The sequence below is a fragment of the Hyposmocoma kahamanoa genome, unplaced genomic scaffold, assembly GCF_003589595.1.
Source record: "Hyposmocoma kahamanoa isolate Upper Pololo Valley unplaced genomic scaffold, ASM358959v1 76, whole genome shotgun sequence".
Lineage (NCBI taxonomy): Eukaryota > Metazoa > Arthropoda > Insecta > Lepidoptera > Cosmopterigidae > Hyposmocoma > Hyposmocoma kahamanoa.
The window spans coordinates 2,640,021-2,753,571 of NW_020653900.1; the positions used below are offsets into that span (position 1 = coordinate 2,640,021).

The following is a 113,551-nucleotide window of genomic DNA, read 5'->3' on the forward strand; positions in this document are numbered from 1 at the left end:
GTTAATTTTAAAATGAAATCTTTTTTTTGTTTTTTTTTTTGTTTTAATGCGGTATGTCAGTAAATAAAATAAAGAAAACAATTTATTTCTACAATATCACACCCCGGACACTCCACACAACAGTCGAAAATTATTTACCTACTACATACAGCAAGGCGCTATCTGCACACGCGCAAATGTGTGCGTGAAGTGGCAGGGTTACCCATCACTTTCTTGCACTATTATCTACGTTATGTGCTCAGAAACATAGCGAAAATGCTAACGCGAATCTATTATCTATGATTCAATTAATAGAATCCAGAATCCTACTAATTACACATATCTGTTATGTATTTAAATCGACATAATATCATATTTTTCATTGATTCACTAGCTAGAGTAATATTGAAAATTTATTTAAAAAATATATTAAATGCCCTTAAAATGTTATATTTTGGACATGTACTTTTAAATAAGGTAACCAAGGTATTTGAAATTGCGTGTCCAAGTTGATCATCATTACTTAGTTAATAATTAGGTATATTCGCTACTTACGTATATTATTCGATCACTTGGCGTCAAAGCCAAAACCATTCTTTTCAGGGGAGTGAAAAAACGAAATTTATTTTGTATTTTCGCCTGTATTTTTTTTGTTTCAAACGTAAAAAAAGTGTCAAATACAAAAGATACTTAATTTTCAGTCATGAAAAATATAAATTACTAAAATCTACCGCACTCCTTTGGCTTAAAAAATAGGTCGTATATACGTCTGAGAAAAAAACATTCAATTTCAGTTCAATGGTGTTTACATCCACAGCAATTTTGTATCACAATAACCATTTATAGCGTATTGCCATTTTTGTTGAACTTTTACAAGTAAATTTCGGTGTAAACGCCGAAGTATGTAGTTTCTTGGATTTAAAGACCAGTGAAATGTATTAACAGTATTGCATAAATCCTATGTTTATCTTTTATTTTCTGGTCTCTAATAAAACTGCAGATAATTATAATAAATCTTATCGTGATAAGAAAATAAAACAAAAAAACAATATTAAGATTTTTTAAGATTGCATTCTATAAATTAGTAAAAAAAATATGTATTATTTTCTTAAAACTACGAGTAGGTATCCGATACATTTAGTTAAAAGCTAAATCAATTTACTTAAGTAGTGCTAAATCTCATTCTTCATTAATTTGTGTTCTAAGTATTTGAGTAAACTCATTTCGGCTTAGCATTGTTATGTCGTATAAAAAGTCCTATTTTATATTTGTGTCCTATAAATAATAAACCCAAAAGGGTTTATTCACAAGCGCTCATATAAAACACATTTAATGAGATCCAACCCAAAGAACCGACGCCAATCGTTTGTTGGAACTTTTCGTCCAAACAGCTTGATGAACTTGCATTTAGGTGGAAGCCAATCTTTTTCAGTCGCCTTGTAATCTTCAACGATTTCAATTTTTACGCCTTTCTCAGTCGTTTTCAGGCCTTCAACAAAGGAGTCGATATTCGTGATATCATTTCCAAAAGTAACAAAGTTGGTCTGCAGATCTCTTTAGTACGTCCTTAACTCCACCTGGAGATCCCTTACCGTACGCACATTCGTGGTAGCGCCATATAACTCTGGATAAGTTGGAGCAGTAGTCGTTCAACTGAGACATTAATATTTATTTATTTATTTATTTATTTCAAATGCAAGTCATAACAATACACGTTCCATTAGGTTAGTACGTTGTGACGGTGTGACCTCCTTACACCGTCATCTCACCTCTTTGTATCGCCCCTCTCCTCTTGTATCTTATCATTTTTTTTATTTTACTTGTATTTAAATTTTAAATTTGAATTGTTCCATCTTCCTTCACTTTCTCATTTTGTTTTCGTACCACGGTCACTCCCAGCTCGACCGCCACAACAGTCAGAGCTGTTAATAAGCTAATCATGTGTAATAATTTATAAGTCTACACCCTTCATGTATCTATTTCTGTAATTCAGTTTTTCGGCCCATTTAGGGTCCTTACTTGGTACTTGGTGCAACGGGCTGGTATCCGCAACTCGACGACAAAGCGCCTATTTTGCGTGTGGTGGGTGCAGAGTCCTGCTCGTGCCACCCAAGCTCCTCCAGGAATCTCAGCAGCCTCCTTGGTTTCCTGAAGACTTCGTGGAGCGACCTTGGCACTCCAAGGTACTTTGCCCTGTAGTTGGCCACGCCAGAGCCCTGGAGTAGGATGTGCAGCCGTTTCCTCCCCCTCCATGCACGCTCTGCATAGAGGGCTGTCTGTGATACCTAAATTGAAAAGGTGTTTATTGTATGGACCATGACCCGTTAGGGCGGCACTTAGAGTGCGAAGCTCTTGTCTTTTAAGTTTAATTAGTATTCGAGATAGACTGGCATTGAGCGTTGAGAGTGCTTCCCTCGCCTGTCTACAAACCGTAAGGGTGATCCATGTATTATTATGTGAAGATTTTATACCTTTATGTATAGTTGTTCTGGACCATTGGCAGGGGAGGGACACTTTAGGGCTCTTTCTTAAAATTTTACTTCTTTAATTTTGTGGACCGGAAGTTTCCCATTTCATTACCGTGAACCTGTTCACGGCTAGTTAGGGTTACAACCCTTTCAACGTATTGCTATGACACCCCGCAAGGGTATGGCACTTAGTCGCCACATTTTGGCTTGCATTATTGTTCACACGTTACAAAATATAATAAAAATACAATTTAGATTAAAATAACATGTCAATTATCCATCATCAGCCTTCGCCAAATACATAAAACAACATAACAACATAATTTAACCAAAAAATAACCAAAGTTTGTTAATATAAAATTCATTTAAATAATAACACTTGTCGATTAATAATATAATACTTTTAATTTTTTTGTGAAATTTTTAAAATTTGTCTCACATCTTAGGTATTCGGGTAGTTTATTGTGAATCTTTATCGCATTATAATACGGACTATTCTGATAGATGCTTAATGTACTTTGCGGAAGGCTTAATATATTCTTATATCTAGACGGTTTAAAATGTGGTCGACAAGATTCCATCTGTTTGATATTCGTGATGATACGTACACACTTTTTTGTAGAATAATAAAGTATATAAAGTAAAAAAATAATTATGTATGTGCCATACTGAAGGCAATAATAAAAAAGGTGTTAACCAAATTTTAAAACGATGTAAAATTTATTATATCAATTCAAGTCCATATAATCCGGTCTGAGAATCGATTCAAAGTCATTTATCCATTTCGATCCAAAAAATCGATCGAGCATATCTCGACTCGAGGCACAGCATACTTAAAGTGTAGCCGAAACTCTAAACTTTTCTCTCTCTCGCTTTCTATAAGGAAAAAATATGGCTATCTGTTTGTAGCTTAGTAAAAACTATAAAGTATCTTTAAAATATTCTGATTTTAAACTCAATGCTTTGGTTTATGTAACCACACTAAAGATATTACCTTATATTTTTACGCAAAGAAAAAGACTGAATACACATTTGCAAATGTGTTTTACATTAAAATTTTAGCAAAATTTTGTAGCTGTAAAACACATCTTGCTAAGTGGTGTGGTATAGTGTGGTGGTGGTTACGCCAATCCATTTGGTGGTGCGAAATGAAAATGTATAATACCGATAAGTAGTGGACTGTATTTTTTGGGATTTTTACGAGTAACTGCACTTGCAAGTAGTTTCCTAAGGACTGGAACAAGTATATAGTAGTAGGTCAAAGAACAGGAAAAATGATGGGAACATGCACACTCAACTTTACACTTTTCACTCTCCGAGAGTGTCCGTTCTCTTTACTTTTTGTTCTCTGACAATATAAACTAAGTACTGTGGCCAAAAAGGTTAAAGACAACAATGAACACTGACTTTTGACCGTCGCTTGCTGCCAGATCGGAACTATACCTATATCAAGTAATAGGTTATAATTGGTTCTTAATTTACTAAAGACGCAGCACAGAAGTTTCTTGTGAAGTGTGATCCAACCCTAAAATTGTGGACAACACATGTGTAGGACGGACATTAAAATCTTTAATAATACAGGATTATTTTTGTTGATAAACAAATCACATGAATTGCCAAAGGAAATATTGGTTTATGGATGGATAGACTGAGATAATAATGTAATTGCGATTGGTAATTATAATGCCGTGTTTACACAGGGTAGACTGCCGCCTTCGGCAGAATACTTCGCTTTGCCTAAAGGAGCAGTCGACTCGCAGTTTACACCCAGTCGACTGCCGCCTCTTCGGCAAGCGAATTCGGCTAACCAAGGCAGCGCAGTCGACGCGCAGTTTACACCGAGTCGACTGCCGCCTCTTCGGCAAGCGAGTTCGGCTAACCAAGGCAGCGCAGTCGACGCGCAGTTTACACCGAGTTGACTGCCGGCTTCGCCGCAGAGACACAACAAAACGTTCACCGAACTGAGCACCTCGGCCGCCTTCAACGACTCAGTTTTTTACATTACGTAGGCTGCTAGTGCCAAGCGAAGGTGACCTGTCGAGCTAGTGTAAACGCGCCATTATCTGAATACCTGCAGTCTATAGAGACTACAACTACACAACATATAGATGTTGTGTAGTTGTAGGTGATAGGTTGTTTCAATAAATAAATTTTATTATTATTATTATTATAAAGGAGTATTACATTGTTTTTCCTCTAAATTTAACTAAATTTCTCGAAGGAATTATGAACACTGCGCCTGAAGTAACCGCACAAGCTGTGGCACTTTTGCAGTCTGGACTTAGTCAGCGTAATATAAGTACACAACTGCATTTAAGTCGTTCCGCTATGCAAAGGTTATACCATCGGTGCTTAGAGACTGACGGCTATGTTCCCCGTCAAGGAAGACCACGATTTCGTATGACAACGGAGAGTCAAGATCGATTTATCTTCACGACGAGCTTACGAAATCGTCAACTGACTTCAGTACATATCCAAGAACAGCTTCGAGACTTTCATGGAGGGGCTGTTAGCGCTAGAACTGTGAAAAGGAGACTTAAGGAACGTGGCCTAACTCCACATAAGCCAGCGAAAGGGCTCAAACTGGCATCTCATCGAATGGCGCGACTCCAATTTGCACGAGAACATTTGCATTGGACTCCACGTCAATGGAGCCAGGTACTCTTCATTAATGAAACTAAGATTATGGTCTATGGTAATGGTGGAAGGAACAAGGTTTACAGAAGACAAGGAGACCGTTTTGTGCAGTGTTGCAAGAGAAAGTGAGCTGTGGCGGTGGTTCATGGACAGTCTAGGGAGGAATGTCCACCGAAGGCAAAACTGCGCTTGATTTTGTGACGGGTCCGAGGCTGCCATCATCAAGTGCCGACAGATACATTCGCCAGTGCCTCAAAATTTATGTAATGTCATATGCTGACTTTGTAGGCCGAGATTTTATTCTCATGCATGACAACACAAGAGCGCATACTGCAAGAGTCGTCACGGAATACCTTCATGACGTCGGTATCACTACCATGCAATGGCCAGCACGAAGCCCGGATATGAACCCAATAGAACATTTACGAGACGAGCTAAAGAGGCGTGTTCGAGCTCACCATCCAGCCCCGCAAACCTTACCGGAGTTGAAAGTTGCTATTGAGGAATAATGGGAGAACATTCCACAGCACGTCATATTGACGTTAATTAATTCTATGTCAAATCGCATGGCGGCCGTTGCCAACGCTCTTGGAGGCAATACAAGTTACTGAATAGACGATTTGTTCCAATAAGCCACTCTTTTCTTTAAAATTTTCAAACTTTTCTTACTTTTCTTATTCTCCCATTATGTCGTAACGTTTTATTTATCGTTGGACGACTGTCGCGTCTTGCCTGTTCCCATATCACGACCATCTGTCGTGGCTGTGTCGTGGACGTTTATTTTATCGTTGAACGACTGTCGTGTCTAGCTGTTCCCACTAGATCGTGACGACAATTTATCGGTACACGGCAGCCGTCTTGTCGTTTGCACGACAGAATCGTTTGAAGCTGAAGTTATCTGTCGTCACATTTTTATCGTGACGTTTTATTTATCGTCGTACGACTGTCGTTCTAGCTCTTCCCATTGTCAAGACAGTCTGTCGTTGTAACGACAAAAAGTCGTAAACGACATTTAATTGTGTTGTACTATATGTGAACAACTTCATTTAAAATATACAAGCCTCAACACTAAACTGCACGACTAACTGTCGTCACGACATAATGGGAACGCGTCCTTACTCATGTCTCATGTAGAATATCTGCCTTAACTAAGCGTCGTATTCCAGAACTCTATTCAATGCTCAAGTCAGGACTGGAAATACAACCCCTAATAGCAAGGACTTGAGTATTATTTCTAGTGCTTTAAATCCTACTCAATTCCTCACTTGAGCATAGTTCTGAAGTACGACCCTAAGATTGCAAACCCCGCTCTAGTCTCTAGTCGCTACTCGCCTTCCACTCGCGTGTTAAATTTAGGATAGGATCATAATTAAAAAACAAATATGAGAGTCAATAATAAAAAATATTTATTATCATTTGAAATTGTACATCATAGACAAAATATTATAAGCGGACTTCACATAATCGCGTTCATTCAAATGCTAATTTACAAGAGACTAGCGCAAACTAAAACTCATGGCCACTTCAAATATAAATTCGTTACAGAGAAAACATTTTCTTTGAAATACATCATAAAGGCACAAACGCACTATGCGAATTAGCGGTCTAATTGCCTAACAAGCAAGTCAACCTGACGTTCGTAGACAAATACTATATATTCGAAAGTCATTCACTGTGTATCACTAAACTACGTAGTTTCTCGTTTAGTATTTCAAGATTTTACGTTTCACGCTGAACGTCCAGGTTAGATTACTTTAACGTGCTGTGGCACGTCACCACTGTAAAGCAGCGCTATGCGGTTCCACCTTTGTTCAATTAATAAATTCGATGTCAATGTCATTCCGTCATCTATATTACGCCAACGTAGGTAATTATGACCAAAACTCTCTAAAACTGAAATGCATAGAGGTTGTTTAAAAGTCTATGTAACTTGTAAAAATATTCTAAAATTCTGCAGACAATTACAATATTTATTACTAAGTATGTGTTATTTTATATTTTTTGGCTATGATGAAAGCTACAATCATAAAGACGTTATTCCTGTTAAGAAACGTCAAATATCTAAACCCAATTGAATTAAGGCGCCTTCAAATTAGACGCTTATAGAAGCACTACAGTGGCACCGCCGTGGTGCTGCAGCCGCGCCACTAATAGTTTTCATACAATATTTAGAAGCGCAGTTGCAGCCCAATTAGGGAACTAAAAATTACTGAAGCAGACTCACGCCAGTGCAGCGCTTCTACAAGCGTTTAAAAGCACCCTTAAGCGTTACATTATGTAACAAATGTTATACAAAAATTCCTTCTATTACACAATACTCTATCACACTAAGTGGCCAAAACATTATAAAAATTTTAAAATAAAACAAATATTATATATACATTTTTACACACACATATACAATCGTTAGTACGAAGCTGTTTTATAGAAGACTGAGGACAATTTTTTTTTACATAGCGAATAGTGAAAGATATTTTTAAATGACACTGGCATGGTAATGAGACTGCAGTTGAATTTACAAGAAAATTTGAACATAATCTAGTTACATAATGCTATTTATAAATAATGAAATATCTGCGTCAAGAAAGGGTTGCTGATATACCGATTCCCATATTTTGTATAGTTTGCGTTAATCTATGTCATAAAATAATTTCGAATCTGGATTTTATGGTAAATGCCAGGTCTTAAGTGCTTTATCGTCGTATTAGAGTGAAATATCTTATTTACGCATTTTTAAGCAAGTAAGTCATATAGCTTCTGATAGGTGTATAATTTAACTTATTAATATGCTACCTATAAACATTATTATGTTCACATACGCGGTATTCACTCTCAGACGACGTTATATGACTAATATCTGTTACTGAGCATGAGCTCCTACTTCAAAGATTTGTTTACTTATACGATTTAATTATGCATAAATTCTAGTAAATTGTAATTTGCAAAAATCTATTTATTTAAAAGTTACCAACGTAACCATTAAGTCTATAATCTTTTCCAATTTAATATGCACTTATGGAAGGCACTCGCATTGATTTTAAATTCAATTTTTTTATGGTTTGAGGGCCGATTTCATTAAAGTCGTATTGGAAAAGCGTGATCGCGTCATCGGTGGATAGTGGAAACTGATAACCTTTAATGTGTACACTCTGATCGCAATATTAGTTTCATCTACTATATAATGTTTGTTTTTGTCGCATGAGTCGACCCAGTCACGCGTGCCGTTTTATTTCACTCTGATCATGCAAATGCTCTTGTTTTAATAGCAGTAGAGCTCCTAGTGAAAAAGTTCGTCCAGGGCAGTACCCTCACCTTACCTATTTCTGCCGCCAAGCAGTAATGTCAGCATTAATGCGTTCCGGTTCTGAATGGTTAAGAGTACTGGCGAAATTACATGCAAATAGGACTTGTCGACTTATGTCGCAAGGTGACGGGCGCAGTGGCAGTGCCCCTCATATCTTTGCGATTTAAAGCTCTGAGTGGGACTGTAACTGTTATGGAAAGGCGTGTCGCTTACCATCAGGCGTACGACTTGTTCGTCCCATCACTTGGTATCATAAAAAACATCTGGTTTCAAAATCCCTAAATTACCCGCTGCCCAAGGACGTAGTAACTGGCACCAAAGTCGAGGTAATCCGCACCGCGAACAGCTCGATGTATGAGAAATCTTACTTTACAGAAATCACTCTTATATCACACAGGATAAAAGTATTGAAACCTGTCCTCAAAACACATAAAAAACTTGCTTGTTAAAATATCTTTCACTTGTCAATTACAAATCCAGTTATATACGATAAGTATTAAAATAATTCTACATTATGCAATTACTTCTAAGAATATTTACAAATTACAAGAATATTTCGAAAACTACAAAAACTTCGTTGCCTTTGGAAATTTCTTATAGTAGCAAATAAAATTTGGGTCCTAGAATAGTCTAGCATGTCGCTCTAGCATCGTTTTCTAATTTCAACGTTCATGTTGTTAGTACAAAATAATGGTTCTTTATAACACCGCAATATGGCCTGGATCAATTCTAAAGTGTCTGCCTTGACAATAATAGTTAAAGTGGCACTAAAACTTAAGGAGCTTAGTATAAACATTAAAATTCTTAAGTATTGGCTTTATACATAGGAAATGTAACTTTTTTCGGATCTCAATCAGATCTAAAATCAGTCAGTGATCACGGAACCTGTAAAGGGCCCGAAACGGCGCCTTCAATTCAAATTAAAAGCTTATAGAAGCTCTACAGTTGCACTATGGCGCTGCAGTGGCGCCACTACTAATTTTCATACAAGGGCAGTTGCAGCGCCACTGTCGTGACTACAAAAATTGCTGAAGCACTAGAGACGCGCGAATAAGCCGTGGTAGCCTAAAGGTTTGACATACCGCCTCCCAAGTAGAGGTCATGGGTTTGAATCCGGGCTCCTCAGGTAGAAAATAAGTAGCAGTAGAGCTCCTTGTGAAAGAGTTCGTCCAGGGAAATACTGCCACCTCACTATTTCTGCTGCCAAGCAGTAATGTGAGCATTACCGCGTTCCGCTTTCGAAGGGTACGGGTGCTGGTGAAATTACAGGCACATGGGACTTGCCAATTTATGACTCAGGGTGACGGGCGCAGTGTCAGTGCCCTTAGGATTTTCGATTTAAAGCTCTTAGTGGCACTGCAACTGTTTTGGATCTTGTTTCGTTTCTCGGAATTTATGTGCGAAATTTAATTAGAAATTTACCATGATCTTTTCGGTAAAGGAAAACATTGCACGTCGAAGAAGGTTCACAACCCTCGAAAAACGTGTGAACTCCTCAACCCGCATTGGGTCATCGAAACGGACTATGGCCTAAAGCTGCGCCTGAGAGGAGACCCGTGCCCAACAGTGTGACGTATAAATGGGTTGCTAATGGGTGGAGACGCGCGGCTGAGGCGCCACTGCAGCACTTGTACACTTGTCTAATTATTTTATTATTGAAAGTATTTGGAAAGGCCATATGTTACTGTCGCATCAATGTAAACAGAAACAATAAGTGTACGAATTTATAAAGTTGTAGAGCACAGAACGTAGTCCGTAGCTTCGTCCAAGAAACTTCGCGGAAAACAAAAACGATCGCAGCGCCCGCAGCAGACAAAATTAGCAATTTAAATGGGCGTTTACTGATTGCATTCTTGCAACTGCCAAGTAGCAGTTGAAATGCAATCGGAAAGCAGTTTGACTGCAATTGGCTGGACTGCAGTTTCGATTATAAATAACGTGACCATTATTTTTTTCATTCAGAGCGAGACGCCTGTAAATTTATTATTGTTTTAAAAATAAAACACTTGTTTATGATAGTTACGAAATGTTTAATTAAAAAAAACTGATCTTGTGTAATTTGGTCGGCTGACTTTATATATTTTTCGGATGAACAAATTTGCTTTAATATCAGGTTTAGTTCTTAAGAATGTAACCATCGGCATGATTTTTTCATTTATATGTCACGTATGTCGTGTTATATCAAAGCGGGTCAAAGTATGGTCACGTTAATTATAAATAAAGTTAAAAAATAACACCACACGAAATATCACTTTATTCTAGATCAAGAGACGCTATTTAAGAAATAAACTTACGATACACACTGTACCTTTGGCACATACATCTAAGGAGTAACGACGAACTTCGAATCTAGCTAATTAAAAAATAAAACTACGAATTTCTAGCAATTAATATCTAGAATTAGGGTCGAATTTTATTTGTATTACTAGTAATGGCCGACAAGTTACTTTTAACCCTGAAATGGTGGTGATAAAAATCGACAATTTTCAACATCAATGTTCTTGTAGTCAATAGAAGATTACTTCTTTCAAATTCCGCAAGATTGCGAAGGTACAAAACTATCTTGTCAGTGCTTAATTAGAGAATTTTATACAATAGTCACTACACACGCTAGGTACATAACCCATCGCCTACTGGCGACTAAATGCAACCGCGTTATAATCAAAACTAAAAAATATATACTCGAAGATGGATTACATAGTTGTCTGAATCTGAATGCTTCATCCTTTGAGGAGACCTATGACCCAGCTGTAGAACATAATTCCATAAAACACACAAAGGCAGTAAGCATAAAATACACGAATAGAGCAAAGCTGCATAAGAGGCGTTTATTTCAATATCATTATATCATATTTTTCTTGCATCAATTTACCTATATTCTATCTTTTTTGAAGACGGAGTAAAATGCCATTTGCAGGGTTGCCAGTTTTCGTAAAATTTTAAATAGTCATGTAGTTGTTGTCGACAGTTTTATCGATAGATTGTGACAGTAGGTAAAATTTTGCCAAAAACGTTTGAATTATGAATGTTACGACGTTCTAATGATTACTAATTGATTTATTTATATTCTTTATTCTTATTTTGACAGTTGGTCTATTATTATCGAAATCAATTTTTAGCCATACACGTTTTAATAACGAATCCACTTGAATTTGATTTGAAATGCAAATTAAAAACTTTAATATATCTCTCTACGTATGAATTTTCCAAAATAAACAATTCAAATCAATCTGTGCCCGGCAGTTGGACGAATAATGGGCTGATGACGATACAAAATGAAATAAGTTCGGTTATTTATTTCACAAGTGTAACCAACATTTACTTTAATCGATAGTCGATAGAATACTTATCGACTGCAATCACTAGCTGCTTGCAAGCGGGCAACACTTTTACGTAATGAACTGTCACTTTACTACATCTTCAAAAAATATAGACTGCAAGGTATGTTACAGAAGACCCATTCTTTTATATAATCGTTGAACATTTATTTAATTCCGAGCGAATATAAATAAGTGCCACGTTATGATAGAATAGGTAGCAGACGTTCGATCTCATACAAAACACAGGGAAGCAACTACCATCGTAATATCCATATTTCTAAGTCACATAAATGTAACGAAACGAAAAGGTTATATTACACTATTTACGATTGAAAATAAAAAAAATCTAATTAATTCCAATATTCAATACGTCAAAATAAAGGTCCTTTAAAAGCATCGACTATATAACCAGAAATAGAGACAAAATAAGGACCTTCCATCCCTGGCAACTCATCAGGTAAATGGGCCTTATGTCACTTTTAAATGTTAATTCAGGGGGCCTACTATGAGCTCTTAGAGCAATCCTATTTAAGCCTGCAAGTTGGATTGCCTGTCAAATTCGTAGTATGACCTCACAAAAACAATTCACTGTCCATGCAGTTTACGTTCCCCATTCGAAATCCGCTCATCTTTTCTTTCACAGCAAAATCGTATCATGACGTACCATTTGCCATGCAAATGGCGGTCTCATCTGTAAAAATAAGCAATTCAAAAGAAGTTACTCCGTGACTATTTTTTTTTATATTTTGTTATATTTTTAAGAAATGTCGTTTAAGTTTTATTATATTTTCAGTTTCGTAATTATTTGTTATCTTTATAGTGCTATATAGCCAATTGTCAATAAATAAATAAATACTATTAACAGTTGAGCATTTTTTTGAAAATTTTAGTTAAGAATTCCCAATCTTTAAAGTATTTTTGATAAATTATTGGCATGAATGTTATTGCAATTTTTAAACGGATTTTTAATCATTTCAATAATTTTATTTACCGAAAATCGTAAAATAACTTTTAAATAGTGCCAAATTTGACTTTAATGCAATCAATGAAAATGTACGAATACAAGGTGCGTTCCAATTATGTAATCAAATTACAAACTCACATTATCAATTTCAATGATAATGACTAGACATGACATGTAATTTTGTCGTACGACAAATTGTAAAGTATGAAAGTTGCCGATATTATAAAACAACGTAGTAAATATAATCAATAACAAAATTAATAAAAAAATATAATTATTCTCATTTTGTACACAATCGGTTAATAGTACTTGAACGCTCCCACGATAGTACACCTGTCTATTTCTTTAATATGATTTAGTATGTAGTTCTATCTCGCTCTTGTTAGATGTTATCTAGCCAGCCAGAGATAATAATTAACGTTTAAAAAGTAAAACTCATCATCCAGGTCTGCCATTCCCGTTCAACTTTGTGTAGGTCATTCAGTTTTTCCACGTCAAGTGAATTGCAAGGAACTTGGCTGGCTGCTAATTGAAGACACCCGTCAATTCGGGTTAGCAAATAGGAGCGCAGTTGTCACAGTAATGATTTGGCAGAATAGTTTTCAAACAATTTAAATGACATTTCGTCTCTATTTCTAGCTTAGAGGATGGAAAAAAATAAAGATTTCTAGTTATATACTCGATGTTTAAAAGTGACGTGCTTTGTGAACGCATTTCAACGTTCACTAGAGGGCGCTAGGTATAACAGTGGAAACTGAGCTACCTTCTTATCTCATTAGTGATTTCGCTGCCGATGTTAGTACTCATAGTAACTGACAATTCATTTGTCTGGTGATGTTTAAAAAAGGTACCGTTGTTGAATTTCACGAGTTATTTTTAAAGGGTCCGTTTCACTTTAGAAACATCCTTTTTTGGGAATTTTTTTCCTAGAATTCACATGTGATAGCGATTCTAATCTAACATTTCAGACTTCATTACACATCACGTGTGGTCTTTGCTGTACATTAAAATAAAGACGGTATCTGGCAAAGTAGTGGTTTATTTGCACGTCAGACAAACTTCTAATACAAAATATGAATGTAATTCAACCTTAATTAGACAACTTGCTCTGTTTCGTCCCTTGTGCTTGAAACCGCGTCTGTTGTTGATGTCGTACCCCTATAAAGTTTCAAGTTCGATTCCGTATAATCTAAAATCTTTCTACTCGAATGCCTAATATATAACATTTGTTTGTGATATATTTTTAACGCGCCTTTAATTGTTATATACGTAAGACCACCTAGGATTGTTCTGTGGAGATTATTCTGTACGGAACGGAAGAAAATTTTGCCTATTATGGTAGATATGGTTGGGAGTAAGAGGGCAGAGCAGAAGATCCGCGTGGGAGATAGATGATGGCTGTTTTGGTTCTGCTGATGACTGGATTGACCTGTCACTACGGCGCCTCTGTCGCCTTCCACGCTGGAATTGAGATAAATTGCATTTAACTAAAAAATAATAATTTAGACTTAAAACTAACGTAAAGGACTTATCGATTGACTCCTATAAGGAGAAATGTGACCTTAAATACACGTTTTGATATATTCCGACTACACGCGGAAAATCTGTTTAATTAAATGATAACTTATTCATAAAAAAACCGACCTCAAAAGTTCGTGGAATTACATCTATTTGCCAAGTTTTATTCAAATCGGTTACCGAAAAGTGAAAGAATTCATCCCCTAGTTTGCCACCCTTAGAGGTGGAATATTCTCTTCAAATTTAATTTGTATAAAATAAAAAATACTGAGGTACCCACCCTTTTCCAACAAAAAAAGATGGAATATTGTTTGAAGTCGGTTAAAAATACGAATTTGCTTTTTAATTTGATAATGAAAATAGACGATACCGGGAGTGACCTATACAAAACTTCGTTCAGTAAAACGAGTCACAAATTTCCATTTTTTACCACTTTTAACTACGGAAAAAACAGTTTCGTTCGATTGTTATTGCAGATATTTCAATGAAATGTTCTCTCCTATGTCCCGTAACTTACACGTCAGGGGGCGTGAGCTTATTTTACAGTAAGAGATTATATTTTATTTCTAAATAATTAAATATCGTGCAATGAATTTCTCCGCGTCAACCTCCCACCCACGCATTTTTAGACCATTATTTGTTGAGTGCAGCGTACAAGCTCCTCAATTCTCCAAAATTTTTTTTATTGAAAATATAAGTGCTGATTTGACCTCTATCTCGCCTGGTGGGAAGTGACGATGACTTCAACGATTTAACAGGATGCTCAAGGTCGCAAAAAGTTTTTGGAAACGTATGCAGACCTACATAGAGCACATACTTAATTGTTAAGAGTCTCTACTAACTCAGTTCAAATTTTATTTTTCCTGTAATGAATCGGTTCTAGGTAAGTTCGGGTCAAGCGGCAGGGTCACTGGCTTTATTTCAGAATGTGTTTTTTACAAACGAAATTAAAGCCATTTGAAAAATGTATATCGTATAAGTAGTACACGTGTTCTATTTAGGTAAGTTGATATAAAAAAAAACATTGTTACATGTAAAGTAGCCATTTAATACAACGGTTTTTTTTTTGGAAAATTTCGAGTTAAGTTTACGATTTTTTCTTTTTAGGAATCGACTTTTCACACCGTATAGTAATCAGTGTATATTCTAAATTTTATCATATATTTTTTCCAAAGTGATTCATTCAACACTTTCATTGTTTAACTGCCTCCGTGGCCGAACGGTTATCATGTCGAACTGCCACGCTGAGGTCCCGGGCTCGGAGAAATATTCGTATGGCCTACTTTTATTTCTCTCGTGAGTTTGAGTGTAATTTGTAGTTGTCTATAAGTGTGTCCATGGCACCCGCGACACAGGGTTTCCCTAGTGCGGGGCTATGTTGAGTGTGTGCGTTATTATATATATATATATATATATATATATATATAGCAATGTCCAGTTTAGTCATAGTTTAGTTATATATTATAATATCACTCACTTGCCAAATGGCAGTATGTACGCCAAAACGGGAATCTTCGCACAGTATTTCCTAAGGAAAAGCAGGACGGAATCTTCCCAGTTGTACATCTTGGCGCTGATGAGGGTTACCGGAATGGTAGGCAGCAGGACCAGAAGCACCAGTGGATCTGCTGACTCCATCATTTCCAGACCTTCTCTGTGACCGACTACCTGAAAAAATAAGTGATATCGAAATAAATATGCGAGACAATCAACCATAACTTTCCGGTATTGACAGTCGCTAGCATTCTAACTATATTATATTACCTAGCCTCGGTACCAGACGGTACAAGGACGATTATTTTTTTATAATACCAAGCGACGGGATGAATAAGCCCTGCGCCTGGTGATAAGCGACACGCCTATCCATAACAGTTGCAGTGCCACTCAGAGCTATTAATCGCAAAGATTTTGAGACATAAGTTGACAAGTCCCTTGTGCCTGTAATTTCACCAGCACCCTTACCCTTCGAAATCAAATTGCTCACATTACTGCTTGGCGGCTGAAATGGGTAAAGTGGCAGTACTTTCCTGGACGAACCCTTTCACAATGAGTTATACTACTATCTAGGTTCAAACTACGTTAACTTTCTATGGAACGAAATTGAACAATCGTACAAATAAGAAATATGAAAGAACAATTATAGCGGAACCAAAGATGGAACTAATAGGGTGCCTTATCATTAGACACGACTAGTGGCGCGACTGTTGCGCGTTGTCAACTTATGTCTCAGCGTAACAGACGTAGTAGCAGCATCCCACAGATATTTGCGATTCAAAGCTACGAGTGGCACTGCAACAGCTATGAACAGACGTGTCGCTTACCGCCAGGCGCACGAACTTATCGTCCCGCCACAGGGTATCGAAACGAATACTGTTTTGTATAGTAAATAATCAAACTTGACTGCCTCCGTGGCCGAACGGTTACCATGCCGGACTGCCACGCAGAGGTCCCAGGTTCGATTCCCGGGCCGGGAGAAATATTTATATGGCCTACATTTATCTCTCGTGAGTTTGGGTGTAATTTGGGGTTGTCTATGTGTGTGTCCATAGCACCCGCGACACAGGGTTTCCCTAGTGCGGGGCTATGTTGAGTGTGTGCGTTATTAAAAAAAAACTCCGTGAAATGTTTAAAATTCAATTTTAAGGTATGTAAGGGAATTGGCTCAAGCCAGTAAGAAAAACCCGCCCGCTAAAATGCGGCTAAATGGCAAAATAATTTTTTGAGATATCATAAAAAACCATTAACTAGTTTTAGAATATTGAAATTGTTTAATAATATTTCAGCTATGCATTGTTAGGGTAAGTTCTGATTAACTGTTTTTAAAAGAGAATTGTGTGCTATACCTTATGCAACCTTACAACGGATATTTGACCATTTCTCACTTAGCGTATAAGTTATTAGTGAATAAGTCTGGGTACTCCCTAACAATGTAGCCTACGTTAAAGCGTTCAGGGTCCACAAGTAAAACACACAAAGATATAAATTGTTTGGAGGAAATTTTATCACTTATCCTCAGTTTTCACTTGTCACTAATAGAAATGGAATCGCGTAAGTTTCAAATCTGTCCGAAACCGCAAATGATGAATACACTCAACGATAGAAATTAGAATCAATATTGGAAAGAGAAGCACCTAGTTAACTTAAAAAGTGGTTACACACGACGACTTTTAGCAGCGATGCAAACGTTCGTGCAACGTTATTGTTGAAAATGTATTTGAATTTTAGACGTAGTTATTTTGTTTATTTTGAAATTATTTACGAAGTTTTACATAAAAAACGTCGGCAGTCGGTTTTAACAGAACATTCTAAAGGAAAATTGATCATCATTGACGAAAATAAAATTGGGTTGGGTGGAAGTTGTTATGTAGAAGTAAGATTTCATTTCTATGATAGCAATCATGCAGGCACATTGTTTCTGTTATAAATAATAATAATAATAATAATTATTATTATTATTGCGACGCGGCGCGATAACATTAATTACATTGTACGTGAACGTTTCCATACAAAGCTATACAAAAACTTGTGTAAAAAGGATAATAATCATATAGGCTAATAAAATATAACTTATAGAAAAACCCCAGCTAAAATAACGTGCGCGCGGTTTTTGTTCCATCATGCCGTTGGTTTTTTTTATTTTTTTTTTATTCTGTTGCCTCCGACGTGAGAAGAAGGAGTCTTTGTATCTACGTTTACATTATGTGCCTAATTTTCTCATTCATACTAAATAGTTCTCGCTTTTATGCCTATCGTACTATTATTCCTCCAATTTTGCCTACCTAACTAATATTCTTATTCTATTTTGTTTATCTCTTCTTTCTTTCTCTCTTCTTTATATATATATATATGTTTTAGAATCGTAATACACAGGGCGCAATACAAGTTTCCGGAACTGGCCACTTACATAAACAATATTTAAAAAGTAATTACAACTTTTGAAAATGGAACTCTTTGGCTGTAGAATACAGTGTTTTTACACAATTGGCGTCATTTTAGAAATTGGTTGTCTACATCACCATGGATTTAACTCGTGAAAATTTTCGTAGTATGATTTTCTGTCTTTAAATGTAATTTAACAGCTCAGCAGAGGTTCCCTCGGCTTCAAACCGTTTTTGGCGATGAAGCACCATGGAAGACGACTATTTATCACTCGTTTGCAGAATTCAAACGCGGTCGTGTGACTCTCAGTGACGAATTTCGTGATGGTCGCCCGTCCACTGCTGTGAACAATAAAAACGTCGATGCTGTGCGCCGTATGATCAAAACAGATAGGCATGTGACATACCATGACATTCGTGCCCCTGTAGGCATAGGCATGAGTCAAATACAATCAAAACTACACAAACATTTGAGTGTGAAAAAACTCTGCTCTCGGTGGATCCCACACAATTTGACTTAGGCTCAAAAAACGGATTGCGTAACTTGGTGCAATGCCATGCTTACCAGATTCAACGAAGGGGCGTCAAATTTAGTGTGGGATATAGTAACAAGTGACGAAACATGGATTTATAGTTACGATCCCAAAACAAAGCAACAATCGAGCGTACGGGTCTTTCGAGATTTGAAACCAACCAAAAAAAAAAGTGACACGCGTGCAAAGTGCCTCTAAGGGGATGATTGCTTCATTTTTTAATAAAACTGGACACGTGGCTACTGTTGTTTTGGAGAATCGTTGTACCGTGAATAGTGATTGATACACGACCATTTGTTTGCCGGAAGTTATTGACAAACTCCGTACAAATAACCGTAAACGCCGTATCATCTTGCACCACGATAATGCCACTTCTCACACGGCCAGACAAATGAATTTTTGAAGGTGAACAACATTGACCTTATGAGCCATCACGCGTACAATCCCGACCTGGAACCTTGTGACTTTTATTTATTTCCAAAAATCAAGAACCAGTTACGCAGTCTACGATTTTCATCACCTGAAGAGGCTGTCGAAGAGTATGAAAAATATGTTTCAGAGATGGTCACGGAGGAGTGGCATAAATGTTTTCAAAAGTGGTTCATTCGTATGAAAAAGTGCATTAACGCTAACAGAAAATATTTTGAGAACCTATAAATCCATTTCTGGCCATTTATATTATGTTTTTCTTATTCATTCCGGAAACTTATAGTGCGCCCGACGTAAGGGTTCATGGTAAGGCTCCTGTAGACATTTATCTACTAATTTGGAACACCCTATCCGACCACTGATAATAACTATTAATAAAAAAATTAAACAATAACGCTATGAGCTATAAATAATAAACCTATGATCATATTGTCATGATCGCACAGTCACGTAATATATTCCATTTACAATCGTCAAATATAAAGAGCATAAATCCCTTCGCCCCATGGCTTGACCCACGACATGGGTCAAGTCAAACTACCTGCCACACTCTTTGGCAAAAGTCGTCAATTTACAATGTGACGAACGCCTCTCTATTATGAAAGCAACCTAGAACATCAACTTCTAGAAAATTACAAACCGCTGATTGTTAAAACAGTATTAGCAACTATTAGCAAGGAATTCATTGTCTGTCATTGTTTGACATTAACACTGAGTGTACGAGTCCATACAATAGCTGTTTTCGAAAGTTGTCTTGGTCATATCACTGTGACAAACCACGTGAGTTTTGTTATACACTTTCACTTTGCTCCGGACACTTCTGTAATTCGAATCATTATTTATTCAATAAAAACAAATCATAAAGTTACAACCTAAAGATCAGGACTAGGCTTCGTCAGTAGGTACTTATAACACAGAAACCTGAGATGTACTAAAGATTTCCTCAAAAATTCCGAACCTGAAGAATTGTCATGTCATGAAGAATTTTCAAATACAAATTTACATTAACAAGTGTAATTAACAATATGAAGAAAAGAAACCGAATATGAAATCCTATTAATATTTGCAGATCTGCTTGCAAGTGTACCTAATTTTACTTAAGACTTTATAATTACTATATTCTGGCAAATAAACGTATTCTAATAATAATAATTAACGTACACACTCATAGTTCCGCACTAAGGAAAACCTGTATCGCTGGTGTGTGGTGTGTATCGCATATGGTGCCATGATCACACAAATGTCACCCAAATTGTCGAGAGAAATAAATGTAGACTATGCAAATATTTCTCATAGCACGGGAATCCAACCCGGGCCCTCTCCGTGGCAGACCAGCAGTGGCCCCGAGTTTAATAGAAATGGTTCATTACATATCGAGTTCTTAGGTTTTCATTCTGTTCCCTTTACAGGTCCCATGGTCACGGTTGACTGAGACGGTACAGTCATCAACCAGTTATATGTAATATTAATGCAAACCACCCTATTTTTTCACTATAATTACAAAAGTTATTAGTAAAATACCTTATTTTTAATTTTACAAAGAAACATTATTATAGTAGCGTAAATGGACCCGAAACGTTGATTTGTTTGAAAAAAAAACCGCGATTTAAATCTGGAAAAATATTTTCTTTTCCTATGGTTCATTACATTCAATTAAAAGGAATGGGCCTTACGTTTCTTCCAATGGGCAGCCGGAGAAAATGCGCTTCATACCATATTGCGCTTTTGCACAAATGAGTTGAGTTTCTGCACAAATTTAGTGATAGAACCTTTCATCGAGAGCATAGACTCTTTAAGAACTCTACTGCCACTAGTAAAGAACATCCGGGTAAGTAACGACCTCTTCGTGGCATACTAGCACGTCTAATGTCCCTTCGCTATCGGACGTGGACGTAACTAATCTGCTAAATATTTTAACGTTGTAGACCGTAACGAAAACACAAAAATTATGAAAATAGATGAAATAGCGCTTCGGGTGATGTTTATTACCACTAAATACTCACTATATATTCTTAAGGTATATATAGTATAGAGGAAGCACTGTTGTGGTACCAAAAAGAGTACTACTTTAGTTTGCAGTTATAACCTGTGTATAGCTTACAAAACACTTAAAGTGGCAATCACTACTTCAATAGCACTATTGTAACTCTTTATTATCACTCATTATCACTACTTTATAACCACTAAGTTACTTTAAGCTCTAAAATCGTTGGCCCAAATCAGGGTTATATCAGAGTTATATCACGCTATGTCACCAATAGTAAATGCCTTTATAGGACCTTAGGTTCTTAAAATTCTCTTAAACAACTCATGTAGCACTTATTCTTATCACCAAAATGTTAGTTGGGCGGTTACCGTTCGGCCCCGGAGGCAGGAGGCATAATACGTAAGAATTCCCTAGACGAACTCTTTCACAAGTAACTCTACTGCTACAATCTTTAGTTCATAGGTCAGCATATTATACTTGAAAGAATACAAATTATAAAGCACTACTACACATTACAACGAGTAAGAATCGGTAGTCTCAGCAAATAAACATTTCAAAATATCAGAGGTAGAAACAACATTCTGATAAAATAAAATGTGGCTTTTTCTATTTTTAAGTTAATGGTAATTTTTAATTTATTCGTAATTACTTACAAGACCAAAATAAGCTATAATGATCGTTATTATCAGCACCAGACATCGAAAGTCTAAAGTCCGCAAACACGTGATATGATAACCTATAATGTATGTATAAGAGTTAATACTTATCCATTTTCGAATAGGACCAGCACGACATAAACAAAAAATCGAGATTCAAAAGAAATTTCAAATTTTTATTCATTAAAATCATTAATTAGGTTTAATTATAATATAATAATAATCTGGGCAGTTGGCAACTCGTGTGCGAAAATCAGAGCGTCATGCTCAAACTAGAACACCTGACAATATTTATTCTGATTGGCCCATTGGAGTTCTTTTTCTAGTAGATCTCGACATCACTACGCTTGCGTATCTATTGCGTTTACTATCCTATATGACCCGTGTTATAGAACTATGCTAAGTGCCATTTAGCATAGCGATTATTAACGCCCTCCCTACCGCGTTTGTGATAACAATACTTTTTTTAAATTAAAATGTTAATTTGCAAGCGTGACATGCTCTTGACCCTTTACCAAGTTAGTGTTCCGTCATTGTTCACTACATTACAAGTTACAACAGCAAAATTAATAAAATGAATTAACAAAACGACACAAAAATGGAAACAATGAATATTTCCATTTTATATTATTTCTTTAAACTGCCTCTGTGGCCGAACGGTTACCACGCCGGACTGCCACGCAGAGGTCCCAGGTTCGATTCCCGGGCCGGGAGAAATGTTTGTATGGCTTACATTTATTTCTCTCGTGAGTTTGGATGTAATTTGTCGCTGTCTATGTGTGTGTCCATGGCACCCGCGACACAGGGTTTCCCTAGTGCGGGGCTATGTTGAGTGTGTGCGTTATTATTCCGAAACTCGACCGATCGCAAGCTCACTCCCACAAAAAAAGTACTTATGTTTGATTAAATTAATTTTCGGTAAATTAGTATTCATTTCGGAAGTTGAATATATTGCTCGGAAGTAGTTTTTTTTCTTAGAATTTTGATTGATTGCTAAATATAAATAATTTCGTCGGTACATTTTGTGTTTATTTTTAAGTAACTCATTTTAACCGCTGCAATTTTATTTGTTTTTTGGAACCTTTATTATTTCCCGTATAAAAATCTTTGAAGCCGTTGATACGTAAGCGGAGCAAGTATGCACGCAAAGTCAATCATGCTAACCAATTTATAAATATTTGTTTCCAAATTGGTTCAGCGAGTAAACTCGAATGAACTCGTGACCTTCTTGTAGTAGCACTTATCAGTGAAGAACGGTAAATATTACATAAAGGTAAATAGATGTAGAAGATACGCAGCGAGTGCTGCAACGAAAAGGTAACCTACTTCTAAATTCGAGAATAAATTTTTTTAGAGAGCTGCTGGGAATCGTTTTATGATACCAAGTGGCAGAAAGAACATGTCGTGCGCCTGATGGTAAGCGGCGCGCCTATCCATAAAGCGTGAAACACACAGAGAGCGGGTGCGGGATGGGCGCGTTCGGGTCGGGACCGGGTCGGTCTAATTCCGTGTATTTATATGGATGACAACACACCGAGCGCGAGCGCGTGCATCCGGCCCGTGCCCTTTCCCCTTCCACTTTGTTTGTGAAAACGATACTTTTATTTACTCATTATCATTCGTTACGCCCTTTTTTATAATACCAAGTGGCAGAACGAACATGTCACGCGCCTGATGGTAAGCGGCACGCCTATCCATAAAGCGTGAAACACACAGAGAGCGGGTGCGGGTCGGGCGCGGGTCAGATCGGGACCGCGGCGGGTGACACTCAGAGCTTTAGATCGCCAAGATCTTGAAGGACACTGTCACTGCGCCCGTCATCCTGAGATATAAGTTGAAAAGTCTCAAGCGCATGTAATTTCATCAGCACTCTTACCCTTGGAAACTGGAACTTAGTAATGCTAACATTACTGCTTGGCGGCAGAAATAAGTAAGGTGGCAATACTTCCCTGGACGAACTCACAAAGAGCTCTGCTGCTATTTAAACTTACTTACTTACTAGATATTCACCCAACATAACACGTAACATTTAAAAAAAGGATAAATTGAAAAAAGAGCACTGGATTAGCCACAGATTAGAAACGAAAGAAAGATGTTCTCGGAGCGCTGGTGACATCACCAGACAGGTGGTTATATGGTGGTGGTTACACGCGAGGGTTTATCTCATGAATGGTCCACATCTTTGGTCCAAATCGCCTAATCTAGCCTGTGAGGAACACCGAGGAAGGAGCCCTTTGCCAGACAGTGTACCGCTCATTGGTATACTAGCGGCAAAAGTGATATTTGTAGAAGATAAGCAGATGTCTCCATCAGGTACGCGGCGAAATAGAATAAATACTCAGCCGGACAAAATGTTCTTAGATGACTAAACTTTGTTCTATTTATATATCTATGTGAGTGTGTTTTATGACGTACGATAGGTAAGGTAGACATATACTTCGTTTCAATCCATTTTAAACAAAAAGTAAACAAACACTGACCCGACCATAGACGCCAACTACAAATCAATTAATTAATTGAATGAATCGATTTGTTCAATTGAGTCATACTAGCAGTTTTCCTTACATGAGATTAATGAAAATATACCTATAACCTATAAAAGCATATATTTAAATTTTCGAAATCTTAATTTTAAATCCTCCTTCAAATCCTTACACTTAGATACTTTTCGATTGCGATTGAAATTTTCGATTTAGTAGTCGATGACAAAAACTTTAATTGAATGAACCAAATGTTTTTTTTGTACAACACTATGCAACCATAGACAAGTCATAGAAGTATAGATGAAAAATAACCTCCCTTTGGAACTACCATTTTTGAAATACGATTTTATGATGCTATTCAAATGAATATTGTTAGAAAAAGTAATGAGATATCAAATCAAAATCTTCGAAATATATGTGAAAGTGTTCCTTATTAGATTTATTGAGTGATTGCTTTAGAATTTTAACCAAACAGGTTTGTTTACTTTTTGTTTAAAATGGATTAGAACAGACTATAGGTTTATTGCTTATGATGAGAATGTGTCTACGCCAATACACTCCTCTGCAGTTTGGCAGTTAGGATTTGTAGCCAAGTGTATTTTATGTAATAAACGATTTATCTATTCATTTTACGTTTCTTAGGCGAGCCGATTCAAATTAAGTTTTAAGGCTTCATCGCCACTGATACTGAGTATAAATAAACCGGTAACGAAAATCGTTATATAAATAAATATTCACCTATATCGAAATACCTAACAAAACACACATTCGACTACCGATTGTAGGTATTCTCCTTCCATTAGTTAACAGTTATATTTACACAGCCAATTTGCGCATACCGCAGGTATATGCGACTCTATGTACACATATACATGGTGGCTTTTTAATCATCATACACTTTTTAATATTATATCCCTAGTGATAAAATAAAATATTGAAATATGTCACCAAATTTGTCACAAATAATGATATTCTATGTTATTCACTTTTAAAATATATAAACATAACATATAATATATATAAACATATATTATATATACTGGTTAGTGTTATGTACAAATAAGACTTGACACAGGATGACCTTAAATAGGGTCAGGTCAAAAGTGACAAAACGAGCGTGTAAAAGACTGACATGTAATGAATGAGCAAAGGAAGCGGATGTGGTTTGCCAGGAGTGTAACGGATCGAGGACCATAGACGTTGGAGACAGACATAATGACATGTATAGACAAGATTTGCAAAAATTTTTTTTTTAATTGGTGAAACTGGGAAACAAGTTCGAGTGTTTTCTATGTAGTGTCGTGCTTGACTAGTAACAGGGCGTGTACGAGTGACTGATGTGAAAAGAGGAAATAGAAGGAGATCCATAGACTGCCTAGCGCAGTGCAAGACCAGCCAGATAATACGAATGTATGTAAATTAAGTAAAATAACATTGTATACCGTTTAAGGTTTGCTTCCCGTTACCGTACAAGGTTTGCTTCGTCTAAATGTTGGAATGACATTCCACCCTCCATTAAATTTAGGCAGTCATTGCACACTTACAAAAGAAAGTGCAAGCAATGGCTTTTTAACGTACAGAAATCACAATGTTACTGGACAAAATTGTTATCGTAATTGCATTAAAACGTTCGCACATCGTTTCTTTGTTTTGTTTTGTTTATGTTAATGAACGGCTTCGTGATCGAGTGGCTTGAACATCGGTTTTCATTGTGTCACCATATCTCTGAGGTCTCGGGTTCCATCCCCGGCCGGGTCAGTGAAGAAATTAACTTTTCTATATTATCTCTGGTCTGGGTGTATGTAGTGGTCGTTATTCCCGATTTCCATAACACAAGTGCTTTAGTTATTTTTTTTATAATATGTAAAGACGGGACGAACAAGTAAGCTACACGCCTGTCCATGGCAGTTGCAGTGTCACTCAGAACTTTATTCGCAAAACGCCCGTCACCCTGAGACATAAGTTGACAAGACCCACGTGACTGTAATTTCATCAGCACCCTTAACCCTTCAAAATCGGAACATAGTAATGTTGACATTACTGCTTGGCGGCAGAAATAGGTAAGGTAGGAGACTACCCTAGACGAACTCTTTCACAAGGAACTCTAAAGCTACTAATTTTAACTAGTTGCTTTGGGATCAGAGCAACGGTTGTGATCTTGTCTTATATTTACTTGTTATTTATTATTTAAGAAGTTGAAACCTGTTCCAGTGCCGTTTGTATCCGGTATTTAATGGTCTTTTACTTGTAATATACATATATACTCGTGTGCTCATCGAAATAATAAATTAATTTAAGGCATATCCTGCAGATTTAAAATGTGTAATTCTTGTGAAGTTTGTTAATTGTCAACAGCGGATGTCCATGAAGGTGGAAACTGAAAAACTACATGTAGCACTGAGTGCTCTGTCCTTTTCATTGGCACTAGATTGCACATTTTACCGAAACTGTTAACTGTTTAGCTTTTTATTGTAATGTGCTTATGAATAAATGTCTTATTATTATTAAAACACAATGTAGCTTCTGTACACTGTTGAGAAGTTAAATTCATCTGCCATTTTCATCATCAGATCAGTTCTAGGAGGAACAATAATAAAATCGTTTATTTATCTCAACACATTAATAATTTTTTTATTTTTTTTATTAGATGTACAAAACAGTTTACATTCACTCCTTAACCAAAGCTTAAACATTACTACTAGTTCTACTCTTGAATGTAAACCTAAACATGTACATACAGCATGACCAATCATGCGTAAACAATTTTGTTTGAAATATAAATTGTTTGTAAATTAATAAAAAATACTTAGGCACAAATAAAACTGTAAATAAAATTGAATTACTATGACTATAACCATGAAAGAGAGAAACCGTGGTTGTGGATTCGATTGCGAAATCTTTTAACATTACCATCAAATATATCCATCCCTAAATCATCGCCAGGGTCAGCCATAAGGTCATTGTAAGCCCGACGCATTCTCGTCAAAGGGTTGTAAAAAGAAATATTATTAGTATAAACATTCAATACGAATGGTCTAGGAAGGCATCGTGGATTGCACTTGATGTTAAAATTAATATGGGACAGAAGCGTTGACGATTTAAGGCTGCCGTGAAGCAATTTATGTAAATGTAGAAGATCCTGTACCCTACGTTTAGAATTCAAGGACATAACCTCAAAATGGGATAACCTCTCTTCGTAACGCGACAATTTGCGACCCATGTGTGATTTGTAACTTACTATTTTGAGAGCTCTGTTCTGTACGCCTTCCAAACGCTTAGAGTGAACCTCGTAGAAAGGTGACCTAAGTAGGTGAAATAAGCTCTACAGTGTTTATTAACAATAGTTGTGTGCGATAAAAAGGTTTGTAGTTCAGCACAATGGCGGAGCGTTTCACAACACCGCAGATATTCTGCTACAGCCTGCTATGTTCATAAAAAAAGAACTAACACCAGTGGCGAGGTGTGCATACAACTTGTTTCCCACCGGCTTGCCTAAAATTTCACACGTTTTAGTAGTAATTCACTAATGTGTGTAATTTTATGTGTGGAATAACTTAACTAGTGAAATTAAGTGTACTAGTATCTTGAGTGTTAAAAAATGTGGTGCTTTTTCAACGAGCCACTTTTTGTGAAGGTGGGTTTGTTTTGCTCTACTCCAGCTTTACTAAAGACAATTTTCACGCCACGCCACTGACTAACACACATGATTATTCTAGTTCTAAGATTTCAAACCGATTATCACACACATGAATCGTTATTTCGTTTTTTTTCTTTACTATTCCATCTTTAACCCTACCCTCCCGGTAGGAAAATTAACTGCATGAAAAAAATATTCAACACAAGTGCAGCTATTTTGCACGATTTAACTTTCACTGGGTTCGCGGAGTAGCAAATTAATTTACTTCCATTTTTATGTGCAAAATTTTGTTGAAATCGATAAACGGGAAGTGGGTGAAATTCAATAAACTGGATTCCACCCCCATTTAAGTTTACCGTCTTCTTCAAATTTGAATGGAATCACTACTGAGGTACCCCCTTTTAAACCAAATAAAGGAATCATCGAAATCGAGTAATCACATCACAAACACACAAAAAAGAAAAAAATGCAGTCGCATTGTGAACCTCCTCGTATTTTGAAGTCTGTTAATAAGAGGGCGTATCTTTGCTTTTTTTTTCAATGTTGTTGCATACTTAGCAGTAGCAGAGTTTCCTTGACTAATTACAACTCATTGTCAAGAGCTCGCTGAGATTTACAACTTGGACTTTGAACAGTTTTTATAGTAAGCGGCATTGAGTTGAATTTAAATAATAAATACCAGCTGAACATAGAGCTGTCCACGCTACAGTACGCATGCACAGTGTTCGAAAATCCTGTCAGATAAGACACGGAATTAATAGCTGTTTTTTTTTTGATGGCATAGTGTGCATGGTAACGTATATTTCAAAATGATTGTTTAATGCTTCCAAGGCAAATTAAAAATAATAAAAATTCCTTCGATCTGACAGGACACGAACCTGTGTCTGTAATGACCCATTTACACGGGGCCAATTGACGAGCCATTCCACAAAGCCAAGCCATTAAGTCAGTCTAGCGAAAAGTACAAATTAGCAACGTAATCTACACGTAAGTTAATATCACAGTCAGTTTCTTCAAGATTCTTTATTAAACGACAAGGTAAACTAGTGGCGTGGCTCAGGATGCACGTTCACACAAGGCCATTAATTACATGAGAAATTGAATTGCACATGGCGGGGTAAGGTATTGGCCCGACCGAGAAATTAGAAATCTTTCTAATTTAGTGGATTATCTTTATCACTGATCTGGAGACACTCCATAATCTCTCTAATTCTCTATTCTTCTATAACGCATCGCTTGCTAAGCTTCACTCAAAATGTCTCATCTGACAGGTTTTTGAACACATAGTTTTAGAAGCAGTAGAGCTCCTTATGAAAAGAGTTCGTCCAGGGAAATACTGCCGCCTTACCTATTTCTGCCGCCAAGCAGTAATGTGACCATTACCAGTCAGTATTCGATAAACTTATATAACTATGTGTGTTTTTGCAGTACAAACGACGTGTGAATTATTCTATCATAATGTATGCGCCACTGTTTATTCGGTTTGGATTTATACTGCAAAAAAACTTGCAGTGCAATGTCGTGTGAACAGGAGGTAAAGGTGCTGGTGAAATTACAGTGCCCCTCAAATCTTAGCGAATTAAAACTCTTGAGTGGCACTGCTACTTCCATGGACAGGCGTGTCACTTACCGTCAGGCGCACCTTGTTCGTTAATATAAATAATCTCAGTACAGAGTACTAAAAAAACCGAACTCAAAAGTCATTCAACTTGTTTGTCACCCTTATAGGTGGAGTATTTTCTTCAAATTTAAATGGGACCACTTCTGAGATACCGTCTTTCCAAGAAAAAGAACCATAAAAATCGGTTCACTAATTGAATCGAAGAGTTATCGCTTAACATACACACACAAAATACAGTCGAATTGAAAACCTCCTCCTTTTTTGAGGTCGGTTAAAAAAGAAACACTATGCGCATGGTCTTCGACTTAAGTTCATAGTACACTGCGCCTTCCGGTTGCAAAATGCTCAAAGCGGTAAGCACTGAGACGACCACGCCGTAAAATGATTACCGCCACTTAAAGTGTAATTTGCTAAAAAAAATAATTCATGTTCCAGTGAAATTATAAAGCCATTGTGCTAAAGAAGCGTCCTCGAGTAATAGCATATGTTCGAATACGGTATATTATTATACAAATACATAATTTCGACATCTGAAATCTGGGCAAGCAAACGGAGTGTACGCTAATTTGTACAACCTCGGCGAATGGCAAGAATAACCGATGAAGGAAAACTGGTCTAAAGTATTAAAAGAACGAGGTGCCAAACAAAGCAAACCAAGACCGGTTTGACGTAAATATATATATATCTATTTAAATATCTTGACCATTCAACGCCATTGACGGAAATTTTAATAATAAAGGTAAACGAGGTAGCAAAGGTAAACAATTTGACCACCTCGGTGATCCAATAATTTATACTGTGGATGAAGAGGTCCCGGGTCAGATTTCCGGTAGGACCAATTGGGAAATAACGTTCACACGCACACACTCATAGCCCCGCACAAGGGAAACATTGCGTCAAAGGTGCCATGGATGCACACATAGACAAACCACATTTTTATAATTATATAAACTGGACTCATCACCGAATTTGTCACTCTAAGACCTAGTTCCCACTACGTCGGACCGGCGAATTCGCCGGGAAACCGGCACCCGGACTAGGTGTTCACATTAAGCGGGATATCGCAAGAAAACCGGAAACTAAAGTACTCACCTCAGTCGAATTCAGACCACTGCGCACGATAGACGACGAAATTGTGGTGTTGTGGTGGTATCTTTGAAGGCTTAATACAGTAAAAAGAGAACATTAGGTATATCCTATATTACGGGAAAGATTTTTAATAGGCCAACTGAGAAGTGACGAGTCAAAGTTCTTCAATTATTTTCGAATGACAGCATCCTCTTTTGATGATTTATTGGGACGACTTTCGTCGTCATTCGGTCTGCAGTGACAAACGCTCCGGAAACAATGCCGAGCTTGGCATTCTTGCCGGGTCCGGCGTAAAGTGAATAGCTTCATATAAATTGTACAGCCACTGGCCTTTCCGATAGTTTTATCGACCCGCCGAACTCGCCGGTTGTGCATAGTGGGAACTAGGCCCTAAGTGTTTATTCAATACGAATTTCATCGCGCTTACGCCACGGGGCCGCCGCGCAGTGACCGCGTGCATCTAACTGTCATAGCAAAATACGCTATATTTGTTTAGCTTTTACGTTTTAAGTTAAATGAGCGTCTCGGGCGCTCTAGCGAGCTTGGCTTTTCTTTGGACCACGCGGCGGCCGCGCTGTGCCCGCGCGGTTGTATTATTTTAATTTAACTTAACTGTTTAATTTAACTGTTGTTGCCTAGTAAATAGAATTCAGATTCGCCATTAATGTACGTGAAAGCGTAGTAACTGGGCGGACGCCATGTGGGGCCCGCGCGAAAACTTTCGCGTCGTGTAAGTAACTGGGCTGGGATGTAATTTGTGATTTTCTATGTGCGTGTCCACGGCACCGGCGACGCAGTGTTGCCCTAGTGCGGGGCTGGTGTGTGCGTTATTATTAATATTATACTTAATTATATCATCTAAAGTGGCCGAACCACGGGTACTTACCTGCATAACTGTAACAGCTCCATAAGTGATGGCGATCCAATAGATTGAACCCAAAAGAACTCCGCCAGCGATGAACGGGCAGATCTTATGGGTGATTTCCTCCAAGGCATCGAGTAGCGCGACGAAGGCTCCCATTGATGGGAACACTACAATATACTCCGCTTTACACTGCGGACAGAGCACCTTTCTCGTGATGTTGCCACGCTGTTTCTCGTCCACCCACCTCTGCAAGCAGCTTTGGTGTACCTGAAACAATTGCCTGAATTACACAGGGATCACTAAATGCTCATCTTAACACGTTCATCTCGAAGTGTACCACAACTCAGGCGGAGTGCAACATCGTTAGTCACGCAACCCTTGACTTTTCAATCCACGCCGCTTTGAGACAAAAGTGCTAACGTTAACGTTCCCGTCCTATGCATAGAGCGGGTCTCTATGCATAGGACGGATAGGACAAAGTATCAATACTTTTTGATATCGAGTACTTTTCCTTTTGATACCGATACTTTTGTACTCGATACTTTCTGGTAATACTTTTTGAAATGTATCGTATAGTTTCGAATTTCGAAATTCCTACTTAGGATACCTAATATCATAGCGCCGCCGAGCCACCCAGCGATTTTTTTTTTAAATGGCAAACCTTCATCACAAATGACATGGATTTATAGGGTATGCCACCCTTTGCCTCTTTATAAGAATGAGATTGATGAAAAATAATTACAAACGTTTGAATTAACATTTTCGTTTTCGTTTCGTAATCATTTCTTAGTGTTCGTCACGTGTAAAAAAATCTGCAGGACAAAACTGCCGTCCACTAAGCAAAACACGGCTAAGTGACAAATGGTCAAATATTCGTTTTAAACAGAAAAAGATAGAGTACAAAATTGTCTTTTAAAAACAGTTAAAATTAGTCAACGTGTTCGATTTATCGGAACTTACTCTAAACGATGCATAATTGAAATATCATAAAACAATTTCAAATTTCTAAAACTGGGTTATCATTTACATGATATTTCAAAAAACTATTTTGTCACTTAGCCGCTTTAGTTAGCAGAAAAATATAGATATGACAAAAGTATCGATACCTTGAGATATATCGATACCTCAAGGTATCGATACTTTTGTCATCACTTTAGTTTCTATTGATACTATTTACCCGATACTACTTTTTTTACATCAAATAACATGTGCAAAATGCACAACTAGTGACAGATAAAATACAACTTGCATTGAGCAGGTTAGTCTTAATATATAAGTGCTATGAAATCGAATACAATTACAAATGAAACAGAGAACAATATAGATAAAAACATGAAAATCATTAATAATACTTATAGATAAGATGTTTACAAGCTAATTATTGCTCTACGGAGACCGGTTAGCGAGTCCGAGAACATATCCACTGTGGCATGTGCTCATAGTGTAATCTAGACAGACAGCAGACTCTTTTCTAAATGGTGGCGATAGAAGGGCAACATTCTTACGACAAGGCTATCTTTGAGCTCGGAATTGTAAATTTGAACATTGCTGTCGATTGCGGGCAATCAATTTTCTTATTTAAAATTTTGTGTAAGAAACGAAGGTTCAAAAGTTCTCTGCGCTTTAAATATTTTATTGAATGTCTGGATGTTTTAGCACTACGATATTCATTTATTTTTTATGAACTTACTAGTTTTGTTATAATTATTAATACAAAGAACGAACACTTAGAAAAAATTCCTTCGATCCGGCCGGATTCGATCCGACGTCTTCTAGCAAACCGTGCCAAACGCTATGCCAACTAAGCCAGTGTTTATCGGATCTTAGTACTTGCTTTTAAAAGACTTTTTAGCCGTTGCGCCATCTATGAGAAATCTTTGAAAGTATTTCGTCACCCAGTAAAATACCATTACAGCTACCAGCCCTGGCTAGAGATGTCGCTATTAATTTGAAACGGAAATCGGTATTCTCTATCTCTGCGCTTTTCAAGCGATACCATTTTGAACATTATCAGTCTTGATTTATATGAGCGAATTGTTTTAGCCACACCAGCCGTATAGATCAGGTTACAAATAAAGCGTTTCTGTATCCTCTCCAGCCTAAGCGTGTATATTGCGTAATCAGGACGCCTGACTATAGATCCATATTCTATAATACTTCGTACAAAACAATTCTACAGGATAATTTTTGCCTCTGGATTCTTAAAATTTTTTGAGTTACGTAATAATTAATATATTTACATACGACATACACAAAGGGGGGGTGGACTAAATTTGTTATTAACAGGACAGGGGGATACTTACTTCTGAATATGATAATGTAATGAACGTCGAAACGTTTTCAAAATCGATTTTCGAGAATATAATGTGTATGCTAAAAACAAATTTATCAATATGTACTGATGAATAAAATTTAAAGTGACTCACCACACAATCACAACCTAACTTAAAATATCCCCAATAATCAAAAACCAGAAATCACCCAAATAAGTCACAATACAAATTGAATATGTAACAATTTTAGGTATAATTACATCTCTCCTTTTTATGTGTATCTTATCTAAGATATGGTGTTTTGCAATACATGTAACACGTTAATAACAATAACATAATAATCGGAAAAATAAGATAAAATTATTTCATTGTAATCAGAGGATAAAAACCCAGTCAGTTCGCAAGGGTTTCAACCGGGTTTTTACCCAAAGTGCCGAATTATAACCCATTTCAATGGATTACCAATAATAATGAGTGAGGAACTTTATCAAATGCGCTACTAAAGTCTGTGTAGACAGCATCCACCTTTATCGATTTCACCAGTAATGTCCGGAATAATTCTCGCCTTCTTCCACTCTACAGGAAATCTGCCATCTATCAATGAACGGTTAACAATCTGTGTCAGAGGAGAAACTAGGACTTCTGCACATCGTCTTAGAAAGTATGGAGGAATACCGTTTGGACCTGCACCATTGCTAATATCTAATCCTTTAAGCTTTTTAAGTACGTCAACGTAATTAAATCGGGGGAAGGGCAAAATTTGTCCATTGAACGAATGAACTATTCTAGACTTTATAGCGTAGTTCGTGGAAACCGATGAAAAAATTGTCAACAAACAAATTTGCTACTTCGGGTCCAGTATTGGCAGTGACTGAGTTTAAGCACAAAGTACTTGGTAATAACGAACTACCCCCTCGCTTGTTCCTAATATAGTGCCAAAAGAGCTTAGGATGTTTTAGTACGTCAGTTTCAATTCTGGTCTTATACTTTTTGTAACAATTCTGCTGTAGCTTATCACATTGTTCACGAAGTAGATCGTATTCGAATGTGTCCCTTAGATTATTGTACTTATGGCAACGTTGTCTCATTTTATTCTTCACAGTTAATAATTTAGAAGATTTCTGGGAAACGAGAGTGGATATTTACTGTTGGTTGTCCGTTTCTTACGAACAAATTTGTCAACGATCCTATTAACCACAACATAAAATAAAGAAACCATTCCATTTACATATAGGAATATGCAGATATTCCTCAAATTCCAAGTTCCAATGGACCCTAACAAGGTCAGCAATCACAGCATCATAATCTGGTTTGTAAAAATTATACTGTCATTAACATGACATAAGTCATTGGCAAATAAGTAAGACAGCATGAGTCTGTAACATCTATCAGCAAATTAGGATGGTAATGATCAGGCTTACTAAGTAGATCCTGTGCTAAGCCTACATTCACATTCGTTAGCGTACTCAGCACAAGATCCAAAATTTCACCTAAATATCCTATGTGAAAGTGTATGATTAGAATGAATGGCTTTAAATCTATTGAACTGGAAGTGTGTTACTTCTAACTAAACTGACAGAATAAGTCATTGCAATCTGAAATTATTATCTTCACTAACCTTTAACTGCCTCTGTGGCCGAACGGTTACCATGCCGGACTGCCACGCAGAGGTCCCAGGTTCGATTCCCGGGCCGGGAGAAATATTTGTATGGCCTACATTTATTTCTCTCGTGAGTTTGGGTGTAATTTGTGGTTGTCTATGTGTGTCCATGGCACCCGCGACACAGGGTTTCCCTAGTGTGGGGCTATGTTGAGTGTGTGCGTTATTATAAAAAAAAAAAAAAAAAAAAAAAAAAACCATCATACATTTTTTTTACGATACCAAGTGTCGGTACGAACAAATCGTTGGCCTGGCGGTAAGCGTCACGCCTGTCCGTAGCAGTTGCAGTGCCACTCAGAGCTTTATGTCGCAAAGATCTGAGGGTCACCGTCACTGCGCCCGTCACCCTTGAGATATAAGTTGACAAGTGCACATGACGGCCTGTATTTCACCAGCACCCACGCAGTAATACTCACATTACTGCTTGGCAGAAGTAGGTAAGGTGGCAGTACTTTACTAGTCGAACTCTTTCACACACTTCTCACTGCTACAACTATTTATATCATCCCCTATATCATCATCATCTCTGCCCGTTAACACCCTCTGCTGGTATTAGCCTCCTCTTTTGAATGCCAGGTCCATCGGTCCTGTGCGAGACTCATTTTTCGTCCGACCACCTACCGGGTACCACTCAGTGACCGCCTTGGTCCATTAGTCGTTGTACCACCTAGCAACGTGTCCTGCCCGTCTCCATTTTCCTCTATATAAACATTATGTTATTCCACTGAAGTTTGGGAATGAATTAATTAATGGAATATTCATCATTGCACGTTAAAAACTACAATGAAAAGCAGAAAGAGGAAAGAAAATACATTTATTTGATTAGGTCCACAAACGCTACCTTGGCTGAAAAAACAAATAAAAACAAACAATAAGAATGATTATCAAAAATACATATAGAACACTAGTCATATATTATAATTATGTCTGGCATATTACCAGATAACCACTCCAAGTACCTGATCTCAAAAAGGAAAATCCCTGTGCTATGAATACTAGAGTAGAACGGAATTTACTACGGGGCACTGCCCGGAACACCAGACCAATTTAATAGGTCCTACCGGGAATTGAACACGAGACACTTCTTCTTTTTCTTCACCAAAATAAAACCAAGGGAAGTGGCTTAAGCCTCGATTACTACCGATGTCACCAAAACTCACACGTTCTTAATTTGAAATACTATGAAATCTTAGCAATGACTGGTCGTAGTTTCCAATTTAAAACGAAATAACACATTTTGAACAGTTAATATAATAAACTATATTATAGTTTAAAAACTGTACCTTATTGGCATATCGTTTGAAGTTCAATGCTATCAATACCTTTAAACGTTTTGACTTTACACTGAAATTGCAATCAATGCACTCTCATCTGTTTTGTATGCAAACCGTTAGACCACCAAGGTCATCAATAATAAATAACGATAATATTTATTTATATGTAAGATATGTACAGGAAATTAATACTTTAATTAATGAGGAAATAGTGAAGGTCAAGGGAAGAAAAGACGGAAAGAGCTGAGGAAGTGGTACTTGACACGTCGTTTGAAAGGATCAAGCAAAGAAGATCGTGCAATAGGTTTAGGGAAAGTTTATTTTACGACCATCATTATCAACCCATTTATACGTCCCAGCAGAGGCCAGGAGTCTCCTCTCAGGCGAGGATTTTAGTTCCCAATAGCTGACCCAATGCGAGTTGGGAACTTCACTAAAAAAAAATTGTTTTTCAACAAAAATTATATCGCACTGTTAATACAATAGTGTATTAACTCAAAAAAAAGGACTTTCTCAGAATAGACGAAAAACGAATTACTCACTTCCTCCAAAAAATCATTAAAATTTATATGTTATAGTTTATTATAGACACTTAAACAATTTCTCAAATATATTTAAAAAAAAAATTGAAAAAATAATTTCATGCTTTTGAATAAGGATTGTTTTGGCCAGAAATAGCTCACATACAGTGTGTCTCATTTTGAGTTAAAAGTTATCTTTTGACTGTTTCTTACTATATTGTAACGACGGTTTTTTACGTGTAAAGAATAAAATTTAAATTTACGTTCAGTAATGACATAATACTAAATTTCACATATTTTGAGTTACAACACTATTGTAATAGCAGTGCGATATGTACTCAGTATGCTTTGATAAGATTTCGCTGTTGTAAGAAAGCAAGAAACAACAAGAATTATCGAAAAAATTATCTTAAAAAACAAAAGGATTGGCGCAGTACTTTAACCCCAGCTTAAATCAATCAGCAAAGAGATTATTCAGCAAACGTTATCAAACAAAAAAGATCCAATACCCCTTGAGGAAAACGAAGAAAAGATTTATTTTTACCTGTCTCTTGCTCTCAGATGAAAACGGTTCATAACAAACAGTCAAATATCAATGAACTGTAACAATATTTACTTCTACAGATGTGAAGTACAAACATACTATATTTACTAGCCGTTGCCCGCAACTTTGCTCTGAGTACTAATCGATTGAGTGTAACAAAACAAAGTACACACACCGGCACATTTAGCGGGCATTAGTAAAATCCTAAAAAATAGTACTTTTTTTAAATTCTGGCCTCTTACTGTATCATGCACGAACGCCTCCCCGAACGACGTACCATTTTCCTTTCTTGTACATCTGGCGCACCCTGAGCAACAATCGGCGAATACCGGATTGGCAAATCCTTTTACCATGATGGTAAACGTTTTAGTGTATGCCATCGATACGATCAAAAGAATTTTAGATCTTTATTGGAGCAATACAATTGCATGCTATCTTAAAATTAGGTATCATTATTAGACAAGGAACATTTAGGATAAGGTTGAACTTTAGCGTTCGTAATAATTTTAAATAAAACTGTATGACAGACGCAACGTCTTCCTCCGGATTCAGTTACAAACAATAAAAATGTCGATGGTCTTTCTTTTGTTCTTCATTAATCTGATTTAAGTTCCTACTAATACAAGTTAATTGAATGGTTCGAGGTTAACTTTGCATTCTTGTAAATTTCGTAAACTTAAGTAGAAAAACTTTTTTAATTTATTAAACTTTGATTCAATCAACAGTTTACTGTTTGAATTTTCGGCTGTTTCTGCTTCTTCACAAAATCTTAAAAAATTCAAACCGATTTAAATCATGTTAATTTAATTGCTATTTTACGTGATTATGTCTAATTCTTATTAATTTAAATATAAACCTTATATTTTTGTTCTCCTAAATGTGTCGGTGAGTGTAGATGATTAAGAATCTGACCATACAAAGTGTAGAATGTATTGCATTTTTATTACCACTAGTTCCTATTATATTTTCCGTGCACTTACGTGAACTAACTTTGTTACTAACTATCTTTATTATTATCTATTTTAGATTCTCACCTCTCCCATGACCTAAAAATATTAATTTTAGGAGATGTGGTATTCCCCAGCAATGACATAGTCGGCCGTGATCAAGGACTTATTATCATCTTCGTCAACCCATATTCGTTGCCATGACAGTAGTAAGCAGAGGCTTTAACGTTAGACCGCCACACAATACGAGTCGAGGACTTCATGAATCTTCGAAGACGCATGGAACCTTCTCCGATATGGTCTCGTCGATTGTCAATTATGTTTTTCTTAAAGCAAACGTTATGATGTACACTTCACTAATGTTAACATTACTGTTTGTTATTATTAATTTTTAGACCTGTTCCGTTTTTTTTGTTTTTCGTTTCATTTTTTTACAAGATTCTTTTTTTCGAATTTTGTTTTTTGTCTTGTATTTTCTTTCCACAAAATTCGGTAACATAGTATAAGTAAATAAATATGGCTATTTACAAAAATAATAGAAAACTACTAAAAAAAATAAAGTTGGCGTAATATTCATTGGCAGTATCGATGTGTAAAGGACACTGTGAGAATCGAACTCGGAATCTCCAACATAAAAGGTAAGCATGCAGCAGAGTCCCTTATCGGAAATAAAGAATTTGACATCATTTTTAAATTCCGTACCTGAAGCATTACACTGTAAGCGCCATTTTTGTAATTTTACGGGGGAAGCGATTTTGTGTCGAAAAGCAATTTGTACGACAATTAGGGTAGCTCGAAAGGTTATTAAAACTCAATTAGTTTTATTTCAAGCCATTCTGAATGTTGTATATGCTGCATTTCGACACAAAATCGCGTCCTCTATAAAATTACAAAAACAACACTTACAGTGTAATGCTCCCCAGGTACGGAATTATTGATCCGAAAATCGAATATAAAGAAAAATTTCTTTCATCTGACTGAACTCGAACCAGTGTCTGTTGCCATGCCAAGGCCACCACTCTTAACCAACTGAGCTACAGATCGAGACTGTTGGTTAAGAGTGGTGCGGAGCAGTTAGATCGAAGGAATTTTCCTTTGTGATCGATCTTTTGTCAATAATAACAACTAGAGTATTTACACAAAAAAAAATCATGATACCAAGTGACAGGACGAATAAGTCGTGCGGCTGGTGGTAAGCGACACGCCTATCCATAACAGTTGCAGGGCACTGCGAAAAATTAGTTGCCACTCAGAGCTTTAAATCACAAAGATCTTAGAGGCACTGCCAATGCGCCCGCCACCCTGACACATAAGTTGACAAGTCCCATGTGCTTGTATTTTCACCAGCACCCTTACCCTACCAAACCGGAACACAGCAACGATGACATTACTGCTTGGCGGCAGAAATATATAAATAAGATGGCAGTACTTCCTTAGACGAACTCTTTCACAAGGACCTCCACTTCTACCAAAAAATATATAACGAAAATCATGGTAGTAAAGTCATGACATTACCATAAGCTCTTTCTTCAGTTCAGCTAGATAGCTAGTTGCTAATGAAATCATTATCACTATTTATAATTTATTACAAGGGCATGGCCTCTTATTATTTTCCTGAACATTGAGAAAGATTCCCCACTCCATGGTCATGAGGCAGTCATTCAACTATGAGTCACCCTTTATACGTCATTATAGTCCAAAATGTATAATTCATAGTAGGAAACAAAATAAATAATCACGATAACCTTAAAATCTAGTGATCAATATGGTAATTTTATAAGACTCAAGTCTTATAAAATTACACACTCAGCATAGGGGCTATGCTGAGTGTGTGCGTTATTATTATTATTATTATTAAAATTAAGTTTCTTCGCAAGCTTCTTCTTCTTATCGTATCGAAGCATACGCCACAATGCCTGCCGCCGTTGTGAAAGGGTTCGCCAATCGGTGTAAAGTATTCGCCAATCGGGGCAAAGTACCCGCCGTTCGGGGCAAAGTACCCGCCGATTGTTGCCCAAGGCGCGCCAGACGCACAGGAAAGGAATGGCACGTCGTGAGGGGAGACTCCTTTGTGCACTAAGCCAACAACTCATCGAGACCAATTTCATGAACCAAACAGTAACATGATAGACTTGTGCAATGTGCAGTCTGTACTGGTTGCATTAGATCAAGCTTGCCATATTATTGTAACATCCTAATATTAATATTAATATTATTTCCATAGTATACCAAATTGCAACTTGATTCAACAAGTGGAAATAAAATAAGTATTCATTTTATAACTGAGATCCCTACACTAGCTGGGGAACAAGCTGATGATCTTAGAACAGCTGAACTGATGTTTATCGAACATAGCCTATAACCCTCCTGAGTAAATTAGACTTCAACTAAAAAAAGACATACAACCAGACACAAAGATGTACAGATAAAGTCTTCAAACTTAAACTCCCTTCTGCGTCTGAGGTTAAAAATAGAATGTGTCAATAACCATTATTATTGTGAAATTTTTATCATTTAATCAATCATGTTGCTTCTTTTATTGTCTGACACACATACTTGCAGCTGTGTTCTCTTTATATGAAATCTGTGATGATAAAATGTCTCAAAGAGTCATTTTACGTTATGTTGATATCAGATACATCCACCAATATTTTGCTGCTTTCATGGAGTAATGGCATAAACCAAAATAGTTAATTTTTAAACTTCTGCAGCTGTATGTATTCAGAATATATAAATAATGATGTGAAAATATAGGATCATTATACGATTTATTGACTTTTGGCAAAATATGAATATTCACCGGTTTTTAAAACATTCTTTCTAATTAATAAGGTGTTTTAGAGAGGCCGGGACTGCAGAAGGCCATTGATATGTTGATAACTTATATATACTATATTTATCTCTGTTTTGGTTAAAATGTATTTAAAAGAAAGTTATTATATTAACAAAATAAAGAAACAAACAAATAGACCTTCTCAGGGTTTTAACGTATTTTTCTTTAAATGGAATGACCTGTTTGTCACCATGTGTCTGAAAGTCATATTAGGGTGACTTATTCAGGGTCTATACAATCCTTGAACACTTTTTGATCTTCATTATTACAATCAGAGGTACAACTAACAGAACGAAAAGGATTTCTTCGAGGATTTCCTTAGCTTCCTTATAAATACTTGCATTTTATATCTACCACTGCCTAAACTGTCTCCGTGACCGAACAATCACCACGTTGAACTGCCGCGCAGAGGTTCCTGGTTCGATTCCCGGGCCGGGAGAACCATAGATATAGAGAGGCATAGAAACCATTCGGCCACGGAGGCAGTCATTTTATTGCAAGTGTGAAGATTATTGCAAACTCATACATAATGGGTGAATATTTCATTTGAGGCAAATTAGATAAACAAAAATTAAAAATTTTTTCTTTGCATTTGGTTATAATCGTAGCCAGTATTTATCAAGTAAGTATTATTGGTCTGTTCAAAACTAAAGGCCTCTACACAAAACCTCATCTGCGACTTGTTAAAAGTGTCAACTCATTGACAAGTATTTACCTTCCCGCCCGGGTAAAATAATGTACTGTACAGATCTACTCCAGCAATTATCACTATGATAACTCAAATTTGTCAATTTTGCTTTGTCAATCTATTGTCAATTATGCCAAGGTGGCAAATCATTGAGCTAATTTATGGAAAAAATTCTCACAGGACATTGGTGAAATCGCCATTTTTTTTGTATAATTTTTATAATAATATTAAACTACCGTACATAGTTATTTTTACTTGACATTGGCAAAATCATTGATTATTTCGATGGAGCCATAACATTTAAAAGAAGAAGAGCTAATTTATATTATATTCAAAAATAAGCAACAGCTTATATCACTATAGTAAAAAAATCATTAATAATATGTTTGAAAACTAAAATTATCACAAGTTTCCCTTTCATAGTCTCTGGCGAAAAGTTGCAATTTTTAAGTTAGCATAGTGTTAATTGCTGGTATCGAGATGGTTAACAATGAATTGTGGTTTCAGCAAGTCATACCAACCAACTCCAGATTACTAGATAGATATTGGTAATGATTACGTTTTCAATGCAGGAGTCATCTTTTTCTTCTAATCACATTGATGGCATACACTCTATTATTGTAGGCAAGAAATTAGCAACATAACCCATTCCATTAGTAACTGCCACACTGAAGGTTGTATTTGCCATCATAGAAAAAGAATGACTTCACAGGCCTATTAGTTTGCATTGTGGGTGCTAGATGAGAACCCAGGTTCGATTCCTCGTAGAACCAATTTGTGAAGCCAAATTTTCTACATTGATTCTGATTGGGACATTCTAGTTAGTGCTCCTAAATTAATTACATTGCTCTCGTACATGGAATTCTCTAGTTTGAGACCAGGGAATAGGTGTGAAATTTAAAAAAAGATTTAGCATAAGGTACGAGTAAATTTTTAGGCCAGTATTCTCTACTCAATTTCGATGGCACTTTTTATTAGTCAAATATTCAAGTCTATTACTGTGAAATATTAACTCTTAACTTACGGAAGTTAATTGGCCGTCCATAAGAACCGGAAATAAGCCCATTTCGGATCTGCGGCTTCCACAAAGGAAAAGTTAATATTACAGGAATATGCACACAAATATTAAGTAACACTTCAGGATAAAATTCAAGAATATTCAAATAATAGAAATTGCCACCGAAATTAAATAAGGAAAAGTAACCTAAAAATTACCCATACTCACTGATTGTTTCCCAGGAGGTGCCAGACGTATAGGTGACATGAATAATACTCCAGAGAGGCTACCAGTGGCAGTGCTAGGCATGTCACTATCTCAACTACAATTTTCTATTGGTGATGTTGTTGTGAATTACCTATCAATATACATTTTGCTAAATAAAACAATCTTCAAACTGTTTATCTAATTTAAAGTTAATTTATGGTTCGAATATTCTGGGAAATTAACATTGATAAAGAAATGTTCAAACATGTGTTCCAAATAAACATGTTTATTCAAAAGGCAATTTTGTTAAACGTCTTGTGTAAAACATATATTTTTACATTATATTTTATCTGCATTGTTTTAAGAGATACGAAGGAATAAACTACGCATAACAAACTTTATTTATTACGCTCACAGGCAGCATTCAACGAAAATACATAAACAAAAAAATTTGAACTAATATTTTCTTCTTCGAACTTCGAAACATGTAATTAAATTGTAAACAATATTACCGGAAAACGGTTTCAAAAGGACGTAAAGCACGATTACCAATAAGACCTTCAAGTTTCTTAGCGGACTTACCCATTTTGTAGTTCCAATGCATTTGCACGGCTGCACCCACGCCGCCAGCCTGTCGTCTGCCTCCGTGGCGAAGCACACCCAACAGGACTTCACGTTATCCTCATCCGCTGCCTGTAAAGCCTGGGAACTCCCCACACTAGTCTCGGGAGCAGTTGATTTTTCACTCGACATCGTCAACTACGTCTTCAACATACAACACTAAAAATCACTCTAAACGTAGAAACCTTAACACTATTTTGTATTGCAATGCTGCTAAACCTAGACGGATACTATTGAATTATCGCGGATTAATAAAAACAAAAACATTAAATTCCGCGTATTCGATAAAAATACTTTCGTAAAAATGTCCCCAACACAGCTGTTTTCTTCATGACATGACGGATGAATGAATGGAATGGTTTTGGTTTTGATTTGAAGTGAATGAGGTCCATGTTTTTAAATGACGGAAAATTTATAGACTCACGTAGATGTCAACGAATTCTCGCATCATTTTTTTTTATTGTCTTTCACTTAGCATTAGAAAGAGACAGCGTTAGTGAAAACCACGTGAAGACCGTACATTAAAGACGAGAAATGAAATGAATGAATCTCAATCGAAATTTGAATTCTTGGTACCAATGATTCGGCTACATAAAAAACTATTACAATCATAAAGCTACGGCTACATCAGCAAATATTTCTGTCACTTGGTACTCTGTTTTTTTTTTTCATGTGTTAATAATTGCTTATTGTTTAGTTTCCGAGTAAGAACTTTTCTATTTTATTATTCGAAATGTATAAATGTTGATAAAGAAAGTAACCAAAGTAGTTTAAGGACCTACTAGCGGTGCTACACTTTAAAGAAATGAACAATGACAGCACTAGAATTCAAATGCCAGTGCAGATAAAAAGGGAAAATGGTCATATGAATCCACAAAAAATTGTTCATTCACTACTTCTGAAAGAAATGACATATAAACAAAATAATATGGCAATATTATTAATTAGTGAATAAACACGAAAGCCTTATAATCTTTAATACGTTTAGTTTGTTGTTTTCAGAACTATGTTTTTTTATTAGTTATGAATTATTGCTAGGCGAGTCACCAAAGGAGAAGCGGAAAAAATTGTTTTCCTAGTTCAAATGGTTAAGTAAACACCTAGTTTACTATTAAATAACGGGTTTACAGAAAAATAGGATACACCTAAGGATATTATCTTAAGAATTGGCTTATTCGTTACGCGATAGAATAATTTATCCGATCACATAAAATCCCGAAAACATGCGAAAATGTAAGTCTAAATTAATAAATTAAGAATAAAATTACGTAACTTTGCACAAAAGAGAACTTGCTAAGTTTCGGTTTTCACCTGAAATCTTATAGTTATTACATTCACATTTATCCCAAAACTTGAAAATTGCCCAGCTGTCCCGCAGCATTGAGTGGCGTTCTGGAATACGACCCTTAGAGCATATAGGATAGGAGGTGCCATTAGCCCCAACATTAGGACAGCCCCAACAGCATCCTACAAACTGTAGCTGGTAGGATCACCTCTCCAATGTGGCAATGCTTCGTAAGGAGGGTGATTTAACCAATTGATGATATACAAATATTTACTAACACTAGTTTATAAGGTCCTTTTTTATTTATTATTATTACTAACAAAATATGGAACTTGTTGTCTGAAATAAAAGTATTTTATTTTTTATTTTATTTTTTATTATTAGCGTTATTTCTCGAACAAAACTTTCTGCCACTTTTTGAGATTGGGGTAGTACTACAAACAGGTACACTCAAATGCAATATTGCGTTATGTCACTATGGTCTCACACAAACAAAAATCGACAACACTGGCTTATTTTTACAAATCAAATACACAGATAAAACACACATTAATGTCATGTCCGTACACAGAATAAGCCTATAAAAATAATTCGATTCTCATGAATATACTACAGACGGAAAGTTATCAACGTGACGGTATCGATATGTATTACGTACTATATATGAAAAATGTAATTCCACCCATGGCTGGACCGGATGTAGAGGATTTCTTTGTGCAATTTTGTGAGTAGTGTAACAGTGGTATTGTTTTACTTGTATTTTCTAGAGGAGATTACCCATTGACTTACCAATAAATGGATGATAATAAATACAATCCAATCTAATACAAAAACCGCAAAAAAAAATGTCAAGACTTTTTCCGGCTTTTCGCGGTCAGCGTTGGAGCCAAGCATGACCGGAGTTAACCTATACGAACGTAGTGACATGTATAGAAATATAAAAAAAAACTACAACATTAATTTAAATTGTAAAGTCATTGCAGTATTACTTAATTTTATTTGCCACAATTTGAAGGCCCAAAAACCATCCATATTCAGCTTCTATTGGAAATAACAAAATGCACCATATTTAGTTTCTAATGAAAACTACTTGCACATAAGAGTGGTGGAGTAGTCTAAGGGTCGTATTCCAGAACTCTACTCAATGCTCAAGACAGGACTTGAGTATTGCAGTGAGCACTGAAAATCATACTCAAGTCCTTGCCATTAGAGTCGTATTTCCATTGCTTGAAATCATACTCAAGTCTGCTCAAGTCCTGACTTGAGCATTGAGTAGAGTTCTGGAATACGACCCTTAATGTCAATATTAAGTAATTTTACAGTATTATGTTGAATTTTATACGAATTCACTTCAAGTAATAAGTGTTGTGCAGATATATAGGTATATACACATATTATAAATGTGAAAATAGCTGTTGGTAGTTCTGACGTGCTGTAAGAAATGTGTCGATGTTACGAATACGAATAACGAATTTCTAGATTCAACCTACCCGTGAACTCAAAGTTTCATAATCTCGAAAACCGATATATAATAGAACCGTTTGTAATAAGCAGGGATCGGAATAGGTAGATTTTTTTTACCTAAACTTCGAGGAACATAGATAGAAAATGGAGACTGCATTTCCTCTAATGAAAAATCCCAAACAGACATGACTGCAGTACTAATTAATATGTTTTAGTTTATTCTAATTTTCATTAATAATTAATAATAAATTGAACTTAATAAAAATTCATTCGATAAAATAATTTGTAAAACGTAATATAGCGTAAATTGGAATGTTTTCTTTGTAAAATTAAAAATAAAGTATTTAATTAATAACTATTGTAACTACAGTGAAAAAATAGGGTGGATTGCATCAATATTAGATATAACTGGTTGAAGACTGTACCACCTCAGTCAACCGTGACCATGGGACCTGGAAAGGGCCCGAAACGTCGGTTTGTTTGAAAAAACAAATATACGCGATTTAAATCCGGAAAACTAGTTTCATTTTTGTTAGTTATTTACTACTAACATTTAATAAGACGTAATTTTAAAATTAAGATTGACATTAAATCAACTCTACAGTTTCTTTGTTCTAAATCCTTAGTTCCCAAAGTTGTCCAGATGGACCCCAGGGGTCCACGAAAGACTCGACGGGGGTCGAGTCAAACTCGTTGGCGTGACAAAAAATAATTTGGATATAGAATATGGTACAAATGTAGCTGAAGGGGTCCACCGGAACCAGCTAAATTTTGAAATTGGTCTATGAGAAAAAAAGTCTGGGAACCTCTGTTCTGAATCTAAATATTTCAATCACTTGTGGTTCGAAAATTGAAATTGACGTAACGGGTCTTCTGCCTTTCGCGCATGTCTTGTGTAGGATAAGGAAAGTTATCTATTTGGTTATTTTGATTGCTTTTGTAATTTATGTATATTATATATAAGTATGTACTCACGCATGTACTTTTTTTTCTGACAGTATGGCATGATTTATGATGATTTATATTAAAACAATTACAATTTATTTTTACTATTTATAATTTATGACATTAAGGTCAGGTGGGGTAAGAGGAACACCGGGGGAAGAGGGACTAAAGTCCATAATATCTAAAGTAAAGCATTTAGTACTATAGTCTCTCAATCGATAACACAGACAAACAAATTAGTTTTAACGGTTGTAAAGAGATGTCGGTACGATATTTCAAATTTGAGAGATAGAAAAATAATTGACAGCTGATGCGCGAGATGGGCACGTAATTTTTTCTTGGCTAGATCTTGGTGAAAAAAAGTGCTGGAGATTATTTTTATAGAAAAACACGTAGAGAAAATGGTAAGCTTTACTTTTTATTGGTTATTGACATATACAGACTATAAACAACAAATAATACGAGTTTCATTGGAATAAAAATCCTAGCCGTCAAAAACATTGTTGGAGTAAGAGGGTCTAGTACTTATGGGATAAGAGGAACATATGTTCCTCTTCAAATTCCGGTAGTAGATTTTTTCCGTCAGGAATTTTTAGAAAATTTTATACTTTAGTGGAAAACTAAAAAAAATTACATAATACCTAAATGAATGACGTAATCTAAGCATTTCAGGGAGCACTTGACGCGGTGAATCCGATAATGCAAATGAAAAAACATCGATTTGAAAGTAATGTTTATTGTGCGATGATTGTTTTGTGCTTGTACCTTGACAGAGGGGATTGCCTATTAATGACGCCCCAGTCCTATATGCCCTAAGATTTCACTGAACTATTATTATAGTGTATTGGCATTACGGCCGACGCTGCAACAGTTGTACCGCGCAAGGATTAATTATTGGGCCTCACATTGTATCAATGTAAACATGCCCTTACTTCTAGATTGTCTTGTCTAATCTTTTTATTTATGAAATTTAGTTTAGGTTAATGCCCTTATTGCCAAAGCCAATAAATTAAAAAAAAGTTGTCTTGTCTAATAGTAGTTTGTGTTGTCTATGTCTACGTTTGACGTCACTCACTCACGTCCACTCACGTCACTCACGTTGTGAAAGTGATTATATGAATAAAATAAAGTTTAATCGTGTACGTGATTTATTTAATGATGAATGATAAAATTGTTGCTTGATTAGTTTAATAAAGAAACTTTATCTATTTTGGTGAATTAAGTGCAGTTTATTACTGGAAGCAAGATATCGAGGTTGGTAACTATGGGAAAATTGTATGAAATTTCATGTATATATTTTCCGAAAATTTATTATTATTGTAAATGGTAATATTGAGTAAGTAGACCCTATAATGTACACGCGTTGAACATATTTTGAAAGTTTTAAAGTTTCTTGACACTTTGGGATGTCGCAACTGAAGATTTTATTCGGACTTTACGTAACTGTACTTACGGGTCATTTTTCTAGAATAACCTGTTTAATTTACCAACAATCTTATTTAGGATAATATTTCGTAATATACGTAAGTGATTACATATTGGAGTTTTAAATTTGTTGTCGAAAATAAGACCAATTATTACGTGAAAGCTTACGTTCCTTAGTTACACATTAAATAAATGGCGAGATTTTATGGTTACACTTTTTAAACTAATAGATTTTTAGTTTACGTGTATTACTTTTTGAGCTGGCTTTATAGCCAATGCTCAATAAATAATTAATATTAATAAAAGTTATACATTGATACTAACATTAATTACTGTCACTTGATATTATTAAAAAAAATTGTACACATTGGCCACCAATCTACAAGTTATTTTAACTTGTACGTACTAAAATTTATTTGTGAAAATATAAGTCCTGTTAGATGAAGAAATATTCAAATAATAATAATAATAATAATAATAACGTATACACTCAACATAGCCCCGCACTAGGGATACCCTGTGTCGCGGGTGCCATGGACACACACGTAGACAACCACAAATTACACCCAAACTCACGAGAGAAATAAATGTAGGCCATACAAATATTTCTCCCGACCCGGGAATCGAACCTGGGACCTCTGCATGGCAGTCTGGCATGGTAACCGTTCGGCCACGGAGGCAGTTATGTTATAGTTATAATTATAAAAGACAGCTATTATTATTATTATTTTTATTATATGTTTTTTGTTGATTTAATGTATTTTGGATAGTACAAACAATGAGGCAACACACTAGGTCAATATTGTTGTAAAATAAAAACAATTGACATGATAAGTTGAAGAATGTATTTAAAGTTCATTTAATTAACCGACTTAAAAAAAGGAGGAGGTTCTCAATTCAACTGTAACTTTTTTGTGTGCATGTTACTTGATTATTCCTGGAATTAGTGAACTAATTTTGATGATTCTATTTATTTAAAGACATGTTCATATCTATTTAACATAATTTATTTGACCTTAACAAAAATGCCTAATTAAGAGAATGAGGCTCTTTGAAACATTCTATGATATGAATTTTTACTATATGGGGACTTAAGGCAAAGAATTGCCTCTCACCTACAGATTCACCTTCTTATAATTTAGGCTCTTTACATGATAAATATTTGAATTAAACTTTTTTCTCTTAAATAACATACTATACATAGAAATCAGCGTGTGAAAAAAATTGCATTAGAACTATGAAACTATGTGATGTTCCCAATGGGAGTCTCTGTTTTCTTGTAGTTGACTGTGTTAGACTACCTTGCTCCACTTTATACACTTGGTAGCAGTAGGTTCCTTGTGAAAGAGTTTGTCCAGGGAAGCACTGCCACTATGCCTATTTCTACCGCCAAGCAAGTAAATGGATGATAGAAGTAAGAAGTACATCCTTTTAAAATAACTATACCCACTATCCTGAATAGATTAATTTCTGACACAGGGTTTCCCTAGTGCTATGAGTGTGTTTGTGTACGACAATACTAAGTAAATTACAATCAAAAACAATATTATTATCACTAAACATGTGTCTCTAGTGAAATAACAGAATAAGATAAAACCCAGCACTTTTAACTGACATTGAAATGTAAAATAACTGATAAAATGAACTTGCAAATATTTTAATTATCTTATCTCTTTTAGTTTATTTTATGTACTATATAAAGTGTAATGTGGTTGATTGTTATTATTAGGGTGAGTTATTCAGGGTCCATGCAACAGTTTCTTCGCTGAGCCCAGACAGAAGACTAATAGACTTAAAGAAATGTAGGATTTTCTCTGCTCTGCTGGATGCTGGATGTTTCAGTTAGGCAGAGTAGAGGCATCTCATCTGCTTGATAGCAGAACCTATAATCTCTCTTTTCACGTAGCCTCAGATTGATTGGATTGGACTTTGGATTTGCTTATTGAAACTGCAGTGTCCTAACATATTTTCGGTTTAGCTCTTCACATTTTGAGTTGTAGCTCATGTTAGTTGCGTTAAATCATAATAATTATCAAAAAGGTAGACAATATGCATGACGATAGATAGGTAGACATTATGATGTTAGCCTAATATAGCGGGTAGCATAATGATTTGACCTACTGCCTCACAAGCAGAGGGTTGTAGATTCAAATCTAGGCTTGCGTTTTCAGTACCTCTGAGTTTTCAGAATTAATGTGCATAATTTAATTTGAAATTTATCACGAACTTTACGATGAAAAAATCATCGTGAGGAAATCTGCACACATCTGCAAAGCAATTTAATGATGTGTGTGAACCCTTGGACCCATGTAGGTACTACAGCCCAAGCCCTCTTAGGTTGCTAACAGATTGACTGCATGTTTGCAGTTACAGCGTGAAGTCGTAATCAACTTCATGCAGTCGTGGTCTCGGCTGCACGAAATTGATTACGACTTAACGCATTAACTACAAACATGCAGTCAATCTGTTGGCTGCTATCGAGACCTCGACTGCATGAAGTTGATAACGACTTCACGCATTAACTGCATGAAGTCGAAACCGACGAAGTCGAGGTCTCGGCTGCATGAAGTTGATTATGACTACACGCATTAATTGCAAACATGGAGTCAATCTGTTAGCAACCTTATTGTGAGGTGAGGCTTTTGCCCGGCATTGTGAGTAAATATAAGCTGAGTATTATTATTTTTCATAAGACAATAAATAGAGTTGTCCCAATTGAGTGAGACGCATGATCTTCAAAAACAATTTCAGATACGATCGTGAGTAGGTAATGTGAAGGTCGCATATCGGTCTGCGTACCTTCTCGCTCTACGGCAGCTGGCCATATCCTCAAGGCTATTTTTCAATCTCTTAATAATCAATTCAAAGTAATGCTCGGTTTATTTATATTCTTGACGCACTTACCTAGTAAGTAAACTTCAAATTGATACCATCCAAAATTCCTAGCATAAGTTTTGTAGTAATTTTAAACCAATAATATTATACTGCGATATCGTAGCACTTATGAGTAAAGCAACCAACGCTGTAATCTCCAATTTGAGCATATCTTATCTTACAAACTCTTCGTATGTTAGTGAACTAAATAGAAATCTATAATTGTAACTTATTTAAAAAAAAATACCTCAAAAGTTCTTGAAATTGCACCTATTTGCCAAGTTTTATTGAAATCGGTTACCGGAAAGTACGCGAAACCGGATTCATCACGGGATAAATCCAAAAACTAGGGAGTTTGCGGATTCATCACGGGATAAATCCGAATACAAGGGAGTTTGCCACCCTTTGAAGGTGGTATTTCCTTCAAATTTAAATGGGACCAACACTGGGGTTTCCTCTTTCCAACGAAAAATAATCATCAAAATCGGTTCACAAATTCCGGAGTTATCGCGTAACCACAGATTACAGAATATAGCGTAACATATGTAAAAATCGCGAGTCCATACATGCAAAAAATAATCCTTTTTTTATGTCGGTTAATAATAACGCTATGTCAATTAATTTGCTATTGTAACTGATTTGATAAAACAATATAGTAATGAGTCGTAATAATAAGTGCACAATATAAAACAAGTTTATCATTATTATTACAGGTTAAATTACTATAAATTGAACATTATCTGAATGCAATAAACTACATTTTACAACAAGGAATATGCATAGTATTTCTTTAGGGTTTTATTTGCTCTTCAGTATGTAGTACTTGAGTATTCATAGCGTTGACTTTACCGCCTATGCAATGCTATAAAAATAGTAAGATGATATTTTTAAATAAAGCATCGTTTGAATATGAAACATCCTTAAAAAATATTGCCTTTTATACCGCCAGATGGCGTTGATTATTGTTGCTTTGTTTCCTAAATCCAAATATAACACCGTTATAATTGGCTGCTGATCAGCAACAGTCAGTCAAAGTCAAAGAATCATTTATAGGTATAAAATGAATTTACACTTGAAAACTTCACATTTAAGCTACTGCTCGTTCACTACGCTGACATACCTGAGAAGAACGAGCAAGAAACTCTGGGATTGGCCTTTTCAAATAAACTTAAATGCAAACATGAATCTAGGGCCATGTCGTCTGTCCATATTACTGACACGTAGTTTTCAATTTAGTAATATGACTTTTCAATCAAAATATTGTTAATGTAGGTTTTAAACTTAGGAAATGATAATCTTAATATATGCTCCGGAATCATATTGTAAAAACGTAAGTATAGTTCCCCATAAAAGAGTCGTTTAACTTGGTTAAACGAAATCGTGGTACCATGAGTTTGGATTTAGCTCCAAGGTTAATATTTTGGATATCTTCTTTCTTATTGAAATTACGTGTATTTTCTTAAATTGTATTATTTTTGAAAAACCTGTTAACCCACAAAAACACGAATATATGAATCCCTAATTGTTGCTTATCGTCTCGTCTAAATTTTACAAACGTAAACTAGGTGATTTGAAACCTCCAAATAATAAAAAATGGTAAAAACAGTTGACATAAATCCATTAGCCTAAAATACTTTAGGCGCCATTTTCTCAAAACTATGACCATGTGGGTTGACACGTTATTGCTTATCATCATCCAATTTTCCCCGTTGACCGACAGGTGAGCACACAGACATATTTTGATAACGTCTGTGGGTGAGCTTGTTGTTAGGAAATCAGTCCGTGTACGTGAAATAATACAGTGTGACAATAAAATATGGTGTAATAATGATTACATCTTTTAGATCCAGTAATAATTTGTTATGAAAAAACAATATTTTTACAATATGCATTGCGAGTACGCGGCGATGTGCACGTACGTTGTTTCGGCAGGCAACCTAAACCGTCGTGAGATCCTCCTCTCGTTAGCCTTGGCTAGGGGACAACAAGGCTGCGCGTTCGCAAACGATTAGCGGGTAGCGTAAAGTAACAATAGAGTTAGGAAATTGGCTCGTTCTTTATAGCAAAGGCTTAGATTTCAATGTTAAGGGGTATACCAGCGCTGGTGGACTGTACATCCAACAGAGGTTACTATCGCAATTAGGGTTGCTAACCGTCCCGCATTTCACGGAACGTCTCGTATCTACGGCGACTACTGTTGGGTAATTTTCCGAAAAATTCCAAATAGTGGAATTTTTTTCGGAAAACTTCCCGAAAAATTGGAAAAATTTGAAAAATATAATTTCGGAGGCTCACATTATGTTCTACTTTTAAAAATATTCTTTGAAATTTTATTTAGCGTGAATTATAAATTGAACTTGTATAGCTAAAAGCCACCTGTAAAAAAACGAGACTTAAAATTATTTCATAACAGTGAAAAACCTTTTTATTGGCTCCATCATTTTCGTTCAGTAACTTCAAGTTTTGACAGGTGTCAACGTCCAATGTGGAAAATTAGAGGAAAAATATCTGGAAAAAGAATTCTTTTTCTGAAATAAGTAGGTGTATGATTTTTTCAAAATGGATGTTTTCTATGACCCAACACTAACGGAGACAGAGAGAAGTAATGTTTTCGCCGTAATTTCTTTAGTGCATCCTAGCTCAAATTGTTTCGTCGAAAGGATATTATGGCAAATGAGTCTAAACTAGCCTGGTATCCGTAAGAAATGCACGCCGAATTTAATTAAAACCAATTTTTGATTACGATTTTGATTGTCTCTTTTATAATAATAATGATTTTATTTCAAAAATATGTCAAATCATAAAAAGATTTATTGCATGTAATATTGTTGTAACAATTTACATCATCAAAAAAGAATGTGTGTATTTAACACACATTCTTTTTTGCCTAAATAAAACGGAATTTAACTAAAAATTCAATAAATTTTATTAGTTGTGTTTGAAAAAAAAACACCCGTATTTTTTAAGCTTCGTGATCGTTTGTCCCTTGAGACCGAAAAATAAAGTTGATAACCCTGATCGCAATTCAAACTGACCAATCCACTCACGGCTTTAATTACAATGGTATGGCATTACTAGTCTTTGAGTTTTCATCGTTGTGAAACTAAATTATGCGAGCATGTCATCCATGACATGCTCGCATAATAATTGAATGTGTAAGATAAACCTACACATTCAATGAAGTTTGACAAACCCCAGGTCCTTGCAAAAGAAGTCCGTTATTTGCCCAGGACGCTGCGAGAGAGAATTAAAAAACATCCTAATTTCCAAATCCCAATCCATCCTAAATCCCAAACAGACCCAAGACTGCAGTACTAATTAATATGTTTTAGTTTATACTAAGTTCTATTATTAATTAATAATAAATTGAACTTAATAAAAATTTATTGAATAAAATAATTTGTAAAACTTAATGTACCGTAAATTGGAATGTTTTCTTTATAAAATTAAAAATAAGGTATTTAATTAATAACTATTGTAACGATAGTGAAAAAATAGGGTAGTTTGCATCAATATTAGACATAACTGGTTGAAGACTGTACCACCTCAGTCAACCGTGACCATGGGACCTATAAAGGGCCCGAAACGTCGGTTTGCTTAAAAAAACAAATATACGCGATTTAAATCCGGAAAAATAGTTTCATTTCTTATGTGTAACAATCGCGAAAACCTAAGAACTTTTGTAATTTAACAAAATGGTAAACAGCGCTATTTCGAGCTATGTCGCTACGTTTAAATTTTAAATACTGAAAATCTCGTAACAATAAATCCTATAGGAATCATTTGCCACATCAATTAAATAATGCATGAAAAAAATAATAATGCCCAAGTACATTACGTAACAATGTATTATTAAGAAAAATAAAATGCTAGGTAGCGCTATTTCCATCTAGATATCGTCTTTTAAATGCTGAAAATTTCGTAAGAAAAAATCCTATGGGAATCCTTTCTAACATCAATTAAATAATGCATGAAAAAATAATAATGCCCAAGTATATTACGTAACAATTTATTGTTAAGAACATTGCCGTAATAGTTATTTTTTCGCATTCAGTACTAAAAACCACTAATTTGGCAAAATGACTCTGTCATCGGTTATTCGCGCTATACAGCGGTAACCGCGTGTCCGCACGCTGCGCAAGACCCAAGGTCTCGCCAGCGAACGTGTATTTCGTACCTCAACTACAAAGCCAGATAGACAGTTTACTTTTGGTGCGCGGGTGTCTTACACGTATAACCTCAGCTTAAGCTGCATAAACATTGTGATCGTGGACTTTCACTTAGGATTATTGCGCCATCGTGATCTCTAGGTAAGCATGGTGTCACGAATGTGATTTATAACAGTCTGTAATATGCAACTTGATATTGTGTCGCCAGGTTGGTAGTGAAGGTGAGCCAGTTTAGGCCTGTTTTTGTCATATAAATATTTTATACGCGTTCTACATACCTATATGTTATGGTGTTTTTCACAGTTACATTGCAAAGGTTGAAACTAAAGCACTTATAGTACAAAACTTTACGTTCACATAAAATCTCCAAATGGATCCTTGTAACAGCTGATTATTTCATTGAGTAGGTAGTATACAATTTACAAAAGTTTTTTGTATTCTTACGCACGATAAAATGGATCATAACACATCAATGTTAAGTTTCAGTTTCATATAAAATACGCTATTCGTATTGTTGTGATAGCAAGCAAGAATATAAAATTTTAACCCTATGAATAAATAAATAAATAAAGAGTTGTTTACCAGATTCTTTATCAGTATAACCGTTTAGATACAATCGAGAGATGAATTAAAAAATACTTTTGAAACTACTTATAAATTGTATAATACATACGTGTACGTATTTGACGACCTCGATGGCCTAACGGTTGGCACAGTGCGCGCTTGATGAGGAGGTCCCGGGTTCTTTTCCCGGTAGCACGACCAATTCGTGAAATGAACTTTTCTAAATTAGGTCCGGTCTGTATATTTCGGACTTTTTTATTATACCAAGCGATGGAACGAACACGTCGTGTGTCCAGACACAGGTAGGCGTGTGTATCACCTGTTGCATTACCACTCAGATGTTTAAATCGCAAAGATCTCAGAGGCACTTCCACTGCGCCGTCACCCTGAGACATACGTTGTCAAGTCTCATGTGCTTGTAATTTCACCTTTACCCTTCCAAGCCGGAACGCAGTAATGCTCACATTACTGCTTGATGGCAGAAATAGGTAAGGTAAGGTAGTGAAGTGAATTCCATTGCTCTATAGTACTTATTGTGCAGGGAACTCCCTAGGTTGGGCCCTGTAATTGGCGTGACTCGTAAAAATTATATTTATAACAAAAAACGCATTTGTGTACTTTTATGTGTCCCGTGTCCTAATAGATTTATTTGTGGAAGTAGGTACACTAAATTAATTTCAATTAGGTCTTAAATAACACATTACACTGTTTCGTAAAAACATTACAAATATTATGATTAGTAATGGTTGTATAATGTTCAAAGTATTATAATTAAAACAGTAGAGCTTCTTGTGAAAGAGTTCGTCCAGGATAGTACTACCACCTTACCTGTTTCTGCCGCCAAGCAGTAATGTCAGCATTACAGTGTTCCGGTTTTGAAGGGTAAGGGTGCTTGTGAAATTACAGGCACATGGGACTTGTCAACTTATGTCTCAGGGTGACGGGCGCAGTGGTAGTGCCCCTCAGGTGTTTGTAATTTAAAGCTCTGAGTGACATTGTAACTGTTATGGAAAGGCGTTTAGCTTATCATCAGGCGCACGACTTGTTTGTTCCGTCACTTGATGTTATGAAAGAAAAGTAAAAAATAGATATAGCAGGAGTAAACATGTAGAGTAAAAATTCATAATGTCAAAAATAAAGTCAAAATAATCACGTGAATGTCAAACTTACGTAATCTACATTTCTACACCTCTATAAAAAATAATAGTAATTTCAAAAATCAAATGAAATACAACAATCACTTATACTAAGTGTTAAAATTAGTCAAGTACAGATTACTAGACGCTATTTTAAATTAGTTGATCTCGTATCCATATAATCATTTACATAATAAAAACTTGCATCAAGGTTAAAAGGTATTTTCACCTTTCACATTGCTTGAGGCCATATTCATGACTATTGTTGTGCTTATTTACTGAGTATGAATACATATGGTATACATAAGGTAATTAACTGAATACAATGTTAAATTTACTTTATTTCACTTAAAGACTCGAGTTAAAAGAACCTGTCATAAGTATCATAGCCATAATGGATCAGTTTAACAAAACCGCCCTTGTAAGCTCGCTCCATACAAATAAGGGTGCGGCCAGACGAATGTAATTTTGTGAGATATTTGAGTTGCGTAATAAACGCTGCATTCGGTTTCATGTAAAAGTCCTATTTATGCCACACGATGACGCAAAACGACTTGTCTGCCGACTCACGCACGTAATTACGACTGAATTTCGGTCGCACCGTGCGACGTGATGATGTGGGTGGAGGAATGGGCGAGGGAAGTGGTATCTTTGGTATTGGGTTTATTAGACACGTTTCTTGCTCCATTACACTGTATGACTCAAGCACCCCGTACAAACGTGCTTAAATGACTGAAAGACGTTGGTCTGGCGTTCTAATCGAATTTCAGTCGAACGTAAACTACGACTCAAAAAACGCGCAGAATTACGCTCTTCTGGCCTCACCTTAAACTTTTATTTTATTCTTATTTGGACGTAGTTAAGCAAAAGGATCCAATCCACAAAATTATTAGAAAATTAGTTATAATATGTATCAAACGGTTCCTAAAGTCTAACCTCTTAGATAAGCAAAAAAAAATCCAACATAATATGACCAATATATCGGGAGTTACATGACATTATAAGTTTTGAAAATAAAACAAGAGTGAGAAATACTTTCAAACTTCAAACTGCCATATTATCTCGAAAGTGACAGATGTGCATTTGATCCTTTTTGCTTAACTACGTCCATTTGTACTGGTGAAACTACAAGCATATCGTCGCCTTTTTTCTCTAATTCGTATCTTAACGCACAAAGTTACTGAAGCGCAAAAAAGGGATTGTACATACAAATTTTGCAGGCTGATTTCGCATCTCATTTCCCTTATATTCACGCACTGGGTTTTACCTATTCTTTAAGTAATGCATCCAATTTAACACCCTTGATAAGAAATTTAAAATAAATAGAAAGTTTTGCCATCTCCTAAATAATCACTCTTTATAAGGTACGAGTTTGAGAAAATAAGGCGACGATATGGGATTTTATCAATTTTATATATAATCTATATATAATGTAATCTGTATGTAATCTCGTTTTCTCATCCTTGACTTGTTTAAGAGCTCTGAAGATTTCCTTGGAGAGTTTATCACTTCGTGACGTATCAGGAACAGTTTCAAAGTGAAGCAGAGAATACACTTTTTGAGTTAATACACTATTGTATTAATCCAATTATTTAGAAAGATCTGTGTAAATTTATGTATAGGTTATTTCCTACTTGCTAAATATATGTATTTAAAAATAAAAGAGAAAAAATAATTACATGTTTTTGAATAAGGACTATTTTGGCCAGAACTAGCTCACATAAAGCGTGTCTCATTTTGAGTTATGTAGATATCTATTAGTTGTTTTTTACAATATTCTAACGACCGTTGTATTGACGTGTACAGAATCAAATTTTACGTTCAACAGTGGTTTAATCTTGAATTTCACATATTTCGAGTTATAACACTATTGTAATAGCAGTGTGATATGTGCACAAACAACTTTCGTCACACTGTTGTGTTTCTTCGCCCATAAGAAAACTTTTAGACATTCAAACAGTTTATAAGATTTGGACGGAATTAGTATGGAGCTTGGTACTTTCTTCCCAGAAAAAATTATAAGCCTGAAATAAAGGCTTAACAAATTAATAAAACAAATTATTGTGACCCACATTTTTTATTTAAAACAAAAGTGTGGCAGATATCTAAAATTAATTACCAGCAACACTGCGATACTAAAAAAAAGTCCTAAAAGCAGCAACACTTAAACGCTAAGATATTCAAAATCTTAATTCTAATTGGCTAATTAAATTGCAACAAGAATTACATTGACATCTCATCTGTCAATATTTTTATATTATTTTTATATTATGGCCAATATGGCATTGGCCACTGGCCCTTTAGCCAAAAAATTACATTAAAATCCGTTCCGTTTTACTTTAGATAATATTAAAAATCCCTAACGATTTTCTGGAAGTTGCAGGTCAGTTTTTAATTCAGACTTTCTAGATTTTGAGAGCTCTTTACAAAAAACCAACTAATAGTGTGGTTAAATTTATTTTAGTACCACTACAACAACTCCTTTGTACAACTCCTTTGTAATTAAGTTTTATTGAATGTCAGGATGTTTGACCACCAGAGATTCGAACCAAAACGTCTCCCAACAAACCGTGTCAGACGCTATCCAATAAGCCAGAATTGGCTTATGTAGATTTAAATTAAGTATGCAAATGACCTATTTATTCGGTCCAATTTTCATATTTTGTAATGAAATTATCGTATCACTTCGTAACTTCGCGATGGTTGCGGCAATGTCAACCATTTTCCGCCGAACTAGAGCCGTATCGATTTTACTAAAGTTTTTACCTGTTTTTATGTAAGTTTTAATTTGCAGATTTACTCGATTTGCGATTTAATCGATTACGTTTTATGTGAAATGTGGACGAACCACAGATATACCTGTGGGACGAACTTATTTTAAAAACTGACAGGCTTAGTAGTAGAATCGTATAGTGTTGGTGATAGAGTTTTCTGCCTGCACAGATCTAGCCTGAGGAGGTGCGACTGTACGATATCGCAAAGCAATATCTACTGCAAAGAACGGATTAGTTACAGTAGAGCTCCTTGTGAAAGAGTTCGTCCAGGAAGTACTGCCATTCTTGTGTTTGTGGTTTTATTTTGTAATTATTTCACTCAAAAGTGAATGTTTTCGATTAGTTTTTAATTGTCTTTTTGTTATTTTTTATTTATTTATGTGTGGTGTCATTTTTCTCTCATCTCTCTCACCTCAGCATTATTATTCCCATCTAACGATGGAGTCTACTTTCCTTGTATTTTCCCTCCACTAAGCTCTGTTGGACGTTTTCTTTCAGAAACATGACAGCTTCTTCATGATGTCCTGAGTGGTGTCAGTTCAATTAAATATATTTTCTTTCTTTCTTTTTTTTTTGTATCTTGGATATCATTTCCTTCAAGCCTCGATACAGGAAATACGCAATAATAGTAAAAATATAATGCCTATTATGCAATAGTATACACCGCATAGCTTAAATAACTTATTTACGTCACAGAATGACTGCTCAACCAACCAATATTTGATTCAAAATACATTTCGATTGGTGAGCCCGTTGAATTAATATCGTAAACAATTGTAAATTATAGACTCCATTATACTCGTTAACTGTTTTGTAAGTTGACAACACGATTATTGACGTCATTGAAGTGAAAACGCGCTTCACCATTTAAGGATCCAAAAATAACTTGGTCTTTAAATTTTAACATTAATTACGGAAGAAGGAAAAAATACTATGGAAACAATACGAGTATATTACAGTTTATTTGATCTTTTTTGAAGACGGAGTAAAATTGCGCAAAAGTGTTGCCCGCTTGCGAGCAGCTAGTGATTGCAGGCGATAAATGTTATATCGACAATCGACTGAATATTGGTCACGCTTATGAAATAAATAGCCGAGCTTGTTTCATTTGAATCATCCTCGACCCATTATTCATCCAATTACTGAGCACAAGTTTATTTGAATTGGCAATTTTTGTAAGTTCATACATACATACTTAGTATTTAGATTTATGTTTATGAAAATTACAAAGTGGGGATATATTTTAAAGATTTAATATAATCAAATCCGGCTATTTTTGTTAAAATGTACATATATAAAAATTGATCTCGATACTAGTCGGTAGGCCAACTGTCAAAATAAGAATGAAAAAGATAATAACGCAATTAGTAATTATTAGAACGTCGTAACATTCAAAATTCAGTTATTTTTGGCGAAATGTTATCTTCTTTCACAATCTATCGACAACAAATACATAACTTTTATGAAAACTGACAACCCTACAAATGTCATTTTACTCCATTCTCAAAAAAGACAGGCTATAGTGTAAATGCGTAATGGCATTGATATTCTGCCTCTCCGTCAAACAGATTGAACTTTATCTCCAAATTGTCAAGTATCGAATACAGCCAGTTTGCTTCCGTTTGTCAGTGTTGCCAACTAGACCAAAGCAAATGTCGCTAAATAGAACGTTTAAAAGTCGCTAATTGTAGCTAATACCGCATTTCCACCCCATTTAAAAAATGAACAACAATTTTATGGTCATAGCACAGACAAAAGACCAATACACTTGAAATAAGACGCCTACTATATTGAGTAGCGCATTCACAAAGTCAGTATAAAATCATATTTATTTATTTGAATTTCACATGGATGATAAGCTTATACATGTGATATTAGTATATTATTATATAAGGGTGTAGCAAGGTTACAATGGAATTGAAATACATTGCAAGCTTGAACGTAGTTAATTAGTTTAGATAATTAATTATATTATAGATTTTATAATTATTAATAAATATAATTATTACATAATATTTTTGTCTTAAAATTAATGAAATTATTATTTTTTTAATTATTAAACATTTTTATTACTATGACATTTAATTTAATTTTATTTATTGCAATCCACATTTTAATAAACTTAGACACATAACATGTGATTCCCTGTTAGGGCGTAGCACAATTTAAATCTAATGATACAATTATTTTAACGTGTATTATAATAGGTATATATTATTCGTACATTTATTTTATTATTTTAATATATATTATTCGTACACTTATTTGTAATAATAATTTTTACTGAATTGTATTTTCAATTATTACCTAAATTTCATATAGACATGAAATCAATTTCAAGTACATTTATCGCCAAAAAATTCAGACATATTATAATAGATTTTTTTGTTTAGAAATTCTTTTTTTTTAAACGTTTTTCAAAGACCGTATCTTTATCCAAATTTTTGATATACTTTTTAGGCTAGAAGCTTAAGCTTGCTATGGTAACGTTTATTACGTCTTATTAATTTTATCGGAGAGTATAAACCTGCGTGTTTTTTAACGAACTTACAGGTTTCAAAAATGTATAGGCACGTTAGAGTCAGTATGTTAAGTTTTGTAAAATACGGTTTACAGGAGTCTGTTTGTTTTATGTTAGTTAATTTTCTGATAATTTTTTTTTGTAGAACAAACATTTCTTGGCAATACGAGCTGTTTCCCCACAGTATAATCCCATAGGCTAGTCGAAAGTTTATTGATTATTTTATTTATTTTTATATCATCTGAATGATTAAGATAAGATAAAAATAAATAAAATAATTTCGTTAATTCAGCCATTAATATCGTATTAAATTTTAAAAGTTGAAACCCAAATAAATAGTCGCCCAAAAAAGTATCTTAACTTTTTGTCGCTAAACAAAAATGAAATTTCGCTTTTGATGTCATTTAATATCCTTACACAAAACACGAAAACACGATTCCTAAAACTTTTCACGTTAGAAAAAAAACATAAACTTACATCGAAATTTTACAATATAAATAAACCGCTGTATTCTAAATTAAATAGAACACGTATACTACTTATACGATATACGTTTCTCAAATGGCGTTAATTTCGTTTGTAAAAAAATAAATTATGTATTTATGTATTTATTTATTTATTTATTTATTTATGTAATGACCAGTGTCCCTGTCACTCATCCCATGCAAAGTGAACCGTATTAGTACGGGAAAATTTTGAATTCGCGCGGAAGTAGTATAAACTCTTAACCTCAAAGTTTTGGATTGAGGCAAATTACACTTGAAATCATTATTTACTGCACCTTGCCTTTTTCTGCCGCCAAGCAGCAATGTCAGCGTTACTGCTTACTGTGTTCCGGGTTTGAAGGGTGCTGGTGAATTTACAGGCACATAGGACATGCCAAAATATGGTCTTAAGGTGTCGGGCGCAGTGGCACTACCCTATCTTTGCGATTTAAACCTCTTGAGTGGTACTGCACCTGTTATAGACAGGCGTGTAGCGTACCATCAGGCGCACGACTACTTGTCCGTCCCGTCACTTGATATTATAAAAAACAAATATATTAAAGTCCATTATTCAATCATCTGTTCTTCTAAATGACAAAAAAGAATGCATCCATTTTTAAATAATCTCTTACCACCCGTGTCTATCTGAGTAGACAAGCGATATTGTAACATTTTTGTATAGCATATTGTACATTAGTTGGTCACAATTGTTTTTGTAAAATTTTATATAGTCATTTTATTTGATGGCTGACGATTATCGACACTGTAACCTTAGCGTAGAGACGCAGTTAGGATAATAAGTGTAATAAATAATGCACGTGAACCGTTCATTGTTATGTTTTTCGTTCGAGCACAATCACGTCACGCAGTCCCAGGGCCTCTACCAAGAGTTAACATTGATGATATCGTTAGTCGTCACGTATACTTCGCAAATTGTACAGAGTCGGTTTCTATATTTTATTTAAAATTTTAAGGAATTTATGCAACAAAATTGTACGTAGCATAATTAACTGTATGTGAATATTCTAAGTGGAGCTTATAAACTCCATTAAGCGCAAGAAGATGTCGTACTTCGGCCACGTCATGAGGAACAATAAATACAAATTACTCTACTAGGATAGGAACCTAACGTACAAATTAGATACGATACGGCAACTTTTTTAATATAATATAATAGACACACGCTTGGCAACAATCTCACCTGATGTTAAGCGACTCTCGGACGCGTTTGCCTAACAAATGCCTATTCACTCTAGCCTTGAATAGCCCAAAATTGAACGTTTCGGGAAATACAGATAGAGCCGGATAGAGCAGTCCATTCCTTTGCCGTTCGCATCAGAAAGGAGGAAGCAAAGTCCTTAGTGCGAATAGGTGGAATATCAACGACATAAGAATGGAGTGCTCCGGACCTTCTAGTCGACCGAAGGAGGAACGGTGAGGGTGGAAGTAAACTGAAAAGTTCCTACGCACACTCCCCGAAATGTATCCGATAGAAAACGGAAAAGCAGGCTACTTGTCTGCGATGGTCGAGATTTTATAGAACTGCGTGAAAATTCTCGGGAAGAGGCGCGACTTGTTTTTTGCTCATATCTAAGGGTTATCCCCGTTCACAGTCTGACATCCGCATCCGTCCAAAAATATTACTATGCAATACTCGACCACGTTTAAAGACGCACGATGCAAATGAGGCTTCATACTTGACATTGTTTTTTGATTTGGTCAAGTATTACTTATTTGACCGTGATTGTTTCGGACAGAGAACGGGAGTAGACTCCCTAGTTTGTACCTTATACAATTGACATAAAGTCCTCGTGAGACAAAAGTTGTGAAGTCACATGTGCCTGTAATTTCACCAACACCTTTACCCTTAAAAACTGCAACGCAGTAATTCTCACATTATTGTTTGGTGGCAGAAATAGGTAAGGTGGCAGTACTTCCCTGGCCGGGCTCTTTCACAAAGAGCTCTACTGCTAATTAAATTTTGTTGAGATTATTTGATCTGGTTCCAAATAATAAGCAGGTCATATCTACCAGGTATATGACCTGCGAAATGCTATTGCTGCTCCGCACCCTGTTGACCAGTGAGACATGTTTTCTTCAGGATCATTGCATAGCATGTACATTGTTAAAGCAACGCTACCACTTCAACATCTTAAACCCATTCATATATTAGATCCGGCTTAATTTGTTTTTAGAGTAAATGCAACACAGACTGCTCGTGTAGAATAACTTATACATTGTTTATAATTACAAAATTGTACTTTGTTTCAAAGGTAACAGGGTAATGTTTAATACAAGTGCCCTACGAATCTTCATATAAAGAAATGATTAAAACTACATACGTAAAAATGCTTAATTGAATTTTGCTTTCTACGTCGCCGATATAAATTTTAAATACATTCTACGAATGACGCTGATCCAACAATGTTTTTGTTTGATTTTGTTGTGTAATTTATTTAACTCATTTAAATGAATACAGCTATGGTTATAACGTATAGAGGACCTACAATGTAATAATATTAAAACTTAGTTGAGGAGCTTCGAAATAAAAACTGATAAATCCGATATATTTCATTCTGAATGAATTGTAGCATTGTGTTCAGGGGGTCTCCCGTTCTCCGTTCGGCAACAGTCTGAAACAATTTACTGCCAAATATGTAATACTCGACCTAATTGAAACACACATATTGTGAATGAAGCTTCGTACTTAACATTGCCTTTTGATGTAATCGAGTGTTATTTAGGTGACAGTTTGTAGATTGCTTCGGACGAAGAAAGGAAGTAGACCCCCTGGGCACTACACGGAACACCCAGAGCAGAATAAATTTAGAAAAGTTTGTTTCCAAATTGCTTCTATCACTGCGCCCTTGACTGCGAGACATGAAGTTGACAAGTCCCATATTATTATATCTGTAGTTTCACCCGCATAAAATAGAATATAACAAAACTTCGTCCATATGGAGCGAACTTACAAGGATGCTCCTAATATGGTGAGCTATAGGATCTTCTTTTAACTCGTCTGTCTTTAAGAGTGGATACACGCTACGACTTTTAACAGCTACATATACACTTGCGATTTCGGCTATTGCATCGATGCAGACGCGCGTGTGTGTAAAGGTAGACGATTTGCGACTGCATCGCGTTTGTATCGCGTTTTTATCGCTGCTGAAAGTCGCCGTGTGCCGCTCTAAGTCAAATGACTTAAATTTTAATTTTGTATTCAGGTAATTACCATACGTATTCTACATGCAAATATTATACACATGTGTACTCAGTTAATAAGCAACACAATGGATACAAATATTTCGTCACACAATGTGAAAGTTGAAAATACGTTTGAACCTTGTTAAAGGACACGGGATTCATAATGGTAGAGTCGGTGCCCTCACTTAGGTATCCACTATTTGTGCTAAGTGTTATACAAATAGTGGATACCTAAGTGAAAGCATCGGCTGTAATGGGCAATAACTGTGTCTCAAATTAGGGAATTCACTGTACTATGAGTATTAAAGCAGCGGAATTCACTCAGAACAGAATTTTTTTCCCAAATTGGTCCTATCGGGAATGTAACCCTCCTCCGCCAGCGCTCGCAGTACAAACCGTTGAGCCTCCGAGGTCGTAAAAATTTTTTACCGATTGCTTTGTTAAAAAAATGCAAGAAATTTCGTCTCAAAAATTGAATCAAACGCAAAGCCAAAGGCGGTGAGTCCATATAACACTATTCCGCTAACTTAAGAAAATTCTACGATTTTGTAGTAGGTATTGAACGGGAAATGTCTTGCATTGCAGCATTTGTTTACTTTCTTCATCGGCTTACCTTTTTCCAATGTCCACTCCTCGCCCTTGGGGTACAGTCTCTGCTGTCGATGTCATTCGAAATGGAACCATGTCATACGAGCTACAATCTGACTTTGCATTGCAACTACGAAACGAAGCAAGGACCCTATTCTCGAATGAAATCCGTAGTTATGACGTTTTTCCACTATGGAAGACCTACAGACTTGAGTTTTGATCGGGGCTGAAACTCAGAATTTATGACAACACGATTTGACAATTTCGTCTTTTCGTTGACGGACTTCGAGAGTAATCCCGTAGGTCATCCTTAGATAGTGGGATAACGGCCGTAACTACGGATTTCGTGATTCTAGAGTATGAATCCTTGAACGGACGCGAATTTTTGTAACGAAATTGTGCATAGGATAACGAACTGAGGGAATCCCCGAGACTGCGCAAGAATTATCCGGAAAACGCATGATCTGTACTTTGGCTCGTACTAGTTATACATTACACCATTGACATAAAGTTAATTATGCTATGGTTCCAAATGTTCGCTTCCATTCCGGGCCGCGGAAATGTTTATGTGTAACCAATACTAGCAAACACACGTATGTCATCACCTTATAGACTAGGTCAAGGCACTATCTTAAACATAATTGCTTAGCAGATTAAGGTAAATATATGTAGTCTCAATAGGCTAGATCGTAATTCAGACAAAGTGACCTGAAATCTTGCCTCTATAACAACAAAGAATGATAAAGAGCTACAACATACATTTTAAAATTAGACTCTTTAGTCACTTATAATAAGAACGGTCCAAAGTATAAAGCCCACCACAGCGTATTGTCAACTATAATATCACGATCGAGTTTTTTTTTTTTTCATTCGCTCAAGTTATCCTCTATAACTTCTAAGAAGTGCCCAGCAGAGAGTACGGGTTTATACAGCTATAAATTATATGCGGTCAACAACACGCTAGGCTTTACACTAAAGATTGAAATTCAACTTTACGTCACTGATTATAAGAACGGTCCTAAGTCTATAAGAAAAGTATTCAATTATAAAAATCTTACCCGTTAAATGGCTTTAGGAAACTTTGGCATACGCTGAGTCAGTGCCCTTTCACTGCTATTTTCTTTTTTCTTGCTTTGTTGTTTTTTCTTTTCTGTTTAATCTGTATTTGTGTTATATACACCCGGACACGTAAGTCGAGCCGCCTTGCATTTTCAGTATTAAATGGACTAAACTTAAACAATGTCCGACTGATCAAAAACTATTAAGCTATTTTGAAATAATTGGTACACTAAACGTCATTTCCAATAAGTAGTTGTTGAAAATTTGAATTTATAAAACAGAGTGAAAACTGTTTCCTTCAGTGATAACAATATATTATGTGTTCTGCCTTTTAAGAATAAAAACGCAAGGTGTCAATTTATGCGTCTGGGAGTATATTAGTGAATAAAGTGTTTATCTATCAATCTATCTAAATGTACAGAATCTGGTAAATAAGAAAAATTATTGAAGAGTTTTGCGAATGTGTTTTATTGGGAATATTGTGGGGTTTTGAGAATGAATGTGTTATTCTATCTATGCTGCCGCTTTAGTTAAAAGAGCGCTTGTGACAAAAACTCAAAACTAGAAAATAATATTTAAAGAAACAAAATTATATTATATTTTTCTCTCGCAGTAACTTCATACCTTATCCACCTAGGAAAAAATAAAAATAGTGACAGATAGACCTTTTTTACTGAACAGGGTTACATAACAAAATTTGCACAACAAAACAAAAAAGATATGTATCCATTTTGGGATACGATTAGGTATAACGACAACCACATTGCCACCTCGGACGACTGTCTTCGTGAGTTCAAAGAATCGAAGTGTTGATTGTTGGGCAGACTCATCGATATCGGAGTTTATGCTTTCGAGGAAGTGCAATAGCACACAATCCTTGGAAAAAACAAATGGAATTAAAATGTTTGTAATATACTGCAGATATGTTAACTTCATTCCAATAAATATGATTATTACGTTCGGTTACAAACAGGACTATTTTTAATTTATACGTGGATATCGTAGAAAATTTTAAGACATGAATGAAAGATATAGCAAGCAGTGTAGGTATTTTGAAAATGCCTGACCGTAAACTGGTACTTTCCCAAATGAACACGTATCATCCTCGTCCATATCTTCAATTTCCAGTAGGACAGCGCGACTTGCGTGACAGCGACATAAAGCGCGACTTACTGCTTTTCTCGCTTATAGAATAGCAATATCTCGCGCTTCTATGTCGCTCTCGCGCTAGTGTAACCAAACGTGAGTCTATTTCTAATAAATAATATTCCACGTCTATTATCAAGTAATTTTATGATTTCACACTCACGATCAGTAAAGAGGGCTACAATAACTTCAATAATAATGGAAGTACAGGATCCTGAACTTACTAATTGCGAAGACAGTTTTCAAGCATTATCTTGCATTTAAATCAATTCCTAGAGTTTCTTGTTCGTACTGGTAAGGTGAAGGTACTTTTCAAATAAGCGATAGTGTAATTTATTTATTTGCCTGTGACATAATGATAGATAATTATGACCGCCGCATCGGCGCGCCGGCGCCGCCAACAAATGCGATCGAACTGATAAAAATTTGATTACTATAGAAAAGACCTTATTTTATTATAGTAGTGTTTGTATAACGGTTTTTGTAAAAACAAACACCCTTATATAAATTCGTTACATGGTTGCGCACGCGCCGCCGTAACGCCACTGTCGCCGACACTTTCTCGTCGGTGCGCCGCCGCCGCCGCCGGTTGGTCTATTATCAGCGCTCATATCTACATAAGGATCAGTTGAATTAAGTGATTTGTGCAAAAAAAAAGCATTAAAGATCCTTTAGCGGATTTTCCACTTCCGTTAAGTCCCAAGGAGCACACTTTATACGCCTCAAAACTATTATATTTATAAACAGTCTTATTATGGTATAGGTTTAGATAATAGTTCCCTATAAATGGTTTTAGAAAAAAGAGCCGGGCATGCTACATTTTTGTTTGTTGACAAATAAATAACCATTATGAAGTAATTCCGTCTCCTGAAGTGGTACAAACAATTGAACGTCTGTCAATAGAAAACAGTGAAATCATTGTGTGAAATGTGGTTGGCGTGAAGAAATAACTTCAATTTTGTTACGAAAATTTTATTTCTTCCAACGTAAGTTAGGTATGTCATTGAAATATACCTTATTTGATGGGGAATTTATCCACATTTCTAGTCATATATAACACATTCCATATAATTATACAGAATAACGTTTTTTTAGCGACAAATTTGATTTTTTTTGACCTTGTGTTTTGAAAAGTTTTTTATTGCATAATACGCTCACCATTATTTTACTCCATAAAAAGATTTTGTAATACTGTCAAAAGAAATAATCTCTTAGAAACATCGCGTTTTGGGGACAATCATAAAAGCTTTATAGGAGTGAATATTCTTCTACAAGATCAACTACACTAAAGCAAGTAAAAATATTCATTTCGTATTCTAAAGTTTTTCTATAGATAAAGCTATAGACAAAATGCTCCCAACAGTGTTTTGAAAAAAGCTTTATATTCTTATCGCCATTTTTGTTTTTAAAGAATGACTATGAAGTGGCCGAGAATTTTTTTTCTTTTTAAAATTTTAAAAAGAAATTAGCTTGAAGAAGCCTAGAACTTCTTGGAAATGGTTTGCTTTGTGGGTTATTTTGTATATTTAAGCTTTCTATAAATATTTAAAATCGGTAACTGTATTTCTATTAAGTTTATATTTATACATACACATTTAAAATACAGCGAGCGCATTAGTTTTATGACAGGTTTTTTTATTAATTTTTACAATGTAATTAAAGTCGCACGTCAATTCGCTCTTTCTAAACGATTAAACATTGCGCGAAAAAGTCAGAAATATTATATCTAATTTCGCCATGTTGCAATTTTGATAGTTTATATTTTGTAAACCATTTAACTTGAAATCTATTAGTATTAAGAGAATTGCGTCTTACGTTTGTAACGGTTTAGTTATTTTGGTTTTAAAATAGCATTACTAAGAAAACTATCATAGACTATAAATTATCTAAAAACGGTCTACGATACTAATCTAATCCCGTTCTACAAGTGGTCTTGTAGCATTCTAGAAGGGTTACTTGAGACAAAAGATAAGAATCACTCTTAACACTACCCACAGATAATTTCTCAAAGCACTCTTGTGATCTACTAATAAAGTTGTGCCCACTTTTACTTTAAATTATCTAGAAACCTTCTTCAAGATATCTTGAGGGAATTTGAACTCTTAAAATGTACAATCGAATTAAATTTTATTAGATATCTTATAGTATATATTTAGACATAGATGTGCTGCTTGGGCGTGGACCGTCTGTCATTTTGCCAGTTTTGAATATTTTCGAAAACAAAAAGAAATAATTCAATTTTCCCAATTGTGTTAGCAGCTCGATTTTATTGCAAGTAAGTTTGGACTATACATGTTGCTTTTACCTGATTATGTACACCACCACTAGCTTTGTAACCGAGGCTATGTGTCCCCAATGGTTATATAATGAGTCAATTCCAATATTAACTGACCATTGTTCTATACTCTAGATCTGCAAAGTTACTTGTACACCTCCGAAACCAAAATAACATCTTTCTTCACAAACGTTTACTTGTGTCTATCGATGACATCGCTTCAGTTAACCCGCATTGTAAAATTTGGTGGTATGTGGCTTCCTTATACGAAGGATATTTGATAGCAAACAATTGATAGTCTTTTATTTCTCTAGTGGTCAATTTATTTTTCAACGGGGTCGTTACGTTTTTAACGATTTATTCAAATAATAAAGATGACAATAATTTTATTTCTTTCACATTTTTAAGTAAGTCTCCTTTAAAGCCAATTAATGCCTGTGATAGATACAATACATTATTATTTAATAAATATATTATTATATTTCAAATTCATGTGATGTAACAAGTAAAAGGTTTAATGATATTATTACAATGGTGGGAAGTGAAGTCTTTGTAGCATTAGAGCTCCTTGTGAAAGAATACGTCCAGGGAAATACTGCCTATTTCTGCCCCCATACACTAATATGAGCATTACTCTGCGTTCTTGTTTTGTAGAGTAACGGTGCAGTTGTAAGCTGTTGGTCTTTAAATAAATTTTATGAATTCTGAGATAATTATCATAATAATTATCGTGATAGTTATCATAATAATTATCAATAACAATTATCATTTCGGACCCTGTTTGAAACACATTTGACTAATTCCTCCCACTTAACCAGCCTACTTTACGTGGTATGGTGTCATATCAGTTTTTATGAAAGCTACAAGCGGACTGACACGTTCCATAGAAAATGGCAAGTGTAAACAAGCGCTCATTTACACTACAATATCCGCGATGATACGGAATGGAATTTTGAAATAACGTGTGACAAATATGGAACTAATTAAGATATTTCAGTTGGTACTATTTTAAAGCTGATGCAAGAAACTAATGAAAGAGAGACTACGAACGGAAGTCACTCGAAATAATTTCGAAGGTAAAACAAATAAATAGGAACTGCTATAATTGACCCAAGTATTATTTCAGCCGCACGAAGGTAATTAAGTTTATAGCATGGCTATGCTGATATAATCTACTGAAGGTCATCGGGATTACTTGGCTAATACTAAAATAACGAATTCTTATAAGTAGCACTCAACACATTTTTATACTCGCTCACCATCTTGTTAGACCTGTTTAACTACAATGTTTAAGCCGGTCAAATGGTGGCAGTTTAAAAAGGATTAACGAGTTATAATTATTAATACAAAGACCAAACACTAAGAAAAAATATTCTGCACCCGGTTGGATTCGAACCAACGTCTTCCAACAAACCAAGATTAACGAGTTGTTTGTGTTATGGTTGGAGTCCAAAAATGTAAACAATAACTGTCACTATCTCATAAATCATAAGCCTTTTTTTCTAGTTCGTTTAGTAACGCAGTAGTAGTGAGGTACAATTATTTTCTGAACTTTGACAAGATATGCACGTCAATAGATGGCATTGTGTGTTACAAATTAATTTATAAATTAACGCTTCCTAATATGGGTAGATGGCGCTAATCCTAAACAAAATAAAACAATAGCTGGCACTGTCCATAAAAATCCGTGCAATAGCGCCATCTAGTTGATTTGTTTGTTATCACTGGAAATTAGATTAGATTTGATAAATTGCAGCTCGTCATGAAAAAAACAAATTAGTTACAAAACCAGCTATTTGGTACTCGTCGCCACATCTGGTGTAGCAGTAGATAGTAAATACACGACTATACTGTCTTGTATCGCGATAAGAAGTCTTCTTGAGTTATTGGTCCGTGGTGAGAGAGTAGAAAAATGTGTTGAGTATCTAATTTATGGATTCTGTAACAATACACACTGTTATCTCACGTAAAAAATTACGAATCTGAATTCTCACTTGGTTCACTTTTAGAAAGAAAGAAAGAAAATGTTTATTACACAAGCACAGACACGCATATAAACAAAACAACAGAGGAACAATAACAATAATATTCCAAAATTAATCTTTTAGGCCCTCGGAGAAGCGAGAGTCTAAAATAAATAATGATGTAATAATAATAATTTGTCCGCAAATGGGTTAATTCCAGTCAGCATTTCTAACAGCTTGAGGCGGTTGGATTTCTGTGGCGTGTTGCTTCCAGCACAAATGAAGAAGGCGGCTACTGCTCGATACGGCACGCATTGTTCGCTGGTTCTTGAACCTGAGTGCCTACCCCCGGCCGACTGTGCCATAGCCGGGAAATACCGCTTCTCCCATTTAAAAATTCAAAATTAATCGTTTAGGCCTTGAGAGAGGCGAGAGTCTAAAATAAATATAATAATAATAATAATATAATTCGAACCAGCTGACAAGCTGAGAACAATAAAGTAAATAAAAAAATAAGAAAATTTAAATTAAAACAATTGATAATGCAGTACCTAATTCACCGTCATGCGTGTCGCGACTGGTGCAATCGGGACTTGCTCAACTTTAGCCACAAAGGGCTTTTTTTAAACATTTTAATTTTAATTTTCAGCAAGCCCGGGCTCATTGCCACTGACACCAATACAGAACTCAACAATAAATAAATAAACAGATAAGAAAACCCACATAATAGGTAGTGCATACAACTACATACACATATGAAACACACGTATTATTTGTCTGTTTTATAATACATAAGTGTATTCTCGCTTAGTCATTACATTTATTTAATAAATTAGCGCAGTTTCTTCTATTACAAAATGTTTTAAATCCCCGACCTTAACTATATTTCAGCAGTATCGACAATGTCCAGTCACACGTTATAAGAAATATTATCTACTGACCAATTTTCTAATTAATTGGCCAAATGTTCCTTGTTTGTTAGTTAAAAAAGTTAAAAAAAACATTTGCTGTGTTATTTTATTTTTAATTATTTACAGATAAATGTATTATAATAAACCGCTATTATATATATATATTTTAACCTTAATCACACCCCGGACACTCCATACAACGGTCGAAAATTATTTACCTACTACTACTACATACAGCAAGGCGCTATTTGCACACGCGCAAATGTGTGCGTGAAGTGGCAGGGTTACTTATCACTTTCTCGCACTATTACGTTACGTGGTCAGAGCGCAAAACATAGTGAACAATATAACGCGAATCTGTTATCTATGTCTGTTAATAGAATCCTAATAATTATACATGTCTATTAGGTATTTATATCGATATATTATTATATTTTTCATTAATTCACTAACTAGAGTAATATTTATGATTTATTTCAAAAATATATTAAAAGCACTTAAAATGTTATATTTCGGACATGTACTTTTAAATAAGGTAACCAAGGTATTTGAAATTGCTTGTCCAAGTTTATCATCACCTAGTTAATAATTAGGTATATTCACTACCTACGTAATATTTATCGGCAATACGAATAGAAAATTCGCGAAGTCATGGCGTCTCAGTATATTGATATGATAAATCTGTATTTTTTTATGCATACATATATTACTCAGCATACATATATTATTTACTAATAAATGAAGAAAACAATAAGTGAATGAGTCTCCGATATAAGATTTTTTAACTTACTTAATTTCATCTTTCGGAAAATGATGATAAACAGCTGTTTACAGCACAATTCACGACCATTATAAATAGTAACGTAAAATTATGTTTTATATCGCTCGCCGCCGGCGCGCGGCGTCGTGCAAGTTTCTCATATACTGGTCGTAGTATAGTCGTAATCGTTGAACGGATATACATTAAAAGATTCCACAATTTCGTAACTGTTGCTTTAGCTAGCAGTATTTATTGAATTTCTTGTGCATTAACTGCCAGTTAATGTTTAATTGATTACTAACTTACCCACATTATCTGTTTTTAAGTATTTCTAGTAAAGTGTTATATTGTTAGGCTTTCCGATAATTATGTATCTACTCAGCTGCACATCGCAGCTCCCGTAACAAAGTGACCAAATTGAGGACGTACTTTAAACGCCAACTTTTTTTTATGATATTATTGTAAGTTTTTTATTAAAAAAAAACTACCTAAATAGTTCGTAGGATTACATCTATTTGCCAAGTTTTATTGTAATCGGTTACTGGAAAGTGCGCGGAACCATAATATTATTCGTGTGCCACCCTTAGAATAGGAATATTGTTTTCAAATTTAAATGGGATCAATTCTGATGTACCCTCTTTCCAACAAAAAAGAAACATCAAAATCGGTTTACAAAGATAACCGGAATTATCGCGTAACATACAAGCAAAAAATGCAGTCGAATTGAGAACATTCTCCTTTTTCTGAAGTCGCTTAAAAAAGAGTTAAATGTTTTTTATACATGAAAATACTATTCAAATCATATTCAAATATAAAATTACTTATTTAGTAGTATGTACTTTAGTACCATTTAACGGAATATTGTAGAAAAAAAAACAGAATTTAAGGTTTCACACTATTGCGGTGATAATCTCAATTTAACTGAAGCTTATCGAGTTCTTAGGTTTTCGCGATTGTTACACATAGGAAATGAAACTATTTTTCCGGATTTAAATCGCGTATATTTGTTTTATCAATCAAACCGACGTTTCGGGCCCTTTACAGGTCCCATGGTCACGGTTGACTGAGGTGGTACAGTCTTCAACCAGTTATGTCTAATATTAATGCAAACCACCCTATTTTTTCACTATAGTTACAATAGTTAGTAATTAAATACCTTATTTTTAATTTTACAAAGAAAACATTCCAATTTATGCTATATTAAGTTTTACAAATTATTTTATTGAATGAATTTTTATTAAGTTTAATTTATTATTAATTATTAATAGAAATTAGAATAAACTAAAACATATTAATTAGTAATTGGTTGAAGACTGTACCACCTCAGTCAACCGTGACCATGGGACCTGTAAAGGGCCCGAAACGTCGGTTTGTTTGAAAAAACAAATATACGCGATTTAAATCCGGAAAAATAGTTTCATTTCCTATGCTTAACTGAAGCTTGTTACGTTACTCTTGGTCAGCATATTATGGTTTTATTTGTGTGAGAGCACAAGATACTTAAAGAATCACGGAAGTTGAAAAGGGAAACAATTTTTGTCGTTAAGTTATGTAACTGAAACCGGAATAAAGGTATATTTACCGCATAATTAAATATTGCGGTATTCTTGGTCTCGGTCACGTACACCCTGTGCAATTTCCCGTTAAATACGAGGTGTCACACCTTATCAGTTATAGTTATTTCTAACCGTGAACAAATACAATGTACAATAGTTTATTACGATTCGGCTTTTAACTTTTTATTAACTATATTTAATTTTATTAAATAAAGTTGGGAATTTAAAGTTAAAAGCTAAAGGTCGAAGGGTTTCCTGTAAATAAAAAAATAGTTCGCCTATATGAAACTAAATTTCGCACATAAATTTCGAAAAGTCAGAGGCGCAAGCCCGGATTCGAACCCACGATCCTCTACTTGAGAGGCGATAGGTCAAACCGTTAGGCTATTTAAATATTACTAGTATTGCGTAACCTGCGATGCCTAGTTTCGACAACCACTACCCCGTATATTTCGTGGTTGTCGTAGACGGCAAAACTGGAAAATTTTGTGGAAAGTCCATAAAAACATTAACCTACCTTTTTGAATACTCCATAGTCGGGTAAAAATAACAATAGAATAATAGTTTCGTATTTCAATAGCGACATGACAAAAGATTTTTGTGTCTGTCAGTCTACGTTTTTTTGTCAATGTGTTTTAAATAACTAGGTACGGGAGAAAATCTTGTAATTATATACCATCATCAACAACCCATTATATGTCTTACAAGATTTATTTTTACGAATTATTGTCTTAAAAGAAGGTTTAGGCCAGAGGTGGGCAAACTGTTTTCAATGGGGGTCAGAAAACTAAAAGACGGGACCTGAATTTAAAAAAAAAAAATTATTTATTTGAAATATGTTTAATTTATTATTTTGTAGTGTTATGATATTTTGTGTCGATATCGTCGAGGCTGTCAAAATATATTTCCTCTGAAACCCTCGGATCGTACTCTCCTACTTTCGAAGGGACGTTGGCGGGCCGGATTAAAGCCCTTCGCGGGCCGGAGTTGACCAGCAATCCGTAGTTTGCCCAACATTGGTCTAGGCTACAGTCCACCATGCTAACCTAATGTGGGTTGGTTACTTAACACGTTTTCCAGGTTGGAATCTTCTTCGACTTACACTTACACTTATTAACGCTGAATTGGGCTGGAACCGGTCAGAATAATCTTTATGTCCATATAATAAGAGCGAAAAAAACGGTGAGCGTTTCACTTCCGCTCGGACTGCCGCGTTGACTGGTATTATTAAAAACGGTCGATTTTTCAGAAGTACGTTTTTTTTCTAAAAGTATAGCTGTAAAAATATGACAATATGACAATTGTATTTTTTTTTGCTACATTTCCTCTTTTGTTGTTAATGTTATTCTTCGTAGATAAATTGCTGAAAATAAATGGGCTCACAGTGTTGTCAATTTGTGTTTTTTTTTCAAAAATGTGAATATTAACCTTAGGTTTTTTTTTCAAGTTACAACACTAGCGCCGACGCGAAACGCACGTCATGTTCGCTCTTAGTACATTAACAGAGCTTTTTCTGATTGGCACAAGTCGATTCCATGTCGACGAGATGGCTCCCTAAGTCGACGGTTCAGGGTCAAGATGCTTATGCCACTTGTTATAAGAATGGAGTGGTCCAAACTCCAAAGGTCAGACGTGATATGCCGTTGACTGTACCTGTCCAGACGAGTTCTGTATCATTATTTCAACAACCGCCGCTAGTATCCGTTAAGACTTCTAAGAACATTCCAAGGACATACAATGATGTTGAAACCACTACTTTCCTGCTACACCAGTATTTATGGATTACGTGTTCCCTCTCGCTCTTGCAATGTAAGAATGACAAACACAGATATATCTTTAGATCATCCTACGTCATTCAAGCGTCATCTGAATGATCAAGGACTGGAATTCCCTGCCTGCGTCTGAATTTCCAAGCACATAAACCAATATCCACCCATTTGTACGTCCAGTCTTCGAAGTGTGGGTTTCATCACGATATTTTCCTTCGCCAAAAAGCTCATGATGAATTTCAAATTAAATTTAGCACATAAATTTCGTAAAGGATTCGAATCCACGGCCTCTGCTTGAGACGCTACTGTACGTCAAACCACTAGGCTACCACGGTTTACAAGCTTCCGAGCACATACATACAACATCACGTACGTTTCTCAGATCCCAAAGTAAGTAACTAAAACACTTGTGTTATGAAAATCGGAAACAACGACGATACCAAAAACACTCAGACCCGAGACAATATAGAAATATAGTTTTCTACTTTGACCCGGCCGGGGATAGCACTATGAAAAACGGTGTACATGCTACTCGACATACATAGATCGTTATACAACCCGATAAGTTGCGAATGAATAAGCATCCTGTGGCTTTTATTCCAGAGTAGAGTCAAAACGTGCTTCTCGTTTTACAATTCAATTCTGTCACCCAATGCCGTCTCGCGCGGCTGCCTTTTAAATGGAAGCCGTGTTCATTTTCAATTCAAAGACATTGAAGGATACTTACCTACCTTTTTTTATAGAATTCGATTTACGATGAACACCAGCTAAGGAAGGCCTATTTTGAAGTTCAAGGTGAACAACATAATAGCTTTCTATTATTCTACAAGCGGAGAGCAGAGGAAAACATGTGGTTGTATACCTGTTTTGAAATTCATATATTTCATTGAATATTCTACTATTAGGTACAATGCTTTATAAAAAACTTTTGAATATAAAGAATGGCCAGCCGGGGAGGGCTGACAATGAGATGCTATGACGCGATTGTTCCAATTGAATATGATATAAAGTGATGAAAATTTCGCGGTTATCCTTATTTAACTGCAAAATTTTAATGAAACAGATAATTTTTGTGAAACAAAATAGCCAATTCCCAATTTATTACCTTATAGTATAACGTAATTATAACGTTTTTATAAAAAAAAACCGATTTCAAAAGTTTGTGGAATTATAATAATAATAATAATAATAACGCACACACTCAACATAGCCCTGCACTAGGGAAACCCTGTGTCGCGGGTGCCATGGATACACACATAGACAACCACAAATTACACCCAAACTCACGAGAGAAATAAATGTAGGTCATACAAATATTTCTCCCGGCCCGGGAATCGAACCTGGGACCTCTGGGTGGCAGTCCGGCATGGAAACCGTTCTGCCACAGAGGCAGTTTTAATTACATCTATTTGCCAAGTTTTATTGACACCGGTTACCCGAAAGGGGGTAAAATCCAATAAACCGGACTCATCCCCTAAATTGCCACCCTTAAAAAAGGGTGACTATATTTTCTTCAAATTCCCCTCTCCTTCTTTTATAACCGACTTCAAAAAAAACGGGGAGGTCCTCAATTCGACAGTTTTTTTATGTATGTCACGTGATAACCGAAGAGTAAAGTCAGTTTTGTCCTAGAGCCACGCGGTGTTTTAATCCACCATTAAAAAATATATATTAAGAATAAAAATAAACGATACAAAAATCGTAATTTTTTTTTATCAAAATCGTTAGGGACACTAGGTGTCCGGTTTAATGGATTTCACCCACTTTAACTCAAGACGGATTAATTAATAAGGAACGGATGGATTTAATTTCTACTGTATATGCTAGACAAATAGTAACAAAATATGTAGGTAATCCCTTACTGTTGAATTACGATAAAAACAAACGAGATTGTCTATTCCTTAATTACCGATTTAATTTTTATCTTGCTTTATCTCTACGTGACTCTACACACGAGATTTGTTTAAACCGCGGTCCGTCACTGGCAAAATTAAATTTTCTATTGTGATAATAAAAATATATCAATTTTCAACTTTAAAAAACCTTGTATAATGCTGAAGAAGATTTTCTTCAATGTTTTCTATTGTATGTTTAAAATTCACGTGATTCAGGGCTATAATATTTATGTAATATAAAAATACTTCGCAGTCTCATTATCATATTATATAATAGCAGCGGTTACGTACTGTTTGTCATTGTATAACTAGAATTTCAAGCTTTTTCTACATGTGATATTCAAACTGAAATTCAATTCAAATAAACCTTTATTTCATAGGTAAGCAAATTACACTTGGAATCGCCATAGTGATTCAACTCTGCTGCTCATTCCTAAGGTCTCCTGAAAAGAATGAGTGAGAAACTCTAGTGGTTGCTCTTTGTAAATAATTTATTTTTATATAATATGGTAAGGCACACGCCGGTCTATAACAGTTGCAGTGCCACTCAAGTTTTAGAATTTTCGAGTAGGTAAAAAAAAAGGCGTGCGTACCTTTAAAAAGGTTGTTTGATATATTACTAATTTAATCAAATATTTTTTTTATGATACCAAGGGAAGTGATGAAGTCGTGCACCTGATGTTAAGTGTATAACACCTACAGTGCCACTTGGAGCTTTAAATTGCAAAGACCTGAAGGGCACTACCACTGCGCCCGTCACCCTGAGCATAACTTGACAAGTCCCATGTGCCTGTAATTACACCAGCACCCCGTACTCTTCAACACCGAAACACAGTAATGCTGATTACTGCTTGGCGGCAGAACGTGACAAATGGTCAAATATTCGTTTTAAATAGCAAAAGATAGAGCACAAAATTATCTTTTAAAAACAGTTAAAATTAGTTAACGTGGTCGACTTATCGGAACTTAACCTAACGATGTATAGCTGAAATATCACTAAACAATTGCAGTATTCTAAAACTGGGTTATGGTTTTTTTTTTTACATCTCAAACTCTCTACTAACTGAAATACATTTGTACACATTTATATATTTATGATATCATAAATCGAGACAACCTCCAAGAGCTAGCTGGGTCACTTTGGTTTTTGTCATCCAAATACGCAGAAGCAGTATAATGATAACCTTTAGTCTTTAGTAGGTATACAATTTTTGATTCACTGTAGATTTACATCTCGTATCTAAATATATAAAAATTAATCTTATATAAGCGTACACATTGCCCCTTAAATAAATATGTGACTTTGTGAAAAGGACTCAAGAACAACCAGGTTATTTTTAACCGACTTCAAAAAAGGAGAAGGTTCTCAATTCGACTCTATTTTTTTTAGTGTTACGGGACTTCTCCGATATTTGTGAACCGATTTCGATGGTTCTTTTTTGTCAGAAAGAGCGGTAGCTGTTCCATTCAAATTTGAAGAAAATATTCCATCTCTAATTAGGGGATGAACCCAATTTATTGGATTTCACCCACTTTCAAAACTTGGCAAATAGACGTAATTCCACAAACTTTGGAGGTCGTTTTTTTTAAATAAATTACAATTATTATTCCCCTTTTCTCTCTCATTTGTAACAAACAAAAATTATAATCCGATTGCTGTTAAAAACCATATCACTCGTTGTATAGCGAGGAATGTACCTAATTAGAAAGCACTGACCGATACGTAATCCATATTTTGTAACGCATTTAAAAAACGGTTAAAAAAAGCTTTTAGAATTTTGTAGAAGATAAAAAAAGCATCTGTCGTGCACCTGAAGTTAAGAGTCCATAACACCTGCATTGCCACTCAGAGCTTTAAATCACAAAGATCTGAGGGGTACTGCCACTGCGCCCGTCACTCCAGAGACAATTTGATAAGTCTCATGTGCCTGTAATTTCACCAGCACCCTTCAATACCTATAATAGTAATAAAATAATAAAAGAAAAGGAAATTTTTACTATTTCAATTTGTTCTGGTATTTTAAGTTTTCTTTACACATTCTCTTAAATACAAAATAATTTACGGTTTTTTGGACAGCCCTGATTTGTGTAATATTGGCCAAATGGTGATAATAATAAACGTACAACATAAAAATAATAAGTAATGATAAACCGTCGAGGACTAATTTAGTAAGTCACTTATTTTTACCCGATTTCAAAAAAGGAGGTTCTCAATTCGACTGTATTTTTTTTGTGTGTATATTACTCCGGAATTTGTGAACCGATTTTAGTGATTTTTTTTTTGTTGGAAAGAGTTTACCTCGGTATTGGTCGCGTTTAAATTGAAAGAAAATATTCCACATCTAAAGGTAGTAGGGGATGAATCCGGTTTCGCGCACTTTCCGGTAGCCGGTTTCATTAAAACTTGGCAAATAGATGTAATTCCACGGACTTTTGAGGTTGTTCTTATAAAAAAGTCAAGTAAAGTAAAAAATACCTTGTCTTGTAGCAGAGTCACAAGATTTATTTTTTCTCATTAATTTCTATAAATAATTGCATAAAACGTTCTTAAACCAACAATGCCATGCAAAGGACATGAAAATAGTAATGAAGAATTATCGCATTCCATTTTCAAAATACTAAAAAAGAACTTTATACTTTAACTGCCTCCGTGGCCGAACAGTGCATGCCGGTGACTGCCACGTAGAGGTCCCAGGTTCGATTCCCGGGCCGGGAGAAATATTTGTATGGCCTACAATTATTTCTCTCGTGAGTTTGGGTGTAATTTGTGGTTGTCTATGTGTGTGTCCATGGCACCCGCGACACAGGGTTTCCCTAGTGCGGGGCTATGTTGAGTGTGTGCGTTAAAAAATAATAATAATAATAATTTTAGTTCTTAATTATTTGTCCAGCCATTGTTCCGGGAGGTAACTGAGTGATTATGATTTAATAAATAAATACATATATAGGTACCATTATTTAAACAAGATTATTACGCTAAATAAAAAAAACAGGCCAATCCAGATATTTTTTAATTAATTCTACCCTTAATGGTTATTGCAAAGTAATAATGGCTTTGTGTCATTAATCGCTCTTAATTCTATGACCACCACACTTTATAAAAGTTATGTCGTTATTTTAATAACATCCATCTTCCATTTAAACTACAGGCAAACTTTTTGGCTCACCGCTCACTTAGGCAAGATTAAAAATTTCAACGGCCACCATTACCACAAAAACTAATTAAAAGTACATATTTTTTATATTAACTTGACACAAAAAAATCAGAAGAAAAAAAATTATATGTGTGAAGTAGTGTAGTTTATATAGATAATTTTGAAAATATAGGTAAGTTTTTCAAATGTGGTAGCACCCGTTGGACTACATCAACCCAATTGCTTTTGAGGCCCTAGGACTCTTCAGCGTCCACTGGGACCACTTTGGGAAATTATGATTTAAACCATCGAATCATTCCCTTTTCTTACAATCATTGTTTTTATTAGACCGTTTCTCGTTGTGTTTAATAATTACACCTCAAATACTGCGCAACGCTTTCAAATCTACAGCATTCGCTCAATTATCTCGCTTCTTCTACCATACCCAACATTCACTACCGTGTACCATCAGAATAACTAAAACCACAATGAATAACTAAATACATTTTTTTCGACAAGTTCGGGCCACTTTTTAAGGGGTTACCGAGCTTCATTTATCTGATTTAAATTATGTACCTCGTCGATTTTTCAAATTGACAAACGGTAGTACGTCGACCAATGGTAAAAAATAACCGTATCGAGCCATTTTCTGTCTTATTGTAAATTTTATTATTATTTTTATTTCAAACGCACACACTCATAGCCCCGCACTAGGAAAACCGTGTATCGCGGGTGCCATAGACACGCACACAGGCAACCACAAATTACACCCAAACGAGAGAAATAAATGTAGGCCATACAAATATTTCTGCCGGCCCGGGAATAGAACCCAGTATTTCTGCCCGGCAGTCCAGCATGATAACCGTTCCGCGGCCACGGAGACAGTTATAAAATAAATTTAAAAAACCGACTCAAAAGTTTGCTAATCCGCTTTAGGTGTATGTAAACTAACTAAACTTGCCTAAACTACCTTACAGTGTCCTCAACGACAACTGAAAAGCACAAGGTAGCAGCTGTACAGTGTTAAGTCCCTCTAATCTGTCATTTTCATCATCAGATCACCTGTAGGTCACCATAACATTTTATTTTCATTGGAATTACATGTATGTGCCAAGTTTTATTGAGATCTGTTAACGGAATGCAGTAATGCTCACATTACTGCCCGACGGCACTAACAGGCAAGGCTGTACTTCCCTGGACGAACTTTTTCACAAGGACCTTAACTACTATTATCTAAAATACAGCTTTTTTTAACCGTTTTTTAAATACGTTACAAAATATGGATTACGTATCGGTCAGTGCTTTCTAATTAGGTACATTCCTCCCTATACGAGTGATATGGTTTTTAACAGCAATCGGACTATTATATTTGTTTGTTATAAAGGAGAGAGAAAAGAAGAATAGTAATTGTAATTTATTTAAAAAATAAAACCGACCTCCAAAGTTTGTGGAATTACGTCTATGTGTCAAGATTTCTTGAAATCGGTTAACGGTTGTCGGAAAGTGGGTGAAATCGAATAAATTGGGTTCATCCTCTAATTTGCCGCCCTTAGAGTTGGAATATTTTCTTCAAAGTTGAATGGGACAGCTACTGAAGTACCCCATTTCCAACAAAAAAGAATCTTCGAAATTCGGTTCACAAAATGTCGGAGTAAGTGTGTAACATATACACACAAAAAAACAGTCGAAATGAAATCCTTCTCTTTTATTTGATTAAAAATAAATATATTTTTCTACATTTAAATTATTTACACGTGTTCCCGTTTAGCAGGCAACAGTCTTTTAAAAATTTGTACCTAAATAGAAAGTCGAAAAATGTGAATTCTAAACGTAACATCTTTTTTTAATGATAATGCTCGAAAGTCCATTATCATTTCATATCTCTCTGATAGGCACATGACCCCTTATTATACGAGAGAGCTGCTAAGGCAACGACACAATGCGTATTGGAGATAAGATTATGCAACGTAATACTAATGTCCGACAATTACACGATATACATAATAATACTTACAATGTTTTTCAAATGTGATCTTTGCTTTATCATTATGACTCTAATATTCGTGTAAGCAAATCTTTTCGTAATAGTGATAACGCATAAAACAATTAATTCGTCCCCTAATGACAGCAACAAACAATGAAGAAAAAAATTAATATACATAAGTACCTTAGTACACCATCATTTCATTGGTTTCTGTACATTAATGCTGAGGTCACACAGAGGCGGCCGCGGAACCCTGCCCCCGGCCGGCCGCCATGCGTGTCAGGGTTCATAGAAACTCGTACATTACAAAAATTCCCGCGACCGGAACGCTTCCGCGGCCTCCTCTGTATGTCCAGAGCATTAATATTGGGTGGTTTCAAACAATTTTGTCTGAGCCAACAAGTAGTGCCACGAATATTTATTATTTATTTTGTATACATTTTATTTTATTTTTATTTTGACATTTTAATAATTTATTAAGTGTTTTCTTAATGTACCTATTGTTTTTCTAATGGGTCTAGAATGTTCAATGGTGTTCAAAGCCCCTAAATATAAAAAAATTAAAAAAGTTCAAAAGCAATCCTACACAATTTTGGGGCATTCCATTTTCAAAAAAATTCGAAATTCAAATTCAAAATAATTTATATCACATACGAGTATTGTACATCTACATTATATTTCAAAATCAGTTATTACGCCAGAAACCACTCCATTGCAGCCTACATCAGTACAAAGAATTGACTAATTATGTTATAAAAATTGATCTATTTTTTTGAACCACAAGGTAAACCTTTTAGTGGTCTATCTAAATAAATAAATCACCGAGATAGAGATAACATCTTTAACTACATATTGATACTCGAATTAAAAGACTCACCAAAATTTTATATAAATGTTGTACAAGTTCTAGCATATCGCCATTTTAGAGTCCAAGGCACCATTTTGAAAAAATTCGAAATTCATTTAACATTGATTTACAAAGCTAGAAACAACTTCATTGCAGTACAAATGGCTGTCTAATGATGTAATAAAAATTGATGTGGTATACCACAAGGTAAAGTGGTCTTTATAGATAAACAAATAACCGAAGTAAAGATAATACTTAACTACATATTAAAAGCCCGATTTATATGATCCACTGAAGTTGTTAATATTTTTTTAAGTATGTTATAAATATCGATGATAGTTCTGCTGATGATTATATAGATAAGTTTGTAATTTCATCAGGACCATCTTTAATTGGTGACAATTTGTTTTTAAATTAATTTTACTTCATTGAATATATTTTTTTGTGAAAATACTGCATTAGTTTGTGGTCATTATGATACAAAGATCCAACAAACACAAAGGCAAGTGGCTTCGATTCGGCTGGACTCGAATCAGCTATTTTTTCGCCAAAGCGGGGCTATCAGTGCTATACAATATTTAAAATTATAATGATTTATCAATGCGTGCGCATAACTTGACTCCTCGCTCAGTTTGAGTTGGCGATCGTCTTCGGATTGACGTATATTTGTTTTCTTTTTGTCTTTATTTTGTTAATTTAGTTTGTTTCTCTAAATTGCGTGAGAAGTGCGTAAGAATATTATTTTACGTGTAAATTATTCATTAGTTAAAAATTGGTAAATATGAATTAGCCTTTGTTTATTTTCATCTGCACATACATTTTGTCTCACTGTCTTGACTTTTTAACCGACGTAAAAATAGGAGGAGGTTCTTAATTGGATTGTATTTATTTTTGTGATTTCAATTATTCTTTTTTTTGTTGGAAATTGGGTATCTCAGTGGTGGTCCCATTAAATTCAAAAATATTCCACCACTAAAGGTGGCATAAGAGATGTATCTAGTTTATTGGATTGCATCGATTCGGATCGATTGAGATCGGTTTTATTGTTATAAAAAAGTTATAACTATATTATACCCATACCATTTCAACTCTGCTGACTAAACAAAATATGGACGTGGACAAGCTTCAGCTGTATTCAAGTAGAGTTGTAGAATTGTTGGTAGCAGTAGATCTCCTTGTGAAAGGCTCTTCCAGGGAAGTACTGCCACTTTACCTATTTCTGCCGCCAAGCAGTAATGTTAGCATTACTGTGTTCCGGTTTTGAAGGGTAAGGGCTGGTGAAATTACAGGCACATGGGACTTGTCAACTTATGTATGTCTCAGGGTGTCGGGTCGCAGTGGCAGTGCCCCTCAGATCTTTGCGATTTAAAGGCCTGAGTGGCACTGTAATTGTCCCGTTATTTGATATTATAAAAAAAGAAATCGATTTTGAAAATAAAAAAAATATTTCTCTCAATATATTAATAAATAAATATAAAGTAGAATTTAGTATTGTGTGGTGGGAAATAAAACGTGTGTAGCTAAAAATGGCGGAACACTCTGTAGTGACTCTGTAGTCGCTGCAGCCTGCCATATTCAAAAATATAGAACACACATTTAATTTTTTGCTTTAATGTAACAATCCCTGCCTTTTTTTGTCTGCTTTTACTTATAAATCTGTCGATAGTATAGTGCATAATTAGAGTACATTGAACATTTTATTTCTTTTTGTGGCGATTCGCTGTATTATGCCATGTTACATCGATTTGACGCGGTTTGTAATGACTTGCAGCACTGTAAGTTTATGGTAGAGAGGAACAGAAGTTTATAGGTAACTAAAACTAACAATGACCAATTAATTAAAAACAAATTCTTGCCAAAACCGACGTAATGTCTTATAAAAAATCAGAAAGAAAGAATGAGACGGTCACAAACATTAAATATTATTTTTTATATTAAAATAAATGCACATTTGACCACCACTTCACCTGACGGAAAGTGACGATGAGGTCGACGATGGGGCAAGCACACGTAAATAATACCTATTTACTCCCGCTGTGAAAAGGCTCAAGTTCAGTAAATAAGTTTGCAGGCAAGAAATTCCACTGCAAAGCCGTTCGCCATTTAAACGTGGAAGCGTAAAGCTTCGTGCAAAATATTCGCCATTTTTCTTCCATTTTTATTAATCATTTTTGTTCACTAATAGCACTGAAGCTTGTGTTTAATTGATTAAATAGACTATTGTTATTTTTTTTGCATTTTTTCTTCTATTGTTATTACACGTGCGTTTATTTCATATTATCCTTGGTTTATTTAATTATTAACAGGCAGTTGATTGAAGTAGATATTGCATATTGTTATTTATATTGTTTTTTTTTATACGAGTTATTTCTGTTTCAACTTGATTTTTTCTTAATTAGTTCCAGTCTCTATGTCGGTACTATGAGTAGTGCCATAGCTAAGTTGCGCTTGTTGTCATATTACATGACACATGTGGCGTAATGCCGTCGGGACGCTATGATATCAACTATTATTCATACTGTACTTAAAAATGGTTTGGGGTCACAATTTTTTGCAGTTAAGTGTGTGTTTTATCGGAGGTACGATATTGCAAAATATGAATTGTTCTAAGTTTTATCAAATTACTGATTGAAAAGAGTTCTATACATTTATTACCGTCTAAAATACGAAACAATTCCTTAACATGTATTTTTTTTGCTCTGTTAACCCCTTTGTTTACATTTATAACATCCAATTACGATTGATACTAAGTTTCTCGTGGTGGCGTTCTGATTTATATGTAGTATATAACGCAGCGTCAAAAGTATAACGCAACGCCACGCGCCGACGCAACGCATCCTGTGGCTCCGTTTTTAACCGACTTTAGAAAAGGAGGAGGTTCTCAATTCGACTGTTTGTTTTTTTTGTGTGTATGTTACGCGATAACTCCGGTATTTGTGAACCGATTTTCATGATTCTTTTTTTGTTGGAAAGAGGGTACCTCCATAGTGGTCCCATTTCATTTTGAAGAAAATCATCCACCTCTGAGGGTGGCCGTTCACGCGTGAATATTTATTTTTATAAATAGCGCTTAAATTTGATTATAAGGAGCAATTATTTTAATGGTTGATTTTGCTATTCTTCAATTCAAGGCGTTTTTCTCTCTCAATATACTTTGAGTAGTGAGAACCGATTTTTATTATCTCCCGTGTTAAGTCCCGTATAGTGGCGAATTAGGGGATGAATCCTGGTTTGCGCACTTTCCGGTAACCGATTTCAATAAAACATGGTAATTATATGTAATTCCACGTACTTTTGAGGTCGGTTTTTTTAGTACTTTGTACTGAGATTATTTGACTGGCAACGCGACGACAACGATTGCCTTTTTCGACTATTGTATTTTTCGAATTATTTCTCGTTTCTAAAAATGCTACTTTTACAATTAGATATACATCACTATCATTGAGTTGATTAGTTATTTTTTGTCTTAAAGTTATAATATTTACTTTTTTTCTATGGTGGACTTAGATAAATATTTATTTATTGAGTTTATAAAAAAGAATCTTTAGAACACTGGTATATACTTTAAATATTTTTAGTTCGTTAAATCGATGATATTGGCTCTGTTTTCACCACCATAAAGTTGTATTTGCTTTGAAAAATGTTATGTGTTGTTAGGTTTTTTTTTTATTCTAAATCGGTAGTTTTCATCAAAATTCATTTTATAAATTATAATATTTTTTGTAAATAGGCATTTTACATCCATCTCACCTGTGTGTGAGTGTCGATGTGGTCGACGATATTTAGATGCGGATGCTCCGAACATCTAAATAATGCCTATTCACTCTCGCCTTGAAAAAGCCCAAGTTATACCGTTTAAGGAACAAGTGTACAGGCAGGGAATTTTTTCAAATAAACCAAAATTTATAGGTCACGGTCACGTATTTTTATCAAAATTATATCACCAACACTTCGTTTTTCATCTTTACAGAACTAAACGGTCACAATGTGTCCCATTTGGCCGCTGCATCTGATAATCCTGTACATTCTGGCATTATGCCCCCTCTGGGTTCTCTGCCAGGAGCTGCCGAAACTCACGGCTAACTTCAAACCTCAGGAGCTGGAAATGGTGATGGAATACGCTGAGTACGTCAGTGTTTCTGTTAAAGGTAAGAAAACCGAGATCTTTAAAGTGTTAAGTTCTAGATTTTTTAATTAACTGATGATCATGGGGGAGGGGATCCTGGTATTTTTGTTATTATTAGTTTTGTACTTCTGAGTCAATGATCAATGAAACGATTATTTATCTAGATATCTTACTGTGGGCGCTTGATGAGGAAGTTCCTGGGGTCGATTCCTAGTATTACCAATTTGGGAAATTAACTTTTATGAATTGATTCAAGTTTGGGTGTCTGGGTTCTCATAGTACAGGGATTTCTCTACTTTAAGACCAGTTCACACTAATTGATTGGCCTCGAATTAGGGTTGTCTGGCCTCTTTTTTTTTCGTGTGTCTGGTGGAAAGCGACACGTGTCCCTAACAGTTGCAGTGCCACTCAGAGCTTTAAATCACAAAGATCTGAGCGGCACTGACATAAGCTGGCAAATCCCATGCACCTGTAATGTACATGTACCTACAAGTAATTGCAATTACTTGTACACTTACCCTTCGAAACCGGAACGCAGCAATGTTTACATTACTGGTTGGCGGTAGAAATAGGTGAGGTGGCAGTACTACCCTGGACGAACTCTTTCACAAGGAGCTCTATTTGTACTAAAAGTATTACTTGCCCATACACTTAGCTTCACACACGCAACGCGGCGTCATACACGAAAATTGTAGATCCAGAGCCAACCATAAACTTATAAAATATATGCTTGGTATGCCAGGACAATGATATTTAGGAAACACCAAAGGAACTTGACCCTGGGCTACGAGCAATTCTGCACTACTGACAGGTCATTCTAAAGCCAAGAACATGGCATCACTACCGCTTTGAGTTTAATTTTATCTGCCGTATTTTTATTAGCTTTCTGTTTTTGCACTAATGTTTTCTTTCTCCAGGGGACGATCTTCGAGTCGGGGATCAGTTTCTACTCGAAGTGGACAGAAGTCACATAGCAGTACCAGAATGGAATTCTAGCTATAGTTTAACGGACCAAGAAGCAGCTTCGGGGCAGTTCGACGGAAAGCTAAGGGTGAAGGGCAATTTTTTAGGTAAGTTTTTTTTTATTCATAACAAATAATCCATTATTACACCTTCCTATTTACGAAGAGATTCAAGAGAGATTAGAGAATATTACTAAACGGCTCTTGAGTCGAAGCTTCAATTATTGAGTGCCTAGGGATAGGCATGTCCTTCAGAATTCTAGATATTTTTCAATTGTAAATCTGCTTTTGTTTTAATCTGCGTCGCGGCACAAACTACTTAACGGTGAGCAGTTTCGCTACTTGTGTCGTTACTTTCTCATTCTGACTCACTCACTGCTGCTTTTTATTTCACTTAAAATTTGGTTTTAAGAAAATTATCCATTGTACTATTTAACATTCAATTAACACACATTACAATGTGTAGTCCCATCTATCCCGAAAGCATGGCAGATGTAACTTTATAATTGTTATACGTGAATAAAATCGTTGAGCGTGTTCTTTTGATTTTATCTTATATCTTTGTTTTTTATGATATCAAGTGACGAAATTAATAAGTAATGTACATGGTGGTACGCGAAACGCTTACCCATAACAGTTGCAGTGCCACTCAGAGCTTTAAATCGCAAGGTCTATGGTGCACTGCCATTGCATCCGCAGGGCAATCCCGGTATACAAATAAATCAAAATCTTTACTATGTTAGAATATCATAATGTTTTTATTCATAGATTTTCATGTAAAAATATTCCACAAAATTTTAAATCGCATAGATCTGAGAGACACTGCCACTGCCCCTGTCACCCCGAGACATACTCGTAAGGTATCAAGTCTCATGTGCCTGTAATTTTATAGGCTATGATACTTATGACAGGTTATGTAATTTGATAGGCTATGATACTTATGACAGGTTATATTAACTCGAGTCTTTAAGTGAAATAAAGTAAATTTAATATTGTATTCAGTTAATTACCTTATGTATACCATATGTATTCATACTCGGTAAATAAGCACAACAATAGTCATGAATATGGCCTCAAGCAATGTGAAAGTTGAAAATACCTTTTATCCTTGATGCAGGTTTTTATAATGTAAATAATTATATGGATGCGAGATGAACTAATTTAAAATAGCGTCTAGTAATCTGTACTTGACTAATTTTAACACGTAGTATAAGTGATTGTTATATTTAATTTGATTTTTGACATTACTATTATTTTTATACAGGTGTAGAAATGTAGATTACGTAAGTTTGACATTCACGTGATTATTTTGATTTTATTTTTGACATTATGAATTTTTACTCTACATGTTTACTCCTACTATATCTATTTTTTACTTTTCTTTCATAACATCAAGTGACGGAACAAACAAGTCGTGCGCCCGATGATAAGCTACACGCCTTTCCATAACAGTTACAGTGCCACTCAGAGCTTTAAATCGCATAGATCGCATAGATCTGAGAGACACTGCCACTGCCCCTGTCACCCCGAGACATAAGTTATCAAGTCTCATGTGCCTGTAATTTCACCAGCACCCTTACCCTTCAAAACTGAAACACGGTAATAATAATAATAATAATAACAATAACGCACACACTCAATATAGCCCTACCCTTAAACCCTGTGTCGCGGGTGCCATTCTCCCGGCTCGGGAATAGAAACTGGGACCTCTGCGTGGCAGACCCACATGGTAACCGTTCGGCCACAGAGGCAATTCAGTAATGCTCACATTATTGTTTTGTGGCAGAAATAGGCAAGATGGCAGGACTTTCCTGGACGAACTCTTTCACAATGAGTCTACTGCTACTTGACTAGTAGAGCGGTGGATCTAATTTCTGTTTTCAATCTTGATAACATATTGAAATTTTAATTATTACCTTGCATTTTATTTTATTTTTTTATTGTTAATGTAATGGAATTTATCGCTAAAGCGTGAAACACACAGAGAGCGGGTGCGGGTCAGCGCGAGTCGGGTCGGGACCGCGACACGTCTAATTTCATGTATTTTATGGACGACATCACACCGCGCGCGGGCACTTGCGCCCGTCCCGCATCCGCCCTCGGTGTGTTGTCGTCCTTATATATAAATACACGGAATTAGACCCGACCCGCGCTGACCCGCTCCCGCTCTCTGTGTGTTTGACGCTTAAATAATTGAATTATTATTATAGATTACCGTAACAACCTATGCATCTATTTCCAGGTAGCACAAATGTGAGAGTAGTGAAACAGCGAGGAACGCAAACGTTCCAGGTCAATGGTAGCTTGCCTGTCACAGTTCTGAGGCCGGAGAGAGTCATTGACCGAATCTTCGTGACCTCTGTCGCTTTGTTTGTAAGTACATTCATTTACAACCACTGAGGATCATACTAACAAGGCCTAGGTCAAAACTATTCAGAATAAAGAAGCCTTTATTCCTCCTTTAAGCCTCAGTTGTTGCTATTTGAAAAGATAATAAAAAACTATTTCATTGATAAATTTAAATGAGTTGAGTATCGTGAGAAAAATCTTGTTGAAATTATCCCGCGTGCAGCGCGACATAACTGTTACGTAAATTGTAACTCCTCCCGCACCGCGCAACTACCTCAGGTACCGACTCAATTAAGTAGTGGGCCTGTAAAATGTCAACACTGACAAAAACATTGTTCGTTTGCAGGTATCCCTGATCTTTATAAACTTCGGGTGCGCCATGCACTGGCCAACCGTGAAAGATGTGCTCAAGCGACCAATCGGACCCTTAATTGGCATGTGCGGACAGTTTCTTTTCATGCCACTGGTGAGTACCGCTATGGGTTGGACGCCAGTCGAAGACGAACTATGATGAAAAGCTTTCACTTGACGATTTTTCGATCGGCTGACCAGAATTCTTTACGGGGCGTTAAATCAAAATAGTAGTAAACTGCATGTGTACAACAAAAGAAAATAGAAAGAAAAATCTTTTCATCGTACTTGCTCGTAAATGGTAGGCTTGCATAGTGGCTAACTTGACTATAATGACCTAAATAAGACCCACGGGCCTATTTTCTTTCAATTACAGACATACCCGGGAAGAAGTTTGTTTTTTAATTTGTAGCATGACATACGTAGGTCGTGTTAAAGTTCAAGCAAGGAGGTTACTTAAGTTCAAAATAAACATTCGCTTAAAATGTTATCTAAACAGAAATCTGATTACATTTAAGCCACATACTTAAATACTTATTATTAAGAATTTTTCATAATTGATTTTAATTATTTTCTATATAAAGATTTACCAAATTTTTTTTTTACAACATTTTAGTTCGAGTTGTATTGTGTATTGAAGAATTAAAACAAACATAAATAAAAGTCCCGCCATAAAACAATTGTCAACGATTGCATCAACGCGATTAGCTGCAAGCCTTTTAAAATCTAATTATTCTTGGTTCATAATTAGAATTCTAAAATACAAGCGAACTACAATAAGTAGCGCAGTCGCCAGCTTTCACAAAACGGAAGATGCGGATGAATTTCCTAAAATACGTCGTATGTCGTGATGTGAATGACAGAGACAGTGAAACGGAGATACAACCTATTTGATTTTGTAACGTCGTACCTTCGTGAAAAGTCACGGTGATACTATTTGACAGCTGATCACTTATTTTTCGTGACGTGACCACCCACCTCTATATCCGACTATCGTATGGAAAAATCGGACGTGTATTGCCAGGTTTAATCACAAAGATCTAAGGAGTACTGCGCCCGTCACTCTGATACATAAGTTAACAAACTTCATGTGTCTGTAATTTCACCGGTACCCTTACCCTTGAAACGCTCGCAAGCTCTACTGGTATAAAAAATATTGTACGCTTTTCTAACCATGTGTTTATATGTTGTTGTCCAGATTTCCTTTGGGCTCGGTTATTTAATATTCCCGGACGACGGTGAGATGCGCCTGGGCATGTTCTTCACTGGCGTGAGTCCGGGTGGCGGCGCCTCCAACATTTGGACTTTCATTCTGGGAGGCAACTTGAATTTATCATTGGCTATGACAAGTATTTCGACGATTGCATCTTTCGGTGAGACCCTTATTTATTAATAAATTTTGTGACCTGAAGCGCCCGTAGAAATAAGTTCGTACAACCTAAGGCTATGAATACTATGGGCGGAGGCTAAATAATTACGTAGTACCTTGTATATATATTTAGTAGTAGTAGTAGTCGCTCTGAGACATAGACACCTTTACCCTTCCGGAACGCAGTAATGCTCACATTACTGCTTGGCGGAATAGGTGAGGTGGCAGTACTTCCCTGGACGCACTCTTTCACAAGGAGCTCTACTGCTGGTTATTAGCTTTAGCGATACTGACTGCCAACGTCAACACCGAAAACGCAAGCATTTTTTTCATCAAGCTGCAGCAAATTGCCGTTTCTCTGCCACATTTAATTAATATTATTTGAATTTATTTCCAGCTTTAATGCCAGCCTGGCTTTTCTCTCTCGGACAAGTGGTATTCAGCAATGCGAACATTGTTGTGCCTTACGCCCGTATTGCTAGCTTCGTGGCCGGTTTGTTGATCCCTCTAGGGATAGGCCTGGGAATGCAAAGATGGACGCCGAAACTGGCCGCTTTCATGGTCAGGATATTGAAGGGATTTTCCACAATATTGTTGCTGTTTATCATTATATTTGCGATTGTGACAAATTTATACATCTTCGAGCTGTTCACTTGGCAGGTTAGTTTTTTTTATCTTATCGTTTCTATTGTTATATTGATAAAAACGCTATTTAGCAGTTTTGTTTTAAAATAATTTTATTTTGTTCTCAGCTAACTGGCTATTAAGTCCTAAGTGTTAAAAATTAGTAAGGTCCGCTGGTTCGTGCCGTGGCTTAGTTGGTACTAATACTTCCTGGACGACCTCTTTCACAAGAAGCTCTATTGTTACTAACTCCGCTCTTTGCAGAAGGTATTTCTCTGCGATATGGTACAGTGGTACCTCCTGAGGCTTTAGATATGTGTAGGCAGAAAACTCCATCACCAATACTATACGATTCTATAACATACCTAAAGTTCAATTTATATTGTGGCGGAATGGAATGGAAGCGAATTTTGGTAACGATATTGTACGTAGCATATTGAACTTTATGGTCAGTTGTGTAACGTACAAACTTGATACGAGCTAAAATTTTTTACAAAAATTCGCTTCTATTCCGTTCCGCCGCAGTATAAATTAAGCCCGTCAATTTCTAACATAAGTTCGTAAACATTTCACATAAAACGTAATCGATTAAATCGCAAATCGAGTAAATCTGCAAATCAAAACTTACATAAAAACAGGTAAAAACATTACTAAAATTGATACGGCTCTAATTAGGCGGGAAATGATGGACATTGCCGTAACACTCGCGAAGTTACGAAGTGATACGATAATTTCATTGCAAAAATTAAAATTGAACCGAATAAATAGATCATTAGCATATTTAATTTAAATCTACATTAGCCAATTCTGGCTTAGTTGGATAGCGTCTGGCACGGTTTGCTAGAAGACGTTGGTTGGAATCCAGCAGGATCGAAGGATTTTTTTGTAAGTGTTTGATCTTTTTTATTAACAATTATTTATTCAGCTTATTAAGGCTTATTCAGAAGAAATTAATGACTAAAATTACAAACTGAAATGGATCCAATTCAGCGACTGCCATAGCTCGACTCTGTGATGCTAGTTTTCAGTTGGAGCCATTTTTATAGGTTAAGATGGCACGATAGTCCTGATGTAGGTTAACAATGAAATTATAACATGTACCTTAAAATTTAACTAAATAAAGTGGAAAATTACTAACAGTAGGATGGTAAAATAAAGTTAGACATCTATACAATAGAAATTAGAAAAATCTGCCATTATTGCCGCAAGCAATTACTTTTATTGAAATATTTATTGAATTGATATTCAATTATTTTTTGTGAAATCACTTCACTACTTTATTATAATTATTAATACAAAGATAGAACACTTAGAAAAAAATCCCTTCGATCCGACCGGATTCGAACAAACGTCTCTTAGCAAATCGTGCTAGACGCTGTGCCAACTAAGTACGGAACGAACCAGTAGCGGACCTTACGAATTTGTCTGTGCTTGTTATCGGATCTTTGTATTTGGTTTTAACGACTCTATTTACTTTTCTTTAAAAATAAATAAACAAATGATGATTATTTGCCACCGCTTTCCAGATTGTCGTAGCGGGCATAGCCATCCCGTGGCTGGGCTACGCGTTCGGCTACGCGCTCGCACGCGTGTGTAGGCAGCCGCACCCCGACGCGCTGGCCATCTCCATTGAGACCGGCATCCAGAACACCGGTATCTCCATCTTCTTACTGCGCTACGCGCTGCCGCAGCCCGCGGCTGACCTCACAACTGGTAAGGACCGATTACTGTAACAATGTATTCGGTCATTTGATTCAATATTGACGTAATTGTAATTTTGATAAAATTTAATTATAGTACGAATCATAATTATATGTCCAAAATGTGAACAAAGAAATGTCATTGCCTAAGTGTGAATTCAGGTGTGCTAAACATTCTATTTTTAATGAAATTGGAAAAGGAGGGGTTCTCATTTTCTTCAGTTTTAATTGTCGATTACATAATATTAACAATAAACAAAAACACGATAATTTAACAAACGCACTACGGAGACAAGAAAACATTCGAGTTCGAGAAACGAAACGCGAATGACATCTATGACACCACAAAATGGCGACACAAAAAATGTTTTTGATTCCGATTACCAAAGTCATAAAATTATTGTCGACCTTTAATCATATGTATTTTCTTATATTTATTATACTATACGAAGTTAAGCAAAATAAAATAGATTGCAAAATATGAATTGTTCTAAGTTACAGATTACAACTTAAAAATAATTATTAACGTTTATTAACGTAAGAAATGGAAACTACCAATTAAAATGCATTTTTTTTTGCTCCGTTAACCCCTTTGTTTACATTTTGGACATCTAATTAAGATTCATACTATAATCAAGATCTGTAACATAAAATGTGTTTACATTTGGAGAAAAAATGGCAGTAATTTTAAATTATATATATTGTAAAAATTACACAAAAGCTTTTTTTACACATCATTGAAATAAAATTAAAAATCAGTTCAAATCTATGTCCTGTAACGTTACAAAAAATACAATTTCAAATCCGCCTATTCTTGTTAAAATGCAAATGAATAAAAATGGATTTCGATTCCAGTAGGCCAACTGTCAAAATAAGAATGAAGAGGGCAATAACCCAGTTAGTAATCACATTCACAATTCAGACATGTTTATCAAAATTTTACGTACTTTCACAATCTATCGATAAAATTATCGACAGCAACTACATGACTATTTAAAATTTTATAAAAACTGGTAATCCTAAAAATGTAATTTTACCTTCAAAAAAGACATATTACAACTAAATAGATAAGTTATTTTGAAAACAATTAAAATCCGACAACATTTTTTAATATAACAAGCTAATTGAATTTCAATCGGTCTAGCATTCCAACTTCACATTTGCAATAGCAATGCGTCACTACAACCTAAAAGAAGTACTGCCATCTAACCTATTTCTGCCGCCAAGCAGTAATTACTGCATTACTGAGCATTACTGCGTTCCGGTTTTAATGGGTAAGGATGCTGAAGCACATGGGGCTTGTCAATTTACGTCTCTGGGTGACGGGCGCAGTGGCAGTGCCCCTCACACCTTTGTGATTCAAAAGTCTGAGCGACACTGCAACTGTTATGGACAAGCGTGTCGCTTACCACCAGACGCGCGACTTGTTCGTCCCATCACTGGTTATTATAAAAAAGTACAATTCAAATTATTTTTTTTCGTTCATTACTTTTTAAATTATTTTCTACTAGAACCACATTTTCTTTTTAATTTCCAGTGGTGCCAGTGGCAGTCGCCATCATGACGCCCATCCCTATGACGTGCATATACGTCGTTCAGAAAATAATGCAATGGTACGTACCAATTGACTTTTTCAAACACATTGATTAAATACAATATTTATGACATTATTGGAATTGAATTCGCGTATGGAGTGCACGATGCGGCAACGTCGCAATTGTCTGTCAATTTTGTTCAAATCATAGTCATACTTATTCAAATTCAAAACATGTATTTTAGATAAAAATCCATATGGTGTTGGTAAAGAAAATAACTTATGATCTAGTATTAGTATTAATTCTGGGGTCTTATAAAAATAAATATAAATAAATATAAAAAAAAAAAAAAAAAATTCTGGGGTGGAAATCGACTCAGGGCAGTAAAAAAAATCTTTAAGTGATAAGAGCGACGATCTCGTCGACAGGCTAAATGGACGTTTTTCGCTCTTATTGCAAGGACATAAAGATTTTTCTGACCGCTTAAGCCGATTCCACCAAATTGCAATGATACCCTGTGACCTATTAGTGAGAAGAAAAGATCTCGCCTATTTATTTACTATTTAACCGTAGCTTAAATACTCAAGTAACTGATTGTTGAAATTATGTTAAATAAAGTTAAATAAGTATATACGCCCTTATATGATTATTGCATACATCTTGTTTAGTGATCAGCAGCGAAATCGCAAAAGAACTGTTTTCCCAAATGAGTCAATTAAATAAATCGAATCATACAATTAATTAATTGATTTGTATTTGACAGTACGATCGGCCATCACTAAATCATGGTATAATAAGAGCAAGTAGGGCAACTCCCACTTGCTCGGCGTGTAAATGCCTACAATTCCGTCGGAGCGTAGGGTTGTTACATTAATGTTTTAGTTGTACCTACAAAATCTAAACATAATTTGAAAAAATTCGGTGTTCATCACAGTATTCTTGTGCTATATTAATATAACCTTTGTTAAATGCCATAGACGTATTGATATTTTTATACCAGTATCACGGTTATGTATCTTGATTATGGAGCATGATTATGAAAATAGACATGAAATTCTTAATAATTCTAAATTTGTGGTCATCATCATCAACCCTTTTATACGTCCCACTGCTGGGCACGGGTCTCCTTTCAGACGAGGGTTTAGGCCATTGTCCGCCATGCTGGCCCAATGCGGGTTGGGGGCTTCACACGTACATTCCAAGAAAGTACTCTTGTTCAAATCACCACAAACAATAATAAACACGTCTACTATTTGATGTCATTTTTTGTTGTCATTCGACTGTTTTTTTGTATGCGTATTTCGCAATAACACCAGCATTTGTAAACCGATTTTTAACCGACTTCAGAAAAAGGAGGAGGTTCTCAATTCATCTGTATGTTTCTTTTTTCGTATGTATGTTACGCGATAACTCCGCCATTTGTGAACCAATTTTGATGATTCTTTTTTTGTTGGAAAGAAGGTATCTCAGATGTGGTCCCATTTAAATTTCAAGAAAATATTCCACCTCTAAGGGTGGCAAACTAGGGGATGAATGACTTTTGAGGTCGGTTTTTTTAACCGGAGGTTAGGTTATGATGACTCTTTTTTTGTTGGAAAGAGGTTACCTCATTAGTGGTCCCATTTAAATTTGAAGAAAATATTCCACCTCTTAAGGGTGACAAACTAGAGGATGAATCCGATTTCGCGCACTTTCCGGTAACCGATGTCAATAAAACTTGACAAATAGATGTAATTCCAGTTTTTTAATACTCTGTACTGAGATTATTAAACACTGAGCGACTGCTTCAATTTTATAAAATTAATGGCGCCTGCGCAACCCACGCTATGCAACGCGAGTGCCCCGTGAGCAGCCTCGCCAATGTGTGGGGAAATTCAAATCGTTTGACCGTGATTGGGGTTTTTGTGGGGATTGGCGCTATGTAGGGACAATGCGGGCATTCTATTAATCAAGTCAAACCCACATAGCATCAAAAAATCAAAAGTGAGTTGAAATTCCCCACACATTGACAACACTGCCCGCGAGATTATGCGAATGTGTGCGTCCATGTACATGGCGTGGCTACGTTTGTATGGAGTTACCATACTTGTCTTATTTTACTATGATGGTCGGGTCAATGACCTGTTTGTTTACCTTTAATTTACGGTGGATTGACGACGAACTATAAGAAAATTCCAATTCTAGTCATAAATTGTGTTACTCATAATTTTATCTATAAATAAACACAAAACAAAGCATGGAATGATTCCTAGTAGAATGTATATGTTTAAAAACATAACACGGTTTGGCATGAAAAAAAAAGAGGTTGTTTTTTGACTACTCAAAAAACCACATTTATGTGTTGTTTGACTAAGCATGAAGTGATATTTTGGTTTGTAAAGCGTTGTCGTGACTTTGTGTCGTAACAATTTATAATCAAGATAATATAGGTAGCCAACATGTTCCCGATTAGTGCTTATATTAGCCATTTTATAGTTAAACTCAACCATAGAGCCTTAAAATCAAGGACCAATAAGGATGTGTCGAGTCCTAAACTAAAATATAATCAAGTGTCTTTTTCTTGGTTTATTGAAGATTTACCTTGGAGGTGAGTTTTAAGAGTTGATACTACCTCAGCTCGAATTCAATTTTTTCCCGTACTCATACGAATTATTTTCGTGGAGCGGCAGGGACACGAGCTTTATTTCAGATTTTTTTTTAAACGAAATAAAGACATTTGGAAAATGTATATCGCATACTATACGTGTTCTATTTAGTTCAGGTGATGTAAAAAAATCATTAAATCGCTGTATACAAGTGCCTATTGTATAAAGAAAAGCGGTTTTCTTGTAAAATTTCGAGGTAAGTTTGTGTAAAGAACACTCGTGAAAATTTGTAGGAATCGTGTTTTCACACTGTATACTAATCAGGGTATATCTTCAATTTAACTATATATTTTTTACAAAGTGATTGATTTAACATTTTCGCTGTTATGCGGAATCAGCCAAAGCCATTTGAGGTTGTATCAATTCTTAAAATCAAAGGACGTCGAGTAATTTAATCATTTGCCCGTTTCTTCGTTTAGTTTTACATTTGCGCAAATTGAAGATTGACCGTAGAGACGGGTCTTAAAGCCAAAGAGCAATGTACAGACGTCGAGTAATTCTAAAGCACTAAAGTAATGTGTAATCATTTGCCCTTTTTCTTAGTTTATAGTCGTTACCAAATAAGAGGCCAAATTTGACACTTGTCAGTTTGACGTGAATAGGGATGTGGACTAATCATATCGGTAATCACATTATACGATTTTCACGAGAAATCGATCCAAACTTTTAAGAGTTTGTGATTGTTTATATTATTTTTCGCGAGTTGTTGTATAGGAGGCCTAAAAGGCCAAATCGTGCAATTCTGTTAAAAGCAATTCATTTACAGAATTCCTTACAATTCGTCTTATTTTCGTAAAATTGTCCCACATTCCGATGAATTGCATCCATTTCTTTTAATTTCATTTTATAATATTTGTAAATGGTTTATTACGAAAATTTAGTGTAAATAAGTATGTTCATCGATAAAACAACTACATAAAAAGATTAAATTACCAAGAAACCAAGGATTTATAAGGAGGATGAGTACGGGGCTCTTTTAAATTTGATAAATTATAAATTTATTTGCAATAGGTGTGATCAGAGATGTAATCTACATAATTATGTAAAATACACCTATTTCTATACATTTTTGTTTTAATATGTAATAAGTGAATATTTTTTCCAATAAATCGAAGTGACTCGGTGAAATTCGACGATTAATTGCTTACAACACTATTATTTAAAAAAGTAGCTTGAGGACGTAACTGTTTTCAGGACGTTTCGAAGTAACTCAAAATTGCATTTTATTTTGGAACTCGCATTCAAAGTTACGTACTATCGCCTTCGTTAGCTGTCAAATTTGGCTTCTTATTTGGTGACGACTATAGTTTTATCTTTGTGCAAATCATGTTGGCTAAATGAGGCGTTAATTGCGAACATGTTCGCTTATAAATGAGCTTCTTTTAATACATCAAGGTCGCGGCGTCGTGTGAAACTACTACCTACGGTCTATTACACAAAACATCAGTGAATCGATCCGGAAACCACGTGTGTATGTTTTAAGGTTGAAACTTACTTGCCAGCACGCTTTAGCATTGTGCCCGCACTAAACATGGGTTATCGACAGCACGCTTAGTGCTGAAATGAAAACGCGTGCTGTTGCGTGTTGAAATAAAGATTGGCATTAAAAGTGACATCGGAAGTATCTAAGTTTCATTTTAAATACTGATGACAGGATGAATAAAAAAAAACGGATTGTTTTTTGGAAATATTTTTTTTTTATTTCTGATATTTTAATAACACTTTTCGGTTTCGTTACGGGTGATAATTGAAAATATCACCCATAAAAAGTCGACCTCAACAATTTACGGATCATATCCATTTTCTTCCAAATTTTATTTTTAAGAATTTTGAGTTTTATAAAGTCCATTTTTTTACAGCCACCATGGGCAACCAATGTCACTTGTGTGATATAGATCTTGCTAAACGATATTTTTAAAACCTTTCATTTTTTTATTTATTATCATTGAATACTTATTGTAATGCGTTTTACTTCCCATGTTTTATAATAATGATAAGTTAAAAATACAGTGACTCGTCTACTCGTTTGTCTTGTGATTTTGTTCAGTTCAATTAATGCTGTAGCTTTTTCCATATAACATTTTAATAAACTTTAAAATTATGTTATAACATCATTATAACAGTCACCATTCAAAACTGCTAAACCAATTTTCATGTCGTTATTGCAGTAAATTGTAATTGCAAGGTTTTTTTTTTTCAAATTCCTTATTTGAATAAATCAAATGTCAATGTCAAGAAATGAACCAATCAGGTAGCACCTAATGATTTTCTGATTGGTTGTTATTTTAACATTGACTTTTTATGTCTTCGATTAGCAATATAAAAACTGTACGACACTTATTATAAAAAAAAGTTTAAAGAAATATGTATTTTTTATTTTTCATATGATCCCATAAACCGACCGTCATTGGTACAATTGTTATTGGGCCATAGTTTCCAAGGTATGTTTTCATTAAATGTAAAGGAACGGTGCGTGGTGGTAGTGGTACACTTCACACTTTTGTGTTGTTTTTATTGGCAATGTTTTCAAAGAAACACAGTATGTCACTAACTTAAAACTCGCTGTCTATAAAAGCGTATGTATGTGGATAGGAGAGGTATGCATTAAGGGGAGGTATTTGGACACGATCCTGGATTTTACGCGCGCTTTAAATTAATATGAATAAAATAAGAACAGGCGGAGACAACTAGACACAGATCCGACGTTGATAAGCGCTTGATGGCGACTGATGGGACAGCGGCTGGAGCGGCGTGTCGTTGAACCGCGGGGCAATTGTCATGTTTTGGGATAAATGTGAATTGAATAACTGTAGGGCTTCAGGTGAAAACCGAAATTTAGCAGGTTCTCTGTAGTACTTAAAGAGAAATATATGTATGTAAAAATTATGTGCAAATTTAGATATTTTATTATTAAATCATTCATTTTAGATAAAGTATATCCTATCGTGTAGCGAAATACTATTTACAAAATACGTAAAAACCAATGTATATTTTCGTAAAAAAAAATCACTGTCATGGTTGTCTATTTAATGTGGATGACTTATTTTCGTTGTCTTTATGTAATATTTTTCTTATTTTTATGTAACCATATATATTTCCTATCTCATGAAATACATTTCTTTTGATTTCTTTTTCTGTAACGCATTTATTTATCTTCTAACTTCTGACACTTGAAAGATATATTTGAGGGCAAGAAAAGACACATATGGTTTTTACATTTAACACTGTTTATTTCTTGGACCGTAACATCACAAATAATGTGCATCGAATGTTCAAAAAAGCAGTAAAACGCGTTTTTGCTGTTATTACAATTGTAGAGCGGTGGTAGCCTGGTGGAAGAACGGTTGCTACTCAATTGTGAGGCCGACGGTTCGAATCCTTGTGACGGCATGTACCTATCTATGACTTTATTCTAAATTATGCATTTTTTAATGTTTAATAACAATACCTCTCATTACATCTTCATGCACGGTAAATGTCATTAGAATACTTGCACGTCAAAGATGGTTCATAACCCTCGGAAGGCGTGTCCCCAACCCGCATTACGCCAACAATCATCTCAAAGGAGTCGTATTGTGAGTTAACGATGATTACAATTGTACTAGAAATACTAAATTACTTTTCACACACACTAATCTCTTTTGTTTCTACCACCTATCTCTTTTCTTTCTATCATTCTTTATATGTTATATTTGTGTAAACTGTGTTTCTTTGAGCTCGTCAGCTTTTTAATCACAACGTGAATCGCAAATTGTGGGATTATATTATGTTTGTTTATAAGGGAAATGCATGCTGCTACTTGTAAATATGACTTGTGTAATAATATGAGCATTATATGTTTTTAGTTTTTCTTAAAAACCGTTAGCCATAAAAGCGGGAAGAGACGTGTTGACAACATCATATTCAGGGCTGGATTTACCACTAGGCGCCGCACGCTAAATGAGGCTATCAGCCCAAAAGTGATGTAACCCACATTTATTATTTTTTCCTACAATATTTCTTTAAATCATAGTTTCCCATAGCGGTCGCTAGTGACCACCCTGTGGGCGCTGCAGGTCTTAGGGGGGCAGTAGAGGCCTCGGAAGCAATTGGGGGGTGTTGATGTCCAGAGGGTACTATCGCGTTTGAAAAAATACCCTGAAGTATAAAGTAAAGTACAGTACACATTTTTTCTTTTTCCTTGTGATTGTTTATGTTAAGTTAATATGAAAAACACGTATTTTTGTGGTGGCACGCGTTGAAATTTATTTATCTTGTCTAATAGTTGGCGGTGAGGCAAGACGTTTGGGAACTTATGCTTTAAATGATACTAAATATCATATTACTCTTCGTATTACTTTAAATGTATAAAAAACAAGAATAATTAAATATTTTTTGTTCATGAAAATAGCATCTAAATATGAAATAATTAAGTACTTTAGTATAATTTAAAGTAATATTTAGAATAATAAATAAATGTGAGTTACACCACTTTCGCGCCGATAGCCTCAAATAAATATTAAACAAATCTTGGACCTAGAAGCGTTCAGTCATATTGATTGTTGAAACATAATCTCTTCTCAGTTAACATGGATATTGAGCCTTAGAATAGTTTAAGGTTAACATACTGCGGTTACAACCTGAACATTCCAGGTTACCTATCCTTAACATCTATTATCTATCCTAGCTATAAAGGTACTTGCTATACAGGGGCATGTGGTCTTTATTGTATTGCTAAAATATAGAATGTTCCAAAAGGTTAAACGGATACTAGTACAGTCGCTACTCATTTAGTTTTTCTCATCTTCTATATAAAGAAGTAATAAAGAATATGTAAAAAGAAATACTGGTAAAATAAAATTCTTATTTATTTAGTGGTGGGATCGAGAATAACGCGAACTTTTGTTCTACATGCCACTACTTCGAAAGAACTTTAAGTCCAAACCACTTCCAAACCACTTTATCGAGTTACGGTCAATTTACAATGCTGCGGATGGAATTGAACGGAATGGTGTAACGCAGTTGTACGTAGCATTATATTACCGGTAGTTTGTGCTACTAAAGTATATTATTTACTTTTTTAAATTTACAGACGTAATGCTCTAAAATCCGTATCTCGTTTGAAATCCGAACTTAATCTGTAATATACTCTTAAATAAAATAAACAAAGGTCTGTAATTGTGCTTACAAACGTAGTTTCGAATTGATAAAAAAAATAACGTCTTATAAACCTTTTTGCAACATTCTATCAAACATCTCGCTCGATATTTTTTTTAAATAATTTAATTTTCCTATTTGTTTTCCCCAAAGTGTCACCGACCGGAACACGCATAAAAAAATCGATGAATCAGACGGAGTACCCGAGTCGCGACAGCCCGACATCGCAACCATTGATGTCCGCAAATCATCAAGTGTGAACGGCGCCTTAGCATAAATAGGTGATCATGTTATGTTATTGTGTGCTGTGTTTTTCTAAAATGCATTTATTTGTTTTGATCAATTTGCTCAAACCATTTTGCATCATAAAGGTTCCAGGAGTGCAATACTTATAAATTTTAAATTCTGAAATTAACGATTAGGAATTCTATAACTCGTTTCAAAACTTTGGAAGAAGCTTCAGGGGTGGTTTGCGTGTGTCCCATAAGACGCCCTTTTTGCGAAAGTGTTGAATAGTGTCCTAGTCGAGGTCCCGCCTGGGCTCGGAAAACGTTCCGATCGGGAGAGGTAATCAAAGTCAAGCTGCAAGACCCACTATTTAGCTTATAATTAAGGTTTCTGCTCAAGATTTCTCGACTCGAGAAGTCTGGCCAAATTCGAAACGAAAATATCCCTGAGAACTCTCGCAGTCCGTAAACCTTTTTTAATTACTGAAAAATTGGCATAAAAGTTCGCGATTTTTTTTTAATTTCTCGAACAACTCGAGAAAATCGACAATCGGGTACGATGACTCTCGAAATTCGAGAAACCAAAAACACTACCTCTAATACGGGTTACAAAAGCCTTGTCTTTTTGTCTGGTAGCACTGCTAAACTCCTTCATAAAAAAGAAAATGATGGCAAGAAGGGTGGCACATAAATTTGCATTATTTAAATATTATGATCTAATACCTGCCCATTAAGATTTGTGTACATGAATTTCACAAAACTTAGAAAAGCACAGCAATACAATAAATATATATATTTTCCTATTTTTTTTTCTAAGATCTTAGGTGAAAATGTTTATGCCTACTTAACTGTATTACTATTACGTATTAAATGTCCAAACACAGGTGTGTCCATGTTTTGACCGTGAGCGGGGAATATTTTGTATGAGATTTTTTTCAACTATGTAACGTTTGTTGTTTTAATTTATTACACTTGGTTTGTAAATAGTAAATAAAAATACATAATTATCAAAAATCATGAGACATGATCACATGAGACTTGTCAAGTTATGTCTCCGGGTGTCGGGCGCAGTGGCGATGGCGGTGTCCCCAGATCTTTATGATTTTAAACTGTTATGGGCAGGCGTGTGGTTTACTGCCAGGAGCGCGACTTGTTCGTCCCGTCACTTGGTGTTATAAAAAAATAGTGGGCGGTGAGCCAAAAATCTGGGAACCTATGTATTATATCCTATAAGCTCTAAATTTAAGAGCGATATTTTCATTATAATGTATAGAAGTGCTTAACATGTGTGCCAACGGTACGCCGTGTTGGTAACCTAACACAAAGTCGAAATTTTTTTGTTCGAAATATCGTTTGTTCGAATTTTTATTACACCGAAAACCGAATTATAACGAAACAGTTGTACTTTCAGTATATGTTGAATATTTATCGCAAAGACACGATCAGGTTCGGTTAAGTTAGGTTTAAAAGAAAAAAACATTTTCCTCTCAAAATTACATTCGTAGTTATGAAATTTCGACCAAACGTTATTTCTGGAAAATGTCATTTCGGACTATTGATAGGTAATCCTTATTTTATTTATTCATATATCATTTGCATTGGTAGACACGTTACATTGGTACATACGAGTGCAAAAATTCGTTGTCTTATTTTAACAAATTTTTAATTTTATGCATTATTATGTTATTGGAATGTGGTTGGCTTTTTTTGAAGAACGTTAATAGGAGTTACCCGTTTCTTTCAACTATTGCGGCTAGATGGCAGCACATTGAATGAAATTTCAATATAAATTCATAAAATGTAGTAACTTGCAATAATAAGTATTGAACTTGCAATGATATGTCAACTGGGTAAAGTCTAAATTATATTAACAGTCCGAATATGTTGCATCTTTTTAAATTAGGAACTACGACCAATCATTATCATAGTAACAGAGGCTTAAGGCCATTGTTTTTTCTTTCCGTGTTGAAAACGCTGTAGGTGACCATTTTGTGTTCATATAGACACGCCGTATGTCAGTTTTTTGTCATAGGTAACATACAAAATAAATAAATTAAAACAACAAACGTTAAACAGTAAATTATTGCCTTCATATGTTTTGGCACTGCAAAAAGTATCTCAAGAAAGGTTCTTAGATGCTTCACTGCCTTGTTGCAGGGTAGAAGAACATTCCTATGGTATAAAAAAAATCCAGAAATGCATTGAAAAACAATTGTTGGAATATTGTCTATATGGAAATGATTCTCAGTTCGGAATGTTATACGTCTTTACAAACTATCTGAATAATATCAGATAAGATGGAATTATTATTTCAGATCCCTTAAAAAAATTTTAACGAAAAGAAAAATGTTGTTTACTACTGGCGTATCAGAGTTTGCTTTGAAACATGTTATGCGTATTATAAATGTTATCATTGACTTTTTTTTATGTCAACAATTTATTGTTTGTTTTATTTGTTACAATTTATTTTATATAATAACGTATGCTATTTAAAAATATGATCCTAAATCTTGTTATTTGTTTTTTGTACTGCGGAATTTTTAATAATAATAATATGTTCACTTATTATAGTAGATGTATATACAAATACGCATTTTACTTTTATCGTCCGGTGCTTTTATTACTACCTATTATTATAATTTTAAAAAGAATATATCTGTTACCAGATTGTAACCTGGCCTATAACTCTCGTTTGCCGTCCGAAATTATTAAAGTGAAATATGCAATAGTCGACTAGGTTAAAAAACGCATGATGCAAATGAAGCTTCATACTTGACATGGCTTTTTAATTTGGTCGAGTATTATTTATTTGACAGTTATTAATTATTTATTTCGTACGAAAAACGAGAGTTGACACCAGTGCCTGTTTTTTTTGCACATGATGTTCTTTACTGCCATGTATTAATACCAGAAGTACTCTTTTTACTGGCTTCGGATCTACGAACAAATCGTTACATATTTAAAAAATAAAACTGCAAAAATGTTGTACTTTTTATATGTATTTACATTATTATTGATGCAAAGATTGAACAAACACAAGGAAACATTCCTTAAATCAGGCTGAATTCGAACCAGCGACCTCACCATACCGGAGCTGACGCTCTCCCAACTTAGCTACGGAACGAGTCAGCAGACCTTACGAATTTTTCTGTGCTTGTTGCAGATCTTTGTTTTTGGTTTTTAACGACTTTTATACCGTATTTGTATCAAAAGTAACAACAAACTAGTGGAGTATTTTCACAATAGAGTTCTTGTATGTTAAGAGTCGTAAATGCCCGACGGCTTTAATGACTCGTGGTTTGTTATTTTTACCACCCGTACTACAACAACGATAATTTACTTCTTGTATGAATAAATATCGCTTAACATAGTATTATTGGCTTCACACAACATTAACGGATTTAGTAAATGGCGGGTATTTTGTTCTTTTAAACAATTTGTCAGCTATTCCTCCATAGATAATAATACAACTCGAACTAAAACTAAAAAAAAAAATTGTAAAATATAGTTAAATTGCAAATGTTTAGTTTTTTCATACTCCAAGTTTATGCCAAATATATGTTCAGATTTTTCTTGCATAAAAACTTTTTGCTTAATCTTGACGTAAAAAATCCATAGAGTAATAATCCATAGTAAATCCAATAATGTAATAAACAAGCCCGGTGAGCATAATTTAGGACATTACAGTCGAGTTTGCCTGCATGTCTTACTAATACACTGTATACGAGCAAGTGTGATTAAAAGAAATGAGTATCATGGGACTAAATATACTTATTGTTGTTATCAAACATTAGAGGCCAGGTTAAATGCACTCACAAGAGGGTGATGTATGCATTTCTCTCATTGTTAATGTTACTTTGTAATATTCTGATTACATCACGCCCTCTTGTGATCGTGATATTAGTCAAACCTCATTGGTCCATACTGCCACCAATTACATGGCTAGTTTTATATGTGGAACCTGTTCCGACCAATGACAGATAATTGATGTCAGTATTTTGTTAAGTTAATTGTAACTATGTCAGATCGTGAACAATACTTTGTTAAAAATCTTAATACAAAATGATTTGCAGAATGTTACCGTCTTTTTATTCAGTCCTGATACATCCACTTAATATTATAATATGAAAAACAAGTTTCACACGTTCGTTGACTTTTTAGAGCCCAAATGTAAATTGTCACACTGCAACCAAATTGTTTTTCTCTTTTTTTTAGTATTTTTTATTAGTACCTACAAAATAGCTATTTTTGTAACTAATTTGTTTTTGTTTTGGTATTAATGGCTTTACCATCGCATTTAGCCAATGAAAGGGTTGGTAAAACAGAATTACAGATTATGGAAGAGGTATGGAATTTGGATGGGAAAGGATTTGATAGGTTGGGTAGCTATTATATATCGGCATACATATTAAAGCTTGATGTTATTATTTTCGATAAATGAGGCCAGAACATTATAAACAACTTTGTTGCATAAAGATGGTATATAAACTTGTTACGGAGGTGAGGAGGACACTGATTGCCAGGAGCTCGGATATAAAAAAGTATCGTGGTCGATTAAGGGGCTGGAGAACAAGATATGGCTTAGATCCCCATAGACCTCGCATGAGCATGCAGGGTCAGGTACAATTTTGAGTGAACAGGTGCGCAAGAGTTGCCACGTGACCAAGTCGTAGCATACAAATAGTGGAGGTAGTTTTTTTTGGAAAGTTGCATCTTGCTGAAACCATTGACAAACTACAATTTATCAAAGCTACTTTAATTTCTAGTGATAACAAACAAATCAACTAGATGGCGCTTATTGCACAGATTTTATGGATAGCGCCAGCTATTTTATTTTGTTTAGGATTGGCGCCATTTACTCGTATTAGGAAGCGTTAATTTATAAATTAGTTTGTGACACATAATGCTATCTAATGACGTGCATATTTGTCAAAGTTTAGACAACAATTTCAGCTCATGATCAACATTTGAATAATATTACAAGAAAAAAAAACTGACCACTGTGTGCCTTATTCCAGCGTGACCATGGTCGAGTTTTTGAAATTTGACTAGCCAGAAAAAAGTCCCTATTTAGTCGTTTCTAGTCGCAAAAAACTAGATTTAGACGGTCCGCCGTTCAAAAGTGATAGGGGTGTTTTACTCTCCACGCTGGAATAAGCTTATTTCGGCGGCACCATTTCTCAATCTCGAGAGCCACAACACCTAACTTAGATCTGATCACACTAAAAAAGTCGTGTTTTATTCGTAAAAACTAGATTTAGTCGTTACACCGTTTTGAATGGTTGGACGGAGTATAGATATACATTTTCCATTATGTGTACGATTTTTCTACGTAAATGTACCTATCAATGAAAATAATTGAATATCCAATATTTTCTGAACAAAGGGGCGACTAATTCTAAAATTTCGCGACTAGAGCCGACTAATTCACGACTTTTCTGGGTGCAATCAGATCTGAACTAGGAGCTGTGGTTCTCGAGAATCAAAAATGGTGCCGCCGCAATAAGCTTATTTCAGCGTGGACAGTAAAACTCCTTAATAACTTAAAAACGGCGTAACGAGTAAATCTACTTTTTTACGACTAGAACCGATTAAATTACGACTTTTTTAGTGTAATGAGATCTAAGCTAGGTGTTGTGGATCTCCAGATTGAGAGATGGTGCCTCTGGAATAAGCTTATTCCCGCGTGGAGAGTAAAACATCCTTATAACTTTTGAACGGCGAACCGACTAAATCTAGTTTTTTGCGACTAGACCCTACTAAATAGCTTCTTTTTTCTGGCTAGTCAAATTTCTAAAACTTAACCATTGGTTACGCTGGCACACCTGATTACTTGTATTCCATATTAAAGTGGAATTAA

At 35.3% G+C, this 113,551-nt stretch overlaps 2 protein-coding genes across 6 annotated transcripts; one reads left to right on the forward strand and one right to left on the reverse strand.

Moving 5' to 3' along the window:
• Window positions 1-12,926: 12,926 nt before the first annotated feature.
• LOC113232461 (E3 ubiquitin-protein ligase MARCH5) lies at window positions 12,927-44,080 on the reverse strand. The gene is made up of 4 exons (XM_026467201.1): window positions 43,895-44,080; window positions 31,390-31,635; window positions 15,668-15,858; window positions 12,927-14,133 (listed from the first exon to the last, which is right to left on the reverse strand). The coding sequence occupies exons 1-4, from the start codon at window positions 44,063-44,065 to the stop codon at window positions 13,767-13,769; spliced, it is 975 nt and encodes a 324-aa protein (XP_026322986.1). The 5' UTR covers window positions 44,066-44,080; the 3' UTR covers window positions 12,927-13,766.
• Window positions 44,081-48,711: 4,631 nt separating this feature from the next.
• Window positions 48,712-109,134, forward strand: LOC113232518 (sodium/bile acid cotransporter 5-like). 5 transcript variants are annotated; one of them, XM_026467273.1, is made up of 11 exons: window positions 56,164-56,236; window positions 90,638-90,815; window positions 91,711-91,863; window positions 93,998-94,128; window positions 94,451-94,570; window positions 95,654-95,828; window positions 96,222-96,484; window positions 97,975-98,161; window positions 99,686-99,761; window positions 104,762-104,769; window positions 107,618-109,134. In XM_026467273.1, exons 2-11 carry the CDS (start codon window positions 90,653-90,655, stop codon window positions 107,722-107,724), a joined length of 1,383 nt encoding a protein of 460 aa, XP_026323058.1. In that variant the 5' UTR covers window positions 56,164-56,236; window positions 90,638-90,652; the 3' UTR covers window positions 107,725-109,134. The 5 variants fall into 5 exon arrangements, with proteins under 5 accessions (XP_026323057.1, XP_026323058.1, XP_026323056.1 ...); XM_026467272.1 differs by lacking the exons at window positions 56,164-56,236; window positions 104,762-104,769 and adding an exon at window positions 48,712-48,881; XM_026467271.1 differs by lacking the exon at window positions 104,762-104,769 and having other exon boundaries at window positions 107,618-108,755.
• The last annotated feature ends 4,417 nt before the right edge of the window (window positions 109,135-113,551 follow it).

Excerpts from the sequence above, each read along its gene's own strand:
- LOC113232461 (XM_026467201.1), bottom strand. The coding sequence starts at position 44,065 with ATGTCGAGTGAAAAATCAACTGCTCCCGAGACTAGTGTGGGGAGTTCC. Across the intron at positions 31,636-43,894 it reads GCATTGGAACTACAAAATGG|GTACACCAAAGCTGCTTGCA; the intron begins GTAAGTCCGCTA and ends CAATTGTTTCAG. Across the intron at positions 14,134-15,667 it reads TACATACTGCCATTTGGCAA|CGTGGAAGGCGACAGAGGCG; the intron begins GTGAGTGATATT and ends TCTCAATTCCAG.
- LOC113232518 (XM_026467272.1), top strand. The coding sequence starts at position 90,653 with ATGTGTCCCATTTGGCCGCTGCATCTGATAATCCTGTACATTCTGGCA. Across the intron at positions 90,816-91,710 it reads CGTCAGTGTTTCTGTTAAAG|GGGACGATCTTCGAGTCGGG; the intron begins GTAAGAAAACCG and ends TTCTTTCTCCAG. Across the intron at positions 99,762-107,617 it reads GTTCAGAAAATAATGCAATG|TGTCACCGACCGGAACACGC; the intron begins GTACGTACCAAT and ends TTTTCCCCAAAG.